We start from the raw sequence: 121,896 nt of genomic DNA on the forward strand, positions 1-121,896 counted from the left end.
GCCGTACAATGTATCCACGCGTTGTAGATACGCAGCTTTCGTGGTCCATGTCGAAGCGTGGACAAAGACGTAAGAAAGCAAAAGGAAATGCGCTTTGTACACAGGTCTGTGATATATGTATGGGCCGATCCCAGAGGTCGCAGCAAGAAAAACAACCCCAAAAAGCACCGGCGCAAAAAGGACAGCATCAGGCGACATAGTCTCAGCGGTGTTGCTGTGTCCACTCACTCTTTGGAGCGACACTGTGCTCCTCAAGTAGTATGTGTAAACATTGTGGGATTACTTGCGCAAATTGTGCTCTGAAGTCCCTAGACCATGCTTCGACCACTCTCGATGCGTTTACGCGACATTATTTAGTATCAAAATCAATGCGAAAGTGCTTTGCTCCTCTTTCCATCCTCCTTGCCCATTTTCTATGACGTTTCGTATGACGCTTACTCGAGCAGCTTGGCTTGATTGCGCCTACTGTGCGGCTCGCTGACCCTCCGACAGAGCCAGCCGTCCGGCCGCCGGCGGGTCGTGGCAGTTCGTTCGCTCGGTTGAAACTAAGCCATGACACTATTTGTGCCCGGAAGAATATGCCTTTAGCGTGTTAATTTGTATAGTGCATCAAGCTTGGTAAGATCTACAAAGTCAAAGCAGCTCCACACAAGCGCACATGCGACGCTTTGCCGACCGTTACGAAACATCCAAGGCCAATTAAAGGCGCGAGAAGAGTCAGCTCAGTTAAGGTACTAAGGAATTAAAATCAACCAAATCTTTTATTGTATAGCGTACAACCAAGTTGCGGGGAGCACTGTTTGCGCTGGGTAAACTAGCAGAGCGGTAAGCAGCCCGACCGCCCATTTGCGATCACTTTTCCTGCCTAAGAAGCGCAGTCACTAGAGATAAGATATTCGTGGGAATTGATTGATTGTACGGCTTAACGCGCCGACGCAACGTAGGCGATGAGGCACGCTGTAGTGGAGGGCTCCGGATTAATTTTGACCACCTGGGGATCTTTAACGTGCGCCGAAATCTCGTACACACGGGCGTTTTTGCGTTTCGCCTCTATAAAAAAAAACGGCCTCCATGGCCGGGAATCGAACCCGCGACCTCGTGCTCAGCAGCGCAACGCCTTGGCCACTGAGCCACCGCAGCGGTTTTTTTTTTTTTTTTTTTTTTTTGCGTTCGTGTGCTCCTCGAGAGAGCAGGCAGGGGAGGTCGTCGCACTGGCTGAGGCATTTTGTCGATTCTCGGGGGCCCAACTCAATCTTTTGAAGTCAGAGGGCGCATGGCTAGGGGAATGGCCCACCAAACCACAACAACTCTACGGAGTTCGATGGAGGGAGGCCATCACCCGCTACCTCGGGGTAAACCTAGAAAACCGCACAGCCACCGCCCCCCCGTGGCAGACGAAACTGGCAGCTGCTGGAAGGAACTTGGAACCCTGGAGAGCGCGACATATTGCCCTCTTCTCTAGGGCACTTGTCTGCAACGCCGTGGTATACCCAGCCATCTTGTACGCGGCCCGAGTCTCGACCATTGACGCAGGCTCAGTGGCCAAGTTACATCGGTTGTTCGCTGTTTTTGTCTGGCGATCCACGTATGAGCCCATGCGCCGCACCAACGTTTTCTGGAGCGCTGAAGCCGGGGGGCTTGGGCTCGTTAATGTAGAGCTTAAACTAACCGTGCAACGATTTTTGTACTTCCGAGATCACCGAGATGACTTCCACCAGGCGGCAGTGCAAAATGTAGGCGCGTTGCACCTCGCCCCTTGGCTCGCAACAACAGCGGAGCTCCTAGGTGGTGCCCGTGCAACAGGTTTTTACAGAGAAGTGGCGGGGGCGGTGGCCCTCTTACAGGAGTGCTTCTCGTGGGAATACCTCTGCCCAGTGAAACCAAGGAAGCTGTATTGGGACCTCGTAGAGCAGACCCTCCCACCGCCTATGTACCGCCTGCCACCCCTTGGTCGGCCGAAAAGTGACGTCCTGCGGCGAGTACGGAAGCTGCCTATCCCGACCGGCTCGAAGGACTTTTTCTTCCGCTTTCACACGTATATACTGCCTACAAAGGCAAGACAGGAGGAACGCGTTTTTTTTTTTTTTTTTTTTTGCCGGGAGGGGCCAACTGTCTGCTGTGCGGAGGGAGGGAAACGGGAGGGGTGGCAATTGCCGCCCTCGACGGGGATGAGGCAGACTCCAAACTACGCGACGCACTGGATCGGGGAACGCGAGCTCTCATGGATTTCAAGTCACAACAGCAGAGGAGATGGTACGCAATTTGAGGGCTAGCCCCGGGTAACGCTGGTGCCCAGTTATACCAAGAAAAGCCACCGCAGCGGGTCTATTCGTGGGAATTAGGAGCCGCTTAATGCATTGCCCGTCATTCGAGAAATAGTCATCCAGCTGCTTGCGAATACGGAAACAAAAAGAAACAGCCTATACGACGCTATTTTGCTTCCGACATTGCGGATTAGTCGTTCAAAGAATCTGTGGCTTCCGTGGATACCGTAAGCCTTTGCCACCATTGTGATATGCTGGTCCGTATCGTATTTCATTTCCACTTTCGGGAAGTATTGGGCGGTGGTGCTCGCAAGCAGCCAGCCCTCCAAGGACTAGGTGCAGGCGAGGCCGCGCGAAGAGGCTGTGGGCGGACAAGCCATCGTCTCCGACGTGCTTGCCCTGCTATCCCGCGAACACATGCACCACTCGTACACCTCGTGAAGTACGCAAATGGTGATTTGCCCTGCTGTAGCATGTCCTCGTCTCCAACCGAAAAATCGCACTGTCATCATGCCACTGCTGCGATGTTCCGGGAACCGTTGTCATGTATATTTATTCTTGATACCTTCAGTTAAAAAAAAAAATCCCGGGCCATCTCCACTAACGTGAAACCTTAGGAGGGGCGAAGCATGCAGTATCCTTCGCGACTTGGCGTTTCTGCCCACAGAGATGAAACTAACTTGACACCTGGGGACGGGAGAAACATGCAGCGTAAAAGTATATACTTGGCGCCTTGTCGTTTTTGTCCACGGAGATGAAAATGTTGGGGGGTAGAGGTATACAGCTTTGCTGTAGGTCTCGTGTCTTTGAAGCGCGAAGTGCTCTAGCGCGAGGCGTTGGAAAACGTGTCCCGGTGTGTTCTTTTATAGTGGTCTTCCCACGGAGATGAAACGTTCTAGAGCGAGGGGTTGGAAAACGGGTGTCCGGTGTTTTATTCCCGTGTCTACATGATACTACGACGACTTGAGACGACGACAACATGAGACGCCGAAAGCCGGAGCCCGTAAGGGGCTTCGCCCCTAAAAAAGGGGGGATTTCTCGTTGCATTGCCTAAAACGTAAAATGCACCAGAAATAATTTTCATACCCCCCCCCCCCCTCATAAACCAAAATTCTAGAACAAAGTACTATTTTCCGAACATCATCATTAATGCCCCAACGTCTTTCAAAAAATATCCAGCGAGAATTTAGGGGCGAAGAGATGCACTAAATTTTCAAATATTTTGATGCTGATGTTATACCTGGGGGCAGCGCTCCCATATAGTGGAGGGCTCTTGTGTTGTTTCGACCACCTGGGGAACTTTAACATACGCCGAAATTTCGGCACAAGGGTGTTTTCGTGTTTCTCCTCCACCAGAAAAACGGCCGCCGTAGTCGCGATCGAACACGCGTCCTTAGGCACAGCACCACGACGCTATAGCCACTGAGCCACCGTGGAGGGTCACTCTTAATAAAAAAGGTCGTAAAAAGGTAGTAACGGCCGTATTTACTAACTCCTTACGAACCTTACTACCTTTCGGTTTTGTAGGTAGGCTCTGCCACTACCAACTGCATGGTTATAAAATTAACTGGGTGTAGGAAGTAGTATACACTAGATTCAGGTCGTGCTTGTGACTAGGTTATGCATGGCCAGTTAGTAAACGCATGTAGCTAAGAAGGGTGTTATCGCTAGGACTTTACTTGTGGAGGTAGTGGTACTTACTTCCTGCTTCAGTTAGTAACCCTGACTAGTGCTAAATTTACTACCTGCAGTTACTGAGTACCTAGTGTATACAGGGACAAGTATTTAGTAAATGCCCCGACCTTTTTTTAAGAGTGTCTAACATATTCACTACACCTGCCGCAAAAAAAAAAATAATAGGACACCTAGTCTATCCTCAAGATCTATTAATTACGTCAGCGTTTTATGGTGAATGCTAAACGACTTTAGCATAGTGGGTATCGTACTCTACGCTAGCAGCGGCAGGTAACGGGACCCGACTGCGCATGCGCGCATTCGTTCCGGGGACGTTCCTCCCGTTTCGGAACAAGGGCGCATGCGTGTATTCGTTCCAGGGACTGGCGGCCCCCCTCGCCGTGCTCGCGCGCGCATGCGCCGTGGAATCCCTGTACTCGTCGCCGCTAGCGTGGTGTATGCTACAACTCTCTATTATCAGCGTCACCATTTCAATGCGAAATCACTATGGTCCCCACAGGACGAGCACCCGGCGTTGTCAGCAGCGGCATAGCCGGCCGTCCCTGCATGGCCAAGTCCGCCTGTTCACAACAACTCTCTCTCTCTCTGTGACCAGAAAATTCCACGTGCTCTCCATTTTGTAAAAATAAAAGAAACAGTGGCAGGGGCTTGACTCGAACCCAGGAAGCACTGACCCTGCACCAATGCCAGAAAGCACGGCTTTCGAGGGACACGGGTCTGCTTTGAACGCTGAAGAGCTCAGGCCACCCTCGGCAACATTCCCCTGCCGCACCGCGTATCTGGCAGGCTGGTTTCATGAAGCAGTGTCTCGGTTTCCGGATGATTTCGGACTGGCCCCATTCCCTCTCAGGGGGTTGGCCACGACAAAGACAGGTGGAGCTGAAATAGCTGTGGAACCCGTGAACGGCAAATGACAGGCAGGCCTCCGCCTACGCAGCACGGAGTACAGCTTTCAGGCTGGTCATGGTGACAATGGGCAGTCCTTCAATGCTTTACTGGTCACGAAACTGCTCCGTAACTCAATGGGAGAGCTTCATATGCTGCGTTTGGCCGCCGCGCGGTGGCGCGACCCTCTCACTGAGGTCACTCCTCGGGCGGCGTTGCGCTGGCTGGAACGGCATAGCCGCGGCGAGTTGTGTTTGTTTTGTGCGAAAAAAAAAATGTAACGTGCATCTCGCGCTCTTGTGATGCGACTTAAGTAGTGCAACGACGATGCCTAACATGTGCTGCGTCCCGGGATGTCGTTCCTTGAACAACGATACCACAGAAAATGTTTCCTTGTTTTGTTGACCGAGCGACGGGGAGCTGCGAGAGAAATGGAGGCGCGCCATTCCAAGGCAAGAAACTGGAGATTTCAGCTTCGATTATAAGTGTGTGACAGTGCGTGGAAATGCACTGTGTGTGAGAATGAAAAAAGCAATGTACCCTTTTGAGAGCATCGTGGACCTAGAATTGGACAAGGCTAACTTAAAGCCGGATTTTTGTCATATCAATCAGGTTGTAGCGGTGCTTCATTACCCGTTTGCAAACTTGTATTACCTTGCGCTCAGGCTCACGTGTAAAAAAGCTTTGGGACGTCCTTGTGCTTTTACTTTTCATATTTCCGCGAATTATCCCTTAGGGTTCGTCTTGTTTGTTTTGTAACCGCGCGTGGCCGAGTCCGGTTTCTTATCTGGCGTTTCAACCGGAGCGCCCGCTTGCTCTTTTTGTCGTACGTCCCGTCGGGCAATATTGTTTATATGAAAAGGGTGCCACCTTGTCGCCAACTTGATTTTTTGTTTCTTCGACAATGTTCTCGATCCCATTTCCATGGATCTGAAATTAATAACGTTCCGAGAGTAATGCATGCATAGCAAACGCCGCGCAACTCACTTTATTGACGTTTATCTGCGCACGTCACACTGCGGACTGCTTCTTCGACGTTTGTGTTTCATTCCAGTCTTCTGTAGAACAGGAGCTCGCTAGCTCGCTGCGTTCAGAAAAGCTTTGCATCGTTCTTGGCTACGTGGCAATATTCTGTTTCCTCCGTGTGCTCCACATCGCAGCGCGAAAAAATAAATTTTTGTACGCTGGACCACGCTCTTTGGTCTCCCTTCGTAACAATGAATTTTTGCTGCGTGTGATAAAATCAGTTTTATCGTTCTTTTTTCGCTTCCTGTTTTTGCAAGGATTGCAAAGCGTGGAAGCGGAAAGACACATGGAGCAACATATATCTCTTCGTGTTTTGATCCTTCGCGTTTCTGCAGCGTTTTTAGATGTTCTCAAGTATGTACCCACTCATTGAAACGACAATACTATTGGCCTGTCTCTTTTAGTGTTCTGTGCATTCCAGAGCAATCAACGGATTCATTAAGCATAGTCTGAACCACGCGTACTTGGTTTCTTTCAGTTTTAAGTGCGAATGCACTTCTTAAGCGAGCCTGAATCGTCCGCCGCCGTAGTCCGCATAGCAACAGCTGCGGGTGCGCGCGCTCCTCGTCTTCCCTAGCAACGGGGGGAGATGGGCGCGCGCTGCCTGGCCGCTGACATGGCACATACCCACGTGGGGGATTGGCCAGGAATCGGGCGTGAGAAGGGCTAATGCACCCGCTTAAAGGAGTACTGACACGAAATTTCAAAGCTGAGATCCGCTCTAGCAATCAAGTACAACGACAACACAAATAGGTGTCTGTGAATAAATGCATCTTTCTTTCTTTGTAGTGGTGTGTGTGTGTGTGATATCTCTTTCGCGAACATTACCGAACCGCGCAAATTCAACTCGTGCATTCGCACTTTCACATTCTTCCCCTCGGGGAAATGCGGGGAATTTTTTTTTTATTGTATTATCGATAGGCCCGCAGCAGTCCGTGACTACGCAGCTACCGTATGTATGGTATTTACAACTTTTGCTTTAAGAAAAGAAGAAATAGAGATTTAAAAACCCTAAAACACGACGGCGCAGTGCTTGTGCCAGAGCACGCAGAAGCCATTGCCGTTCGCGGCCGAAGTCTACGGTAATTTACTTACGAAAAATAAAACCCCATTGAAGGCAGGTGATGAGTGGACTATTCATCGCTAACTACTACGAAAAAAAAACACACTTAATCAGCGCGCAGGCACCAAAAGCAGCGAGCGTTTGCACGCCAAGAGCAGGCCAATACGCTGCGAAAGCGGTGGCTGGATGACCTTCGTGCGGCGGTGGCGCCTGTAGTGGCGCGCGCGGTCCCTATATGAAACGAGCGCCGAAGTTTCGTGACCAAGGACTCTGCTATGGGGTTCAACGCGCCCAAGTTACGTCTGGCTATGCGGCAGTGCGCCGTAGTGGAATGCTCCTTTGGATTAATTACGACCACGTGCAGGAATCTCTGACGTGAGCCGAAACCTTGACACGGGCATTTGTGCTTTTCGCATCCATCGGAGAAGCAGCTACAGAGGACGGGATCGAACCCGCGTGCTTGGGCTTAGCAGTGCACAACGCCTTAGCCACTGTGCCACCGTGCCCTGATAAGTTTACGTTGGTGCTTTAATGGGAAAGCAATGGCTTCCCCTGGCGATACTTCTACGGCCACACCGCGCGGTGTGTCGTGGTGGTTGCGTGAAGTTGCCGTAATGAAGACTCGTAAGATCTCAGTGCGGAGTTCCGAAGGGGATAGAAGATCTCGGTGTATTCCGTCAGAAGATCTCGGTGTATTCACCAAGTGCCCTTTGGCTGGCTGACGTAAGCCTACAAGTAAAAACGTGCCGACAACTTTGGATGACATGACACACGCACGCACGCACACACATGGACACACACCTTCATAATCATTAGCACGCTTCCAGAGCAAAACGGCCCAGTGCAATGCACAAATCGAAAGATCCACGAAGTGAACAGTTTCAATGGTGCGGGAAACATCCGTAATAAGACTCTATCAAGCCTGGCAGGGCACTTTTTTATTTCGGTTGAATTGTTTTCCAAGTCATTTCTGCAGGACTTGTACTTATGGCTGTGTCGTGACGACCGGTACAGCTAGGGCATAAGTCGGAGGCTGCTGTTTCGCAAGCATATCTGCACTGAAGAGTGGGAGGGCTCCATGGCGGACGCTTTCCAACCTCTTTGTAAGCTGTCGCGGGGCTCCGCCGTCGAGAGATGGGACGTGTTGTTGAGAAGACGGTCGCCTAGGACTGTTTTTTCCGTGCCTGGATTCGCCCCTCTTGGCTGTAGCGGGAGTGAATTGATCTCACGCCCCGTAGGATAAGATTGGGCGCGGAACTTGGGTGTCACGTTCTGTGTCGCCCCCGTCAGTACGACGACCCGTGGCTGACTCAGAGCGACCGCCTTTCATCAGCCGTGCTTCCGAAGTCCCCACATCTCCCCCGGAGAATAGCCCAGACGCTTCTGAGACCTCCTCCGCGTTGCCCGCTGCGCTGGGCGCACCCTGACGCGCGGCAATAGCTGCGCCGTCACTTACGGCAGCAGCTTTTCCACCTTCCGGGGCTCTGCTTTGGATTTGTTCCTTCTCCTCAGATTCCCGCATAGCTCTCAAGAAAAAAATTCGATCCAAGGGGCCCTTTCCTACAAGTGAACCCCAGTCCGGAGGGAAGTTTGCCACTGTGAAACGACCAAAAATGTCCTCTCTGCATGCATCGAGTTTCATGGACTTCTCTCTGCGTTCAGCGAGTTTCTTGAACTTCGACATCATTTTTAGATGCGACTGCATCTCATTCACTCGCCTTGTCCCTGCATCCGGCGTCGTCGGCGTTGTTGTCGGCGTCCGCCCCTCCCCCATTCTCCTCGCCGCGCGAGCTGCGCTCTCCGCCGCTCACCCCCTCTCCTCTCCGATACTCCGATAGCGAACGCTCTCTCGCGAGGGACATTGGATTGGATTGGCTTGGATTGGCTTGGCTTGGATTGTGTTACATTGTGTTGCGTCATAGCCGCGGCAGACGCACTGGCGCCGGCGCGTCCCCTCACCGTTATGCGCGCTATAAAACGCGGTGCCTGCGCCGCTCCGCTCCATCGTTCCAGCGCCGTTCATCCGCTGTCCAACGCTGCAACGTGAACCCCCTATGCGTCGCATCTACACATGGGTTCCCGCGAGGGGAGGTGGGAGTTTTCTTGCTAGGTCGTCGGTTCTCCTTCATACTGTCACCCGTTTCCGAACTGGTATCAGAATGGCTTCCCCCGAGAGTCGGCTCAGCACGTTGATGCGAATGAAGCACGTCGGAGAGGTGTGCGCCCCTTCTTTAAGTCCTCTCTGCCTATTGGAGACACGTTTCATAAGTTGGAGTAATTGTTCTCCTTGCTATATAGAATCCTGTTTACAGTGGTGTGCCCCCTCTTGGCGCATCACCGCTCGGCTGGTGCTGCCCCGGTGCTGCACGAAAGGGACGTTCCGAGTCGCCGAAGGTGTTCGGCACCGCCCTGGACGCTCGCGAGGAGGTTATGGCGTCTTCGCTGGATCGCTCTTTGTCGCTGGTTACAGGGAACGAGTGTGGGGAATCTAAGCTTCTGGCGCTGTGTCCCTGTATGCGCGAAGCAGCGTTGGCGGCGTAGTTTGGATCGGTGCCAGGATCCGGGTGTACAGAAGTGGCTGCCGCGCCTCCAATCAAGGCCGGCTCGTCGCAGTCACATGCGTCCATGTCTTCATCTTGGCTGGGCGGGTTTGTCTTGCCCGAATCGTCGCCGGAACGTCGAGCGCCCTGCAGGGGCCGCCACGCATCTGAATCCCGGGCGTGCTGGTCCTCGTTACCTGCGCAAATAAAGCGGAGCGATAAGATTTGCTAGAAAAACTTGGCCGAAAATTCTCCATCTTGCAACAAGGGCTAGCAACACTCAGCTACTGCTCTAGAACAGTCTTTCCGACGTGTTTTAGAAGCGGGTAAGTATTTGCAGGGAAACCCGAGACAACGCGATAAATTGTACATTTAAAGCAATAGTGTAAAAACTTTGTATTGCCGCCACTTCGTTCTCTTCGAATAGCGCGGGTCTGTATAACGAACTTTGCAATGCTCATCTAAAAAACAGATGCGTTGTTTAGTTCTAACTGATATACATTGCTCTTGACTTACATCAACGTTTTCAGTTGGCGGTGAAAAACAAAAACGGCCATGTTTTGAAATTGTGGCGCGCGCTAACCAGGCGGTAAAATTTAAACCGGAGCCTTTCGCCACGGGCGCCTTGCAGCCTAGGTTAAACCCCATGATTTGAGTGTCCCTTGTACGCATTAAAATTTTGTAAGGTGTCATCCGGAGCAGGACGTCCGCATATGGAGCGTGTTGGATGTTGTGATTCACTTTTTCTGGAGCAATGTACACGCCTCAGAACAAGGTTCGAAGCGTTTGAGTGGTGATTTTAAGCAAGGAAACTCCGTCTAGGTTGTGAGGAGCACCGTACGCGAGAGTTGTGCATTTATTTATATCCCCTTGCGCTCTTTGACTTGTGCCCAGATGTTTCGCCCACTAGTGTGCATGTGCTCGAGGGGGCGATCAGACAGAACCGGAAGAAATGCTTTCCTGAAGTGAGGGTAATCGGAAGTAATTGCGGAAATGTGTTGCGTCTGTCTAGTGTGTCGCCCACTATACGCGTCCCCACCATTTTTCTTTTCACTCATCTTCTTGTCAGGATTTTCTGTACCTGTTTTACAATTCCCGAGTGGCGGTATCCATTGGCCACGACCAGCTTTTAAAGGGCCCTGCAACACTTTCGATAAGCGCTTTCACTCTCTGCTTCGAGTATGGAAGCCCTGCGAAAGCTATTGGCGGTGAGCGCGAACACGGGCGGCGCTGCGAAGCGCGCCTCCGTAAGGTCCCTAAAATTACGCCTCCGTGACGTCGGCTTAGGGATTCTCCATGGAGGAAAGGGATTCTCGAATGTGTCGTCTGCTTCACTCAGGCTCGCTCTCTCTTCTGTTTCTTAGCTCTCGGTCGACGTCTGATGCTTTTCCGCACCAGACTTTTCGTGTGCGTAACTTTTTGTCATAATAATAGGCTTAAAATCGCATACACTAGCTCAAGGTGTGAGAAGTATCGTTTTCGATACTGCTACCGAAGAAACATCGCCGGCGTCGCCCATTCCTGGCGAAGACGGTCCTGTGCGGAGCGCGAAAAGCCGGAGCTAGACGTCAGCTTCTGTATTCAGCAATGTTTCTAACAAAGGAAACAGTCTAATAACCGACAACAGCGAAAAAGTGCAAGACCAAAACAAATTCTATGCGTTATGGGCTGTCGGCTTTGGCTGAAGTCATTACGATTTCCGGTAACCGTATGTAAGGTAAAACAGTTTTTGCAACCTTGCCGAACGCTCGAAAGTATTGTATCACATCCCTTTACGTTGTCATGGCATGATAGTACGCCGACATGCCCGATGGGGCGCAAAAGGTAGGTTGAGTTCCGAATAACCTTTCTGCGTGTATAGGCATTGGGCACAACGAGTAATATGTACAGTAAAAATACATAGCACTATGTTTGTTCAGACTTGGAGGGATACTTTTGTACATGTCTTACAGCGATATCGTCCCAATATTCAGAAATGCGTTATAGTAAAACTGCACTCAAGAGGAGGAGGAGGAGCAAAAAACTTTATTTCACAGTAAAATCGAGCTGGTTATTGGGTGGGCTCCTCCGTCCTGGGCAAGAGATTAAGAATAATTTTCTTCAATTCATCAAACGTCATCCCGAGTAGGCTAGGTTTTGTTCTTTACGCCTGAAGGGGTTGGAAAACAATAAAGAACTCCTTGGGCTATGTATCTGTTTCCACTCTTGTTATACTGAAAACCGGCACGTATACCATTTATTGCGTTCGTTAGCGAGTATATCAACCCTTTAACACCGTACGATGGTTACGATAGAAATTCGGGTCACAAAAGCCGCCTTCGAGTACTGTTAGCAACGTTGTCTGCGCCGTTTCACGTGGTGTGGCACAAATTCCCCATTGCATCTACATCTGAATAAACACACACTGGGGATATGCACGTTCTAGCACGCAGCCATAAGGAAAGTCAATTTGTGAAGTACTGTATGAATTACAGCGTGAAGAAAATATCCACATGAACTTTGTGAGCCTCCAAAACATCCCCAAACCTCCTAATAAGGCGTTCGTGACGCTGCAGAAAAATTAATGCGTTGGGCAGAGAAAAAACATTCATCCGATATAAGTTAACTACAATGAAAGAAATAGAAGACAGCCGTTTTATTTCCTGCTGTGCGATGCCCGTGTAGGGGCCCGCTGCTTGGTGCGTAGCATTAGACTGTTCAGTCTTCATAAGAGCACCCCAAAAATACTGCAGGGAAGCCTACGCATTTCGAATACTTATCGAGGAGCTCTGAGCAGTGAACCTTGCAAACAGGCTAGAACTTGGACGAGTTACACACGAACAACTGACCGATGCTCTGAAGAAATTTGGTCTCGCTACTCGTGTGTTGCAAACTTGAGCGGAATACAGCTTGAAATTATTTAAAGGTGTCAGAAGCTGGCAAAATACCTGAATTAATGCAAATACGCTTTTTAATGCACTAGAGCATGAAAGTGAGCGGTTCTAGCACAGGACTGCTGCCACTTACAAGCGGACGACAGCGGCGCGTTCGTACAGCAGCGGCGCGGGTGTAGCAGACGACAGCGGCGCGAGTCCCTAAGCCGACGTCAGAAGCTGGCAAAATACCTGAATTAATGCAAATACGCTTTTTAATGCACTAGAGCATGAAAGTGAGCGGTTCTAGCACAGGACTGCTGCCACTCACAAGCGGACGACAGCGGCGCGTTCGTACAGCAGCGGCGCAGGTGTAGCAGACGACAGCGGCGCGAGTCCCTAAGCCGACGTCAGAGCCAGGGGGCGCCACTCAAACATCTCACCGCCAAAAGTTATCGCGAGCACGGAGCGGCACTGCATGATTTGCTCGTCGCACCAGATGGCCTTCTGTTTCTGCTTTGTTTTTGTGGCTGTTTTTTTTTTTTTAAGTTGCTATCGAAAAGCGTTCATTGCTGCAACTGAATGAACACCGGCCACAGCCGCTACATGGCCTTAGTGACGTAATTCGGGCCGTCGAAGAACGTCAAGAGCGAGGAAGAGAGAAAAATCTTTTGTGCGAGTTTACAAGTTGTCTGATGGGCATAGAGCAGTAATTTTTTGCTGATGAACTTTGTGACCTTCTAATCTAAGTACTGGATGTGTTTTTAAACATTTAAGATTTCAAAAAAGTTGAAGAAAGTTTTGTAGGGTCCTTTTAAGGCTTTCAGTTGCCGGCTTTTGTACCGTGCATGCGATGAACACAAATGAGGCGTTCCAGGGACGTCCACCTATTCGTCAATGCTGTGCTTCAGTGATAAAAAGTTCGAATCAGTTTAGCTTCGGAACCGTTTGTTGCCTTTGTTCGCATGTGTATTATTTTAACTCGAGTATTATTTCACTTCATATAATATGACAACCTCGTCTTGCACCCATATGGCTGGGGGCAACCGCTTTACAAATGTTATTTTCCCCCTAATTTTGCTCTCAAGCGCACCAAACAGAGCGTATGGAGCGTTTTATAAATCAGTGGACCCATATATTGTGTTCCCCATTTGACGAGAGCTCTTACATAAAAGGAGCTTTAGGACTCGCCATAGGGCTCACGCATCAAAAACTTCTTCTAATTTTCCTCCCGGGTTTTGGGGGGAGTAGGCACCATCTGTGGGCAGGAGTTAGATGTACGAAACATTCCAATTCTTGGTATTTCACGTTAGCGGATTTTTTTTTTTTCAGACAATTAAAACAGCCGTGTTTTTATTCCACTAGTGAGCATTTACGATGTTTGAAAAGTATGCGACAATGTTATTCAACTGTTGCGCATTCATTTTGCAGAAGCTCCTACAGTCTGAAGAGTGCAGCCACCGTAAGTGCTATCGGCTACTACGGCACATGTGGGAGACCTATAAGGAGTGAGGTCTTGAGCTCTTCCAACCGTGTTGTTTATCTCGGTCCGTTCACGATATCGGCTTGTTCCTGGCTCAGCTGACCGATCCCACTGCTGAACTCGTTGGCTGTTCCACGCCGTCCACAAGTTCGCAAAAGTCGCGCAGTCTAGATCTCAGCTGAAGGAATTCGCAGGGGAAGCGGGTCTGCAGGCAGGGCTCTGCCGTCAGCCCAAAATTCGCGACTACCAACTTTGGTGCAGGGGCGTGCTCATGCCCCTATCAAAGTCATTGGGGATCGGGCAGAGGGCGCCTGTTCTTGACTATACACACCGTTTCCATACCCTTCCAGCGCCTTCCAAAAAAACGCGGGGGTTCAATATGTCGTCACCTTTTTCTGTATAGAGAAGAGCCTGGTAACGTGTAAAAGGGTGTTGGGACAACAAAGACGGTCTAATCACCCCGCAACACGTTTACGGCTTTTGTAAAGGAACAGGGTTAAATTAGCTTGTAGTGTGGGCATTCTGGGTACAGATTTTTCTATATTTTTTCAGAAATTCATTGGTATTGAGGCCACCTAATCTATGTAAAAATATGCAAATATAGTGTTATCACTCTACTTGGTTCAGGTTTTCAGTCTCACCGGTAGTAACAAGAATAAAATGTTTAGGGCACTAACACCGGTTGGTGTGCTGCATAATTATCGCGTGGAAACTGTTTAGCATACCATAATTTTATCCGAATACAAATGCGCCCACTGCATCGACATGGGAAGCTACGGGGGTGGATGTAAGCGTTTTCCACATGGGGGGGGGGGGGGGGGGGTGGATGTCTTGCACCTTACATTGCTTAAAATTATATGCATGGCCTTAATGAACGTAAAAATGAACAGCCATTGCACACCCTCCCAACACCAATATTTCCTCTTGTTGACACCGCCGCAAAGGTTAGCGCCATTCTACTGCCACCGGTCGTTCTGAAAGGAGCCATGAAGACAAAATACAAGTTGGTTTATTAGAAAGACTGCTTAGTCCCGACAACAATGATACCAATATCATCGCAATCTTCGAACAAATAACGGAGATATTAAATAAAACGTGTGAAGCCGTGGCGACCCCCTATATCCAATTTTCCGCAACTTTTCTGTGACGTCACGGAACCTTGTTTGTGCGATTGGCGGCCGCCTAACTGACCTGTCGCGACGACACATGACTGGACGTCTGTAATGGGGCCTCTAGTTCCATTTGACCGCATCACTTGAATGCTAACGTACAGTTAACGTACTGAAAATTATGTTTTATTGTTGGCCCGTATGACGTCATTCTTGCTCATAATACGTCACTGTGGCGCAAAATTTGAAAGTTTTAAAATACTTCTTGCTTTTTTTTTTCGTTAAAAAAACATCTTTTGTGGCTCTAATGGAGCTGAGTGAGATACTGAATCCTAGTTTGTTCAAATTAAACGAAGTTGTATTTTCTCTTCATGGCTCCTTGAAGCGTTGAAGGGTGAAAAGAAATCGAAAAGGACGGTGCAGAGGTACACTCTATGGGGGATTAGAACGAAAAAGCTGACGACAAAATGACGATTTGAAGGGGAAAACCGGCTACCAAGGGTAGTTAAAAAGCAATTGAAGGAAGCGGAGGTGACTAGGCGGGTGGAAAGGGTGGGACCGAAAAATTCAATGGGAGAGGGTTAAAACCGAACTTTTCACGGTAACGCAGGAGCGAGTTTCTTTCTGAAGCCCGGGATGGTTGCTTGAAAACATGTACCTATGCGAGATAATACTCCCCACGATATGAGAATTGTGTGTTGTGGAAAGGTAGAGACACAGTGGTGCACTTACTTACTGAAGAAATGACAAAGTATTCGGCCAATATCACTTACGGCGGCCGTTTGCAATCTTGCAGAGAAAATGCTGACCACTCGCCCGTGGTGGTAGCTTGAACAGCATGGGTGTTACCACTCTGAGCAAATCAGCTTTCACGCATTACTAGGCACGGAGGACGGGCTTAGCGTTTTGGCAGCATCAACCTTGTCATCAATCCGCAGTCATGGTCTACAGGCCATCCTAGCAAAAGGGTACAGCAATATCAGTCACGCTGCCATCCTGTATTCAGTTGATATTGCCCCGAACTATTGTCCTCTGGTGTGTTTATCTGTGTGTTTTGTTGCTAACGTCTGGCCGTGCGCTGCTGTCTCATCTGAGTCAGTAGTGAAGCACGCGTTTTCCTCTTTCTTTTATATGCCGCGAAGGCTATCTAATTTGACAGAAAGAGTGTGTCACCTGTCGTCACTAGAATGGAATTTTCTTTTTTGGTCGCCAACGTTCTAGATCTGATTCGATAATTCTCGAGTGGTTAACGCCGAAGGATAAATGCTCGCAAGGCAAACATCGCGGTATTCGATTCGCCGACATCACGAGTACGTCACGTTGTTGACTGCTCCCTAGCCGCTTGTGTATTCTTTGAGTTCCTAGAGGAGCACAAGTTCTCTCCAATAAACTTCGGTTCCCTGAAGAAACCTCCGTCGTCCTTGGCTACGTGACAATATGCTTCCCCTGCCCATGCGGGTGCGGCAGTTCGTCCAGGCATTCCTTTCCCAGATAACGCAAAACAAACCTGGGTAAATCCTCAGGATGTCCGGCTCTGGACATTTCAGCATCCTCAGGTTGTCCATATCTTATCCTCAGCCAGTCCAATCGGGGTCCGTTTGTCCGTCCAGCGTACATCCTCAGAACGTCGTCAAAATGATGCCGCTGGACAATTTTCGTACACTTCCAGGATACAAACTAATGTTCTTTTTTCTCTGTCTTTTTTTCACAAGCTAATGCAACAGGCCTCACTACAGAAATCGGGCACGTCCTAAATGATTACAGTAGAACCTGGGGAAGCCATGCCTGGCGGGAAGGCAAAAACACTGCATCCGTAAAGACGGCACGGGTAACCCAAGAAAACTAAAGTGGAGTATATAGGCTAGCTGAACCCCAACAGACAAACCCTGGAAGTTCGAGCAGAACCACATTACCAGTTCTTGGTGTCAAATTTTGTTTCAGTTTCAGGCAAAGGGAAGAATCTTTCAGGTGCCCCAGAGAGGCGTGGCTTGTACGAGCACAACGTAAGCCCCCCTGAAGGTGAAAGGTATCACGGGACTTCTCTAGCTTAGGAGAATCATGGCAGCTGCATGAAGAGTTGAAGTACTTTTCCGACTTTTTAAGGATATTCCACGATAAAGAAAAGGCAGCTGTTGAACAGGAAGAGTGCGGATGTTGCCAAGAAGACACTTCTGTCCGCATCAATCGTGCTCTCGACACCCAGTGACCTCAGTTCCAGAGCAGCAAGGCATTGCCGCTGAAAAATGAGTCATATTACTACTTTTGTGCAGGTTACTTTAAAAAGCCCTTAAGTGATATGTTTCCAGCCGTTATTCCCTCGCAAAGACCTGTGCAATTAACAACTTTTCATCCAAAATGGGTCAAATCCTGCATGTCACATCAATGTGTGCCAGATCCGAACTTTACAAGTACTTACCATTTAGGGAAGTAATGCAGCCACATTTTTATTTCAGTGCTCAAATAAGATCCTTTCCTTTAGGAGGGTTTGTAACTGGGCTAGTTGGTTCATTGCATGAAGTTGAACAGCGCAGGGACGGGACTAAGAGCAGAGGCGCCCGTGTTTGTCGCCTCTGCCCTTAGTCCCGTCCCTGCACTGTTCAACTTCATCCTTTCCTTGCTTCTACACCATAGCAAAAAATTATTTCAGCAGTTGCCACCGTTATTTTGGGAGCAAAAAACGACGTTTTGCTCGATTCCACCCAAAGTGGACTTAGCTAATTTTGAAAAAAAAAAAGAACTTCTGATAAACTTAACTGTTTTTCTTTTATTGGCGAAATTCTGATACCAATTCTAATACACGTACATACTTATTGCCGCTAATAGACCTATCAGTCTGTATTAGTCTATTAGGTCCATCAGTCTGTATTCGTCTATTAGATCTATCAGTCTGGTAGGTCTACCAGAGTGTACTAGTTCTATCAGAACCAGTGGCAAGTTCAAACAAAGCAATGAAACGTGGCAACACGTTTTATTATCAGGGTACAGGGGCGATTAAAAGAAATGCGAACAGCGGAGCATACATCTTCCGACGCATGCTGCACCGTCTGGCTGCAGGCGAAAAGCAAAAACGCCCGTGTGTACGAGATTTCGGCGCACGTTAAAGATCCCCAGGTGGTCAAAATTAATCCGGAGCCCTCCACTACGGCGCGCCTCATCGCCTGCGTTGCGTCGGCGCGTTAAACCCTACAATCAATCAATCAACCGTCTGGCTGCAAAGGCAGTAAACTGCGCGCATGCGCATTTCTTTGAGAGCGTTTGAGAGTGTGGCCTATATTTATGGGAAATGCTTGATCAAGACGCGACCCCGATCGTTTATTGAGAGGCGTCTTTTCACGCTGCGTCGCCACTGAGTAGGGTGATCGTTCAAGGGCATCATGCTAGCTGCAATCAGCCTGCTGCGAGCTTGGCTCCCGGATGTAGTACATAACAATATGTTCAGTGGCGACAGAGCATAAGAAGACGCCCCGAAATAAATGGCCGGCGTCCCTTCTTTATCAAGCATTTCCACTAACAGTAGGCCACACTCTCAAACACTCTGAAAGAATTACGCATGCGCGCCGTTTACTGACAGCGCAGCCAGACGGTGCGGCATGCGTCGGAGGCTGTGTGCTCCGTTCGTATTTCTTTTAATCCCCCCTGTACACAGGCAAATTCATCTGGCTGACAGAAATCTGGCTGAATAATTTAACGATGCATACTTTCGTAACCTGATTAAGAACAAACGAATAAATTGCAATGCGAATCCACAAAATAGCTGCAGCATGCAATCAAAAAAGCTGAAGTCAAACCTGCACGGTCCAGTCATAGGCACACATCGAGCGCATTAATGGCCCATTGAACACCATTCCCATTGTGATGCAACTTCAAAACGGCATTCACTCTTCCGCAACACGCGATTAGAATGGAATCTTTTCGGCGTGAGGCATTCCCTTGAGAATCAACAAAAATGTCCGCAGCGGCGAGGTGATGGGTGAAAGATGGGTCGGGCGGCGGCCCGGATTGTATTTGTAAATGTTAGGCGGGCGCTACACATCTCCAACACCTCTCGATGACGTGATGCGCACGCTTTCTTCGATGTCAGGCGTTCGTTACACAGCATAGCAGAAGGAGCAAAGATGTTCGAAGCGGCGAGGTGACGGGTCCAAGATGGGTTGCGCGGCGGCCTGGTTCATACTTGCCAAAGTTATGCGAGCGTTAGACACATCTCCAACACTTCTCGATGACGCGATGCACACGCGTCCGATGTGAAATAATGCTACAAGCTGTTTGCTTCTAGCCGTCTTCTTCCTGAACGTTCACACACGCCAACCGCATTTTGATGTTTGTCGCCATATTGGCTACCCAACGAAGACCATGGCATGGCTTGGCTTGACTTCGTTACAGTCTTTTCGGGTTAGATTCTTGCTCTTCTTGCGGCCTCACAGGCGCAGCACTTTTAGCTGCTTTTAGCGCTCTTAGCTCCCATCAGCATGGCCCATCAGCTCTGTTCATGCCTGATAGCAGCGCATTTTTTAGGAGCGAAAGTGAAAAAAAAATGTTGACCTATTTTGCATAATAATTTGGTTAGAGATTTACGGAGATTTAAACTGTTAAAAGTTTGTATAAGACTAATAAGCGTCTTATATATACACCCAATACAAAAATGTATAAGACTAATACAAGTTTCTATCAGAATTTTTGCTAGGGATACGAGTGTAATAGCCTTTCATCCATGGTAACGGCAGCGTCAGACGTCCATACGGATTGTGATCCGAAAGAAGTAATACAACGGATCATTTAGGGATCATTCGCAATCCATTGTGGTCCAAAATAAGCTCTAGGATGGACCATTGAGGGATCATTTACAATATCTAACCCTGTGGATGTCCCCTGGACGCCAAGTAAAGGATCCAGGACGTTTAGACCATTTGAGGACGTCCTCAGGACGTTTTGCGTTTACTGGGTTAAGACAGGACATTTACCATAAGCCTTCACGGAGAAGCTTTTGGGTCCTTTGATCCTGTACATGGTGTTCCCAGGACCTTGTTTAATGTGATTCCTTCACGATTTCAAACTTCTGAGTTACGCCGATGACGTCACCGGGTGGAGCCCTCACCATGACCTGGCAACTCAATCAGCCCAGGATGTCACCGCGGCCTATACGCTAGGCCTTCAGCTTTCAACAAGTCAAACTGCAAACACATCTGTTGCACACAGCATGAGCCCATACGAATTTAACTGGCTATACAACCACTGCAAGAGAGCCAGACAATCAAGCTTCTGGGATTCATGGTCAGGACCAGCGACGCTAAACACCAATGTGCTCAAACACTAGCCCGAGTGCACCGTATGGCTCCCGAAGCTGGTGGAGCAGCTTTACAACCGCGCCTCGTCTACTGGGCTCAGTTCGAGCATTCGACGGCAACTCGGTGGTATCGAGTGGAAGCAATTAACAGAGAGACTATGAGAGACACCACGCATCACTCCTATAGTTGCTCTCCAGGAACATAACAAACTGACACGTTGGATGAACTTGTTCAACAACGTCTCCAAACTAGCCCATTGAAGGCTGCACTGTGTGATTCTGCGCGAGCACTAATAGCTTACGCAGTCTCACGTGCTACCACCCTTACCTCAGCGAGTTCTTCCCCCTTGTTTGATTTACTTCCTGGCACCCTGCGTGAAAGCCTTTGTTTTGGTCGAGACGGAATGATTCTCCCCGACCTACCAGGAAATTACAGATCCCTACAGACTCCGTCGCAGGACACTTCCGTTGCCCCACCCACAACTAACAAAGACCCAAGAAACCACCCTCAGCAGACTTATACAAACAAACACGTATCCCCACCAAACACTGATACACCTGATGTTCCCAAATCAACACGAAGCCCAATGCTAATTCTGTACGCAATCAGGAGCACTTAGGCACGTTATCCTTGAATGCACCCAGAACCCTCATTTGCCACCTCTACCCCCTCCCGATTCCACCTAGCAGTGGGAGACGCTGCTGTCCAGCTCAGTCCTTTGCGATCAGCTTCTGCTGCTTGAGAGACCGGTAGTATCCAGGACGGCACATGGTTACCTGTAAGAAGGTTCCACTCGCACAAGGATCTGCCAAATAAAAAGTCTCTCTCTCTCTCTCTCTCTCTCTCTCTCTCTCTCTCTCTCTCTCTCTCTCTCTCTCTCTCTCTCTCTCTCTCTCTCTCTCTCTCTCTCTCTCTCTCTCTCTCTCTCTCTCTTGGTAGTTCGTACATCGTACAGTTGAGTAACAATATGCCAACTGAACTTCAACGCCCTGAGTCGAACCATTTGGCGTCTGCCCTTCAACAACGCATCGCCAAATGTATAGCCACCTGCTGCCCGGCTCCACCATATTATATACTGACGTCAGTATTCAAGATACTGTGATTCCACTGCCATACATTGTACTAGCCACCCAGCCTTCAACAAGACGCCCCGGTTTAAAGTCCCGGAACCACCATCGTCGTTCTTTGCGGAACTTGAAGCGATTAGAGAGGCTCTTCTGACTGTAACCGGAATCGCTTTGCATCCCGGGGCACGCATTGTGATTCGAACCGATGCCCTTTATGCAGTCCGCTTACTTCGGTTGGTCAGCTCTAGCCCTATGCTGGCCCCGGATGTTCACCAACTTGCGGCACAAACTGCCCACGACATTCATGTTGAATGGGTTCCGCGTGACTTGCTGACAGCTCACTGCGAGGCAGACGTAGCAGCACGGATAGCAGCTTCCATACCATCCTGACTTCCCCGTTAGACTGGACGAGCCACTGCTAACGGCAAAAGAAGAATACCGCCGGCGCCGCACAGGCGCTCTCATTTCAGCGTGTGCTGCCAACCATTCCCGGGGTCTTACCCGTTGCGCTTAGGAAGATTCGAGTGGGGGCGGCCTTAACTCCCGCCGTGATCCGCCAATGGCCTCACTTCCGACGTTCTTTTACGCAGTTTTATCAGAGGTTTCAAATTTTGTTTGTTTTCACCACATCAGATTGTACATGTCGGCTATAAATTTGTGTCCCTTTCCAATAAAATACTAGTTGCGAGTCAGCGTCCGTCTTGTGAATATTCTTCTCTGTCCCTCGTAGTTCATTGCGCTATTGTCATGTGAAGAAGAATAAGGTGGCAATTTGGGGGCATAAATTTTGTATGTTATTCACATTGTGACAAATGAGGTATCTAGAACTACCACCGATCATTCGAAATCGGCTTCGATGCCTACTTTCAAGGTTTGTCCGAAGCAGTAACTTGTGCGGTGAGTCTGGATTTGGAGCAAGAGAGAGAGAGAGAGAGAGAGAGAGAGAGAGAGAGAGAGAGAGAGAGAGAGAGAGTGCACTCTTATTTAGAGCAAGCGCTGATCTTGGAGCACCCGCCCTGTGAGGGTCCTCCTAGTCGAGGTAGCCCTGTCAAATTACGCTCATTAGCGGTGAACACTCGATGGGTATCACCGGGCACTGCCGCCAGGGGGGGAGGGGGGGGGGTATACAAGAGGCGTTGAAATTGCATCAACGATTTCGTTCCCTTAAGCAAAGTCTCCTGATTAATCACCACTTCTTCAAACCTGAAAACGCGGAGGCACTAAAACGGGCTGCCCAAAGGTGGTCCTCCGCAAAGGCTCCGTTCTCATCCCGACTCAAAACGCGAAGGTGCAGGGGTGCAGCCTAAAGTCCCTTGATCGGTAGCAGATGAAGGGACTTTAGTGCAGCCGAACTTTAACACGGGAAACCTGTATTTCAGGTTAGCTGCATCCTCCATTCAGTACGTATACACCGGGCCACACCGCAAGCACTTGTGATAGTGCTTATCGCCGATGGGACATTGTGCACCCCTTCATGCTTTGCTGAAGTTATTCGTCATTCGTGATCTCATTCAAAACCCGCGCCTTGAATTGGTGGCGGCTCCAAGCGTGGTTCTAGAGAATCTGCTGCCGCAGGCCACGGCCGGGCTGGAGGAGCGGCGGGCGCGCAGTTTCATACGGCCTGCGCTTCGGGTATAGTTCCCACCTTTCACCGCCGCTAGTTCGTGGCGCTTCGGACCAACCCTCGCCAGTTGACCCACAGCACGGGCGGGGTAGAGGAGCGGTGCGCGCGGATTTGCCGCTGCCCTAGCCCTGCCGTGGCTACAGGTGATACCTGCCAGTGTTAATTTACATGGGCGTTCTTAAAATAGTTGATTCCTTACCCCCTTCTGAATTTTCGGTCTATTAGGGTCAAACAGCCTAACATTATCATTCGGAAGCGCCGAATCAAACATTTGAAAGAAACATTTCAACGCGGGGCGCATGACGAAAAATATGCGAGGTCTTCATATCTTATCAGCGACTGTATTATATGAAAATGGTGAGACAGGCAAATAAACACGGCACTTTCCGTGACTATAATATCATTTCTTATTTTTTTATTTTTCCTTTCGAATGATGTCTTGGTTTGCACACGCACAGGGCACGACCAGTGACGCGAATGATTTCCCGTCGAGGGAGATAGGGTTATCGCTTAGCTAAACGTGATTCTGCTATTCACGCTCCGGTCGGGCTGAGCGGCCCGCCGGCAGCGAAGCGCACTGTCAAAAACACACAGCTGCGCTCGGCCAGAAGCGATGCGTCGACTAACAGAAAGGCGGGTTGGAAGGGCAGAGGGTTGGTTCGAAGCGCCCCCACTGTAAAGAATCTGCTGTATTGGTTCCTTCTTGGGTGCGCAGGCCGTATGAAAGTGCGCGCTCGCCGCTGCTCCAGTCCGGCCGTGCGCAGGCCACGGCTGGCATAGAGTTTCTTAGTAAAAATTTATTGTAAGAAACTCTATGTTTAATACTAATATATACTAGTACGAAGCTCTACAGGATTCGGCCAGAAGCATAGAGTTTGGCCAGAGTAGAGTGAACTAGAATAGGGGAGTGGCCCGAGCGGGCGGAGACGGCGTTACTTTCGGCGTGCCGCGCGCCGTCGAACACCGCTAGGGTGGCTAGGGGCGCTGGTGCACGATCTCGCAGCCGGTCTGCCGCGCCCGCGCTGTCGCTGTCGCCGCAGCCCTCGATCAGATCGGAGGAAACGTAAAACTTCGAAGGCGGTAGATGCACGTGCGTTCGGTGGAATCGGTGCGGAGGTTCTGACGTGTTTTTCAAAACAGTGAGAGAGTGCACTTCGTCAAGGACCAGCACGTGAGGAAGATGGCGAAAAGAAGGACTGATGCGCACTGTTTTGCCCAGGCTGTCACACCGGCTATCAGGGCGCTCCAAAGGCCTTTTTTCGTCGCCCCAAGAGACGAAGAGGTTCGAAAAAAGTGGAAGCGCAATTTGCGCCGGCAGGAGAGAGAGATAAAACTTTCTTTATCGAGCTTTTAGGTGTGGTGGTTCCTCATTTCAGGTAACCATGTGCCGTCCCGGCTCGACTGGCCCTCTCGACCAGCAGAAGTTGATCTTGAGGGAGGGAGCTGGACAGCAGTATCTCCCACTTCTCAGGAGTAGGGGAAGAAAAAGGAGGTGGGAGGTCTGGGTTCTTGACGCACTCCCATATTATGTGCCATTGAGTGCCTGGTTGAGTACAGAAGTTACATTGTGCGTCGAATTGTGTGGGAAATAAGAGATGCATCCTGACTGGATGGGGAAACATATTTGTCACTATTAGGACAAGTATGCTAAACTAGGTATGCTAAACTAGGTAAATGACCGTAGTACTGGACCAAATTGCGAAATAAACTGTGACAGCACACTGAAAGGTAATCTGTTCTATCTCGTTCACTGTATGTATACTATAAAAATTGCAATCGGGTTTGAAAAAGGTGAAGCTGGGCCATTAGCTGTACACAACTTTGCTTAACATGTAGCATTGCATGTAAGTGTTAACATTAGTTGGTTACTGTTCTTTTTTTATAGTAATTATAACAAGAAATAACTACAAAATAATTTGCCTTTCGCCATGATAGCACCTCTGATCTCTGAAAAATCGTAAAACTCCATACCATATTCGCAAGCAAGCAGCAGTTAGTTTCGTTTTTGTGCTATGCGGCGGGTCTAAACTTCCTTTTAGGAGATTGGGGGGGGGGGGCAACGTGCTTATTTGCGCACATGCGCCGAATAATACATCAGAGTTTACTGCAACACCTCGGCTAAAAAAATTGTCACTCATAAATGCTGCTATACGAGCAATGACGTGTTTTTAGAACCGCGATGCTCTGCCCTGTGCAGGGACTACAGTCCATGAATGCTGAACACCTCCCAGTTCGTGAAAAGTAAGTAGTTATCGTTCGTCAGGCAGTATTCGGCGTGTTGCGGAGAACACAGGTGATAGTTCATTGACATTCTGAAGCGCCCGCGCCAGATACAAAGCTCGAGGTGAATCAAAATCGCGGATAGCGGAACTAAGGTGGCTGCAACCAGAACGAGGCCGCACTTCTTGGGTTCGACCTGGAGCAGGAGTAAGTAAAGCAAAAATCACGTTTGGTCGTTTAGAATCTTGCTTAGCTTCTGAATGCCTTTGAAAACCAATAGAGAACGCGAGAACATGACAGTGCAAGGCCAGACGCGTAGTCCCACTGCGCCAGTCCAGCTGCGAAAGGGCGCAGTCGCGCCACCTCGCGGTGTCGACGCCAACCGGAGTGGCTCGGCGCCGCCGCTCGGGACACTCCCTTATTCTAGTTCACTCTAGCCAGAGGGATTCGGCTTGTAGACATAGCAATGAATAGTGCAGACAGCAAACCTAAGAAGACGCTTAAGAATCCAATAGACACGCCAAGCCAGCAGCTCTGCTGTATCGGCAGTGCCGGCAGCATTCGGCAGTGTCGGCTGTACCGCTGTACCACTGTTCTGTGGCTGTACCTCGTCTCTCGTCTTCTCCACGCGGTCACACCGGTCACACGGTTACAGTTTCAAGGTTACAACTGGTTAGTTGACTGTAACGCGGTGCTGTTGTAGCCGTAGCCGGCGCCGTATGTAGAGCGGAGGTTTGTGGTTGTGCAATGAACTAGAATATAGTGGTACATCGAGGTGAATGCGAGCCCATCCTGCCTGACCTCGGCTTGCGGCCAGTTATTCTGCTGCCATGAAGTTGGACCGGGGGTGCGTGCATGCCTTTAATCGCACCGTCGCCTTGTTAGCACGGGTGAGTGATCGCAAGTGCACACTTATCGGCATATGCATAGTTGTGGGGATCAAATACCGACAGGGAGACTGAGCTGGCTGCTGTGGTGCCCTGCAGTAAGATTCGAGTGCTGTTAGTGTCTCTTGCGCGGTACATGCGTACGGCAAAGGCGCTGCTGCGCTTCGGTGTGCTGCTGCGCTTCGGTGTGGCACGAGACCGCCTGGGGGATGTGGCAGCATACTGTGAAGGTTGACATTCCTACACTGCAGCCAGTGCCAGTTGTCGCTGTTTGCAGGGATACTACCGTGTCATTGCGTGCAGAAGTGGCTATCGTTGTTTGGCTTTTGCACCGTGGGGCTAGAAAGAGGCGCAAATCACGTCGTCTAGCTGTCGGGGTCCGAAAGCTCCCCACATACGCTGCTCTGTCTTTCGAAGCGCCTATATGATGCGACGCTGTTCAGCACGACATGATTTCCGAATACCGGCGCGAAAATGTAACCATAGCAAGTGCCATGAACAGCGACCACTATGCTTGCACACAGTGTTCTTTTGTGCCTAGGGAACAGCGGTAAAACCTTATTCTGCTCGCACAGAGCGGAATTTTAGCACAAGAATTCAAACTTTTAATTACAGCGGATGCATTTGTGATCAATGTGTTATGCTGCCCTTGCTTTGTGCTGGCGATTGAGTTGCTCATACGTACAGTGGCAGACGTTGCCATGACGCGGTGCGTGCAGTGAAAGCATAATCTTGCCCAACGTGCACTGCACGTGTGCGATGCCCCCTCAGTAGGCTTGCCACACACTACTGGGTCCACCCTGGGCGTGCTCACTGCTGTACGTTTCCACTCGTTACAGATGAAGGGCCTGGAAGGGCATTGTGGATGTTTGGATTGCAGAAATGGTTGCAGTGAGTGTGCTGGACAACTCCTTTCTGTGAGCAGTGATATGCTTGCTGATAAGTAATGAAAGGGATGTCTAGTGCACCACACGTGTACACCTCGAGGCCATCGTCAGTTCTTTTCATCCCTGTTGTCGTGAATGTGCGGTACAGGTGAATGTACACAAGGACAGGCGCTTGTCTTTATGTGCTTTCCTTTTTGTGGTCGTGTCAATTTGCGCACTTTTTTTACTTTACATTTCTTTCAGTGTTGCATATACATTTTGGGCAGGCGGTGCCAATAAAAGATCCCTTATTTCACTCGCTGTGGTGGGCGGGAGACTGCTTACTACGTCGTGGTACTTTGTAAGGTCTGCTGTGGTGTGTCGTGCTGTGAACTGCGATTGAGCATGGGTGAACCAGAGTGCGGGGTCCACAGTCCTAAAGGGGCAGCTTACCGTCGACTGATGAGACTGTCGGAGGGGCGTCTGTTGTGGACGTTGAAGTTATCATGCCGTTGGTCCAACACCCCAGTAGCTGCAGCACTATTCCGCGTCACCAATGTTGAAACACGCTTCTCAGCAGTGCAAGGCGAGCGAACAACGCGCGTCCCAAACAACAACTGAACGTTTATTAACGGCACTGCTCTTGAAGATAACTTTATTGCTCCGTGCACATGCGCTCTTGGCAGTGCACCCAAAAGCACTGCTTTGTGTCGCCACAAAATCATCTTTTTGTGTAGGGCTAACTGCAGTCTCGCAAGTTTTAATTGGATTGGGATGTTTGGAATGAGGCTCTAGATTTCAACACTTGCTGCAGAGCGAGGGGTCACAATGCCTACAGTCAGCCACTGTGCTCATGAACGAGAGTGAGCAATGGCCAGTGGGTTACCAGTGGCTTCAAAGTAGTGCGCACGGGGCAGTGTCTTATTGCCATAAGCTGGACCGTATGTTCTGTCCTGCTAATGTGGACAAATCATTGCCATCTCTCCATTACATAGGGTGCATGCGTGGCTAACATAGTTGACCCAGTCAAATTTGTTGTGTGTGTCAAGCGCCCGCTCTGCTCCCTTGCAACATAGTGTAAAAGTTAAAAAGCACCACCTGGGCATGTATTTGACAAACCTGCTTGCCTAGACGCACCCAGCGTGTGCCTCTTTTTTGTGTCATACTAGAAGAATCGCCAAATGAATTAACAGGTTGGTGGGCTGAACCAACCTAAAAGATATGAAACTATACTTATTTTCTAAAGGAGTGCGTAGAATTGACGTAAGCGAAGACGTTGTGGGAAAAAAATTGCTAGTCTTTGCATAAAAAATCATAGGGCTCGAACTCAGGCCATTGAGATGAAAAGCCACAGCTCTAGCCCTGTGCCACTTAGGCCTAACAGCGTCGCCGTATTAGCAGTTGCTGCAGAGAATAAAAACAGTGTTCTTAGCTAACTCGTAGGTGGTCCATGCGGCCAGGTTTGTCAAACGTGCCACCTGGACGCAGTGACTTCTGAACGGCGAAGTGCTCCATAGGAGGGAACTGCAGATTAGTTAGCATGAACACCTGCGACTCTGCTCGATAGACCAGTGTAGTCGCATTAAAACCACCGTCTTTCTTGATTGACTGATATGGCTGTTAGCCGGCCTAGTTTATTGCTAGTTTATTTGCCAAGATGATTGACTTGGGTGTCTCAGCGTAACCTATCAGCTGGGCGCACAGTTATTTTTTGTATTTATCAATACCGTAAGCTTAGGTCAGGCTCTTGCAGGAAGTGAGTACACACTGCATGCAACACAAATCTCCCTGCATGCAGACGGGAAGCCTTCGGGCCATCTTGCCAGGCTGTCGGGGCACGTCAACTTCCGCAGCGGAACAATTCCCGGAGCTGCAGCCACGGCCCGAGAGCGCCTACCACACGGCCTACCGTCAGCCGGGCACGGGCCGCATCTATGATAAGAAGCCATTCCGGTTCGAGGTTCGGAAGGGACGCGTCTACCACTGGTGCTCCTGCGGATTCAGCCACACCCAGGTGCGCAGGGAGATCAGGGCCATGGCTGCCCGACATGGGGATGATTGATTTATTTGCATTGCTAATGTGGATTGGTGCATACCCAGCAGCGTCCACCCTAATTGGGTACAAGTGCTGCCCCACACCCCAAACTTGTTGGCCAGCTTTCCCAGCTGGCGCTGTGTCTTGAATGTGTTCCGGCGTGGTCCTTCAAGCGTGTTCCTTTTGTGACCATGCTGGCCCGATCAGTTGGTCCGACAGCATAGGCAGCTGGTGGACTCCTCGTAGCAGCTGTACACTGCAGCGTAGCTTGAACATGTTGTTTCCAAGCATGGAGAGCTTTTGTTTTTTGGTGCCTCACGGCACCTGTGCCGCTGAGTCTTGCAATCGGAGCCAGGCGGTGGCTAAACAAAACCTTGTGCCTTTTCCTTGGGGTTGTGAGACCTGTCACCATGGTGTCCACATTTGTCGTTATGTTTGTACAGCCCCAGCGACGTGTATGCTGCCTGTCCACTGCTGCCTGTTTGCTGTCGAGAAGAATCTCGTGTTTTTTCGCTTCTCGGCTCACAGAACATTCCACTGCAGATCCCAATGGTCGGTGTACGACGGGTAGCAGGATATTTCTATGTGCGGTAGTTTGTTTTCTGGAATCATTGGAGGTTTTCCTTTTTCTTTGTTTTCTTAGTGTGCAGGCACATGTAGCTGCTCCGATGGTGATGCTGAGTTGTACTAACGGTTGCTATATCCCATCAGGTAGAACCGGTTTCGCATCTTTTGCTCCAGCCCGCGAGAAAATCGTTGTGGGGATGGGCATTTCGTCCACAATCCTTCATGTTTGGTTTTCTGTCCCCAACGTAAATCCTTGCCAAGCGGTTGCAAATGCTCTTTCGTTTCCAGTGGTGCTTCCACCATCGTTCAGATTTCAGGACAGTCAAGCGTCGCCAAGGGGATGACAGCCAAACTTCGCACCCGATCTCCTGAAGCGTTTCCATTCCTTTCACCATGCAGTGATTGTTGTGAAGGTGATGTGGAACAACTCTCAATGACTTGGTGTTTCAGTAGCTGTTCAAGTGCAACGTTTTGAGCAGCGGCCTTGTTCATGCTTCGGGTTTGCTTTTCTGTACTTTCCGATTGTAAAGAGTATAATTTTAAGATGGGTCTCAGTTTAATACATGGTTCTGCTGCTTTTACAACTGGCAATAACGAGAAGTGACGAGCAACGGTGGTTCCTTTCTGATTTCAGGAACATAAAACAACCCAGGCTCACGCATGGGTGCAGCATCCCGTGCTACTTCGATGGTTTGTGATAGCTGGATTTCAGGAAGTTGTGGTGAGGGTTCACCTTTCATGAAGTCTGGAACGAAGATGTACTCAAATGCACATGGTGGACATTCTGTGATTTCCTTCTTGTCCTTGATTTAACGTTTTTCGTCGTCGGCTTGAAGTGACACTGAATCGTCATTGTCTGCGACTGGTGTATCCTGTTGTTCGTTTGGACTCTTGCTGCTAGCTCGTTGCTCGCATAGTTTGTGTCGCACATTGTGGTGGATGGAACGTGATCTCGCACCGCAATCCTGGAGCAGTTGTACTCTGAAGGACCTCCTGGCTTCGTGCTATCCTTGAGTCGAGGTGTGGGCAAAGTGGTGGAATGTGTACAAAGGAAAGTTTGACATCCACATCAATGCAGCCATATGGCTACAAAGAAAAGCTATACAGCTTTCTCAGAAACTTTGCAGTCGAAGAAAAATTGTCCTGGTCCAGGATTCGAACCCGGGACCACTGCTTAACCGGAGCAGTCGCTCTAGCAACTGAGCTAACCAAGGAGGCTAGTCGTTTGTAGCGCGAGAGCGAATTGATCAACAACTCGAAGTGAAGGACAGGTGTTAATCGAGCAGTCCTGGAGCAGCAAGTGACAAGCAGCAAGCGACAAGCGAGAAACGCAGCATAATGCAGTGTGAAGCACACGAGCAAGTTTGTCGCTTGCTGCTCCGGGATTGTTTACAGGATACTTATGCCTTGCGGGAGTGCTTACATAGGCCAATCTTGATGCTGTGTTATCGAAAGACTTAGAGAACATAACAATCTATGCAAGCAAGTTTCAGCACCAGGGTACTTGGCCCACTGCACCAGACATAATTGCTCCGCGAAATTTCAACGCACCATGATCCTCTTTAGACCTACTGACACGCTCACCTACGAGATATGGGAAGCCTTTGCAATTCGAAAAGAAAAAGCCTGTATCACTTTGCCATCCATTGCAATAACAACAACGGAAATGGCATTACTCAACAGTTCGTAGACCAGTGCATGCGCAATGACGAATATTGTAATCCCTCGTTATAACGAAGTCAGTGGGACGGCGAAAAAAGCTAAAGCAGTTGAGCTTTAACTGCACCACACTGCAAGGAATCAAAACACGATATATTCAGTGAAGCAAAGCTTTATGCAGGTGCAATAAAGGCAGTGAGGTTTGGCTGTTTCAAGTTCTTGCTGGGCAACCCCTGCTACAAATTGACCAAACATTGCATGAGTGCATGGTCGCCGCCCATAAAAGTGGCAGTGGCTGTGGCCAATTTACAGGGGGGTGTGCGGGCGTCACGGAACGCTACGCAAGTTTGCGCCGCAAATGCCTTGGCTCGAGTCTGAGGTGGTGTTTGTCACGCTCAAAAAACGATTAACCGCTCATTCTGGGTACGCAGCGCAATCATGAAAACTGACCTGTTTTGCAGTAGGGACTTTGCATGATCTCTGAGAAATTTTTTCCCGATGTGTGCACCAGTGAAGTTTGCAAAACAAGTTTTTCGGCGCCCCGTTGTCGGCGACACTGCTAATTCTGCAGTTCAAGTGTCGGTGTTCATGCAGCGTCACGCCCACGCCATTGACCAATGTCTAGGAACAAAATTCAGTGATCCTACCACGCATTCGGGCCGTTTGTCTAAAGTCGGATGGCGCGAATCGGGCATGGCCGGCTCAAGAAAATCGCCGGGGAAAGACCAGCTTGTGTGACCCGCCATGTTGGCAGCCTGACTCTCCCCTGGGTCGCCGCCAGGTGGCCGCCGCTCAGCCAAGCCTCCGCTCGCCACTTCGCTCTAAGCGGGTTAAGCTCTTCGTGCACTTCGAGTAATGCGGCCTAAAATGCATGCATTTGGGTTGGCACCAGAATAAATTTCGAATATCGAGTAAAGCGATTTCATTATAACGAGGGATTACTGTATTTTCATCGAGAATGTTTAAACCCTCCTGTCACGTCATCTGAATTTCTCCTTATAAATTGTGCTTGTTGAAAAAGCAGTTGGTAGTGTGCACTTCACTGGTTTGTGTAATTCTGAATTCTTGTCTCACTTAGCGCCAGCAATGTTTCAAGTCAAATTCGACATTTATTCTTTTGCTTTACCAATATGAACTTAACTTCAGCATGCTTTGTAGCTTAGAATACTGCAACGATCAGCTCTGCAGCGACCCGCCATGCCATGCAAGCAATGAAAAGCAGCAGGAAACGAAAATAGAGGAGCTCCGTAACCATCAGCTGCAAGCCGCGAGCACATGGTCTCAATCACGGGGTTCATGGCTGCATCGCCAAAGTCTATGTACCATCAGGTGATTGTTTCAAATAGCTCTGAGCCACGAATAAGAAGTTAACGCTCGCCTTGGGACAAGCCGAACTGTCATAAAATCTGCTCAGATGTGTTCATCCCACAATATCAATATATTGTCATGCAGTCAAGAACGAAACAAGGTTTTTGTAAAAATTAACGTTTATTGGAGAGAACTTGTGCTCCACAAAGAAGTTAAAGAATAAACAACTACAGTCGAGTCCACTTATAAGAATATTCAAGTGCCAAGAATTGATTGATAGTGAAGTTTAACGCACCGTAGTGGAGGGCTCCGGATTAATTTTGACCACCTGGGGATCTTTAACGTGCGCCGAAATCTCGTACTCGCGGGTGTTTTTGCTTTTAGCCTCCATCAGTAAAGCGGATACCGCGGCCGGGAATCGAACCCGCATCCTCATGCTCAGCAGCACAACGCCTTAGCCACTGACCCACTGTGGCGGGTCAAGTGCCAAGGAAATCTCATCGTTATAACCGGTACTTGTTATAAGCGGGTAGCAAAAACAAGAAACACAAATCCCATCCCAAATACAGCCGTCAGGAAAGTGAACCAAAGAGACTGCAATATGATGAACGTTTCCATTTGATCACGTGACTTCACTTCCTGTCAACTTAAGTTCATGCTTTGTTTGGGTGAAGAAAAAGACATGTATTGCACTTGGCTGTCATGGCCGATAGGCCGATAACAAGTCCCAGCTGTTACCCTCTCCCTTCCCTTCCCTTGCTGCGCATGCTGCTATATAAAGAAGCCGAATAACGCAACTGGGGCAGCTTGCTCTGGCTCAGCCATTTCATGCACACACACAATACAGTGTGCACTCTGTCTGTGGAAGTTGTTGTTCCAGGTCAATTTATTGTAGTTACGCGGCCGCAGGCCCCAATACGTAGAAATTAGCTTTGTTATACATACATACGGTTGAGTTGGCGTGGAGTTATGCACGTCTTGTGTAAATCTTGGTATATTGGAAAGGACTACAGCAAGGTATAGTAAAACCTTGTTACAAGAGACACCTGGTTATAAGAAACATTTGGATGAAAACAGTTTGGTTGGTTCTCCCATGTTCGCTATGCTAGCAACATTGCATAAGAGACCTTGGTTACAAGAGACCTCTTTCCCGGCTCTCGAGTGTCTCTTGTAACAAGGTTTTAGTGTATCATAAAAGGCCTAGCAAGTATGCACACTGCCTGTCTTCGGGTGGAATGCAAGAATCCTAAAGACTCTGTTGTACATTCAGTAAGCAAGGTGCCAACTAGCTCCGGGTAATACTGTACAGAAGCGGGGGTGCTCAGCTGCCATGGAACATCAAAGTTGAGCCACAAATGAATGGCATCCGGGAGGGCGCGCAGAAAGGGGTGCAAGCGTTCACTCTTGTTGTGCAGCCCTTCTGCGATGGCAGCCACCGCAACCCGCACCTGAAGATCACGCTCAAGCCCATCCGCTTTGTGGCCGAGGAGACCCGCGTGCTGTGGTTCTGCAACTGCAAGCAGACGGCCAACCGGCCCTACTGTGACGGCTCCCACAAGAAGCCCCAGGTGCAGGAGCAGACGTCCGTCATCAAATGAGCAATAAAGCGCTTGTCACCACCCGGGGCTCTGGGTACACAGGCTTCAAATCAAATCAAAGTTTATTAATTTCACGATAGTGCACAAATACATTGGAGTAGTACAGAAAGAGCTCCCAAAGTGAAGCACTGCCAAGGGGACCTGGCTTTACTCAACAACGTTTAAGGGGGGACACTGGTCTCGAGGACATTTTTGTTATTTTTTAACCTATGTGCTTGAGATTTGCACATTGAGTGTATTTCAACATCCTGAGCACAAATATGCAGTCAGTTTTCGTCTATGGGGGTACGTTTAGAGTTGTGCAACATGTTATGTCACTCCGTTTCGGGCAATTGTTTCATTATGTACCTATGAAATACTCAAATAGCTTTTATCCCTTTGTGCTCTAGAAGGACCAGGGAGTGCAACTATACCACTTCAGTAATTTTAGCATGGTTTCAGCAAACGCTGTAAAATTCGTAAATGTTGGGTCATCAATTGACAATGTTTTTGTAAAACGAACTGCATAAAATCTTGTGCCAGCAAAAATACATTCTGTACTTTTGTGGCTTTACTGCACTGTTCAGTTATAAGCTTTCAAATGCAGCAAAAATGATGTAAATCGAACCTGTACATCCCAAGATATTGTACCCGACAGCTGACCATGTGGGAAAAAAAATTGGTTCTGAGAACACAGGGCAGAAAGTTTGCAAACATAGGCAAAAATGGTCATTTAGGTGACTTCAAAGGGCGACAGCTTTGTGAATACTAATGATACAGCCATGAGATTTTGCAGGTACATTCTTTGGGACCTGTAGACTGGAAATAAAATTAATACAGAAAATTGATTTTTTGGCAAATTTTCGGCCCTCAAGACCAGTGTCCCCCCTTAAAACAATATCATAAGACGTTTCACCTCAAAGGCACATGTATGCCATCTCGGCCAAGTTGGCCCCTCTCCACGGCCCGGAATGTTTCACGAGCTGCTTCCCGTGGCCAGACGTGCTGCAGGCAGCATGGCTGGGCTCAATAAGAGCGAGTGTTGTGCCACCTCCTGGCAAGGTTTGCCGCCCTTCCAAGACCGGGTCAACTGCACTCCAATTTTTATTTGCCCACATTTGATCCAGATAAGTTATTCAAGCTCGGAAAGTCACCATGGCCGATGTCCGCATAGCATAATTACTGCCAGCATTCAAGGTATCTTAGTAGAAGACAATGTTCGCCCCTAGCGGAGAAAGTCCTCACAAAGAGACGGAGAAGAGGAACTGCTCCCATTTGCTTCTCTGGTGGCTGCCCAGCTCATTGCCGGGTGCAGGGAGTTTCTCCACTCTATTGCCATGGTGTACCACTGTTGGTGTGTACTAAAGCCCCTCCATTGCAGCCACGGCCGCCGTGACCCTGGGCAACCTACGACAACAAGCATGGCCCCTAAAGTGCTCTTCACTGGAAACTGTGCGTAAAAGACAGGGCTAAGACTAAGGAGACAGGACGAGCTTCTTAGTCCTGTCTTTTATGTGCAGTTTTTCCACTTAAGACGTAGCACCCACTTGCCCGGCAATGTGCTGTACTGAATTTGAGCCCTTTGCCAAATGAATTAAAAATGCCAAGAACTTGGTTCACGAGCTCTTCCCAATTTTCAGGCTGCACATCCTTGAATTAAAGTAATTGATTGATTGAAGGGTTTAACGCACCGACGCAACGCAGGCGATGAGGCGCGCCGTAGTGGAGAGCTCCGGATTAATTTTCACCACCTGGGGATCTTTAACGTGCGCTGAAATCTCGAACACATGGGCGTTTTTGCTTTTCGCTTCCACCATAAAAGCGGCCGCCGCGGCCGGGAATGGAACCCGCATCCTAGTGCTCAGCAGCGCAACGCCTTAGCCTTTAATTAAAGTAACCAAGTAATCAGCCACATATCTAAAGGTGTTCAAAATCTTAGCACCGCATGCTGTGTCAAGGCACATGAAAATACGTCACAAAAAGATAAAAACATATCACTTAAAATTGGGGGGGATACATGAACTGATACAGACCCTAGCTTTTTTTGAAGGACGGCTGTGTCGTTAAAAGCAGATGCAGAAGAAAGGAAAAATCTTAATTCCATAAAATTGTCAATGTTTAAACTAGTACAATTTTCAAAGGAAACAGGACCAATGTCATCGATGCTTCCACGGACAGCACAAGAAAGTTCACTTTATGGAATTGAATTGAACAGGCCTACGACATCACTGGAAGAAGCGTAAAGTGTTTCCTGAGAATGCTCGTATTCAGTGATAAAGCTCAATCCAATCCGAGTTGGCACCAGGTAAGGGTCGTTCACCTTAAGCAACTGCAGATGCTTTTGCAAGAATCTGCAGAGGGCCCCTTCCAATGAATTCCTCTTCGTTACAATCGCCCTGATGGCATCCCATCTTTGCGCATTTTTACTGAGACAAACATATCGAAGAGGTCCTTTTTCTCACCACCGATGGTTTTCTTGAGGTTGTGCAAATTCATATCAGAAAGAGCCAATGCTTTCTTCCTTAATTCTTTCCTTGAGCACTGAACGGGCATGGAATTCTTAGATGCAGCTTGCTGAACGATATCGAACTTATAGTGGTCCGAGTTGCGAAACCAGAATCGTCACTACCAAGTGTGTCTTCGTGTTATCTCGGCATCCCTGGTCAACAGCAACCAACATGAAGCCATGTTCCACTGTTCTCTTGCGAAGCAGCAAAGGTGACGGAGCTCTTGTGGGCAAGAACTCTCCCATCCCTGCTTGCCTGGACCAGAAAGCGTCAGAAGGACGAATGCCATTCTGCGTGTAAGAAAGGTGTTGGACAAAGGACCTAAGTTCTGCACCGAGGTACGTGAAAATACTGTAGAACTGCTCTCTGTAGTAATGAATGTCACAAATAGAGTTCAGCCTGATGAACAAAACTGGGTTCTTGCAGAACACGTTTACTGCATTATGTCTAGACGACCGTTCAGGAATGCAAGCCTCCAGGTTCAGGACACCATAAAATTTTTGAAGAAAAATAACTTAGCGCTGCTGGTAGATAAAAAGGGTGGAAGAATTTCATGTCTGTTAAGTGCTCAAGGAAAGAAACGAGGCATATTGCTTCTTTGTGGCGAGATGAATTGGCAGAGCCTTATCAAAAACCATCCGTGGTGCAAAAAAGGACCTTTTGGAAACAATTTTTTCAGTAAAAATGCACAAAGAGTGGATGCCAATCAGGGTGATTGTAATGGAGAGGGATTCATGGCAAGGAGCCCTCTCCAGATTTTTGCAAATGCATCTTAAAGGCCAACCGCACTCAAATTTCACCTCGGCCAGATTTATTTTGAGCGTAGAGTACGTACCACCAAACCAACTGGGACACGAGTCGTAGCCCTGTGAAATGCGTTAATTAGTTATAAGCATTCAAAATAGCTCCGTCGCAGGTGACGGCGCACCTGCCGGCAAATCGTGCGAACTGCCATGAAGCGGAAGTGACATTTAAGCCGGCTCTGTGCGCTCTTTCGTACGGCCAACCAGGAGAACCGGTTGAGCTCCGCTGGGCACGCTTCTCCTATGATGGCGGCGAGGGCGAAGCGTTGCGCACAGCTTTACCTCGGCCGGCCGGCCGGCCGCGTGCCGCTGCTTGTTTGCCGGCTGGAACATCACTTCAGCCTAGCTGTAATGGCCGCACTCTTCTCAGTTTCGCTTTCAAAATGTCAGATTTTTGATGGTCGTTTGCGGCGCGTATATGCGTATTTTAGCTGTCATATTTTGTATCTTGCAGTCTTTTTAGGCAGACAATATGGAAATAATGTATTCAGGAAGATGAAATTTTGAGTGCAGTTGGCCTCCAAGTTGCTTAAGGTGAATGACCCTTACCTAGTGCCTAACTCGGAGTGTATTGAGCTTTATTACCGAGTACGAGCATCCTCAACTGCCGCTTTACGCTTCTTCCATTGATGTTGTAGACTTCTTCTATTAAATTCCACAAAGTGAACTTTTTTGTGCTGTCAGTGAAAGCATCAAGCACCCTGTTGCCTTTCAAAATTTCACTGGTTTTAACATTGACAGTTTTAGGGAATTAAGATTTTACCTGTCCTCTACAACAGCTGCCTTTAAAACACCCGTCCTTCAGCAGGAGGGGGGTTTGCATTGGTTCATGTGTATCAATTGCCCCAATTTTAAGTGACCTGTTTTTATCCTTTGATGACAGGCATATTTCCGTGTGCCTTGACACAGCATGCAATGCTAAAATTTTAAACATCTCTAGATATGTAGCTGATTACTTTATTTAAACCATGTGCAGCCCGAGGATTGGGAAAAACTTGTGAACCAATTAAGTTCCTGTGGTTTGGCAAAGGGCCCAGGCATATGTTTTGGGGCTCGTTGGTGCTGCATCTTTTAAGTAAAAAAAACTGAAAATAAAGAAAGGATAAGACGCCCATCCTGTCTTCTTTTTCTTAGTAGTATGCAGTTTTTCTAAGAAAAGGCTCAAATTCACCTTTGAGTTACCTGAAGAGGGATGCCTTCAGTTCCTCGACATAAAATTAAGTGCCTTTTTCCATGAAGGTCACATGTGCTGAGACGGTGGCGTTGCAATGGGGAAGCTCTGCCCCGTACCCCCGGGTGGGGGGCAGAGCTTCCCCAGGTCCCACCCACCCCCACACAGGGGGGGGGGGAACCTGTGCCCTTTCAATGTGTAAAGTGGACAAATGTAATGAGACTGCATGCTTTGGCCTGCCGCCAGCCTGTTCAAATTTGCTTCCTGTTATAATGAAGGAAAGCGAGGAGAATTAATGATGCAGGCGTGGATGAACAGTTAATTGGCAGTGAGGTGACCAAAGGCGAAGGAACGATTCCTGGAGATAGGGGGAGCCGTCGGTATGACCGCCCAGATGCGCAAGGGTGTAGCGAGCAAGCTTGTTCCTCGCTGGTGCAACGGTGGGGCCAATAAAGCCCCTTCATCATGTCCACGACAACTTTTCGGGCGTTGGACAAAGCTGTATTGTGGGGTAGGGGGCTTGAAGGGCCGCGAAGACTCGGGTCATTATCTGTCCCCGGCCGCTTTCGACGTGGTTTTTTATTGCGCTCATTGATGTGTGAGCTCATGGCGAATGTTTGGCTATTTCTTGCATCTTTGCGGTGATGCGTCGAAGACAGTGTACTCCTGCCTGCTTGCCAGGTTTTCAGATAAAACCAAAATGAAAATGAAAAAAAAAAAAAGTGCTCAGCTTACACAAGTGGTGCAAGGCTGGAGTCAACAGCAGAGCTTGTGTGCTCTTCCTAGTAAGCCGATTTTCTTCAGGCACCTGGACTTTCTTTGGCCTTTCCATGCCGGCGGCATGTGCGCACAGAGTAGAGGAGGCGAGAGGTCTGTTGCCGCGCTGGCTGTTTTGAGCTTTTACTCACCTGTGACATCACAGACAAGCTCCACCTTCACACTTGTAGTCCGTGGCTCAAAGAGAGCGGAGGAGGTTATGTGGCTCAGTGCTCTATGGTAAGGAATTGCTGTGACTGTGCTTACGTGCTTTTGGCGGGAACATGTCACGGTGACTAGCTTCACGTGACGAAGTAGTTTGACACTGAAGTCTGACAGAATATCATGAACCTGATTTCCTGCCTGTTCATTCACAAATGGGAAAACAATTGGCGCAACTTGCACTAGGGGTGCAAGGCTGGAGAAACAGCAGAGCTGGCGGTCCCTCTTCCTCCGTTGGAGGCCCCGCTGTTGCGCCTCGCATGGATTCCCGAACTTGCCACAGAAAGTTCTCCATCAGTGGCAGGCCCAGATCGTTTTGTCCACAGCCTTTCACATCCTACCAAAGAGGATCGAGTTAGCACACGCTAGAACTGGCAGCAGCCAGCTTTGTGAAGTTGGTGTCCGTGCTCCCCCACTTCAGGTGTGAATGCACGTGAACTGGCGAAGAGAATAGCACGTTAGAAATCACTCCACGAACGCTGGGCAGAGTGTTTTCAAAGGTCGAGCTAGCCGACGCCGGGCGCTCCTCACGAGGCACACACTCACGTGCGCTTGGCAGGTCTGAGTGTTCTGGTAACGCTCAATGGGGGGGAACTAAAAGCAGCTCTGCTGTTAGAAGGTGGTGTAAGAATGGCACAGGCCGTCTGAACTCCCCCGAGTGCAGAGGAAACAAGGAATTTTATTACTGTCCCGATCATCGTCGCCACCACAATTGTACACCAGTGTCCCAGGAACGAGGGGCTATTTGGAGGGCGCCACCAGAGGCCGGAAGGGCAGCAGGTTGCCAAAGAGCACGTGCTGGACCACCGGAAACTTGCCCAGCACCTGTGCACGCAGAGCAGAGAGAAAGGGGCGGGGGGCTGGCACGAGGCACGCTCCCAGACGAGCCACCTCACATTCACAGGTATCGTGTCACACGCCAGAGTGCTCCGTGCTGCTTGCTGGGCCCGCCTACACGCCTCGAGCGGTGCCTGCAGGGGTGCCACTGAAATCCCCCTAGTGGCCTGTTTCAAAAGCAGCCACGGAAGGCTCCGGCCCGCTCCCCACTGTAGCCGCAGCTATTGCGGCACGTTCACGGCTGAGATTTACCGTTTGCATGCGTTATAAATACACATTTATGTGGAGCAGTCACTTTGTTTGCAAATGTGGTGTATTTACGAGTGTAAATGTTTCTGACGCTATCTCAGTGTGGTACATTCGGTCTGCATAAGCACCAGGTGTGTGTCACAGGCCGGCATTGCAAAACCGGCATATGCATGGAGCTGAATGTAATTCGACTGCCCTGAAATTTACAACAGTATCTCCGTAAGCAGCGTTTCCTCAGCTGGTCATGCTACGGCTATACACAACGATGTAAATCAGTTCTGTGTGCTTACATAATCTAGGGGAGCACTCATATTTGAAGGCACACAAGCTACGCTTGCCAATATCATACCTCAGATATTTATCGCTACCCTGGACAAGCCAATGTGGCATAAATTTTTCAAACATTTCACGAAAAAAGAACGATGGATAATGCAACATTATACTCTGTATTCAGCACACGACAAAAAATTTAATGCTGGGTCGTCTTGTCGCAAGGTGCGCTCGCTAACATCCATCTGCTACAGATATCCTCCGCAAGCAGCGCAGAGATGGGCTTATACAGTAACCCGCGTCCGCAACTAAACACTTCTTCGAAGCATTGTCATATGACACAGGGAGCCTGCAGAATCTAGCACACGCTGAAATCAGATGGCCTTATCAGATAGCACACTCTTCCAACGACACCTTTTATCGCCTGTGAACTGCCCACCTGTATACTTCAAAAAATGCGTCCGCCGAGTGATCAGCTGTTCGCTGAATTCCAAAAACAAAATCAAAGGGAACTCACAGCTTGTGTGTGTGATTACTAAAATAAAACATTCATTTCTTGATTTCGCACCACATTTGTCCACAACGATAGTTAAGCGTCCCTTCCCCCCATGTCTTGCGAAATAGAAGTACTAAATTGCACATCTAGTCGGTCTTGTGGGTCCTTTCTAGCTTAAGTATAGACCGACGTCTTTAGCACTTCGAAAACTGCACTGGGTTTTTTCATTCCCGTACGAGCTACGTACTGGGTAATCACATCCCTGCAAAGGCACATTCGTTGTCCACGCTGCAAAACGAGAACAACCTCACTGTGCCAGCATCAGGTCTAAACGAGGCGACAATAGAATGCACTTGTGCCTGTCATATTCAGAGCTGACAGTTGTGATATGCTGCTGTTGTCGCCAACGCCCGTAACAGCGGCCAAGAAGCGCGCAGAACCGCATTCCCAGGTAGCTCTTGTTGGCGTTCGAGCCCTCTACCAAGACGCAGCAGTTTTTTAAGTGCCCTCAATGTACTATTTCCTTACAGACGTCACAATAATAAGTTGTTTAGGGTGCGGAAAGGCAAAAGGAAGCGAAGGAGAACCAAAACATTGCAAGAGCCCCACCACGCACCGCTCATCCCGTAAGCGCCGCAGAGAAGCGACGGCAGGCGGCACAGCGATCGCGAAGCTCGAGGTGTACGGTACACACAAAAGGCACTTGGCAGGGGCCCTGTTTGCCATGACGCCTAATCAGTGTGGGATAAGAATGGCAGCGATTGCATTAGTGCACCTGCCCATCGACCTTCAACAAAAAAGAGTTACTGCATTCCATTTTCTTTCCTTTCACATTGTTCCAACGATGCATGTCCATACTCATACACCGTTTTTTTCAGAGTGCCTTGTAGCCTCCGGCTTGTATTTTGACTGCCTTATCTCATGAGGCCGGCTTTGGAACTTTTCGCCGAGCATGCCACTAGATGTGTATGCTGTGCTACTAAAGAAAAAAAAAAAGCATTTCTTCTTTCTGGTGTGTACAATGGGCTACAAGTAAATAAACTGACTGGGGACGAAGTTAAACTAAAATACGGTCTATGCAGTATTCTGATGCAGTATTCGGGTGGTCAAAATCGAAGTATCTTCCGCTGGTCATCTCAGAGCATCAACCCTCGACTGCTCTGACAGCAAAACGGGAACGCCACTGAGATATGGAGGCAAGTGGTCACGTGAAAGTGGCAGCCGTGGCGGTCGTGGGATGGCCACCACACTGACGCCTAGCCAGCTGTTTGTCGTCGGAGTGGTTATTTGGGCGTGGTATTTTTGCTTGTCACGTGAAAAGGAGCCGCGAATAGAACAAATGCACTGACGCAGCTGCCGAAACATGGAGTCGGTAGCTCCAGCTACCACTTGTTGCCGCTCCCCAAAATGAACTTCCAGCCCCAAACAACGTTACACATGCACGAAACGAGCCGATAATTCGACTGAAAATGGCAGTACAAATCACCATTTGGGCCCCTTATGAGAGCTGCCTCAGTGGTAAGCCTAACAACTCTCGGTGGCCCAGCGGATTGTTGATGATGATGATGTCTGAATTTTAATGGCGCAAGGCCGACTGAGGGCAAAGAGCGCCAACGGAAAGTCATTTCATGAGAGTGACATGAAAGTAAAAGTAAAGCATTCCAGTAAAAATAAAGGAAGTAAAGCACAAGGCAATGAAGATGACTGGTGTAAAGGGTCAGGTTCTCAAAGATGCGTGATGAGAAATGAGATGTAAAAATTTTACGCCGGTAAGAAACTCAAAAACGTGTTTCATTGAAAACATGGGCCTGTCCCCTAAGAAGCATGATGGGTGTTGTGGAATATGTTGTCTGTATAGTTGTGGGAAGTGTTTGAGACGCGTTGTGTCAAGTGCCTTGCAGTGATTGAGTATGTGGGTTACAGATAGGGCCTCTCCACACCCGCTGCACATGGGTCTTGGTGATCCAGTGAGCATGTTGGAGGGAGTGTGCTACATGTGTGTGGCCCATCCGTAACCTTGCTAAGGCCACTTCGGTGTGTCTGTTGCGTGTGTCAGTGGTATATGGTCCCAAGTGTGGCTTATTACATGTAGTTTGTTGTCTGTCTGTTCTCTCCAGTGTGTTTGCCAAGTTTTACGCAGGTGCGGTCTTATGTGTGGCTTGAGGTCTGTATAGGGTACCATTGTTATGTCTACAGTGTTCCTGAGTGCTGCAGCAGTGGCCCTCTCATCTGCAAACTCATTGCCAGCCATCCCAGTGTGTCCTGGGACCCAGCATAGGCCCAGTTCATGCTTTTGTGCATAGACAGATTGACACAACAACCAAGTTGTTGTATCCCCTTTTTATCTCTATCTGCCATCATGATTTGGCAACGTGTCATTTCTGTGTGTTGTGCGGGCTGCTGAAAGTGCTCCTTCCATGCGCGCGGTTACTTTAGGATGGCTGACCGCACGGGGCCTTCGACTGCAGACAGGAGCGGTGGTTCTTCCGATTCGAATCCGAATACGAGCCGAGTTAGGATTCGCATCCTGAGAGTTTCTCATCTGAGAAAGGGGTGTGAATTCCACAGTGTCAGATTGTGATGTTGAAACGGTCGGGTTGTCGTTCTGGAAGCGTGCACGGCAAACTGAAACTATCTGGAAAGGCGATTTCTCACCCATGCTCTTTCCTTTTGACGCATCACGTTCCGGATGCTATTGTAGTCAAATAAATCACTCCTTCTCTGATATTCCAGAAACCAAGCCGACACTGGGGGTGCGTCATGGCCAGAAACGCTCGACGGTGAAAGGGTTCAATTTAATTTTATTTGTTGCCTTAAATATTCTCACTGCTCAATTCTATGGAATAAAGTTCTATGAAACACCTTAAATAAATCCAGAGTTTAAAACCCGGTGGTGCTGGCTACAACAGGAGTTCTCTGGGGATTGCCTGCACTCCACACAATTGTGTCATCGTGGCAAAAAGGACCCGCGCTTTCCATTACTTCACCCCCCACACGACACACCTCAATCTTACGGTACACTGTACCACGGCCGCCACCCGTTGCTCCGAAATCGGGTAAAGCGTTCGGTTAGGAAGCAGTGTCTCTCTCCTGCTCGAATTGGGGGTGGCCTCCACATCCGAGTGCTCTGAGCCACACAATCAGGGCAACCACCCGCATACAGCACGATATAATGAACGTTTGGTTGTGCTTTCTGACTGTTCATTCCAAAGCAAGACCATTTTGCAGCATCACCTCTTTCGTGAATGCTGATCAAAAGAGAGAGGGAGGGATAATCTGACCTTCAACATCCGCAGCGGTTCCACAGTGGGATTAACGATTTTCACAAGATGCTCACACATTGGCCAAATCGAAGCCCAGTAAGCGAAGCAATACGGGGAATTCAAATTGCACATGTCTGATGTCCCGTTTGGAGCACACACTGGAGTTTGGAGTTTTGTGAATGCTTGGCGCATAACAGTTGGCTTTAACACAAAACAGGCACTCCTGTGTTTTTCCGAAGCTGTGCCTTTATTAGGCCTCTTGCGCATACATGAACAAGTGGAAATAAGGTGGCACACTGGCGTTCAGCCAGTGTGCCCCCTTAACCGTTTGATGCCCAAAACTTATTTTTTGCTTGAGATTGCAAAAAAAAATTTATAATCTAAATAAACTTCCGGCATCACAAATATGAAGTCAGGAAAAATTTTGGTTCATTAGGACAGACACAATGACCCACTGGGCACTGGGAAACACTGGCTGTCCATTTAACAGTCGAACAAGAAAGCTACCTTGATCAGCATGATTTATGGTTCAAAGTGAAGGCAATAACGCAAAGTTTGTATTGCTATCGTTTGTTTTAACAATGAAATTGCGCAACTTCGCTTTCCTGTCACTAGCCCATTGATCCCCCGGGATCGATGCAAGTCGACACGCATCAACAAGACTTTTTTTAGCACACGGAAGTACGTGCTGCCCTCTCTTTTTTTAATTTTTGAAGGCCCGGGAACCTTCGTCTATCAACAGATGGTGTTAAATGTTGAAAAAAAAAAACACACACACACAAAGTGCAGGAGAAAAAAAATACTGTTTCAGTTGTTGCTTCTGAGCAACATTGGGCATCAAAGGGCTAAAACGGCCCCCGCCAGATTGCACCCCTTGAGATGTCCTCACCTCGGCCTTGTACATCTTGATGAGTCCCGCGTTGACCTTGGCCCACGTGCCCACTCCGCTGATGTTCCACAGCTGGTTCGAGTGCTCGTGGAATGGCCCCGTCTTCACCTGAGAGAGCAGCACCTGTCATCTGCTGGACAGCTCTACACCCACAGTACACGGGTGCCTCACTGGAGAGCATGGCAATCAACAGAGAGAGTTACAGATGTCTCTCCTCTAATGCCACTATCAAGAACTACTGGACGTCTCTTTCTTCTGGTGTCCATTGTGCTGCAGTTTTCATTGCTACGATTATGTACAAGCCCAAGTTTTGCAGGTCAGCACAGAGTCCTCACATGTCGAGTGATCACCTCTCAAGGAGAATCTCCTCCACTAGCATCCGACAACGCGCAAGAGCACACCACAATGTGGGCACTAATTTTGCAGCAGAACTGTGCATTTTCTCTTTGGTAGGGGAGACTAAATCATGGACACACTGGCCAGATCTCGAGCACTGTGGGGCTTGCTCAACAACTGCAGAACTCGAATCTAAACTGTAGCAAGGAACACCTAAAGTGTAGCCTGCGTCTTCCTTCTTTTAAAACAGGCATCCTCGTTCACATAACTGGTTCAGAAGATGGAAAGAAAAGCAACATGCGGGCTTGCCAAATCAATCTTTCTGACTCGGTGGCTTAGAAGCAGGGGCAGCACTTGCTCTTTGTGTCATGCAGTTGCTGTTCATGAGCCAATCATGTGGGGGCGCACTGTGCAAGCTTCCACCACGAAATAGTCCATTTACTCACTAGGGACGCTGAAGTGAAGCAACTTCAGCAACAAATACTACCGTATTTTCCGGTGTATAAGTCGCGGTTTTTTTCTGAAATTTTCGTTGGTGCGTCTTATCCACCGGTGCGACTTATGTATGGAATAAATCCGGTTCGCGGCAGCCGCGCGTGGCCAGCGCACGTTGAGACACAGCTCTATGGTCTAAATGAATCCGAAGCCCACCGCTACGGCGTTTCTCGTAGCCCATAAGTCGCTTCAGGACGTTAAACCAAAGAATTTGCAGCTTTTTCTAGTCAAAAACAATGATACGACCTGCGACAACCGCGCGCCACTTTCGGCCACGCGCAGTAACTACAGTTCAGAATAAATTCAGAGTAACATCAGACTGGGTTGCAAAAACAAAATGCAGCTTATAAATTATTACAGAGAGTTACTCTGAAGGAGGTAAACATGCTGCTAATTTTTAAAATGACAGCTTGCTGATAAGTATCGATTTTCGGGCCGCTTCCGTTCGCGTCACTTCCGTCCGCCATGACACCTTTGTTGCGCTGATTTACGACAGCATGCAAGAGACGCGCGTTGTTAGGAGAGGTGGCCGAATGGGTCTCCGACTCTTGGGACTCCATTTCTACAAAAACAGTTGTAGCCGGGTTGTTAAAGGCCGGAGTAATCCGGTCCGCGAGTGGTGACACGATGTTGGCGAAGAAGACATCAGTGAGTCGGAGGACGACAGCGATGCGCCGGCGGAACACCCACTTGAAGTTGCTGAATTGTTTATTTGTTAGCGATTCGAAGAAAGACTTCGATGGTTTCGCCTAACGCCGTCTGTAAGTACATGACATCTGTGTGTATTAATAAACCGCTTTTGAGAAGCTCTGTCTAGACTTTCATAGGTGGCGGCCGCCGCAACCATGTACTTTTGCCTCTCTTTCTAACGATATGATTCACTATGAGTTTACCTAATTATCAAGTGCCTCTTGTATACCAGTGCGTCTTATACACCGGTGCGACTTATATATGTTTTTTTCGGGAAAACTGTCATTTTGAGGGGGGGTGCGACTTATACAAAGGTGCGACTTATAGACCGGAAAATACGGTACAGGGCCTCCACCCAATGAAAGTAAATCAGCCGTTTGATCAGCAGTGCTGCTCAAATGGCTGCTGCTCAAATGTCAGCCATGGTGTTACTCCAATCCCAGGAATACAAAGAAGAAAAAACAGGAAAATTTCCGGTATCTTGTGCTTTTAAATAGACAACATGGTTGCTACCACTAATAAGGCTCTATGTTGGGCTAGCTGGTCGATCATACTTAAAGGGGCCATGCAGACAAAACACAAGTTTGGTTCATTCAAAAGATTGCCTCGTTAGAATCATACTGACAACACTTTTAACGTACGCTTCGCTCAACTAAGCTATATAATTAGGAAAAAAAGGGAACGGCCATGCCACCCACTAGCTCATTTCCCTCAACAGAACCTATGATGTCATATGCCCAGCTGCGCGATCGGCTGAGGCCGGCAAAAGCAAACACAAACTAGGCAGGGCTTTTAAGCTTGCCGAACGAGTTATCTGCGCTTAAATGTAGGGCACATTCTTCTTATAGCAGTGAGAATTGTGGGGTGAACGATTAAAATTATGAACGAACACATAAATACCAAAGCAGTTAGTGCGGCACTTTGCCGGCTGACCTTGCTAACACAGCCATCGGACGCGCTAGACATGTCTGAAACAACACTGATGAACTGACGCAAGTGGCACGGTTGCTTACGTGACCATGTTTGTCGAGACTTAGCTAAAGTTTTAGTATGAACCGTAATAAAAATACCGCAGGTGTAGAAGTCCAGCAGTGCAAACACTGGCACGTCAGAAGTATTGCAGCGCCATCCATGAAAGTGGGTGATAAACATGATAACCAAACACTGCCTTTTGAGCAGTATTGCAGCGCCATCTATGAAAGTGGCCGAGAAACAAGATAATCAAATGGGCACCAGTGAGATAGTCACAGCCCAGGTCAGCAGGCTATGTTTAGTTTTAAGGCCTGCTTTTAATACGTCATTGCTGACGTCACAAAAACACACGATTTAGCAGGAGAATTGAAATTTTGACTTTGAACATTTAATTTCTCGGTGAATAAAGCATCGTTTACTGCCAAACAAGCACTTAGGGCCCTATAGAAGACTGAACAAATAAAACAAACTCGTATTTTGTCTGCATGGCCCCTTTAAGGTTGATTAGCGCAGCCAGAGTGATAACTTCCAATTACTTGTTTTGCAAAAAAGAGCACGTATTGAAAACATGAAGACACATGAAACAACAAGCCCCTCTTTTAGGGCCGTGGGCTTCCAAATACGCAGTCTCTTTTGTAGGTTAAGCAATTGATGCTTGGCTAATACCATATTCACTTGAATACAAGACGAGGTATTTTTTATTTTTTAATCTCCAGTCTCGAAGTCATACCCCGCCTTATATTCGAAGCTCAGTATAGCAATATGGCAATTTTGGTGTGACAGTTTCAATTCCCGCCTTTCAACCATTTCCAAGCTTCCAAAAGAGCCCGACAACACTGTAGGAAATGTAACAAAGGGACTTCAGAATAAAACATAAAATTTGCACCGGTTGCAAAGAGAGAAGAGGCCGCGGTTTGGCCGTTACAGCCGACATTGTGCGGGTGAAGGTGCGTGAAATCACGAAAGAACGTGGCATCCCTGCTCTCAAGTTCAATGCCAGCCAGGGCTGCGTGCAGGATCACATGAAGAGGGCCAGCCAAACTGTTTTAAAATGTCTGTTATAACCAAATGCCTCCTGTAATAGTGTCTCTTGTAATGTGGCTTTACTGTAGTTGAAAGTTAGCACTCTGTCCGTGTGCATCTGGACAAGGAGAGAGCACAGAAAACAAGTGGCATCGCATGTCTCCTCGTTTTTTGTTTTTTCTGCCAGTAACTTTGTTTGCAACAGTAACATGATCCTTTCAGTACCAAAACAAAGATTATTTTCTCTTTTGTATTTAATTTTATGTACGTGCTTTGTCATTTCCCACAGCATTCGTATTTTGTACTGATTAAGCAGACACATTTTGCAGTTTTCACCGGCGATAAAACATTCAGAGCCAATCAGCTGCCAACAACTGCCATGCTGACAGCAGACGGCGCAGACCCCACGTTGTCCGGCAATAATTTCACACGAGCCCCGCGTGTCGAGGTGCCCCACAGCAGGGCCCAAAACAGCAGCACAACCTGGCCACAAAAAGGTAACCCACCTTGCTGATGAACTCTATGCAGCCCATGAACATGTAGTCCTTGGAGAGCTTTTCCACAACGCCCGGTTGCGTGAACGCCTTGGGCTCAATCGTCGGGTGGTCTGCAAGAACCCGAGGGAAGGGCCAACCTCAGAAGGGACACACTCCCATCAGGCTGTGCTCGAGTAGCGTTTGGTGGGGGGATCGTGCTGTGCAATAATACCCGCCCAGGTTCCTCTGTTAGTGCAGTCCAGACGGGCCCTCGGGGCGTGCAAGTTAAGGGGGCAGACTGGTCTTAGAGCTATTTTTTTTATTTACCAACCAATTTTAGTAAAACTAAACTGCATCATAGAATTTTTTGTGCTGGTTTCAAATCTGCCATTAGATTTGTTGTAAGTTGATTATATTTTGAGTTAATTAATGATTAATTGCCATTATTTTGGGTCACAGTTACTAAATAACCACTCCATACAGAATGGCAATTACCACGTGGCTAGGCAGACAAATGACTAAAGAATACAACATAGGAAGAACTTTCTGATTCAGCGATTTTTGGTCGTTTTACAACACAATGAACCTCGCTTCTCCCGCGCTCTGCCAGAAATGACTCGCAGGTGGTGCCAATTGAACACAATAATAATTTTCCAAAGCCTCAATTTCAAAAATTTGTTTCCAACATTGTATTCTCCACACATTTCGGTATCGCAAGCAAAAGGAATTACAGTTGTACCTGCTCTGGGCGCCGAGATATCTGAGGACGAAATGCTAGCTTTGCACTGCAAGAAAAGTGCCGTTTCATTATCAAATTCTGTGCTAACTGAGCTGTACAGTGCACTTTAAAATGCTATTATAATATAATAATAACAAAATATCGTGCCTTTTGATGAGGAAATTCACAGACTGATAGAAAATGGCCGTGGAGGCCAAAAATGCCATTTTTCAGAAAACGCTTTTTTTTACCGTTTTTCGGCCCCAAAGACCCAACTGCCCCCTTAATAATGATCTAGTCCAGCACCATCCTGCGCACTCCGCTGTTGCGCCCCGTCCTTTTAGCTGGTTTTAATTCTCTAAACCACGAGTCAACAGGCACAGTTTTCAACATGCGATAATATTTCGGACCATGCAGAATTCGGCATGTTGGACAAGTTGTCTATGCGGTTGTCCCCGACGGTGACAGCAAACTACAATGAGCAGCGCAGCCCGAGGTTGTACATATGGTTCGCAGAGAGCACCCATTTACTCCTTTTGTCGCATGCCATGCTGGGCAAACTTGATGGGGGACCGGTGACAAGTTTGTCTTGGACTGTCCTTGTTTGGTCTACAAAGTTCTCGATACAAGTGGATGTTTCTACAAAGGCGAGCAGTCCCAGATAAACACATGCACAGCAAACACCCCGGCATTCCGTTCACTGCCGTTTTTTGACTGCTTCTTTGACACTCGTGTTTTTCTTCTAGTTTATTGTGTAGCACAAGTTCCCTCCAATAAACATTAATTACTAAAAGAGCCTTGCCTCGTTCTTGGTTTTGTGACAATATTACCTAAATCTTGCCAATACGCTTTGATGTGGAATTGCATGGTCGCAAAAGCGATTACTTTCAAGTCTGTATGCTCAAGATAGCTGTACACTTCATAGCATCGCGATATAATAGTCAGGAAAAGCGTACTGAATTCACCAAGCACAATGATGATGGTGGTGATGATGATGATGATGACACAGTTGCACTATTGCAACTCCCTTGTGCAGTTCAAGCTTTTCCATGCCTAAGAGCAAAAATATTTTCGCTAGACTAGTTAAAAGTGTTGGCACATCTTACTCCCACTATAACTATAGTTCATATCACAAGCTAGCTGCAGCACTGTGGAGGCTACATTGTTATCAATAGTGCGCCCACTGAGGGCGCCTAATCCGCCGTGAAGGGGGTCCTGAAAGGACACTCCCTTCTACCCTCTCGGCAAGTGGCACCGCACGGCCCCGGCGCCTTTTGTCGCTTCCTTCGCGGTGAGTTAGGCGCCCTGAGGGGGACAACAATGTAGCCTCCACAGTGCTTCAGCTAGCTTGTGATATGAACTATAGTAACAGAGAGAACTTTGGTTTCTGTCTTGCAAAAACGTGCTGCTATTATAATTGCTTGCCATGCCATCTGGTTGCTTGACTAAACCTTGCATGTGCAACCTCAAAAGGGCAGCACAGAAAATAGAGCCTCAGGGGCTATGATTTTGGTCTGAACAAGGCGTGACACGCTTGTAGGGAACTGAAGTTTGCAATGGACGTCATGGGGGTCAATAACCGGGCTTTTTGATTGATAGTAGGGTTTAATGCGCCGAGACGCAACGGAGGCGATGAGGCGTGCCGTAGTGGAGGGCTCCGGATCAATTTTGACCACTTGGGGATCTTTAGCATGCGCCGAAATCTCGAACACACGGACATTTTTGCTTAATAACCGGGCTTCTAAAAGCAACATGTGACCACAGTTGTTCTTGCAAAGCTGCTCGATTTGAAGAATTTTTAGTTGAGCATGACGACCCATTTGCAGCAGTGCTCGATCTGGCCCCCAGAAAATTTATTAAGTGATTAGAGTTCGCACATGCATATGCCTATTCCATCGGGATATTTCTCGCATGACAATTTTGCGCGTGCGTTTGTTGTTAGTGCAGTCAACAATGGCAAAGTGTCGCTCGAATGGGTAGCTTCCGTACATCGCTAATTTCACACAGAGCACGGCGACACAGAATTTAAAAAATAAAAAAGCAAGTGGCTGTAAAAACCCGGGTACAGCAATGGACCGCAAGAAAGCCAGGCGTGGCAAAATAGAGCCTCACAGGTCGTGATTTTGGTGAGAACACACTACGCGCCGCTTTTGCGATCTGTGTGCAGCATGGGCAATTACAATTAGTTCTCGCTCGCCTTGAATGCGCTCTCTGCTGAATGGCTAAACTGTGGCGTGATGACACAGACACTCGCCAATTTTCCGAGCCTGATTAGGTGCCGCAGAATACACAGCTCAACGCAAGCGGCAGCATGCGACTGGGACGGCAGCTGCTGTTCTTGCCGTCCCCCAGGAAGTGCCTGCATGGCGGCGCACCAATCTTGCAAAAATGGCAGCGCCCTGAGAGCACCGGATAATGCTGGTGTATAACTGGCCCCACACTTGCAGACCCGACAAGCCTGAGTACAGTGAAACCCCGGTGATACCATCACAGCTGGTACGAATTTCGGTGTGATACGAATTCGTAATATTCCCCGGCTGAAATGCATCGTTTACAATACAAAAAGCTTCGGCTGCTCCAAACGCGTTGCTGTGCCACTGCAGATCGTACCAATGTGTAAACCGCCGGCAGTCGCGGACGGATCAAAGCGCGCGAGCTGTGCGAGCCGGCGGAGAGAGCGTGATATGGGCGGGATCCAAGTTCCCCAAGCCCAACCGCCTACGTCATCTCTCACTGGTCCCACCACCGAGAGGACTGGACCATGCTCAGTGAGCCGAGGGGAGGAAAGCAGAAAGCATCCTTGAGCCCACTCGAGCCAGCCTGCAATCGAATGCCCGCTGACTTGTTTGCCGTGGGGCAAGGGCAGCATGCCCCCCACCCTCATGCCACGTTTTGTTGGCCCGACCCTAGATTTTTGTTTTAATATGGGACGATCATTGTCATTCTCTCTCTCTCTCTCTGTCTGTCTGTTGTCGACCTGTGTTTGCTTGCGCTTTTCGCCTCAGGGAGGTTCACGCGATCACACACTTGCACACCGTTTGCTGGTCTAGGGAGCTTGGTTCATCGCCAACATGTCACGAAAGCGAAGCCCCCATCATTTAAGGAAAAGCTGGATATCCTTCATAAGGTGAACCAAGACCCAAAAAAGAAACACACTGACCTCACCAAGGCGTTAGGTTCGTGAAATCACTTGCACACAATTTGACGCTTTCCAGAAGTCGATCATTGAAGGTCTTAGTAAAAAGCAAATGCAGACGGATATCAGCAATTTCTCCCACAAATAAATTTATTTACTTTCATTTTGTGCATTTTTTTATGATACGAATTTTGGGTGACACAAATATTTCACGCGACCCTGTGAAATTCACATCACCGAGATTTTGCTGTAACTGGTTCACTGTTTGTCGTTTCAATGGGCCACACTGAAATGGTCCCCTCATGCTTACCCACAAGCTGCCCGCTGCCCCAGACGAAGGGCAGGAACTGGTAATCGTCGAGGCTCCACACCCCATGGCTCCCTGCAGGCTCCATGCGGTACTCCAGCTGCAAGTGACGCACCAACTCCAGGTACCTGCGGCCAAGGAACAGCACAGCTTCCCCATTTGGCATTACGTTGCTGTGAGGACTCGGCAAAGTAAAGGAGCACTTGCATGTTCACTGATACCATCACCTGTGGCACGTACCACCTGCCCGATCAGAGGCTGTACAACAACAACAAGCAGAAAGCAGACCCCCAGGTGGCCAGGGAGTCAACAGCCCCATTCAACTGTCACATTTTGGCTACTGAAACATCTTGGAAAACCTCGATGTGCTACAGTACTGAATTTACATGATTGTAAATGTAAGCTGACACCCCCCCCCCCCCTCCCCCCCACCAAGTCGAAAGGAAAAAAAAAAAATCAGAAACAACGTACTGGTTGAAGCATTCCAAAACGAAAATTTATTGCCTAGTGGCTACACTACTCATCCCCACTTGTGTTGTCATCCTCGCTAGTGGTGCTGCCGTCGTCGCTGCTGCAGTCCCACAGCACATCGTCATCTAGTGAACTCTCACACTTGGCGAACGACCGCACCACAACGTCGTTAGGAACAGCCGCCCATGCTGAGAGCAGCACCCTACTGCACACAGCCATCAGGGAGGCTCTTTTCACACGCCCTGTTGGCGTATTCGCAGCAAAGCGCGTCCTTGCAGGGCTTGTTCGCACTGATATCCAGAGGTTGCAAGGAATCACAATTGCAAGGAAGCTGCCGGGAATCACGAGCATGTCCGTGTTCTCCTTCCACAGCTCCGCCTCCACCTTGGCTGGAAGGTGGTTTCGAACTGAACCCAAAACAAGGTGGTTTGGAGCGTCTTTTCTGGGGAACCCCCCCGTCCGCCTCAGAAGCCACACTAGCTGGTACCCCTTGACCACCATGTTTTTCGTCATGCAACCCTTTTCACTGACGTGCACAACTACGCCTTTGGGAAACACTTCTGAGGGTGTGTGTGCGGGCAGAGCTTGGTGCCATCTGCCAATGAGAAGCTGCCACAAAGCCATGCCCACGAGTTGACGTCACTCAGAGCTGCCCACATCACAAGTATGCCGCGCCTTATGATGCCCGGGCTAGGGTGGTCGAGCGCATCTGCTCTTGCCCGACCGTGGCTTTATCTTGCCTCGAACGGAAAGTAGGGTGGCGTTTTCAGAGCGACGTCACTGCGTGGGCATGGCTTTGCGCAGCACTTTGCAGCTGCCGAACTCCAGATGCGCGCGTCCAGAGGACTCAAGTACTGAGACCATAGGTCTGCAGGCAATTACATTTTCGAAAATCTAACACTGGATATCAAGTTGACTGATGATCCTCTACAATTTCCACATTGCAATCACACGCCTAGCTGCAATAATTAAAGAGTTAATTAACAAGCACTAGTAACTGTTGCCCTAAATAGCCATTAGAACTCGTTTTATTGCGTCTGCCATGGCCTCTGACCACTTCATGCAAGAAAAACAATTTTACCTCCCAAAGCCTATTTTTAAAAATTATTGCAGTCTTCCTTGCAACACCCTGAAACCTGCGTGCGCAGAAATATTGAGCAAGCCAGCTAGAGTTTTACGCAAAGGAAAAGTGGCATTCGACAGAAAAGAGTGAGTGCCAGTACTCAAAAACACCATGAAAACACCGCTCCATTCTATGATGATGGTAGGTACGAGTTAAATTTTGTTTGAAATGAGGCAGTGTCTTTAGTCCCGAGCACCGTTCGGTGGCAGTTGTTTACTGCACAGCAAAGGCAAAAAATCATAGTCGTCATGAAGGAAGTTGGAAACCGCGAAGCGGGAAGATGGTACAATGTTGATGAATCCTGGGTGCAGCAGCGGAGGAAGAATAAAAAGAGTTGATGAGCTGGGTACCGCGAACGTAGGTCGTTTCATGGCTACGAGATAGGCATGTTCACTGCGACGTGGAGGAGGTCTCTCTGAAGTAGGCTGCATGGCCATCTGCATGAGTTGCTGCATTAGTCGTTCTTGGCCTTGGTGCTGTTCTAGTAGCTGGTCTTGAAAGGATTTCAGCCACGCCGGTTGTTTGGTGGTGCTCTGCCATGTTTGTGGGCTTTGGCGTTAAGGGGATGCTGTGCTGCTGGGGTTTGTTCGGGCCCTTTGCTGTGCTGTTCTGTTGAGTTGCAGGGGTGAAAGCTGCTCAGCGCAGGTTGTTTATCCTCCCCACCGGGAAAAGGCCATTGCTCCTTAAGTCTGCGCAGGTAACTCGCGCCTGCTTTGTTTCCCATCGACGATGTTAGCACGGAGCATCTTCACACGCTCCTCGCGTGCTTTTCGCTTCTGGGCGCATTTTTTCTTGGTGTCCTCAACCGCTTTCTGCAGGTCGTTATTCTTCTGTTGGAGGCACTGCATGTCTTGTTTGTAAGCCTCGTGCTGCTGCTCCATTTCGCTCTGCATGCAGGTTAACTCTTCCTGGGGTGTTATGGCACTCTGTGTCACCGTGTGAAATAAAGTGTAGTTGTTGGTTCGCCTCGGTCCTATAAATTTCTTTTTCCTGAAGTCAGGCGTGGCACTTAAACCTAATTCAGATCATTTTTGATTGCACTAATTTGGGATGACATTTTTCACTATCCCACGATGCTCACCCCTTTGAGACTACTAGTATCAGAGCGATGGCAGCAAAATGCGCACAGGTGGTTCAATGCCTTGAAACCGTGCTTTCACATCAGTTGTCAGGCATGCCATTGTGCCGCCCATTTCTGGGACATTTCTGCAAACATTTTTCTAGCTAGCTTCCCCAGACGGGCACTGCTGCGCAACGTGCAACCTCGTGAATGCGCACATGAGGAGATGGAGCTCGCCCCAGCACTTGGGCGAGCGAACTACTCGTCCTAGGCAGCGCCATGTGCGGCAAAATCTTCCAGGGGTTGCGGGATAGGAAAGGACCAACTACCCCGACACGCGTTCTGCACAGACGTCCCGTGGCCACCGAGTCGCCCCACCATTCTGGGCCAGTCGAACCACCTCAGCCATGCAAGGTCGGGGTGGTTTAGCAGAGGCAATGCTGTCATCTTCTTGCTTGGCCTCAAACACTTAAAGAAAACGTGTTGCTGCGTGTCTAAAAGCACGGTGACGGGCAGAAATAAAACAGAAAAGGGGACAGGTGCTCAAAGTACTGCCCAGGACAGTAAGCCTCATCTGTGAAGCATGTCTGCTGAGCACAGCTGCTGCCTGCTGGGAATCAGTAGTACAGTCTAATCCCGCTACAACGAAGTCCACTTCAACAAAATAGTTCGAAGTCCCCGTCAGCTAGCCATAGAAGTCAATGCAACAAAGTCCTCGCCCCAACGAACCATTTGTCTGGCTTGCTTTCGCTTCAACGAAATTTTTGATGATTTGGGCTGGGTTTGAACAATTATTTTACAATAAAATAAGCATAGCGCCAGCTATTTGTAGCATTTTATACATTCAGGACGCTTAGTTTCATCGAAAACATGCGCGGTGCGCCCACACTGCCACCAAAAACAAAAAAAAAAACAAAAAAACTCACAGGTGGACGCCATTGTGTGATGGTGATAACGATGCGGCGGGCCGTCTTTACACGAGGCGAAAGCCAGGTTCGCCAAGCCAGAGCTATAGCCAATCCGTATCCAGTTGAAATCGCGCGAATGTGCTCTGCTGCTGGCATGGCTGCTGGCGCAGCACCGTCATGTACCGTATTTACTCGCGTAATCCTCGCACTCGCGTAATCCTCGCACCCCTAATGTGAGCCACCAAAACTTGGATTTTTTGGTTCCTCGCATAATCCTCGCACCCCCAACTTTGCAGCGGCGAAAGTTGCCTGCTCGCGAAACCGGCATGGTGCACGCGCTCTCCAACGCGCGCCCTCCCCCGTCGCCTCTCCGTTCGGCGGAGAGCGCTGTGTATCCAAGGCCACCCAGGCGGCGCGCCCTAACACCCTGAATGGCTACTCCCTAACAGGCGCCCTAACATGCTACTCACACTGTCCTTGAGCCGGTTTCGCGTGCGCGTAACTAGACAGTGTTCGCGCAGCCCGCCGTCGTGTCGTCGTGTCGCCGTCGTGGTCCCGTGTCCCATCGTTGAGCGGCAGCAGTCAGTGAGTCACTCGCGTCAGTGGTGGATAGCTCGCTGCCATTTTGAGAGCTCTTTGATGTCTTTGTTTTGTGTTTTGTGCTTGGTGCCGCTTCGCCATGGGGAAGAACGCCAGCTACGCTGCCGCTTTCAAATTGAAAGCGATAGAGTACGCGATCGAACGCGGCAACCGTGCCGCAGGCAGGCACTTCGGCGTCACCGACTTCAACGTGCGTTACTGGAGTAGGGCACGCACATGACGACGTCGAGATAGGGCGCACGCCAGAAAGCAAAGGTGGCAATTTCACGATCGCTGATCGACGGGAGACTGTTTACGTTGTAAATAAAAAAATAAAAAGAAATAGCTGCTGTTGGCAACACTGAGCTTACATATACAAAAAACGACCGCTACATTTAGCGGGATTGGCATAAGGCGAATTGGCAACACTGTGCACGGGATAATTTTTTTTTTCCCGCATAATTCTCGCACCCCTAACTTTGCATTGACTTTTCCGAAAAAAAAGTGCGAGGATTATGCGAGTAAATACGGTATATGTTGTAAGCAGCTGCCCTTGTAGTTTTCCTGCTACCATTCTTCAATGTCAAGAGCAAAAATAATGCTTTCGTGTTTAGTCTTGAACCCGTGTCTGCCTATCTTAGTCGCGAGCGGGCGGTCGCGACAAATGCAAGCGCGCGCGGCTTGCCTGCCAAGGTCAGTTGCTGCCGTGCCTAGTCAGAGGATAATTAAGATAACGGCGCCCTTCCTGCCACAAGCGAGGGGGCGGGGGGCTTCCAACCGCGTAGCAGCTATCTGCAAGTAATCAGCTCGGTGGAAACGCCTTGTTGTACAGCAATACGCTTTGCGCCTGCCTTTCTCCATTTCTTCACCTCTCCCCTTCTCCTCAGTATCGCGCTCTTTGCGTGCTGGTAAAAAAACAGATAACCATTGGTATGTTTGTTATCTGACTAAACACGACGTTACTGCGCGTCACTCTTTTTTCTAAACATTGTATTATGCTGCCAATGATGCGGAAATATACCGTGCTATTTTTCTTGCCCTTCCGTGCTGTGTTGGGGCAGATTCCGCCTCAACGAATTTTCGCTTCAACGAAATTTTTTGCACGTCCCGTCAATTTCGTTGTAGCGGGATTCAACTGTAGTGCAAACCCACACACTGGTTTTCTCCATCATCATGCCTCGTTACACCGCAGTCATGATAACTGGCCCAGAAGGGCACGTGCACAAACATGATAGCCGTGAAATACCTCTGAAAGACGGACAAGACGACGGCTGGCGAGTCCACCTCGGTCCAGGCGCCCACCTTGAACAGGCAGCACAGGAACATGGCGAAGCTCATTTCGTGACCTGCCAAGCCGGACAGGCGCTTTTTAGCATGTGCCGGAGAAGTGGGCCAGAATGTGGCCCTTTGGCACCAGCAGCAACGTAACACTTACGAAAAAGAGCAACAACATTGACAGGCCTCCAACTCGAACTGGAAGGGGCCCAAAAGAAATACCTTGCCAGACAAGAAGAGCTTTCCCTCGAGACTGGACATGTTAAAGGGACGCTAAACATTTTCTTTTAACTGAAAAGCTCTCCCGGCTCTTTGACGACCAATGATCCTTATTTGCTGTGAAATAAATTAATACGGCTGGCATTTTTCTCCCATTTCCCTTCCATTTTTTCGTGACGTAGCCATAGTATCACAAAGTGTGAGCAAGGCACAGGTGCAGTCGCGCGTGCGCGTGCGTGCGTGAGTGAGTGTTAGCATGCATGGTGCCCGGACCTTGTGGTGAAGCCCAACCTCCATTTCAAATTTCACGATTTTGGATGGTTTTCTGGAAGAAATCTGGTGGTTTGACTTTGGACATTATTAAAGGCCCCAATTAGCCCCATGTGATGTAAAAACTCCTTGTCAATGATTATGGCCAGCACAAGGTTCAAGGCAACCAAGCGATGCAAACAAATTTGCTTGGAGTTGAAAAGCAAACTTGGTGGTGGATGCCTTTTGACATATTCTGAAAGTCACTTGTCTGTCAGAACTTTCATTTGTGGTTTATTATCATCTTCTGACTTGCTATAGTAGCCCTGCTTGCAGGAATAAGGTGCGATGCACTAGAATCATGCCCAGCAAGCTCTCACCAAGCAGCTGTCACCTGTAAAATGTCAAGATTACAGTTCTACGACCAACACTGTTTTGTCTATCGTTCCTCCAAAAATTACTAATTATTGCTAATTATCTTGGGAACTAATTGACTTACTCAAAAAATAATGGCATATTTGAAATCAGAGTGAGAAAAGAAGTAAGACCTACACGTTTCAGAGTTTACTTAAAAATTAAAAGAAATAGTTTTAAGAGCCATGTCCCCCGTTAATAAAGTGGCAGCCAGCAATGGCATATTTTTGCACTGGATCATCATCATCAGCCTATCTACACCCACTGCAGGGCAAAGGCCTCTCCCATGAATCTCCAATCATCCTGGTCCTGTGCTAACTGCGACCAATTTATCCCCGCAAACTTCTTAACCTCACCTGCCCACCTAACTTTCTGCCGCCCCCTGCCACGCTTGCCTTCTCGAGGGATCCACTCTGTTACCCTTAATGACCAACGGTTAGCAATTGCATTCGCATTACGTGCCCCGCCCACACCCATTTCTTCTTCTGAATTTCTACTAATATGTCCTTAACACGCGTTTGTTCCCTGACCCACTCTGCTCTCTTTTTGTCCCTTAATGTTACACCTATCATCTTCTGTTCCATTGCTCGCTGAGTCATCCTCAAGTTTAGTTGAACCCTTTTAGTGAGCCCCTCCAAGTTTCTGCCCTGTAGGAGAGTACCGGTAGGCCTGCACTGGATAAGGTGTGCCAAAGAATTGTGCCACCGTACCAGTGCCATAGTCGATGCGGGTCATGTTGCCAAAGCTGTCCTGGAAGTAGGGCACCAGCTCCACCAGGGCCGGGTGGTACTTGTCAGGAAGCGCCGCCGACAGGAGCCGCCTGCTCTCCTGCGAGGGTGGTCGCAGGGGCCCTCCACTTGCAATCTGCTTGCCACGCATTCGCTACACCACTCAGCATGTTAAAGGCCAACTGCAATGAAATTTTAGGCCTCTTAAATGCAGTCTCCAGGCAGCATTACTTTGCAAAACGCTAAATGCAAAATCTGGAGGCCCAAATACGCGCCACTGCATTGCAAATGAAGATCAAAAACAAAATCACTCTTTTCCAAGCCGAAACTGGAAAAAGGGCGGCTATTACGGTCAGCCAGAAGTGACGCGATAGTCGGGAATCGAGTGGGTGCGACCGACAGATTTGCCCACGACCACCTGCGAGGACTGCGTGCATCTGAGGTGTTTCCGGTTGTCCGTGTCTTCAAAACTTCGTAATATGAGCAAAAAGGGGTTGGGAAATCAGTGCAATCATTATTGGTTCACTGTGAGCAGCTGAGAAGCGCCTATTATCCGGTATGGTAAACACCGGCATCATAAAGTGTGGTGAAGCTGAGAGATAGGAAATAGGTACACAAACAACAGTGTTGAGAGGTAGATGGGTGCTAGCACAGGGCATATTAACTGTGCTGACCAAACCACCCTGCGTTTGTTAGAAGAAGAAAAAAAAAACAAGCTACCGTGGTAGAAAAGCACCAAAACGTGCTGGCTAGCGGCTACGAATTTGGTTTCAGCGCATATTATCAAAGTTCAACCTAGGATTTTATTCTTTTTGTTTACATGGGCAGTTTTGTTCCTGTTAGCAGGGTGGCCACGCCAAATATTTAGATAAATAATGGCGCCCGCCTATATAAAAGGCAATGCAGCAACGAAAGCTGTGAAACAGCCACCCTACCCTTGACTCAAGGTTGGCAACTTTCTTTTAGGGGCGAAGCCCCTTAGGGCCTTGGGCTGTCGGCGTCTCCTGTCATATAGTCACAGTACTAAAACACCGGGACACTCGTTTTCCAATGCCTTGCGCTAGAACGCTTCATGCTTCAAAGATACGAGACTTTTACAGCAAAGCTGTACGCGTCTAACCCCAATGATTTCATCTCCATCGCCAAAAACGCCAAGGCACTAGGAATACACTTATACACTGCATGCTTTGCCTCTCTCCAGGTTTCACGTTAGTGGAGATGGCCCGATCTTTTCACCCATTCCGCCAATGTAACCCCATTCTTTTCTTATTTTTTTTTTCTTACCAGTGAACGAAATGTTGCCAACAGCGGCTGGCTTTTGTTTATTTTTTGACGAAGTAGTTTGAACTGAACTAATTTTATGCAATGCGCCACATAGCTGCCATACCCCAACCGACTGCGACAACAGCGTATCATCTCGCGTCAGCTGTACTCATGTCTCACATACTCAATTTCAGGGTCCATTGAGAGCCTGCTGCCACCGTCGCAACCACAATATCAGCCGTTGTGCAACTGCCATACTCGCTCGTCGACGGCACATCACGTCACGTCAACCTGCCCTGGCTCTTTTCGAATTTGCTCTCTCGTGTCTCGGCAACCCAAAGCTCCTTCAGCTTCTCGCACTTCGGAAGCACGTGAAAGCAATTTTTCATGCAAGGGGCACAAATTAAGCTGCTCACTCGCGTGAGGCCGCACGTAAAACGGCTACTGAGGACAGACGATGGTAGCGCGGGACCCCTGACTATAACATCCCATATAGAAGTTCACCACAGTGGTAAACAGTTGTAGCAACACTCCGCTAGATGCTACGTCAGCTAGTGCGGCATGTTTTCAAGTGGTTTTAATAAAATACTGCACACGTATGGACCTTAAAATTAGGTCACAAGAGACTTTAGTGGTGTATACTACACGTTGAAACAGAATTTGCGGCAGGTAAATTTTTGTTGCAGTTGGCCTTTAACAAAACACGTAACAGTAACCCACTGATATCGTACATGCACGGGGAAGTGAAGGATGATGTCATAAACCCTACTGGCGCCGCCTTGTGGTGCTCATGTACGTTTTTGCCATGTTGGGGGATTTCCGGATCTCTGAATACCGGGGTACGCATGACAGCCCCAAGGTAGCGGCGTCAGCATTTATCGTTGCCCAGGACACCCAAACACTAGTGTGTACCTTGCTGTACACAAAAAGAAACCACGGATAACCATGGAAACAAGGTAAGTGTGCTAGTTTTGTACATCGTTTTTTTTTATTTCTCAATGAAAGCACAACGCGAGGCCGCTTCTTGCCCAGCTATAATTGGTCACAGGCGCAGTCACCAAACAAATAACATGTGCAGGACTTAAAAGGTCACAAAGTGAGCTGTTTTCTTGTCCTGTATTTTCCACGGAGCACTCCTGCCTGCAAGCAGTCACTGCATCAGTAAGCTGGTACTTTGCCATGCGGGACTAGTTTCGAGCCTGCCGTTGCGCTTCACGCCCCCCCCCCCCCCCCCCCCCCTTTTTTTTATTCTTTACGTTGGCATGCTTTCATGCAAGTCCTACGCACTCCTTTGTTTGGTAAGTGTCACAGCTGAAGAGATCATTAGGAGCACAAGTAATATACGCAGCAAGCAGCATAAACTGGTCATTTACCACCTGTTGCAGGCCATTCAATCTTTGCACATTTTCCGGGCAAAACTTGCCATGCGATAGTGCGCACCCACAATGCACTTCTGCTGCTGAAATGCACCAAGTTGAACACTTTTCCAGCCAAACTTACGAAAGTCCCCGACCTTCATAAATGCAACTTGGAAAGTGCAACAGCACTGATGAAGTGAAAGGAGTGACAGGAAAGATTGAAAGGAGCGAAGAAGAGTGTGAAAGGAGTGAAAGCAAAAGGAGTGAAGGTAACCGTGGGTCCAACATGCAGCCCTCCCCTCACCTGCTGCACTTTCTTGAGCCAGGTGCGGAAGGCCGAGTTGCCGAAGCGCTGTGGCTGGTCGACAGGCGGAATGTCGCGCACCCAGCCGTCCAGTTCATCCAGCACGGCCAGCACCTTCGACGTCACCTGCGCTCGGCCAGGAGACAGTCTTCCGCACACCTCCGACCGAGCTACCCGTTGCCCAACAGTGAGCATGCAACGACAGGATGCCTGTGCTCATTGTGCTTAAAACCCACGGTGCACACCCGGAAGCATCAACGCCTCCCTGCAGTGAGCTGCGCCCTAGTGTGGGAAGGAAACTGGCAGTCGGCGTTCCACCAAGGGTTTTCACTGTGTTGCCCAAGTGCCCCTAGAAAAAAAGCTATGATGCATGCAAGACGGACATTTCCAACAAAAACTAACTTTAAAAAGGGATGTGCAACTAACGATTTTTGCTTTCACAGTGAATACGAAGCAAGTAATAATTTTGTTGGTTGGAATACGTGAGAATCAAAGTGAATAGTATTTTCAAATCAAAGCAAACATCGAGCTATTTCCCGAGCACCCTTCAGTGACTAGCCTGTAGAAAAATAAAGGGCTCGTTTAAACAGTTTGCAAATTTTTCCTGTGGCATAGAACAAGAAGCCATGCTGTTGCCTCCAGCTTCCCCGATGATGTTGTCAGTTATGATTTGGGCGTTTACAGAAATGGTCAATCTTTGGGCCAAATAATCTGAACTGAAAAGATCGGAGTGAGTGTTCCGCCATTTCTGATCGCACCAGTTCTCCACATACTCTTCGGTATTGTGCAGCCTCTGTGCTTGAAGCACTGTCACCCTTCGTTGTACTTGTAACAATATTGTTTGTTACACGGGGCAACTACAGTTTCATTTGGTGAGCTTAGTGGTTAAGTGTAATTACAGTACAGTTGAACCTCGATATAACGAACCTCGATTTAACGAAATTCGCGATATAACGAATTTTTTCAAGTTTTCTAACAAAATTTTGCTAAATGCATGTATTTTTGTCTCGATTTTACGAAGTAATTTTGTGCGGCGCTTTCGATTTAACGAAGTCACGGCAAGAAAGGAAGAACGAAATTCCGGTCGAGGCACGTTTTATTTTGCCTCTCAGGCCCTACATTGAAAAAATTCAGTGCTCAAATTGACTCTTGAAGGCTCAAATGAAAGAAAAGCGGTGAAATCTACGGTTAACAACAATTAAAAGCGAAGAACGAAGCTGCACAAACCGCTAGCGGTCATAAACGGTTTAATAGTGCGGCCACTATTTTGACGTCTCCATCGTTGCCTACGCCAGCGCCCTCTATGCTTAGGCTACCGAAGCCTATTTCAAGCTTTTTTTTTCAACGCGTCATTGCTCACGGTGCTGCTGCTCTAGGTAGTGCTCGCTGATAACCAAATTAATATTTTGTTCGTGCATCGTTAGGTGAGTTTTGTAAGCAGCATGAGCACTCCAAGAGAAAGAAAAGTGTTCCGAACAAGAGCCTGAGGAAGTTCGGTGAAACCGACAGCCACCGAAGTGTGATGGATGCCATCGATGTTCTGCGGAGGCACGCAGGTGCACACATACGACCGTCACGTAAAGCCCGCCCTGGTCAAGAAACGCCAAGCACTGCTTACGGACTTCTTCACTACGCCTTGAACATCGAGTGCTGGTGGCAATAAATTGCTCTCTTTGAACGTGGTCATCTTCGTTTCACCAGCGTTCATTAGACAGCTGCGGTGAGGAGAAATCAGTTTCGTAAGGGCTCAGTGGGCATAAAAGTAATTGCTTAATCGAATTTGACCGGAAGAATTTTATTTAATGTAAGCTTTCCGCTTTCCGGAGCACGTAAGCGCTGCTCCACACAGTGAAGCGGTCCGCGTGTACTCCGCTGAACTCGCAATCATGGCTTTATCTCGAGTGTTGTGGTTGCATCACGCGCCTATACTGCAGAGCCTTTGTACATGAAAAAAGTCTTTCGAAAGTTTCATAGCAGCCTTCCGCTGTTGGCCCACCGCGCCTAGGCCCCTAAGCCTACCACTGAATAGACGAAAAGAGGCGTAACTTCGAACGAGCACCTCGGCGGGGTGAAGTTCACGGGACATGGACGCGGGCGCGGGTTCAATTGACTATAACAGCGGCATTTAGTAGTGACCGAAATGAAAAAACAAAAAGTGGAAACCTAGTCTGCTATCATATTTAATGAGGCGTTGCGGAAAAAGCACCGGTTTTACGATGACACATGAACTACCGTCGGCTATCCGAATTCCATTGCCCAAGTGTTGAAACTCTTAATTCACACAATTTTGGCGGCCAGTTTTAGTACAAATTTCGCTTTAATTGGAGAGGTAACTACATAGCAGTTGTTGCCTGGCGAGGGCCAAAGTGTTAAAACCCCAATAACTGGTTAAATGAACTGTAAAATCGAAACCTCGATTTTACGAAATTCTCGATTTAACGAAATTTGCGGCCCCAAGTACGACTTCGTTATATCGAGGTTTAACTGTATAACTATGTATCCCTGTAGCATAACTATGTAACATAATTGCCTTGTGCAACAAATGTAAATGGCAGCTCCATGAACTTTCCTGTCAGCCCCGGGATAACAATGCAATGACACTATATACTCAAAAAATTTGAAATTCTCAAACGCTGTGATTCGATTCAAAGCGAAATGGGATGCGTTATTCACTTTGCTATTTGCACACTTGCACTAATTTAATAACGGCAATAATAATATATACATAAAAAAAGAATTTAACTCAACCCAGATTCCAGGCACGGTACTTTACCCACCGCACCAGGGAAGGGTAAAACTTGCAGTGCCCCTCGATGGTTTGCCAACTTTGACTGGCCCGTTCTAATGCACCCAATAAAGAGTTTATGTCGGAAACACTGTATCCACCCGGCAGAAGCAGATGTGAAACGAGCCCATCGACGGGCCGTGTGGAGGAAAGCTCACCTGAGAAACGACCGAGTCACCGGTGAGCGTCTTGCCCTGGACGCTCTTGTTGAGGGCCAGGATGAAGCCCATGTACTCGCTGTATGCCTGAGGGGGAAAAGGAACACTCGCTCAGTAAAGGTGCTCATCCGGTCGCGTGGAAGAAGACACACGGCAGTGGGAAGTCTGGGGCCAAGTAGCGATACAATTACGGCTAGTGCAAACCTCAGGATGATAGGTAACTGTCCCAGCCAACATGCATGGCATACAATGGGCTAAACTTCAGTTCTTACAACTAGCCCAAAGTGCGGCCAAAGGGATCTATGTTCAGCCCCTTTAACAGAAGCTCGTCACCTTCATGTCATTGCGAACGACCAGGTATTGGTTGTTCGGCTGCGCCCTTGCCTTCCGCCAGTAAACATGAGCACAAACTCTTCCCAGTTTACCGAGTGCCAAAACAGCCACCTGCACACCATACCGGAAGCTCCCTTTTGTCAACCTATGGGTGGTTGCAAGGAACCGTGGAAACTTTCAAGCGCAGCTTGTATTGGCTGACTTACGCTGTCGGTGGTGTTTGCCTAAAAACCCCTCTCCCTTCCTCCTTACCCACAGCTGTCGCTCCTCGTTTGCAGCTGGTGCGCACACATGCACAAGTGGCGTGCCAGATCACCTCACAACGGATTGTGCTGTCAGTGTCGTCGCGCAAAACCTTGCCCCTCGGGATTCCCCCGCTCTATCTCCCTCCTCGTCCGCAGCTGACATGCACACTATGCACGGTGCACTACGCCCCATCGCAGGTGCGCTCTATGAAAGGCACGTCAGCCAGTTCACCATCGTCTGTGGTAGGATAGGCTCACTCTGCCATGCATTCGGGTAAGCTCAGTGCTTCCGCCGAGTTCGAAGGGCTTTGTTGGGGTCGGTCAATGGTTTTGTGGTTTGATTTTCGCAGGAGGGATTCGTTTTTGTTTTCTCCAAGGTCAAGTTTCGCGTGCACCCCTGTTTCTGGGGGGAAGGGGTTCATTAATTTTTCTGTTTAAAATTCTTCACTCAGTACACCCTAAACACTTGGTGCAATACTCAGACAAATAATTGTGTGACCCTTGTACAGTAACTGCGTGCATAGCCACTCTTAGTATGACCCTCTGCGTGCTTTTGCTGTGCTGAAAAAAGCACGAGACGCTTATTAAGTCAGTATTTTCAAGATTTTCAAGCGTACGCGATGTCTGGTCTCCCATGGCTACCGCTGGATGGCGCTACTCATCCACACTTGTGGTGACGCCACTATGCGAGGAGGCGTGCTCCGCATCAGAGGTAGGTTCGACGACATCAACAACGATGACAGTGGGCCTGTTCGATTTACGGGTGTTCTGGCAGCCCGCAGGGGGTGCCAGAAGCTTGCTCCCGGGCAGGAAGTTTCGTCATGATTACGTTGTTCAAGCACCTCAGGATACACCGGAAGCCGGGACCGAGAAATCCCAGCTGCGACGAGCGCTGCGGACCAACTTTTTTTTCGGTCGTCTGCTACAGTTTCAGCGGCAAAATGTCGGACAACGCAAGAAGTGCGCTCGCTGCTCTCCCCGGCGCGTTGTTTGCGGACCGCCGTCATCTTGAAGATGAAGAGTACGATTGCGAAGAGGACATTTTCAATGTGTGCGTCATCCTCGCGATGGTCCAGTGGGAAGAACGGCACCGCGTACCCCTCTACGTGAAGAACGCTGTGCCGACCTACCTGGAGTTTGAGTTCAGGAGACTGTTTCGCCTGTTGCGGCGTACAGTGGCAGCCCTGGTCGCCGAATTTCAACTCCGAATTCTACCTCGAAGGCCTGCGAGGACGCCCCGAAATGCCTGCCCAGAAGACAGTTCTGATTGCCCTGTCGTGCATCGGTAGACAGTGGCCTAGTACATGATCGCGAATTCGACGTGAGCAAATCATCTGTTCCCACCGCAGCCTACCAAGTCATCTGATTTATTTATTTCTATAAGCGGACGGAAAATATTCTGGCACAACTGAGCAGTATTGGAGCTAAACAAGCGGGCATTCCACACTCTCATTTGTCGAGGAAGCGGAGGACTGCCGGACATGATCGGCGCGATTTATGGCTGCCGCATTTCTAGACCCTCGGAGTCCGAAGAAAGTTACCACAATCGGAAGAAGTTTCACTCCATCGTACTCCAGGGGATCTACAATGCGGACATGGTGTTCATCGACGTGTTCGCCGGCTTTCCCGGCAGCGCCCACGACGCCAGAGTGCTTTTGATGATTTGATTGATTGTAGGGTTTAACGCGCTGATGCAATGCAGGCGATGAGACGCGCCGTAGTGGAGGGCTCCGGATTAATTTTGACCCCCTGGGGATCTTTAACGTGCGCCGAAATCTCACACACAGGGGCGTTTTTGCTTTTCGCCTTCATCGAAAAGTGGCCGTGGCGGCCGGGAATCGAACCCGCGTCCTCGTGCTCAGCAGCGCAACACCTTAGCCCAGAGGTCTCAAACACGCGGCCCGCGGACCCTTCTATTGTGGCCCGATGCCCTCTCATGAGTGTCTTGGTTCATTTATTTTTGTTTTTTAAGCAAATGCGTGAGTGCGCGCCCTGCTTGTGTAGCGAAAGACGCAGATGGCCAGTGACTTGAAACAGTCACTGGCCATCAGCTTAAATACCAGGGAGGCTAAATTCAGTGCCAATAACATTCCTAAAGGACACGTCATTAGCCACTTGCAAACTTTCGAGAATTATTAAAGAAATTCTGAAATTGCCATTCACCTTTCTAACTGGAAGCCCAAGCCCACTGTGCTTCTGACATCAGATACCAGACGCATTTACCAGACAAAATTAGATACCAGACCAGACATCCTGGTATTCAACAATCATTCCAAGGCCTTTTCCGCTTTCACAAAGACAATGCCGCGCGTTTTTAAAAGCACATACCGACACTGATGAAGCTTGAAGAAACTAATTGGCTGGCTGTGCTGACTCCCCCCTTTTGCAAGCAATCAAACATTGCCCCAGCTTTTCTGGCTCCAGGCTTTTCACGCATACAGAATGACAAGCACTCCCGTGTTCACCCCAACTCTGATCAAGATAGTACACTGACTGCATTTTAAATTCAAACGCATACCATGGCTCGAGCGCGTGAAAAACTTGAAAACAATAAGCTACAGGTAAAGGATAACTACAGTTCCCAGAAAGAAGAAGTCGGCCGTGGTTCGACACATCCACCCAGCTACCCATAGACTTCCAGGTATGATGAGCAGGTGGGTATTTTGGCATGCAATAAACTTGCTTAATTTTTTAGTGCAGTGACCATGCGTTCTGCCTTACTAGCATAAACTTGTGTTGCAACTAGTCGAGAGTAGCGCTCGTGTTGTCACTGGCGCAGCTGGTGAAGGCCAGTACCGGTGTCGGGTTGAATAAACACCACAGCCAGCACTGGGAATGACGCAAACAAGCAGCACAACTTAGTAGAATGTCCTGCTGGGCTACTTTATGAGTAGTTCCCATGGTCTGAAACATAACGAAAAAACACGGACGGCCGGCAAACACAAAGCAGACAGGACAGGCGCTAATTTCAAATAATTTGATTGCACTTGACATGAGCTTAACTCCCAATTGTCCTGTAGAAGAAGGGAAAAAAGTGAAACTGACAAATACACACATGATAACAAAATTAAAGAAGTTCACAGGACGTGTTCGAGAAAGCCCATTCCGCTAGCGTACAGTGCAGTGGACCTTTTTCCCTCTACGAACAGCGCTAGTAGCAGTGAATATAAAAGTTACAACTGGTGGCTTTTCGACTATGATTGCCGGTGATGCTGTTGTCCAATACTGCTAGTCCCAGGGTGCGACCGGGTGATAGCTAGGAGGCTTGCTTTGCATTCACATCGTGCTCTGCCTTTTTAACATCATGTGCAAAAGTTGTTCTTTGAGTGTGCTGTTGACGAAGTTTAGTACGTTACCCAATGCCAATGAATGGGCGTCCAATGACTTAGCGCTTTGGCAGTAACCGCCGAATGCCAACCATAACAGGTTTGGAGTGGGGCCCGGCATGCCCACTGCATCCGTCAGAAGCGGCGATTCCGATAAGAGCAAGCCAGCAAATGGTGGTTCCGCAAGTACATGAGCAGATAAAGGTCATGGAAAAGGTCTGTTGCGTTCTCACTCACACACTCGCTTGCTCTCTTTTTGGTACAGTACGCTTCAACTAATGCCCTCCCAGCCATGTCCTTGGTTCTGTTCAGTATCTCGAGTCCTCTAAACCATGGTTCCCAACTGCAGGCATGATTGTGATTAAGCAAATGTGTGCCCTAAAAGATAAATCATGTTCTCTGGCTCTATCATTAACACAACGGCCCGTCTGGCCAAAGTAAGACCTTCCACAAGATAGCAGGATTTCACCGACAGCACCGATGGCACAATCCACATTGCAATTTGAGGGCTTCTTCCCACAGCCTTCCTGACGTCCACCCGGTATGCACAAGCACAAGCACTTACGCAGGGCAGAAAGCTCATGTCAAGTGCAGCAAAACTAGTTTGAAGTTAGCATCTGCCCCATCTGCTTTGTGTTCGCCGTACGCATTGTTTCGTTGCCCTTCAAACCATAAGCAACACAACATCTAAATACAATAGCTACACAGTCCACATGGTGAGTAGCATGCTGTGCAACAACGACTTTCCTTGGGAGACGCGCACATTGACTCTCGAACGGTTCTCCCTGCTCCTACGTCACACCACAAAGCCTCATCTTACACCGTGGACAAAGCACGAAGGCAGCGCGGTGATTTATGATCGAGGCAGCGCAGTGTAGAGCAGTTGCAGGTCGTGTGTTGATGTGTTAAGAGCAGGTCCCATTAACTGCCCCTGGCGGAAAACAGGGACAGCGCGAAGGATAGTAGCATTGTGTTTAGCGCTTAAAGCAGGCACTGCAAGCAACCCGGCCACTTCGCTCAACCAAGCGAGTCCGAACACTACACACGCACCCGCACGTGAAGCTGGAATGTCCGGCTTGCAGAGAGAACAAAATGTATCAGCATCCCCAGGAGTGTGGACAATCGAGGAGTTCAGATGGCACACAAGCAACGCAACCTCATCCTCGCTCGACGAGCGAATGGGGTCAGCCGCCAAGGCAATGCTTTCGTACTGACGGTGCTCTGCGGCAGGCAGTACGGGTGACAACCCCGACCAACGCCTCGCTCACTTCAAGCTGCGGCCGCCACCTTTGCGCCATGTTCGTGACGTGCGATGAAACTGCGCTGATGCTGTTGCGTACGACGAGGAAGAACCGTTGACGAGAGAACGAGCTCGTCTCGCCAGTTGCGGCGGCTACGTTTGTTGGCGCTCCCCGGCTCAGGCCGACCACCTACGACTGCGCCACAGGGCCTACCTCGCTCTTGGTCCACTTCACCATATCTGCCGGCACCTGGACCATCCGCCGAGGTTCCGCGTACTCGGCCTCTTCACTGGTCTCTGCGCAACAGTGAAGGCAATCGCTCAGGCGCCACAAGTTGCAGCAGCCCCATCCGGCCGGCTCTTTACCTGACATGGCGGAACGGCTCGAGCAGCCTCGCGCGCAACGCTCCGTCACCGACCCAGCATCATCGGTCATGTCTCCAGACAAGGCTGCACCACGTAGGGCAGCGTTCCGGTGCAATCGCACGCACCACACGCTGAAAACGAAGCGCTTCGTTACGAGAGGAAGCAACAGAAAAAAGGCGCCTGCCGTGGTCTACTCTTGGCTTGGACAGCGACCGCAGGTGGCCGCCGCAGCACTGCTCGGCGACTTCGGCCAGTTTCGGTGTCGGATATGGCGATCCTAAAGTCTAGCACCCTGCTAAAGTCCTTTCACCTAAACCACGGTGTAAGATACATTTTTAGGTGTGGACACAGCCGCCTAAAAATGTGTCAAACGGCGACCACGACGACACCGATCCATCTCCTGAAGAATTGAGGACGAAGTTTGCCATCGTTCGTTCTGCACTTCCTACGCGCTCCGCTCCCTTCATTCACCTCCCGCAACGCCGCGATCGAACTGAAAACACTCGGGGTTCCCCTACGGGAAGATGGTGCAATTTTTTCGCTAAATCCTGGTTTTCGTTATATGCAAGTTTTGAGTTAAGGCTCGCATGAATGAAGCAGAAACGAAACCAAGATGCTACACATAAGTGATGGTGAACTCGCCCTTAAATGATTTATTTCACAGTGAAAAACTGCGCGAGTTGCGTCTGCGGCTTTCCCATGAACTTAGTCACTACTCCGCCCGGGCCATAGACACAGCGTAGCGTATCACTTTCGCCTTTTGACACTTTTCAGCCTTTTCGGTGAATATTAAATTTAACCCGTTTCACGGGCCAAACTTATGCTGAAAGGGCACCTTTTTGCGAATTTGATGCGCTCTTCGCACTCAAAATTGTTGAGAGGGTGCTGTTTGGGGTACTGTACCGGGCGCCAACGTTCTTCGTTCTCGGCGGCTTTTAAATTGTGAGCTTGTCTTGAAAAAACAAAACTTTTCATTTTCTGGCTGCAGAACTCAGCGACGAACCGATATACCACAGGTGGCAGCAGAGACGCGTGACCACATGGCGACAGGCAGAGCTCTCAAAACTTGTCTAGAACCGACACCGCACCCACACGTGTATTGAAACGCACGGTAGCTTATGATGCGCGTGAAAATAAAAGTGAAGTGTTACTCTTCCCACCTTGTGTGGTGTTCACGTTACACCAGCAAAACCAGATGTGGCTGCTACATATCAGCCACTGATTGCGCCAGGCGCTGTTTAGGTTTGTTATTTTAGGTGAATCTAGACGTTTTCGTAGCTGCTGGCTTCTAACAGTATGGCTAGTATACGTTAAATTAGTGCATTTCTCCGGCCTATTTTTTTAGTAAAAGTGCGAAAACAATGAGTGATAAGTAAGCTTGTCGACTTCGTTACAGTATAAGGTAAACCGCCGCAATGCCTTCGTTAATAGAGGTCCAAAACACGAGTTTCAATGGGGATCGCAATGGGGAATTGAAAACCTTCGTTAAATCCAAGAATTCGTTACATGGAGGTTCTTTACATCCAGGTTTGTGTGGTACATTCGTTGTGTGTCACCACAACCAAAACTGGCTTTTGGAGGTCCGAATTCTGGGCTTTCGCTTCCCCTTCAGATCCCTCTTCCAGTATTGGCACGCAGTTCTCACTAGGTTCCAAAAGGCCCGGTGCTATGAAGCTGTCAACAGCCCAGTTACTGCTGGCGCCACGCCGCTGATCCGCAAAGTCTCCTCTATTATGGACGTGCCTGCGCGAACAAACTGAAGGCCTTCTTGGGCGGCGAGCCAGACAAGGTCAAGAGGCAGGGATCATAACCACCAAGCCCGCGCATATAACCGGTTGCCGGCAAAGGCGTACAAGTGTTGAGGGGGGGGGGGGGGGGGGAGCGGGCACTGATGACAGTAAGGGGAAGAACAGCCCTATTCTAGTGCATAGCATAGAGTTTACAGTGCCTCAACGCGACTTAAACTGTACCACTGGTCGCAAAAAAAAAAGGCCACCGACAATGGCTTGACATGGCAGTACTAATGACATGGCAGGCATGGCAGGTAGTACTAATGACAGGCTTGACATGGCAGTACTAATGACCCATTAGCCGGCAATGTTGAGAGTTTCCAAAATAAAGAAAAAGCGTACCGGGTACCGGCACTGCGCAAGTCCGCTATGTATTAACATTGTCAAAACAATTTTCACCTGAAATTTAGATTGTTGTGCCAATAGACAGCCAGGTACGTTATCCACTTTCCAAGAGGAGCTGAAGCAGCCTACGCGCACACCAACAAGCACAGCAAAGAGAAATTCTACATTCACCTGAACTGCAGCCAGCCAGCCAGCCCACAGTTTAGTTGCACAGGTTTCCTTCGCAACCATACTGCTCCCACCTTGCGAGTTTTCCCTAAAACTGGCCAGCCAAGCAGCACGGCAGACCTAGGCAGCAGTGGCAGAGGCCCCCAAAGCAGCACAAAACCACTACAGGGCCGCAAAATGACCCCCACCTGGCTCCCATGCTTGCAGCATAGACACTCGTCACGTGCTGCGGTGCAATGTGTTCTCCCACAAGTAGAAAGTGAAACCGCTCTTGCAGAATTGATACAATCATAGCTACGGTTGGGGAAGGTTTTTATCCAAGTCTTGAACCTCACCTGCCAAAAGCTGTGCTCAAGTCTGGCTCAGCTACCCGTTTCACTAACGTGCACTTACAAGCGAATTTTCAGAGCATGGTCTTTGCAACTCAGATTTGTACTGTTGCATTTCAATGAAAATAAGGAGTCGTGGCCCAACACACGAAAGCCAAGAGGCGCATTGACCTTGGTTAGTTCAACGAGTGGTCCCTTGTGTGCACAACACAACACACACAGGCTTAATGGAGCCTTTTATTATGCCGTCAACAGTAACCACGTTCTCGCAGTGTGTACAAAGGGGCTCGGCAATGGGCGCTTGGCGGCAAGTTCCACAAACAGGGCAAAAGCGCATTGAACAACAACACCTCTCGCCGGTGCCAGGACACTCTGGAAAATCCGCCTGGCTTCCAGGGGCGTTACATGCGACACCCTTTCCACAGTGACCTTGGGGAACACGCAGGCCTCCCAGGTGCATGCAACACACTCACAAAGCACCCTTCTCGGTCGTACTACAGTAGCGCACACTTCACCGCAACATGCCCGCACTAAAGAGAGAAGATAAAACAGGCTCCACCTCGAGCACTTGTTGGCAATGGCAAAGATTGATGCGCACTACGAGCACAACTGGACTGACGCCATGGGTGAGCAAATGTAGAGCTAAACAAAAAGTGAACCGCCGTTGACAGTGGTGCGCTCTCAGAGAACAACAAATGGACCTGTTAGGCCTACTTTCATGCACAGTTGTGAACACTCAGGCCAGCAACTGCCATCACCAGTGGCGCCTCTTGACAAAGGCAACGTCGGGCACAGGACGGCCCAGTGACCGCAGCCAGTCAGGATGTGCCCGACACGCATTGGCGGTGAGGGAGGAATTCCCAAGGGGGCACCCCCCCCCCCCCCCCCCCGTAATCACTCGTGCCAGATAAGGCAGCACAATGGAATCGTATATTATAACTGCTGTGGGTAGTACGGTGCAAGCGCTAGGGCAGGCAATCTCGGCACACCCACCCGGAGGAGGCAAGCTTAGAATCTAAAGACCAGATGCTTGACACAGCCCGGAGCAGAACTTGCAGTGCTTAGCGTTATCACAAGACAGAGGAAGCCAACATTACCAAATGCACAAAAACAAACACCGTTTGCACATCACCTTTCACCAAAAACAGCACGCTTCACTAAAAGCTACCATTCCCACACACAACAACAACAAGAGCTAAAGACAGCCTGCTATTTCTAAACAATCACCACCACAACTGGGGGCGTTTTGATCAAAATAAGAAGCTGGCACTGCAGCAGCAGCACCTGTGGCCCGTCCGAGGGCCTACGATGGCACTGTGTGCAGGTCTTCTCTGCACCGAGAAGCACAGCAGCCACCAGGCTGAAGAAGCCACGATTTCACAGAAATCAAACAATGCCTGGCACGCTTTCCCAACTGTCGGTGTGCTCCTGCTTGGCGGGTGACGAAGGCTTGGTCCCACTTGCATAGTTCTGATCATATCGTTTTCCTTGGTTCCTGTTCCACTGCACAAGGGGCTGCCAGTGCCAGTTAAGTGGGGTTTCATCAGGGAGGCCACGCCAGAACAGCCGAAGCGGAGTGGCCCTGCTCCGCAAGCTCCACCAAATGCAACCCTCAAATTCCTGCTCCATAAAAACATTTCCAAAGGGGCTGGGGTGGAGGGACTCCGCCACAAAAGCTCTCCTGGCAGTGCTCTACCTTGCCCTCTCTGCCTGCAGCAGCATGGCCACAAGAGGGAAAGGTGGAGGCAAATTTTTTCAACACGCGGGTGGCACCGTTTTCACACCGTTCGGGCATACATCCACAGCACTTGTCGCACGTGCTCAAGCCACGTGCAGCCCCATGGACGCAGAATGGGGCTTTGGGAGGACAGTTTTCTTTCCAAGAGACAAGCCACAGCTCCCCCCACGGCTGTGTATTTCTCGATGCAACCCTCTCCCCGCCACAGTGGTTGGGCCTCAGTGCCCTCCCGGCGGTGGCTGGTGGGTCCAGCAGGCGTCGGCACAGGCGGGCTCTTCCAGCTGGTTCAGCAGCCAGGGGCCCACTGAGGTGGGAACCTGCGGCTGGCCGGCCCACGATTCGCTGCCCTGCAACACACACCAGTGAAGCTGAGCAATGCACGCTCCCTTGCACTCGAGGCCGCAGCATTCATCCATTCCAGCGCCCCAACTGGTGATGCCCATCAGGCACCTAGCCGGCCTGCACACATGGGCACAAAAAGCCCTCGTGTAGTTCCCCACGCATGCTGCCGTGGGCGCACACTAGATAGGCTGGATGACCTCTTAAAGGGGGGGGGGGGGGGCCTGGGTGCCAGGATTACGTGGGCACCTCTTGATGGATGCCTGTCGCACCAAAACTCTACAATATCTCTTCTACGACGTACTATGAAATGAGGAACTAGGGGTGTGCAAATGGTGATTTTTGGTTTCGAAGCAAATATCAATTTTGTTCAAATATTTTTCAATCAAAGTAAACATTTAGCAACTTCCAATGAGAGAGCCGAAATTTGCGATTTCACAACAGTGCTTCAGTAAAGTAGAGCCCCCACAATAACGAAACCACTGGGGGAATTTCGCGGGAATTTTGTTGTCCCAAGAAGAAAACACAAACGACAAAAAAAAAAAAGCCCACAAACCAAAAATTTAATTCCAAAAGTCAGTTATATTAGTACTTTGCGAGTTTTAACTTGCAGCAACTTCCCAGCTCAGCTCCCACGCTACAAGAAGTGGTTCATTGCTGGTCATCGTGCGCGCCCAAGAATGACCAAGCCGTGTCAAACGCATCTAAAACATCCCACGGGTTCGCCTTCTCTGCACATTTTTCTCCTTGATCTAGAATGCCGGCGAAGTCCAGCTTCCTCTGTTGACAAACTTTGCCAGATCGTTGTTCCAATGTTGTCCACAAAACTAAGTGAGCACCGCTTTGCTGACGTCCAGAAAGGCCACAGCCGTCACTGTTTTGTTTTGCGCACGTGCGCCGTTGCCATTGGAAAGAATTTCGTCCTTCGGTCATAGTTTGCGACTCGCCCCTTGAAATTACGTGGGTTACAGCACGCTTTGGGCATGTACCGTGCGTCATAGGCGTGTGCTACAGACCGCCCGATAGTGGCCCAGAGTTCATTGAACACTTCAACGATTCTCTTGATCACGTCTTAAACAAGCACCCAAACTCTGTAGCCATTCTTGGCGGGGACTTCAATTACCCCGACATAGACTGGTCCTCTTCCACTGTTAGCTGTGCCAGCTGTCGTCAAGCAAGCCTTAACTTTATAAACCTAACACACGTGCACAACATGTCACAGCTCGTGGCGGAACCAACGCGTAGAAACAACATATTGGACCTCATACTCACTAATCAACCCGATAATGCAGTTACTCATGTCCTGGAGGAAATCAGCGATCACCGCGCCGTACACTGCTCTTTATCTATCCCACTGCCCGATAAAACCATAACTGCCAAGCACATACTCAATTACGCACGCACAAATGTCGAGAAAATGAATCGTATGCTGGAAGAGTTTACACCCCATTTCGAAGCCAGTTTTGAAAATTGCACTGCAAATGAAAACTGGATTAAATTTCGTGACATGTTAAAACAAATCGAAGGTATTTGTGTACCAAAAATGACTATTAGATCAACGAAAAACGATCCGTGGTTCACACAGGATGTGAAAAGAAGACTTAATAAAAAGAAGCGAGCATTTAGGAAGGCGTCACGGACAAAATCGACAGTAGACTGGGATAACTATAAGAATGTATCGTGAAAAACCGAAGCCATCATTAAAGAAGCCAAACAAATTTTTCAATTGCACACAGCCTAACCTCCTGAAAACTGACCCTAAAAAATTCTGGCTAGTGGTAAACCCTAAAAACACTGATTCCCCGACCTTGCTAGACGGTGAGCATGGCGATTCTCGGTCGGCTGAGGAAACCGCGGAAATATTCAGTGATCAGTTTGCATCTGTATTTTCAAATGAGCTTCCATTAGATTCGCAAGACTTACCAGAGACCGTCATTCATGATACCTTTCTCCCAATAGAAATCACCGAAAATGGTGTAGCACGTGCCATTGAGCGACTTCGAGTACAAGACGAGTCCAGGGCTTGATGGCATTAGCTTCAAACTTCTGAAATTAACCGCTCAAAAATTGTCGTACCTATTGAAACTAATATTTCAGCAGTCACTGGACACAGGTTGCGTCCCTGATGATTGGAAGTCAGCGTTAGTGGTACCTATATTCAAATCTGGCTTAAAACCATGTGCTAATAATTACCGGCCAATCTCTCTTACTTCTATTCCGTGCAAAATACTCTAGCATACTCTGTTTACGCACATCGTATCACACCTCAATAAAAATAACTTGCTAATACATAACCAACATGGCTTCCGCAATAACCGATCTTGCAGAACTCAGCTGTTCGAATTGGTAACTGACCTTAATGATTCTCTGAATAACTCCCGCTACACTGATGCAATTTTTATAGATTTCTCTAAAGCATTTGACCGCGTGCAACACAAAAGGTTGATGACTAAAATCTGTAATCTACAGCTATACGATAAAACAACCCAGTGGATAAGCGGTTTTCTTACTAACAGGGTTCAGTCAGTTAAACTTAACGTTATCTCTAGTCCCAGACCCGTCAAGTCTGGAGTACCCCAGGGTACCGTACTAGGCCCTCTATTGTTTCTAGTCTATATTAATGATATCGGATCCAACATTAACTCGTCACTGCATCTCTTTGCTGACGATTGCGTAATTTACAAGGAAATCACCGAACCAAACGACGTAAACATCTTGCAGTCCGACTTGACAAAATTATCAGAATGGTGCCGTTTATGGCAAATGGAAATAAATGTAAAAAAAACCAAACACGTACGCTTTTCATCTGTTGCACATCCTACGCCCAATGAGTATGTCATAAACAACTTAGTAATTCAAACAGTTCCATCTATTAAATATCTAGGTATTTTATTCCACTTTGATCTAACCTGGACTAGCCACGTGGAATACATTACCGCGAAAGCATTACGATGAAACAACCCAGTGGATAAGCGGTTTTCTTACTAACAGGGTTCAGTCTTAACAACGTTATCTCTACAATACTTACAATAATGGCTGGATAATAATAATAATAATAATAATAATAATAATAATAATGATGATGGCCGGATTACAATACTGTAATCCAGCCAACCCTAGAATATGCTTTCATAGTATGGCATCCCCACACAGCAATCCTTACTGATACGCTCGAATCTGTTCAAAACAAAGCCACGCGATTTATTTTGTCATGTTATTCCCGCTATGAAAGTGTGTCATTCATTAAGAAAAATTTAAATCTCCCACCTCTTGCCATGCACAGAAAATATTTCCGCTTATCTTTCTTCCACAAATTATATCACAGTGATTCGCCGTTCCGCCATACGTTCATTCACCCTGCTTTGTACATTTCCACACGCGTTGACCATGATCATATAATAGAACCTATATTTTCTCGCACAAAAAAACACCAATACTCACCCCTTGTATTATCGATAACCGAGTGGAATGCTCTGCCTGCCAGCATTGTAACGCATACACAGCAATCATCTTTCCAGTCTGCATTATTTGCGTTCCTTGAATGTGTTGGACAATCTTGGCCATTGCCACTTTTTTGCTGCTGTATAACGTGTCGTGCAGCTTTTTCAATGTGCTCGCCTATAAAAACCTTGCCGTGTCTTTTTTTTGCTTATTTTGGTTGACCGACTGTGTATCCTGCGCATGTTTTCTTGTCTTCTTCTTTTCTTGTTAAAAAATTGCTGTTGTCACTGATTACTGTATAAACCTCCCTTATGTAATGCCCTAGAGGCCCTTAAGGTATATAAATAAATAAATAAAAGAGTGGCGTCCTTGCTTTTCAAAATGGTCAAGCGAGCTGCAGGCAGCTCAAAACTCGTTGGCGCTGCCCTCCCTTTTTCCGCTCGGGCCACCGACTTGGGCAATGATGGCTGCCCTATCTTGTAGCAATAAAAGCTTCCGCTTTTGAGAGCAAACATGCTAATTGCCACACGTGCAACTAACACACGTGTGCTGTTCAGTGGTAGCCGGCTAGCGTAGCCCAAGCCAAAGACCGTGCCGTGGCCTCATTAAAGACCATGCCGTGCCAAGGCCGTGGCCCGCGAGTCACCGTGTCACTCCCTGGTGGTGTCACTGCAAGGCTGCCTCCGTGGCTGCTTGTTGCACGGTCCTTTATATAAACTAATAATGGCGGCAGCCATGCACACACGCTGTGGCGGAAGTTTAAGCAGTTTGAGCTCGTAAAAAATGCATTTCAGCACTTTTCTGACACCGTTAGCCTCAAATTGGTAGATAAAATGCCGAGTGGACTTGCAGAGAATTTCATTAAGGAGGGATCCCAAAATATTTCGTTGCCGCGAGATATGAAATACATGGTCTTCTATGGACAATCACCAGGGATAAAAAATATTTCGTTGCCGCGGGAATCTCGTACTTGCAGGATTTCGTTATTGTGGTGTTTGAATGTATTTGGGTATTTGCATGCCCCTAAAAATGTTTGTTGTCTTCACAATGCCCTCAAAGCAATTTTATTTCACCTTGAGTGATGCTACTGGATGCATTTTACATCTACCCAAAGATATATTTCCCATATGCTTTCAGCCAGCCCTTTTCTGTTTTTAAAATAAGGTATACAGTCGGGCCCCGCTACAACGAACTCCACTTCAATGAAATTTACGCTTCAACAAATTATTTCCAATTCCCTGTCAGCGAGCCATAGAAGTCAATGCAACAAACTCTTAGCCATAACAAACCCTCTGTCTGGCTTGCTCTCGCTTCAACGAAATTTTCACTCAGTGGGGCTGGGGTTAAGCATTTACTTTACAATAAAATGAGCATGACGCCAACCATCTATAGCTTTTTATACATTCAAGGCACTTCCGCATCGCACGTTACCCCAGTAACGCGCTCTTTACGTGAAGGTAAAAAACAACCATTGGTACGTTTTATCAATAAACACAGCATAACCGCACAGCATAACCTTTTTCTAACCATTGCACAATGGGGTCAATGATTCAGATAATATACAGGGCTATTTTTGTAGCCCTTCCGTGGTATGTTGGGGCAGATTTTGCGTCAACAAATTTCCGCTTCAACGCAATTTTTCGCACTTCCCGTAAAATTCATTGTAGTCGGATTCGACTGGTTCCATGTGTCCGAGTCCACTGAAACAAGTATCTGTGTATCAAAACAGTTTTGTTCGATCCAAACCCAAACCCCATTACTCGCTATGATATTCAAAAGTTTCAAACGTTCATGCCACTCTAATACAATGAGCTACAATCCCTGCCTGTAATCTAAGGGAATTTTCGCATCATAAACAAATGTGCCTCGAAGTTGTGGATACTTTCGTTCCCGCTAAAAGTTGCCCACAATATAGACTGCACATACATTAAGAAGGACTGAAATTTGTTTACAAAAAATGCATGTAGTTAAATTCTGCTTACTGCCCTTGCGATATGCTGCCAAGATGCAATTGGTCCGAACTTGTGCAATTTGACAAGAGTTTCGAAAAGCCCTACTGACATGTCTGCAGTGCTCAGGGCTTAAGGGGGGACGCGGCTTCCAACTTCGGGAAAATGACCAAAACATTGTTTTTTAAAAACCCACATATTCCGCTTGTATGTTTCCTATTCTGTGCGTCTGCAAAGTTTTTCCGCTGAAAAACATCACAAAGTGGCATAAAAAAATACTTTTGCCAGGTGCGGTGACAAACTGTCAGCGCAAAAGGGCGAAAAAAACGGCAATTTTCGGAGCGCTGTATCTCCGCAAAGATGCCACCGGGCGCAGCCATTTTGATATCGTTAGATCGGCTGAGCGATCGTCTTTCCAGTTCCGCTCGTCTCTTTTATCTTCGTTCATTCACAAATGCACAAACGGCAGAAAAGAAACGACACACAAACGAAGCTGGAAATAGACGCTGAAGCGCTATTGGTCCTGCGGTCGAGGCGCACTAAAATGACCCTCCTCATTGGGTGTCGCGGTGCAATGCAAGATGGCGGCCGCCTGAACTGCGTAGCGTGCGGTTCGAGTTCATTTTCACTGCTTCGCTCGGCCAAGTTTCTGTTCAGTCTGTGGTATTCAACACAGACGTTATCGCGATGGGAATGCCTGAGATCACGAGCTAGATTACGGGAAGTTGTGTGGCCCGAAAGGCGGAGGTCATCAAACGCTTCATGGTGCGCGTGACTATACCGTCGCCAGACCACGGAGGGTGACGTGGTGTGCGCGTTTACGATAGCGGTTCGTGAAGTGAACTTTTAGTCGAATTTGCGATGTTTACACGCTTAGTTATTGCTGTGTTTTGACTCTGGGCTTGCTAGCCTTGAGAAAGAAACGGTCGACGCGTGAAACGTTGCGGCGCGCACGGCATAGCCGACGCGCATTGGCACATCACATGACTGGGCAACTGGTTACAATTGAACACCAGTAGTTGTAATTAATGCCTGCGACGTTAGATTTAATCTTCAAAGTTACCTGACCAGCCATATCAGGAATAATCAAAGTACGATATGTCGCGGTAAGCGTGCGCTGCGATGCGCGCGAGCCATATCGCCTTTCTTGCGCAACGTTTCCCCTGCACTTCTAATAATCATGCAAACAGGTTTGAGTTAGTAATATAGGAATAACAATATGTTCTCTGCGTTAAAAATGTACGTTACTGTCGCAGCATTTAACAGTGAATTTTTCAGGGAAATTATTGATACCAATGCATACATCTATGGTTTAGTGCATACTGGCTGTGCTGCGAGAAATATTAGATGCCTTGAATGTCAAAAAGTAGTAAAAAAATGCCCTTGCATTGAAGTTGGGAGTTATGCAGAATATTATACCAAGCTTCAAAGTAGCTCATTTGCATCCTTGTGGTATGCAAACTTTTGGCAATGAATACCTTCACGTATGAGTACTAAGTTGCTGCGCCAGGCAAGATGATAAAACAAAAAAGAAGCCAAAAATTTTCAAATTTAAGTAAACAAAATGCTTCACTTGTTGCCATGGTGACAACACTGCAAAGGGAGGTTGTCCAGTGCGATACAGCCAACCAGCTAACCTACTTTGCATTGAAAACCCATTGAAACCCATCTCCCCCTCCGTTTGGTCTGCAAACTGGGCTATGTACTCTTCACAGAGGAGCTGAAAATGATGTTTTGTGGAAAGAGAAAGGCTCTGAAAGGCACTCCAATTTCAAGGCATGGCCTTCCAGAAGCCCCATGTTCAGAAGGACACGAAAGGCTACAACCCTGACAACTTTTGATAAGTGAAACCTATGTTGCAACTTCGGAAGCCGTTTTCTAAAAACAGTTTTTTTTGCCACCCGTGTTGCTTGTTCCAGGGATTTCTTCGTGACCGCTGGGTCTATTTTGATTACGTTTCTTTCATTACATTCCTTGATGAACAGTTCAGGTCATGACACTCCTGGTTTTTCGGATTTGTTTTTTGTGATTTTTTTATTCAAATAGTCGGTCACGGTCAACATGCTTGTTGCACATTAACCTCTAAAAAAATGAAAACTAAAAAACATTGTGTTGTAAAAAAAAAATTCTAAAACTGTCACGACCTCTTCTATTCATTTGGAAGTTTTCTATCGTGTTTTATAAGCCGCTCAAGCTCGGTACAAGCGGAACAGAAAGAAAATTTAATAAATAACACAGTTTTCAAAATACTACTTTTAAAATTTTTAGGGTGTTATCACAGAAGCATTCTCAGTTGCTGTGCCAATTTGCATCAAAATCCACAAAGAAAAGAAAAAGTTGATTTTGAAAGCCACATTCCCCCTTAAGCACTGTCGATGCCACTGCAACTGCAACACGGGGCATTTGGACTGCACAACAGAGACAGTGTGTGCACTGCAATCTGCAGTGGCCGCAACGTGCCACGCATGCAGTGACACCCAAGGTGTTCCCAAATGGTACATTGAAAGACCGCACTACAACCTGTTCCCAAATGGTACATTGAAAGACCGCACTACAATTAACAGGAAATACAGTCCCATTAACGAGCCACAAATACATGATCCCCAACTGTCTGCACATTTCCTCCACAGAAAATGTTTCCTTTTTCTCACATTTCCCCACAGAAAACGGTCAAAAAATCGTTTTCTGAAAAATGGCATTTTTGGCATCCAGTCTGCAAATATCTTATCAGTCTGCAAATATCCTCACCAAAACACACCATATTTTATTGTGAATAACATTTTAAAGGGCACTGTACAGCTCAGTTCACGCAGAACTTGATGGTTAAACGGAACTTATCTTGCAATGTGAAGCTAGCATTTTTCCCTCGGATATCTCGGCACCCAGAGCAGGTACAACTATTTTTTTTTGCTTCTGATACCTAAATGTGTGGAGAATACAATGTTGGAAAGAAATTTTTCGAATGGAGGCTTAGGAAAATTATTGTGTTCAATTGACACCACGTGTGAGTGTGTTGTAAAATGACCAAAAATAGCCAAATTAAAACAGCTCTTCCAAAGTTGTATTCTTTAGTCATATGTCCGCCTAGCCACGGGGTAATCGCCATTCTGTATGGCATGGTTATTTTGTAATTGTGACCCAAAATAATAGAAATTAATCATTAATTACCTCAAAAATAATCACCTTGTAAAAAATCTAATTGCAGATTTGAAACCACCACAAAAAACTCCATACTACTGTGCAGTTTCATTAAAATTGCTTAGCAAATAAACAAAAATAAAATGGCACCAAGACCAGTCCGCCCCCCTTTTCTGCTCCTCCCCTAAGCGCATTCATGCGAGACAAGTGAAAGCATTTCTCTGGGCTAGGACACGGGACCCGCTACAGTTACTGGCCGCAGAGCCCTAACCCTACGCAGCTGTGACGCTGCCCCCAAACAAGCTGCGTTCCTGATGGCATTCCCCAGAGGCGCTTCCCCTGCACTGGGCCGTACCCTGGTCGGAGGTGCCGCAGCCGCCAGGGCCGCCGGGAGCAGCGGAGGAAGCAGAAAGGGCGACTTGACGGGGACCACGAGGGGCGGCGGCGGCTCCTCCGCCTCCCCCCCTCCGGGAACCAGGGTCCACCGGGGGGCCGCCAGCATGTCTGCACGGCACAGGCGCCCCTGCAGCACACCGCCGAGCAGCCCTGCCCCCCCTGCACAGGGCGTGCTCCTCCCAGCAGCGCAATTGGTCACCTCTGTTTGTTGCCCATTTTCTTCAGGTGCATTGGCAGCTTGGTTTGCAAGAACCCTGAACTAGAGGCTGAGGGGAACGTTTTCAAATCAGATTAACAAACACAGACTGTGAACAGATACGAGTATTTTCAATTACACTTGCTTTAACACGTCTTTGCCTTCGGCGGTAAAAAAGATCGTTTGGGCAGTCCAGACTTGACACACCTATGTGCTCCTGCACTAATGCCAAGTAGAAATACATGTAAGGGTTAAGCGGACACTCGGCAGGTACTGTTATGGGCTCCCACATGCGACGAATGCTAACAGCATGAAAACGGCCAGAGAGAAGGACCACAAACCAGTGCATTATCCCTCTGTCTGTAATCCGTTTTCGTGCTGTGACCCTCATGGCAGCCAGTACCCCCAACTCAGTCTGTGTCCAGCAGCAAAGCAAGCTGCCAGTCCTAACTATTCGTAACTTGTCAACATTTGAAAACAAATCAAATAGCACTTGAAGTGGCAAGAGTGCACTGCAAACCGAATTGACAAGCAAGCCACCGTTACGACGTATTCCGTGGTACCTAATCAGCGCCTATTGAGGAATCGTAAAATAGAAGAACCATCAAAATCGGTTTTTGTAAAATGGAGTTTCGACAGTACAAGTGCTACCAGCAATTTCGGCATTAGATGGGATGCGACATTTGTGCCAAATTTGACCGATGCACTCCCAAAATGTGCCAGTAATGAGTCCAATTTTCTATGTAGCTTTTTTGAGAAATGTGCTTAAAACAGTTGCTCCGCTTCCACAAAAAATGCACAGTGTGGAAAGGTCAAAGTACAACGCAAAGGCAAAACAAGCAAAAACTTTCGACTGTGTCGTACGAGTGTATAGGTACTTTGTTGAAGGTCAGTGCCTGTCCTTTGCGCAATATGTATTCTTTGTGAGAAGTATGTACCCATCCAGCCACACCTTTCTTTTCTGACATTGCTCTGCGTTGGAGGGAATGTTTCCCCGAATGTTCGTCAGCTACGTTCAATATTATCCCAAGTACCAATGTGGCCCCCTTTGAATTGACACTGAAGCCAAGGGTCGCTGGAGAAGCCCTGCAATGGAGAAGCCCTACAATGACTTCCATGGAGGGAAATAGATCCTGTGAACAACCAGAGCTCTAAACATGCCACCATCTCCAACCTTGTCACTGGCAAGGCCAAGAGCAGATTTCAAGGCCCCACACGCACACAACCATCCTGTCAGCAACTTGTGCCAACCAAAGGGGTAAGGGGTGGAGCAAAAATGGAGCCCGCAGCAGATATATATCCACAGGTTCTACCCAGGTGCTGCTGGAATCAAAAATGAAAAAGAAATTAGGAGTTTACTCCACTGTGAAGGTGAATAACCAGAAGCCGTATCACACACACAAATTGTTAGAGAAGTATCTTTCCCATCATTTGGTAATGGTAGTGACTATGGCTTGAACAAACCCAGAAAGCCAGAGTATCATCCCAGCAGACAAGCACGGGGCCAAAATCTGTTTTGCCCCCGTAGAGCTATTGACAGCAGACGGGAATTCTACTACCTTTACAACCTCACTGTCAACCATGCATATGAAGAGTAACTACAAGTTGCCCCAATGATAGTCATCTTAGCTGATTGCCACGTAATCTTGCTTCGGTATAGTTTTGATAAAACGGGAATCACAGCCGTTTTCCGTAACCATACTCTGGCCATGCTACGTGTTGACAGCCCCGGCAGCAAATCTGCAACATTTACAACTTTAAATCCTGCCCATGGTGGCCATTTTTCTGATAGAGGCAACGAAACGCTCGCGTGTCAATATTTTCAGCGCCAGTTATTAAAACACCCCCCAGCGATCAAAACTAATCTGGAGCCCTCCTCTGTGGTGTGCCTCCTAGCCCACGTGCAGCTTTGTCCTGTGGTTTTCACAAAACGAGAGCTACAGCCGTTTACTGCTAAGCATTTGTGATAAAGGTGGCTTTGTCGGAAGGTGCTTTTGCTCACAGTGCAACTGCTCACCGGGAAGAAAAATACACAGATCCCTAGCCATATACAGCTCCACTGTAAAATGTCGTCACAGCCCCGAAAAAGAGCACGCACCTATAAATGCACAGTTTCTAGCAAGGTTTTAATTTAACAAGAAAAACTTAAGCAACATACTTGACCGAAGAAAACCTGAGGCAACTTTGGCCCTTACAAGAGCACTTGTTTTCCACAGCGCCATGGAAAATATGCACAGTATAAATTTTACAATCAGTGAGAAGGCTCTTGAAGCAGGGCAGTTGCAGGGTTCTGCCACAACAAAGTCTGTCTTTCGCTTTCGAAGGTCTCGCAGAAGCCACAACCTTATGGAGCAAAGCTTTGCACTACTCTCCCAGCGCGGCTGTCGCTGCAGTTACGAGCTGAGAAGAATCCCCTGCTGAGGAGCGCTCCCCTTGGGACGTACCGGCGGCCGACGTGAGGAGCGCCGCCGCCGCCTGCTGGGGGTCGGTGGCCGTGGGCCGGGCAACGGGCTGCAGCAACTGGCCCACCCCGGCCAGCGGTGCTGCGAAGAGCGAGGGTGCCGCCGCAGCCGAAGCCAGGGGGAGGCGCAAGGCAGCTGTGGGGCTCGTCAACTCCTGCGGCTGCCGGGAGGTCACCTGCGGCCAACAGGCACAGTTCGCGGGCGTCCACTGGGCTTAGTTGCGGCTGTGGCGATGGGCAATACAAATCGGCGAGTGCCTCTTCTCCAACAATGGAGAGGACTTGAAGCAAAGTACACTCACTCCGAGATATATCCAATTACTGCACATTTCCAACAGCCGAAAATATGAACGGCTCACCCAAACTTTCGCCGATTCATCAGTAACAGCAGAGCGCCATTCAACAATGCGAGAGGCCTCCTGGTTCATCTGCTCCCAAAGTGGCTCTGGGCATGAAATGCCGACCAAAAGAAGCCTGGCCCATCACGCTGCCGGCTCGGAGACCCAACACTGCGGTGAGGCCTCTCGACAAGCACTATCAAAACCAAGGCTGGATATGGACAAATTTTGCAGAGGAAGGTTCATCTTCTTGGAGCTACTCAGATGCTGACTGGTGCCTGGAACGATGTCAAGCAAACCACAGTGCTTCCACAAAATGGGCTTTTTGTTGGCTCCAGATGAGGGCTGTTCAGACACTAAAGACAATGGCGGCACTGAGTGCCTCGACAAAGAAGTGAGGGCTATCAGCATTCCCAGATGCCATCCCGGATGGCGCAACAGCATGTGATCTCATGAATTACTTAAACTTCACTAAAGCTAAGTGCTTTAACATGTATTTTCTTTCCTTGCTTTCAGCTCAATATTCCATTTTTGTGTCTCATTCGCTTCCACAACTGCCAGATATGAATGACATTATTACTGAGCAAGGTGTGATGTTGTGACTCTGCATAGCCCTGATGGCATCTCCAATCACATTTTAAAGCACTGCATAGCCTCAGTGGCTCCCCTGTTAGTTCTAACCTTCACTGTATCGCTCGAAACCAAAATGCCACCCCGCAATCGGGAAAAGTGCAAATATTAAAGCTGGGAATTGGAATCAGGTCGTAAGACACTTGAGACAGTCTGTCGTAAGACAGTCTGTCGTAAGATAGTCTGTCTGTTGTAAGACACTTGAGCATATTTAGCACTCAATCACAAAACATTTTGAAGGTAATCGCCTCTTTTTGCCAGCGCAGCATGGCTTTTGCATTGGCTTATCGTGTGTGACAACTCAGCTGCCTTCCGTTTCGACCAGGGCCAGCAGGAAGACACAGATTTTCTCATTTTTAAGAGGGCATTTGACGTACCACACAACCTCCTGTTGAATAAGTTATCACGTTTGTGTATCCCTAGTTGGGCATCCTGGTTGCTTAAAAACAGATTCTCATTGCACATAAGCTTAACGTGTAGTGACACTGTAGTCATAAGAGGCAGATCCTCATCACCCACTGAAGTTCTGTCTGCCATGCCACAGGGATCAGTCCTTGGACCGTGGCTTTTTCTGGCGTGTTTTACTATCCTGTTAAGAATGTGGATTCACATGTGCTACAAGCAGATTTGTTTGAAGTCTCAGTTTGGTGTGCGCAATGGCAGATGAATTTGAACATACCTAGATGCTACCATGCAACACTTAAGGAAAAACCACTGCAGTATACTTATTTCTTAAACCATGGAGTATGTACTATGAAGTGCACAAGAAGTGAAATACCTTGGTGAGGCATTCAACTCTAGGCTAGACTGGACAGACCATATTCATGCAGCAGCTGCAAAAGCTTCTCGGCTTTTGTACTTCTTCCAGAGAAATTTTAAAGATTTCTCTAAATCATTAAAAGAAACATTTTATTCCATCAACATTAGGTTAGAATACCCATGTGCAGTGTGGGACCCATATACAGAAGTGTTGAAACAACAATTACAAAGGGATTGCTACAGGTATCTTTACCTTTACAATAAGAAGCTGTCAAAGATAATTTAGGGTTGCAAACATCGTGCGTGCAAAAAGCTCGCGAAGAAAAATTCTTCGTGACTTAAGCCTTTTTATCACATTTGGAATGAATTCACTCAAATTGATAAAAATTCTAATCTAAAACCACCAAATTATGTGCCAGCACGAAAAGACAATGAGAAAATTAGACCATACCAGTGACGTATCAATGAATTCAAGCATTCTTTTTTTGCAATACCGTTAACGGCTAGAACCTGCTCTAAATTAAATTGTGAGATCACCAAATGTTTTAACTACAATCGAAAGTATTTCCTGAATGCTATCATTCGAATTGGCTGCTGTTGACCATATTTTGTTACAATGTTCCGCAACCGGCTTTACAGATAGCGACCTGCCCATGCTCGCTGATTCCGCGTACCGGATTTTTGCTGCTTGTTTGGCTTTATTTAGTTCTTTATGATGCCACTGCACTGCTGGTGCTGAATTTGATCCCCATTTCTCGTTTTCTCTGCGTTTTCACGGCCAGTCATTGTTCTTTCGTCTTTTTCTTGGTCTGTTCTGCACAGCCTTTGCCGAATCACACTAGGGGAATTGCACACCTTCTGCGGGCGCGACAAAGTGCTCAAAAAACAGTTTTTAACATGAAATTGTTATTTGGCTAGGCTGGCGAAAGCATGCGCACCCGGCCAGCATCCCCCCAACACGCACCCACCCAGATATCGTCCGCAAAAAACTGCCCGCAGCTGCTAACCTTTTTCTAACGCGTTCCATGGCGTTCCACGTGTTTGATAGTGCGTACACACCCGAAAGAATAAAACCCCCAAAAATATTCAGCGCATTTTGTTCTATCATATGGCACGGACCAGAAAAAATGAACAGGCAGGAGCACTTTGCGCGCACTGCTTCATATAGTGCATCAAAAGGAAAAGAAAAGAACACAAAGAAACACTAGGCGCACTGTCAATTCCCACTGGGTTGTGATGCAAAGCACAAGTATAACAAAAAAACCAGTGACTATTGTAAAAGTAGCTGCAGCGAGTCTGATGCCGAGGTTGTACGTTTTTGCTTGTATTCACTGGCGAGGCGCGCATGCAGGCAACCGTGTGAGTGAGCCGTCACTGGTTACGTCGGGCTCCGCGGGATGGCGGTACTTGTCCGTGCTAAGCACATGACTGTGTTGCACATTACAAACTCTACCTCACGGAACGCAAAGTTTTGCCTCGAGTCCACTGTGAGTGCATTTAATAACATCTCTGTTGACACCACCGTTGAGAATCGGGTTGAAACGGAGGGGACGACGCACGCCGGTGTTTTTTTTTTTTTTTTTCGGCGTGCGGGTGCAGTGGCCCAAGCCGTGCCATGTCCGTGGCGCATCGGCCATGTCTGTCAGAGTTACTTGATGTAGGAGTTGCGAAACTCCCCATAGGCCCTATGCATCGAAAAGTGGCCCTACGGTTGGTCCACTGTTTTAAATTTTCCCGCACAGTGGCGCCATCCATTGGTGACAAAATGAACTATACAACGCGGTTTGCCGCTCGACGACCTGGGCGAAAAATGGTATTTGGGTGCTCACGTAAGTTTGTTGTGCCGAAGAAGCCCAACGTGTACAACCACGCAAGCGTTTTATATGCATTTGAACCAAGAGTAGTAAAAAATGCGACCGTGTGTTCAGCAAGATGCACAGTCACCTACACATTGTCATCTGCTGCGCGTCATCTGCGGTGTTCCGGCGGCAAAAAGGGTTAAAAATTCGCCTCAACGGCTTTATGCAAGCTCTTTTATTGAGGCTTTATGCAAGGATTATTGAGAGCCACTTGATCAGCTGCTGGATTAGTTTTGGAATTCAGTGTGATGTAGGCCGAGCAAGAACTGCAAATTTAGTACTTCAGGTCGGACCTATGTGCCGATGTTGTGCCGAAGTGCCCGCGCAAGCGACAACCTGTCGAGGCAGTTGCGCAGACACAGAAACTATAGCAACGAAAAAACGCACTTAAACAATGAATAACTTCGGAAAGTACAAAAATAAAAAAATTATGCACCTTTAAAATAAATTTTAACGTTAAACTGTCAGTTTGAATAATTACTGTGTTTTTTTTTGGATAGTGCGTGCGGTGGCGCCACCATACGTACAATCCAAAGCAAGGGGGGTCCAGGTGTGGGCCGTTTTTTGAGGTGAAGTTTCGGAACTGCCTACATTGAAGAGCTGTGATGTCTGTGGCCATTTACAGTGCTGCCATGCGAAGAAATTGACAGCTAAACTTTTTAACGAATACCACCTACAGAGAACTTAGGCAGGAGGCTCCGCGACAAACCTAGCCAAAAGAAATGCTTCCGCGAAAGAATAAGCTTAAAGACCCTGCAACATTCTTGCATTGTACTTTCATTGGACATATCATACGCAATGGTATTTATTGTGTACAGCTGAGCAAGATTGGAAGCCCCATGGTAAAGCCAATTTGTTTTCACCAAGTTTCAATCGCTTTGGTAGGGGGCACTGGCTCTAAAAGATATCCCAAAGACCACTGTGGTCCTCACCACAGCCACTGAACGGGGACACCTACGATACCCAACTTTGCCGGCTGTTGGGCTTGTAAGCCACCCCGACAGAGCTCTTATAAGTGTGGCACTCCACTTAAAATGCCACAGCTGCTGAAAAGTTTGCCCTCAATTAGTGCTCCGTTCACTGGGAAAACACTGTGTTTTCCCACAAGAATGACAACACCTCCACGCACAGGATGGCCCTGTTGGAGTGTTGCCTTCCCTGTGAACTTGTGCATGTGAATAGGCAAGTTTCATAATAAAAGAAGGCTCTTCAACTTGAAAGCAAAAGTCAACAGTTTCCGCATGTTTAAATGGACGAAAATGCTTGAAAATAAAGAATGCTAGTCGATCAGGCAGATACGTTAGCAGTGTGGTCTACCTGTGTGCGTTGGCATTTGCATAACCAGGAAAAATTCTCACTGCTGGCCGGTATTATAGGTAGTGATCGGTACAATCGGCATTGACGGTACGACTGCCACTCTTTATGCGAGCAGCCGAAGATCCCACTGAGCGATGCGAAACTGGAATGTTTTGGGTTTAAACCTAGCGCCGCCTGACAGAGCGCGCGGTCCCTACATGGCAATATTTTGGCACCCTGGTTCGCATTATTACCGGCAGTGATGGGCAGGATCTATAAGGCCGGTCATGCTATGTTCTAACCTGTTAAAGGGGTCCTGAAATACCTTCCGTGATGCATGGATGTACATGTAACCAAATAAAGCAATGTACTAGCAATAAAGCAATCTCCTCCCACAAGAATTTTGTTAAAGCGATGAGTATTAGCTGAGAAATCGTAAATCAAAAACCGCGCATTATCGTCGCACCGCGTTTCCTCCTCCTTTCAACTTACTCTCCGCTGTTGATGGCGCGCCAGCCTTCCCTCCCGTGATGCTGCGCTCCGCGGCGGTGACGTACTTCCGCTATTGCGCTGCTCACACTGCCGTCTGCTACGGGCAAGCTTTGTTGACACCTTGAATCACGCACTCCGCTCAAGGCTGGAAAAGCGAACGAAAAACCTGGCCGCATGTGTGCGTCGGCCTGGCATTTCCCTTTCGCGGTGTACGTTGCTGTCTTATTTTGCGGTGGTGGTAATTCCTGTTGGTGACATGTGAAAAAAACATTTTAAACCGATACAGAACCTGTGCACAAAACGCTCCAATCATGTGAACAGTTCAGCTTGGGGCGACGCGTGTTGGAGAGCGGCAACGTTGGCAAAACATGCTCCGCCGCGGCTCTGAGCTTTCTCGCGCTGGAGCGTGCGCCATTTCTTTGACAATCTCAAACGTCGGTTGCCTTGGCAACAAGGCACAAACCACTCTAGAGCTCAGTTACGGTTCCGTGATCCCGGTTTAGCTCGGGGCCCCATCTCGCGACATGTGGGCACTGCAGGCGTACCACTCACTCCCATTGGGAAGTGCGAGATGCGTTTGGCATTACAGGAGGTGATGGTGTGTGTGTTGTGGACGCCTTTGTTTCGCGATGAAATGCGACGTTGTGCTTCTGCGGGTGGATAGTGCTTCCCATGGTCTGTATTATCTTTCTCGGGCGACGTACGACTCAACCTCGCATGGGGTATGTGCAGTGTGCGTAGCTAAAAGCCATCTCGGCTTGTGCGCCAGAGTTAAGTGACTTGCTGTTCGTCCCCGCAAACCGCACGCGAGGTGAGTGCCGAATTTACCACGGGCAGGAGGAGGCAACCCATCGTCTGTCGATCGCGGTTGAGACTTGCAACCCATTTTGTGACGTTGTGTTCGTTCGAAACGCATCTCTGGATTGTTTTGAAGTTTAATAAAATGTGTGCATCAAACCCGGGCATTCGGCTCGGGGCGTTCTCTGCGATTGCACGAAAGAAGTTCCACGGGGCTTCAACGCTTTCTTTATGAAACGTACTCAGGTAAGAGGATATCCATGTCGTGTTATGGCCGTGTTGCATTCAATACAAACGGTTAAGCGTTTGTTTACACTTGTTTTGTTTGTCGTAAAATGTCCAGGCACTCTGGCACTACGCTGGCAGATCAGCTGGCGAGCCGACGCTGAGCAGACGACTCATCTCTTTGCCGGAAGTGCGTGAGAAAGTCGCCCAATAGCAGGATGTCTAGCTCATGACGAACATCTGGGAATCGATGACGTAGACATGTGAAGATGGCAGCGTCCAAAAACACGAAGGGAAGGGTGAGAAAAAAGCAACAAACTTTGCAACAAAAGTGTGAGCTTTCCGCTGCGCGTAAAAGAGTAATACTTGGCACAGATGACGTTGACGACCCAATTTAACGATTGCGCTAGTTCATTTAGTGTGCTCAAAACGCCTTTCAGGGCCCCTTTAAAGGGACACTGAAGGGAATTTGTAAACATTGCAGGATTAGTAGCGAAAATTGTAGTCTGGAGTCTCTATGCCATGATTCGACCACTCTCGCTGCATTCACACGACTATTCAGTAGAAAAATCAATTCGAAGATACTGTCCTCCTCTCTGCATCCTCCTTGCCGATTTCCTATGACGTTTCGTGTGACGTCAAAACAAGATGGATTGGCTTGACTGCGCTACTGCACAGCTCGCCAACCCTCCGACAGAACAGAATCAGTCGGCCCAGCATTTGGTCAGCTGGCGGCCAGCGGGTCATCGCAATTCGTTCGCTCATTTGAAACTAAGCCACGGCATGTTTGTGCCAGGAAGAATGTCCCTTTAAGTTGGTAGACTGTATCAAGCTCCAAGTCCAAGTCGTCCCACACAAGTGCACATGCGAAGCTTCGCCAACTGGTACGCTAGTAGAAAAATCTAAGGCCGATTGAAGGTGGGAAAAGAGTCAGCGAGGTCAATATAGGTACTAGGGAATTAAAATCAACCAAAACTTTTATCGTACAGCATAAAACCAAGGTGCAGGAAGCACTTTTTGCGCTGGGCGAACTAGTACAGTGGTCAGCAGCACGACCTCACATCTGCAAACGCTATTCCGTCTAAGGAATGCAGTCGCTAGACGAGATATTGTGGAAATTTGGGGGACGCTTAATGCGTGAGCATTATATGAGAAATAGTCATCTAAGGTGCTTAAATTGCTAAAACTAAATAAAAGTGTAAACTGGCTATACATTTTATACCTTATATGTCCCCCCCTGGCATCGCTGGCTTATGGCCGAGTGGTCTGAAGAGCTAGGTATATATATATTGCTTTGTAAGTCGCAAGTTCGAATCCCTGATGGTGCGTTTTTTTTTTTTCTTGGAATTGGTTTACAGTAAAATCTCAATGATACGAATCTCGCGGGACCGCGGAAAATATTCGTATCATCTGAAATTCGTATGAACCAACACAGACCAAAATATTGAGCACTAAAAAACGTTTATTTCTTTTCTTACTTTTGCGTGAAGAAATCCGTGACGTTTTTCTGCCTTTTTTTTAACCTCCATGTCGCCGAGCGGTCCGTTCTGGAAATTAGTCTCCTCACTCGCGGTGCCCAAGCTCCCTACATAAGTGTTTTTGCACGCGATTGTGCGCATTGGCAATTCCGCGGCCGCAGATGCCTGTGCCTTGGTCAGAAAATGACAAGAGACGCGCGTGGCAGTGGGAGGAGCCTGATGACTTGCGCCAATGGTAAGGCATGCGCCTCAGGGCAGCAGTTTCGAAGCGCTCGGGACAGCCGGTTGGCTCCACCAGAGAAGTTTAGGCTTAGCACTCCGGCAGATATTTCATGGGCACTTTCACTAGCGGCGCGAATGATGTTTTTATAGCACCGTTTTCGTCCACATTATTAGCTCATTTACCGCACAAAAAACTTTGTGTGTGCTTTGAGCGGCATTTAAAGAGCAGTTAGAAGCAGTCGCTCGAGCGCCCCGTACCACTTCTTCACCGAAGCCGCTGCCGTGTTGCCGCTGCCGGCCGCGCCCGCGCAGCATGCGGTTGGTTTCGTTTAGTTTCATGGCAACGTCAGCGCGCCTGTGGAGTGCGCGGCGAGTTTTCGCGAGCACAAAACAACAGCCCGCCCGCTCCAGGAGAAAGAGCGACAAAGAAGGGAGACAGAGAGCCCATATATCACCGTCGCTTGCTCGCTCGGCAGTCGGGCGCCTCGCCGGCTCGTTCGTATCATCCGCCGGACCGTGCAGGTCAGTTTGTAAGAGCCAAAATTTTTCCCATTGCAAACAATGCAATTTTGCCGAGACTTATCAGAAATTCGTATGATCTCGAAATTCGTATCACCCAGAACCGTATCATCAGGATACCACGGCATTTGTTTTTGGGAAATGTCTTTATACTGAATTCACCATTTTATACTGAATTCACCTGACACTGCAGACTGACACTGACGTGCTGGTGAGTTCTCGTCGGCGTGGTGTTGCCATAAGCACCGACTACTTGCAGGCACAGTCCCTAATCAGCCGACCCTTAGCCTGGTGCGAACACGCCTCTTACGATACAGGCACCAGCCGGGCAAGCTCCAAAGGTGGACGAAAAGCACATCGCATTTGAGCGTCTCCAGTGACGCGCAGGGCATTTATCGGCTAGCGGTTGTTGCGATCCCAAGCCGTGCTGGTAGGCTAATCTGACGCATTTTACAGTCAACAACATCGCAGAAGCACGGTATGCTGATTACAGAGATATCGAGAATGCCCAGCCAACGACAACATCGGATGCCAAGCTTGTTTCACAAAACCAAATCCGAAACTGGTTTGAATTCTAATCTTGGACATCGTTCAATCACCTAGCACCTTGTATTGACCTCACTGCTGTTAGTTGGTGTGACTGCCACAAACCGCGCATGGTAGCTTTTCTCCTTTCAGGCTTTATAAAATAAATACCGCCTTATCGCCCGGATAAACAATCAAAAGTATGTTTATTTGAGCCAGTCTAAACAGTGAAAGCAAAAACAAGACCTTGAAAAATTCCCTTCAGTGTCCCTTTAAAAGACAAGACCTGTATTCCCATTCTATAGCTTGTTTTTGTATGTCTACTTATTAACCCCCTACAATAATGCCCAGCAGGCACTGTAGGTATTTGTGATAAATGAAAACAAAATAAGTGACAGCACTAAGCAATAACGAAACCGGAACTGCAAACTTCCAATTGATAACTTTGGGATATGCATATAGTATGAGGCAGAAATTTTACACGGTAAGATTAAGAGACAAAACCTCGTCTTATGTGAGAGTTTTGAGATTAAAAACACAGCTTTATCAATGGCTTCACGGGTCCTCATACGTTAGGTGCACCCTTACATGGCCCATGCAGCAGCGTTGGTGATGAATTCTTCGCTACTCTTTCATCATCTCGGTTTCGTTTGTGGCCAATGCATAGCCACCTTGTGGTCTCGCGTGCGTCCACTTCCTGCTAGGTGTTGCAGGAAGTGGACGCATGCAGAACCCATGCAGAACGATAACAGATGAAACAGGGCCCGACAAGTCCCCCATTTTCGCCCCCCACTGAATCGACTGCTGGCAGGCGCACACAATGCATGCACAGTGCAGCGAGAAGACCGGGTGCAGCCTGCCAGCTTAGCAAATACCGTCCACACAATGGGCTCAACTCAATCCTGAAAGTTATGCAGGAGCGACTTAAAAAAAGGAAGCACTTGTTCACTACAGCTCGTAACAGGCAAAGTTTACTTTGTTCAAGGGATGCTGCTTTTCCACGGGTTCTTTCGCTAGAGGCCGCTTCCTTACAACCACGTTCAATTAACAACCGCAGCACGATGAACCCTCGCAGTTTGGGTTGTCCCTGTGGCAGTGTGGGTGAGACAGGGAAACGCCCCCACCTGGATGGGAGCAGGTCCCCGGACGAGAGCGCGGGCGCAGCGGGAGATGGGGCCGTACTTGGAGACCAGCGGGGGGTCAAAGGGCACCAGGGGGTCCTCCTCCGAGGGGCACGGCCGGGTCGGGTGGTGGCTGGACGAGGAGCTGTCGCACGACGACCCGTGACTCGAGGAGCCCCAGTCGTCCTCGTCCTCCTGAAACGGCACGCAGGGCGCCGGCGGGGCGGCCTCCAGCCGGTCCCTCGGGGAGCCCTGGGCGGGGGGCGGGGGGCTCTCGGGCACGGCGGCTGCAGGCGGCTGGCAGGGGGGGCTGCTGCTGCTCACCTCCCGGCACCTGCTGGCCAGGGAGAACAAGCAGCTGCCCCCTCTCTATAAACCCTCAAGCAGAGATGCTCGCAAATACAGTGTAGACCGCTTGTAACATGTCACGGGAGCCGCAAAAATCCACACTATAAGCAGTACCGCGCTACAAATAAAACATGCGTGATCATTATTTCTTTATCATCACTCAAATGAAGGCCTACTAAAAACAGAGGCGCGGTCTTCATTCCGTCTTTTTCCCCCTAAACCGCGAGTGCAGCTTTAACTTCCTTTGTTTGTGTTGAGTTTTGAGGGAGCACGGCTGGGTTTCTTAGCATTTATGATGGGATGCCATGGGACAATGTGATAAGAACGCAAGTGAAATTTTTTGTTTCACCCCACCTTGCGTTCACGATGCCCAAGGCGGTTGCGTAGCAGCAACCTCCGGTGCACGGCTCGGTACCTTCGAATGTTCGGGAAGTGAAAGGGCCGCTGCTTATTTGCACATTTTAATAGCAACAACTTACCACGCGTGCGGAGGGGGGGTAGGATGGAGGAGAGGCGGCTCGCTTTCTTCTGAATTGTGTCAAACAAGGGCAGTTGTGGTCATCATGTGTGTGCAAATGGAACACGCGAACGAAAGGGCGTCTTTTTTTTTCTATGTCGAAGTTAGAGGAGAGCAGGGAGTGCACGCTGCATCGGATGGCTGATTCCGTCTTTTTTTATTCTTTCTCGCGACCCTAAAATGATGCCCCAGCTGCGCCGGCCAATTAGTGCCCCCACTGAAAAACTGCACTGTAAACAGTATTGTGCTTCCGGCAACCGCGTTTTAAGAGGTATGCATATGCATTGAGATCTATGGGAGGCAAACTGGTGGTCACAAAAACCCGAGTTCTATCCAGTCCCGCACTATAAGCATTTACGTTATAAATGGTCTACACTGTATGTACAGTGCTCACGGATTGAAACACGACACTGCGAGCGCGTGGCCGCCGGTACATGCAGCGCCGCCCATGGACGCCCGTGGAAGCTAGGTGTTCCATTGTGGTATACCGCGAGGATGAGAGCGTGTTGACCGTAGGCTTACTGCTTCCGGTTGCCAATGAGCGGGATTGTGGTTCCCCGCAGCGACAGCGGGGAGCTGCAAGCCTGGAGCGCTGGAACATGTTTGTGCGCCAACGGTAGATAGCCCGGCTGTGCGCGCAGCCGATTTCGTGACATCGTGTGCGCGCGCTCTTATTACGTGTGCCCTTCCAATGTGGCACAGTAATGTTCATGTAATGCACAGTCACGCTGATCTGAATAAAAGAAACTTCTGTACGAAGGAACAGCAAACTTTATTCCAGGATGTAAACTAAAAAAAGGAAAGACGCCCTTGCAGGCACGTTCGCGTGTAGTGCAGTGTCAGCTCTCCCCTTTTTTTAGTTTATATCATGGAATAAAGTTGGCTGTTCTTTCGTGCAGACGCTCGTTTTATTCAGATAAGCGTGACCGTGCCTTACATGCACATAATCTGTGTCGCATCGGAAGGGCATGCTTAAGAAGAGCGCCCGAGCAGACGATGTCACGAAATTGGCTGCGCAGACCGCCAGCCGGCTACGACCAGCGCACAAACGAGCTCCAGGCTCACAGCGCACCGCTGTCACTGCGGGGAACCACAGCTTATTGGCCACCAGAAGCAGCAAGCCTACGGTTAAAACGCTCTCACCCTTGTAGTATACCACAATGCAACACCTAGCTTCCACGAGCGTCCACGGGCGGCGCTGCATGTACCGCAGGCCACGCACTCGCAGTGTCGCGTTTCAATCCGTGAGCACTGCACATACTCCATTGACAGTCAGTTTTCAGTATTACACACTTTTACATTTTTTTTCTGCTGTAGCACTATTTTTGCATGTTGGAAAATTTTTTGGCCATTCAGAGCAGAAAAAAGTTACTTGATACTGCTCTCTCCTTTACATTGTATCTCAGCCTCGCGCATGTTTCTTGTAGTCAGTACAGATGCCAGCATTCACATGTGTCAGAAAGAAGTCACTAGCCTCAAGCGCCACATAATCTTTTATTTCACTGCCACATTCTCTCGATGGAGGCCAGATGCCACGCTTCTTATCCCCCACATTTTGCCTCGTTAAATGGGAGCCATTTTCTGCTGTGACAAGGGGCACATTTTTAGCATTATAAGGTTCTGTAGCATAGAGGCTGCACTGCCCTGCATTGCTTCCCAATAAGCCTGCACGCGGGAGGGGGGCAAAGAACAGGGCAGTACTACACAACTCTGAACTAGTCCTCCCCAACCGGGTTTGCACAGACCTGCTGCTGCTGTTGCAAGCAAAGGCGAGTGAGATTGTGGACCAAAAATGAATTTTACATACATCGTGCTCATGCGCTGTGTTAGGTTTTCAACTTCCCATTAGCACGCATCCATTTCACTCCAAAAAGTACACTCTTGCAGTTTCAGCACCACATGATAAAGGTTTTTGCACACATTCATTTCCCCCCATTTCGCACTACATGTGAATTGCCAGGGCACATGGGGTTTGACACGGCACGCAGTCATGCGACACTTCTTGCCCGGCTTCATAGAGTTTCTTACAATATGTCTATGCGGCTCATCAGGGCCACCTGTGTCGTCATGGGCCTCCATCATACCATACGCCCGCCTTAGTTTCGTCATTGGCTTGGATAGAAACGTTTTAGTGGCTGTACAGTCAAGTCCACTTATAACGATACCGTTTATAACAATATATCGGATATAACGATGAACAACGATGGCACCAACCACTTTTGCATGGTTTCTATGGTATAATAAACCTCTTATTACAATGCTCCAGTGCCACGATATCGGATATAGCAATTGAATCGTGTCACAGTGCGCACCCAAAATGCGAGATGCCGCCGGCTTTCCACGCCGACCGTGCCGACGGCACGCGCCGCGATGCGCCTCGCGTCCCGTCCACCCCTCAGAAAATGAGTCGACTGCGAAGCGCCCGACAAAGGTGTGCCGGAGTTGTGGTCGGCGCTTCACGAAGATGCGTCGGGTCTGGACGACTTTCTCCACGCAGGCAATGTTGCGGAAACGTCCGAGTGCCTCAGTGATGAGGCGATCGTTCCGCGTGTACGTGCTGCGGACAGCGCTGAGAGCGACCACACCGACGACGCGGCTGAGCAGCATCGCAGGAGGCCCAACAGATGGTAAGTCTCTCCGGGACTTGGTTTTCGCGAAGGGCCTCCCGCTAAACTATGTGGAGCACCTAGATGCTCTCGAGAAATATGTGCGCCAGCTTCACCCGAAGCAATCAAAGCTGACAGACTATGGCTTTTCTGCAAACAGGTAGTTGCACTACCTAACTTGCATGCTGATAAAACGCTTTCATCTCTCTTTTGGCTTTTTTTCTCAACCCGCTTATAACAATTATCAGTTATAACGATGGGATTTCCTTGGCACTTGGATATTGTTATAAGTGGACTAAACTGTATATTCAAACACAGTGACACACAAATGCAAAGAATGGTGTGTTATAAAAGTGGAAAATAAAACAGGCTGTTCTAAAGACAAAAAAAGATGTGAAGCATATTTTTGCAGAACGGTTGTGCCTACTATTCTGCAGACCAAGCTGGTGGTTAACACAATGTTAATATTTTGGGATGAAACTTTAATATTAGAGACACACATTTTATTATTTTATCATTATTTCAAATAATAAGTTGTTTAATGAGCTTGGAAATGTTTTTGAGCGTGCCTACGAATACTTCCCCTTCATAGCGAGCCGGTGTCCCGACTGCCAGCTACAGTTTAAAACTTGCTGCTGAGTGAGTTACTTCATACGTGAATAAAAAAAAACGTGGCGTTAAACAGTCGTGGACAAAGACAAGATAGGACGGGTACAGGCACCCATATCTGTCATATCTTGTCTTCGTCAAAGTACGTTTCAGTTCTTTTTTTTTCGTCAGCTACAACTTTCGGGGCGGCATATTACTCGCTCACTCATGCATTCCTTCAACTCCAGCATGACCAACATTAGGTACGATCACGCACTGCCTGCACTTTCACCCAACACACACTTGCCACAGCTCACGGCTACCACAGAACAGGAAGGATTTCGGCTACTTCGTAACTCGTAGACATGCTAATACATAGTGAAGAAAGAAAATCCAAAAAACCAACCGCTTAGAGGACTGACACGAAATTTTCGGGTAACGTTTTTTTCACTGCTATGGGTGCCTATTAACCCCCTAATCATAGAATGGCACATTAGACAGTCAATCGCAGCGTAAAGAATCATTTACGGCTTTGTTTATTCGTGTCACTTTCAGTTTGGACAAAACGAACGCCGAGCAGCCGCCATGACAGGAGGTAGCACCTGACGTCACCATTCTTGTCGCAGCACCGCTGCCGGTCTGGACACGCGCACGAGCACACGCGCTCGCCCAGACCGGCTGAGGTCTTCACTATCCCAGCGCGCCTGGGCATCACGATGTCAGTCCCAAAACCATGACATGTAAACACAGTCACGGGAGCCCCGACGTCGGCAGTTTGGGGCAAGTAGAAGATGATATGATGGCCCGCTCTGGGCTTTCTCGTGCGGGCAGAGGTTAAAACGATTTAAAATATGTTATACCGAACAGCTACTGTTGAAACTTGCTGGGAGATATCTCCTGATAAAAAGGAAGCATTTTACATAGTTATCTCACCTTTGAAATTTCGTGTCACTACTCTTTTAAGAATCCAACTGCCATGCCAAGCCCTAGCCAGAAGCAGGGGTCTTCCCATAACCCCCCCCCGACGACATGGATTCCCAGGTGCAGATTCCTCTTTAGTATACTTACAAAGAAACTCTGTGACCCGGCCCCACTTGGCCCCTGGCCAGGCGGCAAAAAATCCCACCTGTTGGTCACAATCCTGGTCTCACTGAAGAGCGCAGGCTTGGAGTCGGTCCGGGGGGCCCGCCTGGCACGATGCCTGCGTGCGACAGCAAAGCGGCAAAAGCTGCTGCCAATCGGGGAGTCCACCAACCAAGCCTCTCTGTCCCAACAGGACACAGCACCCCTTCTGCATTCCCCAGTCGCAGCCGAGCTAGTAGCTGAAAAAGGTTGCCTATTTGCTCCCCAAGGGGAGCAAATAGGCAAACGGGCAGCCAAAGTGTACACAGAGAGAAGAATAGAAAGGAGAAAAATTGAAACCAGGGGCAAAATTTTACTTAACCGAACAGATCAACAGCAAAATGTGGCTGAAAAAATTTGCAAGTGGTACCACGTCAATGCCGGTACCCGAGTAGCTACACTGCTTAGTCTCGAATTAGTGCACTAAGCCATGACATTGGGCAGCACATTCCAAATGCTGCTGCATATCCTAGCAGTTTCATGATTCTACAATCATGTTCAGGCCAGTTGGTTCAGGCTTCAGTTGGTTCAGGCCAAAAGAGAAGGCTTAGCGCAGGGAAGATGGTCGGTGACGAGACCAGACAGGCTGAATATCAGTGCAATTTATTACGAAGGCAGCAGGCATACACCCAAAGGAAAGAAAGAAAAAGGCACACTTCACAAAATGGGGCCACCGTTCTCTGCTGGGAATGCTCACCTGGAACCCTTACAAAGCTGCAAAACATGCCCTCGCCACTTCGTGCCTTGGAAGGAAGCACTGACCACCCGATGGCCAGGCTTCAAAGCACACACTCTCCATACTCCTTCCTCACTGCCCTGGTGGCTTTCAATGCCTCAGAGCAATGGAATTTGGTAGGCACATTGGAAATGCAGGGTTTTACCAAGATACAGCGAGGGGTTTCTTTCCTGCAAAAATTTACACGTTGCCCACTCATGACAAGCCTCGCGGGGATAGTGGGGATATTAAAGAAGACATGTGAAGCAGGGGCAACTCCGCAGTCATTTTTCTGTGATGTCACAGAATCTTGTGTTAGTTCATTTGGTGGCCTCCAACCTAAGGTACTGCCAAGAAACGCGACAGGGTAATTGTAGTGGAGCCTTTGATCGTATTGCTTGAATGCCACTGTGCGGCATGTTTTCAGCACTAGTGTCTACTCTGTCACCCTTCCCCAAATCGCTATACCACTGTGCTGTGGAATCTCCATATTTCTTCCCTTTTTTTCAGTTATGAAGCGCCTCTCATGGCTTTGAAGGAGCTGAGTGAGTTCCCAAACAACAAAGTTGTATATTGCCTCTATGGCCCCCTTAAAAAACGTGCCCTTCTGATACATAACAGAACGGCCACACTCGCCATTTCATTGTAAAGACTGCAGTTGTGCTCCCGACTTGAAAAAAAGAATAGCTGAAAGAAGCAGGGATGTAACAACAGCTGAAGCTGCCGCAGCGTCTACGAACCCTCGCTATCAATCCTGGGTGCGTGCCTGTGATGGAAGCCCCCCGAGCAGAGGCCGTACCTGTCCATCTCCTCCTGGGAGTGGGCAAAGGTGCAGTGGGCGCCCCGGGGACAGGACCCCCGCTGGGCGACGTCCCGGCACAGGCTGGTCTTGTAGCGGGGCCCACCCGCCACGGGGCCGGCCCCCCCTTCGGCCCCCCGCCGGCCCAGGAAGGACACCACGCCCTGCAGGCAGGCACGGGCCGCCCCCACGCACCGGCCAAGCTCCGCCCAGCTGGGGGGGGACTCTGCGGGGCAAGCGCTGCTGCTGCCGCCGCCAGTGGAGCCGGGAGGGTGCCCGCTTCGAGCACAGAGGGGACACGGTGTGCAGGAGGGGGACGCCAAGCCCTTTGCAGTTTACTTTCTCATTACCTTGCATAAAAAATGCTTTCGGCATGGTTGCTGAAGCCGTCAACGATCGCACTAGCTTGACATCACACCACAGTATGGGCAGAAATGCTAAAAAAGTATTCTAACAAAAAAAATAGACGCGAGCACGAATTCCATGGTTCACAATTTAAAAATTGCGCGCTTGAGGAGCACCACCTGCTGAATACACAACAAACCTTCTTACGTAAGGTGCCATGAAAGCGCTGCGGCATGCGAACAAAGCACCAAACGTACTCCACACTCCTTCCCTGCTCAGTGCTGTTCCGCAGCTTCGCCATTACGCTCCATGGTTTTGTTGTTCAGCTGTGTTCCGACCATTTTGTGCGCCTGGTGCACGGTGTACGACGGGCCAGTACACAAGCTGCATAGCAGGTTTTAAACTGAAGGTTTTGGAGCATATGGAAACTGCGCGGCTGGGCGGCACTTCAGTGTTGACCCAGTGCATGTACGCTACTGGCGAAAACAGGTTTGGGTGATGAACAGGGATCGCCATGTTTCGTGGCCCCAAAGAAGGGAAGTTCCCCGGTGTGGGAAAAGAAGTTTTGGAGTGCCTTGACAGCACAGAAGATGCTGCACTGTGGGCTGATGACAAACATGAAACCGCAAGCGACTTTTATGAGGAGGAAAACTCCCGATGGCGAGTAGGGGGCCACTGGCATGTAGGGATTAAAAAAGAAACTCATTACATAACTACCTACGTCTTCTTACTGGAAAGGCAAGGTTATGACAGCGCTTCACTGAAAATTTCAACTTTTAAAACTCTGTTGCAAATTTTTCCCGCATAATGAACCCTCCCCCCAAATTCATGCCGAATATTCTGAAAAAAAAAAAAAAAAAAAGTAGGTTACGTGAGTAAACACACATATTCTGAATTGACCTTACAAGAGTAAGCCTGCATATTCTGAATTGATTTTACCATCACCAGTTTTTTCCATAAAACCCTCTTCCAGGAATGCGGACAGCATGGCTGTTCAAGAAAAGCTCCATATGGAACAACCTGATGAAAGGGGAGCGGTGGGAGTCCCCGACTGCCATGAACAGCGGCGGTTGTTCCCCTCCCCTGTGGGAGCAGCAAAGAGGCCCAGCACACGGGTTCGTCACCCATCCCGGCAGCTGGCTCCCCTCACGTGCACGCTTCCTATTGCAGGAGAAAAAGGGGCCAGCACCAATACCCTTGCAACCCCAACGCTTCTCTAGGCGAGACCACTTTAAACCTGACACAGCTCCTTTGCCTGCAAGGCCGCTTGACACACCAGGAAGCAAGCATTACACGCACCCGATGGGAGAATGGAAAAACAGAGTTGGGAAGAACACTCAAACCTCGGCGTCACCAACTTCGGCGTAATGAACTACATTCTCCCCACATCAAGCGTGTATGTAACAAAATCCGTCGTACTTCTCGACTGCTCAAATGGGCTCCCGACCGGCTGGTGTGCCGAGCGTCCTCTTCCAACATGGAACCCCTCATTGCTCAGACCTCCAGCTTTGTTCATGCCGCACTGCGCTTCATCCTGGTCATCCCATGCTTTCTGCTCCTGGAGGCCTGGCAACACTTCTCTGGCCGTACAGCAGTGCTGTATGAGCTGCTGTATGAGCTTCGGGAAACGAAAGGTATCGTCGTTTGAGGATAATGCCAATGGAAACAGGCATGTTGCCGAGTGCTCTCAGTGATTCATGTGCGTAAGGGCGTTCTTTTCACACATGCACATACGATACCGGTAGCAACTGCTGCCTCGGCATTGCTTCAGGAGGCGTAGAAAAACAAGAAAACGTCAGGCGGTGCATTTTATCATGGTGCAGAGCTTTCAAAGCATTAGAGATTCGCTTAAAGTAATTTGATGGTCGCTTTTGCTAGCAGCGCGGATGCAGTCATAGCACAGTTTTTGTCCCCATGTACAACGTTCCTGGCGGCGAGAGTTCCATTCTGGCAGGTGTTTGGAGTGTCCCTTCATGCTTGCCACAGCTGGCCGCCGTGTCGTGCGGGTGATATCAGTGTGCCTGCTGTACAGGCGCCACGTTTCGTGGTTCACGCTTATTGTTAGCCGCAAGTTTCAAGGTGGCAAAATTTCAATGTAATGAAGAAAATAAGGAAATTTAAAGAGTAGGTCACACTTTTACTGCAGTGCAAGCCCATTTGACCAAGTTGATTAGGCTCGCGGGCCAGTGGTAAGTGTTTAGTGACACACCAAACTTCATGTTTTCAATTATTTATTCACACACCCCTCGTTCGAAAGACCGGGGCCCATTTTCCTCAAGCCAAATTAGATACAACAACAGGTTTTCACGCTCAATTTAATCCAATCGCCGTCCAATTTAATCCAGGCACCAGCCAATTTAATCCAAGCGTCATCTAATTTAATTTAAACGCCATCTAATTTGATCCAGGTGCCAACCAATTTAATCCGGTCGTCAACCCAAATTAATCCAGCTGTTAGAAGGTTGTTCAGGAATGTTGTGTGAAATTAGGCGCAGCTTTGCAGACTTTGTTCCATTGTTCCATGTGGTGTGGGGAAAACATGGTGCTTTTTGATCCATTATGTGCAAAATATCTTACGCACACAGCTTAATGGACATGCACTAACACGCGCAAACTGGGAGAGCGGCCTTGTTTGAGCCATTGGTGCCGTATGCTGATCATCTGCGAGATCGTCAGAAGGATCGTCTGCTCGCGTGTTGTGACGCCAGCAGGCTTGCCAGCGTATTTGCAACGCGAGCAAGCGATATTTCTGACGTGAGCAGACAATATTATAATTTGGAAATACTTAGTACTGCAGCAAAGCATTCACTGATTGAAAATCAGAATGCAAAGGGCATTTAAGTAATGTGTTTTTATCAAAGAAACTTTCGAAGGCACTGTTACACGAGGAGCAGACGATACTTCTGACGTGAGTTATCGACGGCGCTCAGACGATACTTCTGACGTGAGTTATCGACGGCGCTTTCGCAGACGATCAGCTCACAGCACGCAGCACCAACGGACCAAAAAGGCCCGCTCTCTTGGTCTGCACGAGTTAGTAAATGTCCATTAAGCCGTGCGCATACGATATTTTGTGACATAATGGATCAAGAAACACCATGTTTTCCCCACACCACATGGAATAAAGTCTGCAAAGCTGCAACAACTGCTAAACACTCCTGAACAACCTTCTGACAGCTGGGTTAATTTGAATGGCGTATATATTAAATTGGTTGTCACTTGGATAATATTCGCTGGCACCTGGATTAACTCCTTCGCTACCGCGCCTATTCAAAATCGTTCAATTTGATCGATACTTTGGGAGCGCCTTTTCATAGCGCTCCAGGTGTTGCTCGAACAAGTAAAGCTGTTTGGAGTTAGATCAGAAAATGGCCTTTCAAAATCAGTTTTGTTTTCATTTTTGCAACAAAAACGTGATTTTTGACACGCGTTTGAATTACGTGGGTGTGGAAAAGGGCGTGGTCATCGCAAGTCCCTGCTACCAACGAAGAATGCGTGCCACTCGTAATTACTCTGCACCAGCGTTTGTTTTTTGCTATGAGGGCGTGAATGGTGAACCAGCAAACGATTTTCAATCGTCAGGTTCGCACTCTGACAGTAATAATCCCAGAGATCGGCTGAAAATGTCAAGCAGTGCCTGTTTGCAAAGCTACTTTATGATTTTAGGAAGTTTTATTGCCTTTGCACACGTTGTTTTAAGTGCTGTGGTAGTTCTACTTACCCCAGGACCATTCGCGAACAGTTTACAACAGTTTCGGTTTCGTTTCTGCATCGCGAAATTCATATTACACTACTACGCAGTTACCCAACTTCAAGGCTACCCAACATGGTGCCTTGAGCGTTTGCGACTGATCCTAGAACAAAGCATGCCGCCCCTGATTTCCCCCCACCCTAACCCGATTTCCGCGATAAGAACTTCAGATGCAAGTCAAAAGACCACACCCAGTCGCCAGATATCTGTTTCGCCGAGGACAGTGCTTCAAACCGGCCTTACACTGCCAGCTGTTCGCCTTCCAGTTTCGTTTCCATACGAGGGTATCTCCGGGGGTCTAGTGTTGCTGCTTAGTTGAACTGTCTATTCGGACGGAGTCTCTGGCAAGTTTTTGTACTATTTCATTTCAGAAATGTCAGGTGGCGCTGCAATGGAGGAGGCTCGTTGTGCTGATCTTTTGTTATCTCGCAACAGCTACTCGTCCAAAGAAGGGCACGATTCAAGTGCATCGCACCTCATTCCTGCAAGCAAGGCTACAATTGCGAGTCAGAAGACGATAATAAAGCTCAGCTTTATATTTTGAGAGATAACTGACCGTGAACATCAACAAGCAACAACCACGGCGTTCCGTTTTCAACTTCATGCATGTTTTTTTCCACATCGCGTGCTTGTCCCAAATATTGTGCTCGCTGTAAATGCAAAGCCAGTCATTGACAAGATGTTTTTACGTTATGTGGGGGCAAATTGGTGCCTCTGATAATGTCAAACCACCGGATTTATTCCAGGGAACCACCCGAAATTGCACATTTTGAATTGGAGGTTGGGCTTCACCGCATGACACGAGCACCGTGCGTGCTAACATTTTTTTTTATATCTGACAAAGTGTTCCGCGCAAGTCGACATTTTTTCTAGGGCGTGCTTTTGAAATGTTTCCCTACAAAATGTATATTCTAATTTTTTTTCTACTACCGGTGGTTTGAAATAGACAACTCCTTTTTTATCATTTTTTTCAACAACTTGACAAAAGTTTGATTTTGATATTTTTTTTTTCACAACTATGCTATATAAAAACATTGAAAAACTGGTGTTATTGGAAAGGCCGTTAAATAATCTGCATTTTGTGTTCCTGTAATTAGTGCCTAACCAATTTTTTTAACAGAAAAAAAAACTGTTTTCATGGACCCCTAATAATCGGTCAATTTTCCTGTGGTCACGAAAGAGTTAAATTAGATGGTGCTTGAATTAAATTGTATGGCAATTGGATTAAATTGAGCAGGAAGAAGTGTAGTTTGCTGACTATTTCGCTACAAGACGCTCTTTGGTAACTTTGATAACAGTGCATGAGACTCTCAATGAGACTGCACCAAGCAGACTTGCAATTACTTGACCAGCCATTCACACAACGGGGCCTCTTTCACCACTGCCTGCGAAGGCACACTTGCTGCATGGCTGTCGGCACAGTGGCTACAAAACACCAACACAAAAGCATCACCCTCAACAACTCAGAGACAACAATTAGGCATCCACACTGCAATTTCAGCATGATAACAAAATTGCACATTACAGCAAAACGTCAACAGCAGGCAATGGCTCTGCCCGTGCGCGTTAAATGACATCGTGTTTTCAATTAGAAACTGGCACCATTTCTTCCCTCTTTTCGAAGGTGGCTGTTTGGGTTTGTGCACTTTGTGTGTGGGTGTTTTGCTCGCACAAGCATGCCTAATATCGGCTGAACTCCACCCAGCGGTTGTGCCACCTGAGCAGCAGGATTGTTGATTGCTTTCAGCGTGTCTTGGGTACCCTTTTTTCTAACATTTACCCGGTTACTAGAAAATGGCGGTTGTTCACAGACCACGTCGCCGATCCCCACCGTTAGTGATGAGCTGTCTGGCGTGAGTAGTAGCATGCCCATTGCATCCGTGTCAGCAAGAGCTTTTCGATACTTTATGGAAGAGCTTTCTACGATGAGGAAATCAGAGCACACTCAACTGTCTAATTAGAGCAAACGACGTTGCGGCACCATGAGATCTCAACCATACAATATAAAGTTACTCGAGCCTCCTCAGGAAAAATTCAACGCACACTTTGGGTCCCCTTTGCATCAATCCAGCGGCTTTCTCGGGTGCACATCACGTAGCAGACGCTCTTTGTTTATGATTAACAACAGTGCTCATACTGGAGACTGCTAAGGCCCCACCACATGAAGATGCCAACCAGGGCTGGTGGGCTATTGTAACGGATTCATTACAGGGTCCAAAATAATTTCATTCATGCATCGAAACAAACGCTTGCCCAACGCCGTTGACACCAGCAAGCAGTTTTTCAGCACATTCCCCCCTCTTCCCTAGAGGCACCTAGGCACGCGCTGTACCTGTACCCTAGCGTGTGCATGTTCGGGAAAGCCACTCAGTGGTACTCACCGCCGCAAGGGTAGGCCAGCAGGCGGTCGAAGTGCGGCCGGAGGGCGGCCAGGCCCGCAGGGTCACCCGTGCGCTGCAGCGCCAGGGTCAGCTCGTGCAGGCTCTGGGCGAAGGACTGCGGGCTCTGCAGCTTGTCCACCAGGGACTGCATGTGTGAGCGGTGGGCGGCGTCCCCGTACAGCAGCGAGGACCACTGCTCGGGCGCTATGCGCAGGCCGGCCTCGCTCGCAATCTGCACGATCTGGGCATCGTGCTCCCGTCGCAGGGCCTCGTACGAGCAGAACTCTTCCCGCAGCTGCATCAGGGACGAGTCCCCCTCGCGCTTCGACACCTGCGCACCCACAGAGAGAGCAGCTCGCAAGGGGGCGGCCACCAGCTTCCCGGGTGTGCGTGCGTGAGGCTGCTTTTGTTCAAGCAAAGCTGGTACTGGCAGACTCGTGTTGCATATGCCAAAACCCTCCTCAACCACAGCCAGAAATCTCCTGCTCCCTCCCTCCAGAAAAGGGAAAGTGAGGCTAGCTCGCCCCATTTCTTGCCAGTGCAATCAAGGCTAGCTGCACCATGGGTAGGCCACACTTGGTCCACTCCGCCAAAGAGCAGGTGCAACACATCCCTTTGCTGGGATGCGGCGCACGGAAAAAATGCGACGCCAGCCTGCCTGTTCTGCAGCCAGATGATGGAGCGGCGACAGCCCATCCGCTGTCACATTTGTGGCACATTCACTGCGCACCAATCCTCATGCAAAGTTCTACTGATGTTATCTTGACATATGCAAGCACCACTTGCAAGTCCTCATTTCTTCTTCCACACTGCAACACCTATCGAACATTTTGTTGTCTCCATTCCTTCAGAAGCTCCACTAACTTAGCTAGGCCCACTTTCCCAAAGCCCAAGACACACTGGTTGGCAGCCTAATCTTGTTGGCAAACTATTTCAGGGTATAGACTTCCCCAAGCTACGAGGCACTTTCCAGAAACTTCCAGCGAATGAGCCACAATTAGATGGAGCTAAATCTGCAAACTAGCCTGTGCCAAGCAATCTACTTCCCAGGCTTATGACTTGGTCAGCCATTTCAGCCTCCCACGACGCGTGTGAGTGGGCCCTACCATTCCCTTTGGAAGAGGTGCGCACCGCTGGCATAAGTGGCTGCTACACCAGCTGTCGGCACGGAAACAACAGGGCAGGTTTTTCATGAAATCATGCTCTTTAACTTGGAAACAATTAGGCGTTCATAGAGGCTGCTGAATGACAAAATCATGCATTACAGCTAAACATTAACAGCCTGTAACGGCTCTGCTCGTGAGCGTTAAAATAAAATCTTATCACTGATAAACTGCACCAACCTGAAAGCATCACATCTCCCTCCGACAGCATGATGTTATCCTAGCCTTTCATTCATTCGTCTAGCCATGGGCCGTTTTCGTGTCAGTCCAGTGGTTTTTTCTGTAGCACGCCGCGTAGCAGGTTGTGTTTGAGACTCGCAAAGCGTTTGGGGTGAATTAGGCCTGGCCGTGTGAGGTGGCCTACCAAGGATGGAGGGTCATTCAACGGATTCTAGAGAGGGTCAAGATACGCCACCTGATAAGAAACGTTCCTTGATTTGTTCCAATCATGGGTTGAAACAAATGCTTGCCTGATGCTGGCGACACCAACAAGCAGTTTTTTGGCGCATTCCCCGCTTCTTCCTATAGGCACCCGCCGTGCGCGGCTCTAGTCAGACTTCTGGGCAATTTGGCAGTCCCTTGTAAACACGTAAAGCACGAAATGGACAAAAACAAAGCCTGTCGACCTCCTCTGTCCATCTAAATTTTGCACTTTACACGTCCCTATACTCTTCCATTTTGGGGAAAGTGCCAACTAGTCCATCTTATTGGGCTTTGAGAAAGTGGGCTAACTCGCACACATGTTGTAGTTTATGAACTAGACTATATACTGCCAATACGGCTGCCAAGAAGCAGTTGACTAAAAAGTGGGCCCTGGTCTTCGCACTCCTTTCTCAGATGTACTCCATGTGACTCCTTGAAGATGAGGATGAGAGACTTGTGGGGGGCCCAGAAAGGAAGCCCCAGACACCCATGCTTCCCTCGACAGCCTTGGGGATACCCCAAGGGAGAATTGGCAAGTGCAAACAAAGGTTGTGCGCCAAGGCAGAGACCCTAGCGGTTCCCTCCTCTCCCCCCTGGTTCAGTTTGTGTGGCCTGCAATCAGCACCTGCATAGTGGCAGTGCATGTATTTCAATGACGCCACCAAGAACACTCATTTGTGGTCTTTCCCTTACGCAATTCGAATGACCACGGTGAGTGGGTGTGGAAGGCCGCTTATCAAAAGCATAAAGACCGGCATAATGGTAGAGGACAATGAGACAATGAAGTGCCAGGAGTCTGAAAACATGCCCCTTGCCCCCCCCGCCAGGGCAGTGAGAGTCCAAGCACATACAAGGAATCCCTTGGTACTTCATTTCAAGATATGGTACAGCGTGGAAAAAAAATGGGGACTGGAACCAAACAGGACCTTGCCCCCAAAGGTGCCTGAAGGTGCACGGAGGCCAAGTTTTTTAAAAGCCCGGCTTCACCTAGGTAACGTCCTGTCCTTGGTTGAAAACCGGGGTGTGTCTGCCATGGCTGCGATGAAATGTTTGCAAGCACAGAGTTTAGGGGAGTGCCATTGCGACCGGCCACCACCCAGGACCACTGCCCTTGTTTAGCAAGTGTGTGCGTGGCTTCCCTACGCGTAGCCCATTTCTGCCAGCAGCGCGAGGAGGAGAGCGGGCACCTTGAAGCAGGAGGCCCGGTAGAGGAGCTGCACGACGTGGCCGATGCTGGTCTTGGAGGCCTGCGGGAAGTGCGGGGCGAGCCGCTGGACGACGAAGAGCACAAGCACCTTGCGGGACAGGGGCGAGCCGTCCTCCAGGGCGAGCAGCACCAGGCGCAGCACCTCTTCCTGCATGTGGGGGCCCAGGAACTGGCAGCCACGGGCCCGCACCGCCGCCCACAGGGCCGCACTCAGCTGCTGGCCGCCCCCGCCCTGCTGCTGCTGGTGGTGATGCTGCAGCAGCAGCTCCAGGGCACAGCGCTCGCCCAGGGAGCGTGCCGCCCGGGCCGCCCGCGCCCGGCCCTCGGCCGCCGCCAGCGGGCAGTGCACCAGGGCCAGCAGCTTGCGCTGCAGCGGCCGGCTCAGCCAGCAGCCCCCGCCGGCCGGCCGCAGCAGGAGCGCCATCTCCCGCAGGCAGCGCCCCACCGCCGCCTCCTCCCCCGTCTCGGCCTGCACAGGCATGGCGGGGCCCGCAGCGCCCTGCCACGCTGCCGCTGCTGTACCCTCCGCACACCACAGCACGAGGCACGCACACACACACTCCCCGCAGGGCCACAACAGCAGCACCGTGATGGGGCCACAAACAACTCTATGCTAAACAAAGCATTCAGGCTACTGCAGTGCTCGCAGGGCAGCGTCTCGGGCTTACTTCAGGAGAGCTTACCGCTACAATTAGGCAAACACAACTGAGCTCCCGATGAGTCTGTGAGCAAGCCCAACTGGATGGCGCCATTTACAGGTGCCCCGGGCCCACATCCTCTGCACTTTCCCTGTCTGGCATGCATCTATAAAGTAGCATTGCTAACTGAATTACTTTCCAGATGTGCCAATTACACAGGCGGGTTGATCATATAGTCTAGTTGGTTGCTGTTAGCGTTGGCAATCTCTCAAATGAAGCTGTCTTATGATGCAGCGGAAAGGTGAACACCCCATGCCTTCCACCCCACAAAATTCCAGCTGTTGCTGCTCAAAGCCAGGAGGCAGCACTCCTCAAGTTGGGGCCCAAGAGTTGGATCGAGTGGTAGTACTAGTACTAGTATGTACGTTTCTCTGGCCAAAGAGTGTTTAGATGATCTTTGTGGATACCCCCCCCCCCCCCCCCCCACCCCCGTATATGGATAAAAAATATAAATGGGAAGCATGTGACCTACTTAAAATGGTGAACACATGCCCTTAGTGCAAAACGCAAAGATGGTTACAACATGCCAGGAATCACAGAACATGCCCGCTGCCCTAGACAGGGCAGTGAGGGTGCCGGAACACGACAGGTCGCTCAGTACCTGACTCATTTCTGAGGGAGTCTGAGGTTACACGCAATACGATACCCGCCTGCAGTAGCTAAACCTGGGACCTCCTCTTGTATACTCACACTGTACTCATTGAACTTGCTTTCAGAAATTAACTTTGAAATTTACATATCCAATGTACCCGAGGTAGGGCAAAAGGCATTGACTTTGCATCACAAGTGAACCGGCAAAAAACAACAAAGGATGTCGTGTAAGTGTTTGGGGAAATACCGGTTTCTACCACCATAGAGCTTCTCAATATGTGAGAAACTCTATGGTGGAGAAACCACCACAACTTGAGCACTCAATTGTAAAACGAAAGAGCAAAAGCTGCTGTCTGCACCTGCAGCACCGTGGTAACGGCGCTCTGTCTGAAAGGTGTGACCCATTAGGAACCTGCACATGGATCTTTCTATGGTTCAACTTTCGCTTCTAGTAATGCCTGATGGTGGCTTCGAACGGTGCAACCCAACGAGCGTAAAGTTCCCCAAAGGCACTTCCAACGCAGTTGGCACATGGTTTCAGGGGGGACACTGCTCTTTAAAACAGTTTCCTTTAATTGTTAAGTAAACTCTGTGAAACTTGTCAGTCTTGCTGCTTTCCCCCCCCCTTATTTCAAATATGCCATTAGTTTTTGAGTCAGTCAATGAGTTCCCAAGATAATTAGAGATAATTAGTCATTTTTGGGGGAACAACAGACAAAACAGTGTTAGCCATGAAACTAATCTTGATATTTTCCAACACTCTGAACCCTGGTACATGCAATAAGAGAATAAGTTTTTTGATGCACTGCCTGGAACTAATTTTACAGCTCATTAAACCTTGGTGGCACCAGTGGCAAGGAAGCATTTCAAAATGCCCATTTCAAACACCAAAGTTCAATGAGCTGTAAAATTAGTTCCAAGCGGTGCAGCAAAAAAAAAATGATTCTTATTGCACTCACCAGGGTCCATAGTATGGAAAATATAAAGATTATGGCCAACACTGTTTTGTCTATTGTTCCTCCAAAAATGACTAATTCTCTCTAATTATCTTGGTAACTAACTGAATTGTGTCAAAAAATAATGGCATATTTGAAATCTGTGGGAAAAAAGCAGCAAGACTGACAAGTTTCACAGAGTTTAGTTAAAAATTAAAAGAAATTGCTTTAAGTGTCCCCCCTTCAGGAGCACCGATTTCCAGTTTTCCTACCTGCCCCGCAGTTGCTTTTCCAACCTGTCACATGCAGAAACTCCTGGACGCCCACAGCATTGCTCGAGTGAGGGCTGCCTCGTACCGTGGCTCAAGGAGGGCCCAGTGGCCTTCCAGTCTGCTCAGCCTTTTCTAACGGTTCCGGCTTCGGGCCGCTGCTGAACAACTGCCCAAGCAGAGAAGACCTCATTGAGTGCATCTGCAGCAACCAGACAGACTAAAGCTTTAGGGCTGAAACAGCGGCAGCATTCATGTGTGCTTTTATGTTATCATGCAATGCAGTTCCTGACGCAGCTGACACAGAACAAAATTCCACCTTCTACAAGCCTGTAGCTAGCTTTCATTTGTGCTTTCTCGAAATTTGCGCTTTTCAGACGCTAGAAACGGAGTTAGAAAAAAGGCGAAACAAAAGAACAAACTGGAGCAAAGGCACCACCTGGAGCCCGTTAGCTCCGCTGCATGTCACTGATCGTCGTGGAAAGACTTGGGCTCCAAAAGTGCACAGTTTCTGTTTGCAGCTTCTCTAAATGCCAAGTACTTGACACTTGATACCTTCTGGCAGCAACACTAACAAGTCCGGCAAAACAGCACCCGAGGGAATGGGCAACACCACTTGAACGAAACAGAGTTGGATGAGGAGACTCCGATGAAATGAGCGCGGCTTCGCCAAGAGGGTGTTCACCGACATGTCCTGCACCCAGCTGTGGTCGTCATGCGTGCATATGAGAATAGGTGCTTGCCTAACCAGGGTGCCTTGAGGTGAAGCTCTTTTCTTAGTTTACAGCGCTCAGTGTGTCTGGGAAAACTTGGCACTGAACACTGGCTTGTTGAACATGAAGCGTGTCACGGCTTCCCCATCAAACAAGATGTGGAGGTTGGAAGGGGGCATCCAATCCTTAGCGGGAAAAGCTCATTGGTTTCATTTTTCTCTTGTGCATCGCGCATCTGTTTGGGGCTCATAGGCCCAAGAATTTCCTCAGACAGCCTGTTATCTAAACCTGGATATGCTAGTTTTTCCATGACCAACAAGCACAAATGGTCACCACATCCAGGTCATATGTGACATCAGCAGCCTTCACTTCGGAGGCATGAAATTGTAATCAGGTCGAAATATACAGGAAAGTTACACACCGCACACTGGGCCTGTGCAAATATGTAGCAAACATTTGTTTCCCCTTGCAAGCTTGACCATGGTGGCTCATTTCTCCCCTTGCTTTTCTGCCCCAAGCACCAAACGTCCCTCTGTGCCTTCCCCACCCATTTGGTGCACTATTGACCAATTTCACCGCCTGCTTTAGAGCAGGCTCCTCGTGAAACTTTGCACTACACAAATCGGAAAGCACACCTGCATGCCCTTCAGAACTGCGCAAATCTTAAGGGGCGCTCACAACAGTGCGCACAGCAACGAATCGCACATTGCAGTAGCCACCACCCACTGGGAAGACCCCAGAGCAAACCGTTAGCCTGAAGCCCGACAGTTGCTGCTGCTGTTCTAGCAAAGTGATACATGCCCACAGAGGGGCACCTCTGTTATGCAACACAAACATGAACGTGCCTCCAATGCGAAGTCTGCACTTCAAGAGATTCAGAGAGAAGCAGTTTTGGGTAAATTATAAAACAGTGAAACAGGGCATAAACGAAGACAGTAAAAGAAGGCACAGACACAAGCGCTGTGTCTTCTTTACGGTCTTCGTTTAAGCGATGTTTCACTGTTTTACGATGAACCAACTAGCCCAAACCCAAACGTCGGTTTCAGTAAATTATAATTTTCCCTCGAAGCTAACGTCTAGCAGTTCGAGAAAGCTTTGCCCACTTATCACTGCGACATAATATAGTTACTTCTGAAGTCAAGTACGCCTAATCAAATCATTAGACACAAGCAAACCACACTGATTGCAGAACGGAATGTGCTCCTGGAAGCAGTTATTCATGCCAGCAATTTTTTCCGAGCACTTCAGGAGAGCATTGGTGTACTTTGCCTTGACTGACCAGTGTTGTATTTTGTTTTAATTTCTTTTGTTTATTGCCCACAAAAATTTGAACATAGGTATGTACACCCAAGAGCAAAACATTAAGAACCACGAAAGCAGCAATTTTGGCTTATTTCTCTGCCGCACGGCAGCCTGGGGTACTATGTGCCGTATTTTTCATTACTTCAGTAGCTATACGACATCTTACATGCACGCAGCAGTTTTTCGGGCTGCTACCGGAAGAGATAACCTAAAATTGCCATTTTCATGGTCCGTAAGCTTTTGATCGTGGCTGTACATATTTGCAATAATGTGTATATTTGGGACAGCATGCCTGGCCTGCAGTATTCGCACTCAACAAGCAAATACAAGACCTCAAAGCAAAACATTTGGCTTGAATTCCAGCGCACAGCAGCCAACCGTTTCTGCTGTTAGTCTAGCTAAAAGTGTTACATTACATACCCACAAAGTGGCCCACTGCCATAATGGCGTATCAAGGAGGACTGTACGCTGCCTTGCACAGCACATGACACTGGCTGATGCAGCCAAACCGCCAATTTTCTTTTTTTACCATTTTACAAGTTTTTATTACGCAGGCTCTGCTTGGGACTTTTGGGGAAACGGACATGAAAAAAAAACTCGCGCTTTACTGCAGTTGACTTTTGGCAGTTGGGTTATTCTTTCAGCTACAAAACGATGAACTTGAAGTGGTTTGGGTTTAGTTTATGTCCCACAGGTTACTTCTGGCCCTCAATATTGGCACTTCAGTGATCACAGTAGAGGGCCCAAGAAAAAAGTCCAGGTCTCCTTGGAGTGCCAAGCTAGCTTCGGGGGGCTTTTGCGGAAACTGCCGCGAGAATGGGCACACCCAGAGCACAAATCCCTGCAACTGCTCCTAAACATGCATCTCCAGGTGCCCCGGATCCCTCGTAGATGGGGCAGCATTGATGAAATGCTGCTCTGCTCTAGAGCGACTACACTGCGGCAAGAAGCAGCAATGTTGGAGGGTGCTCACAAGACGAAACCGAATGTATGCCTACGACGACCCAGGCCTGCACCTCCCCGAACATGCTGCAAATGACAAGCGAGAGCGAAGATAAGGAAGGCCGTTTACCTGCGGCGCGCACCATAAAAGAAAAAATCGGACAAAGTTTATCTCGAAGCCCCTAAAAAAAGGCCAGAGATATAAACCGAGACAGCTGAAGCTGTATCGCATCTCAACACGCGCTTGCACGGCCGCTTCCAGAACGAGCTATCGTGGAACGTCTTCGTAGCTGCTCCGTCGGAAATGTACGCTTTAACCAGACGGGCCGCCTGAAAACGATAAGATTTCTTCTTGGGAGTGCGGAAACCGATTAGTTTGCGGGGCCAGCTTTTAGGAAGCGGGGTTCCGTAGCAAACGTCACTACACCTTTGTTTCTTTTTACGTGCGTGCGTGCGCGAGTGTTGTTTTCTCGTGCGAAGCCGAAAAGACAGGTTTCCCCGCGCGGGCTGCGGTGCAGTGCGCGTTCGAACGCGACGCAGAACTTGAGGGCCAAGTGTCGGCGCTTACCGTGCTGGGAACAAGAAGCCGGCGCGTTCGGCCCGCTGCTGGCGAGAACTAAGCTGTGGTCGGCGGAGCGGTCTCAGAGCCCACGGCCCAAGGCGGCCCGAGCATAGCAGTCCGCGGACTCCAGTGCAGGCTACGCGGGCAGCCAGAACAGGGACTTGAGCCGCACGATGAGGTGGAAGCGTTTGCCTTTCATCGTCCCAACAGCCGAAACATCACGGGCCGCTGGCGCTGGCACCACCGCGAAACTCGAGCCGCCGCCGCCGCCGCCGCCGCCGAACGGCTGCTTCTCGCCGACCAGGCCGCGCGCGGCTTACGATCACAGGCTCGCGCTGATCGCGCTCTGCACCACACAAGACGACGACGACGACGGCTGAAGGAGCGACCAAAGCGGCGACGACGGTCCAGATACGCAACCACCACAACCGCAACCTCGCAACTGGAATTCCCGCAGGCGACCACCTCATAGCACTCGCGCCCGTTCAAGTCGAGCAATAAAACGCTCCTGAAGAGTTAGCTCTGGCACCGCTAGGCGACGCCACGGCTACTTGCACAGATAACAACGCGTGTAATGTCTCTATCCGCACTCCTAGCGCGAAATTTGGCCTGCTCTTTCTGTGCTTTCTGCATGAGTTCAGAATTAGTTCAGCCAGTTCAGCGCAGGTGCAGCCACTGCAGAACTGGTCCTGCACTTTTGTCATCTGCTTCTGCACCTCCTCTCAGGGAAGTGCACAGAAAGCCGTGAACTCATCCTGCACTCTCTGCACCGTCGATAAATCGAAGAGAGAAGTGCAGGCGCCGCGCGCTGCATTAGAAAATCGAAGAGGCGAGTGCTGCCCTACCTGCATGCCTACCTGAATGAGTTTAGCGAGCGCAGTCAAGTCGAAGACACCTAAGTTTAATGATGTCCACTCCTAGCGCGAAGAATTTTTGAATTGTTCTCATGCACTCAAATAAACTAATATATATATATATATGCTTTATACTCTTCATTTAATTCTATCGCTGCTCTTAGATGATGATTATGATGATGATTTCTATTGGTTTCCCCTTTGTATCGGGCAGGCTCAAAATACTTTTTTTTTTCTGTTACAGGTGGTAGCTGTTCTAGGCAATATTCCTTTCTCTGCTTTTCGTCCACCAGCATTCTAATCTGCTTTTCGCCGCCTCGACAACCTTGAAGCCATGCAGATTTGGATGGACACACATTCCAACAGTATGTGCCGCATAGTTTCTGTTTCTTTTCAGCAGACCACGCATACCCCATCATTTTGTGTATAAGCAACCTGCTCTAGCCTCAAAAAGCAAAGCACTTCCCTGGGAATTATCGTA

At 48.7% G+C, this 121,896-nt stretch overlaps 3 protein-coding genes across 6 annotated transcripts; 1 reads left to right on the plus strand and 2 right to left on the minus strand.

The window, feature by feature from the left end:
• Positions 1-25,714: 25,714 nt before the first annotated feature.
• LOC144180146 (uncharacterized) lies at positions 25,715-34,093 on the plus strand. Its single transcript, XM_077708538.1, has 3 exons — positions 25,715-26,003; positions 28,665-28,880; positions 33,851-34,093. Exons 1-3 carry the CDS (start codon positions 25,944-25,946, stop codon positions 34,031-34,033), a joined length of 459 nt encoding a protein of 152 aa, XP_077564664.1. The 5' UTR covers positions 25,715-25,943; the 3' UTR covers positions 34,034-34,093.
• Positions 34,094-40,114: 6,021 nt separating this feature from the next.
• LOC144180195 (serine/threonine-protein phosphatase 2A activator-like) lies at positions 40,115-72,820 on the minus strand. The gene is made up of 10 exons (XM_077708583.1): positions 72,033-72,820; positions 71,881-71,963; positions 66,523-66,609; positions 63,580-63,705; positions 60,637-60,754; positions 59,016-59,115; positions 53,632-53,756; positions 49,498-49,598; positions 45,476-45,583; positions 40,115-40,296 (listed from the first exon to the last, which is right to left on the minus strand). Exons 1-10 carry the CDS (start codon positions 72,100-72,102, stop codon positions 40,213-40,215), a joined length of 1,002 nt encoding a protein of 333 aa, XP_077564709.1. The 5' UTR covers positions 72,103-72,820; the 3' UTR covers positions 40,115-40,212.
• A 2,063-nt stretch (positions 72,821-74,883) lies between these two features.
• On the minus strand, positions 74,884-121,056 carry LOC144180172 (roquin-2-like). 4 transcript variants are annotated; one of them, XM_077708576.1, is made up of 9 exons: positions 120,568-121,056; positions 114,530-115,048; positions 111,757-112,087; positions 105,280-105,505; positions 103,770-103,844; positions 98,588-98,921; positions 88,306-88,498; positions 85,625-85,773; positions 76,475-76,749 (listed from the first exon to the last, which is right to left on the minus strand). In XM_077708576.1, the coding sequence occupies exons 2-9, from the start codon at positions 115,028-115,030 to the stop codon at positions 76,621-76,623; spliced, it is 1,938 nt and encodes a 645-aa protein (XP_077564702.1). In that variant the 5' UTR covers positions 115,031-115,048; positions 120,568-121,056; the 3' UTR covers positions 76,475-76,620. The 4 variants fall into 4 exon arrangements, with proteins under 4 accessions (XP_077564698.1, XP_077564693.1, XP_077564687.1 ...); XM_077708572.1 differs by lacking the exon at positions 85,625-85,773 and having other exon boundaries at positions 74,884-76,749; positions 114,530-115,018; XM_077708567.1 differs by lacking the exon at positions 85,625-85,773 and having other exon boundaries at positions 74,884-76,749; positions 98,588-98,918.
• Positions 121,057-121,896: the final 840 nt, after the last annotated feature.

The sequence above is a fragment of the Haemaphysalis longicornis genome, unplaced genomic scaffold (assembly GCF_048455015.1).
Source record: "Haemaphysalis longicornis isolate Haplotype H1 unplaced genomic scaffold, Haemaphysalis longicornis Haplotype H1 scaffold_1, whole genome shotgun sequence".
NCBI classification, from domain to species: domain Eukaryota; kingdom Metazoa; phylum Arthropoda; class Arachnida; order Ixodida; family Ixodidae; genus Haemaphysalis; species Haemaphysalis longicornis.

What these genes read in the sequence shown, in the direction of transcription:
- LOC144180146 (XM_077708538.1), top strand. Translation starts at nt 25,944, where the DNA reads ATGAAGTTGGACCGGGGGTGCGTGCATGCCTTTAATCGCACCGTCGCC. An exon ending in CCGTCGCCTTGTTAGCACGG is followed by an intron (nt 26,004 to 28,664) that starts GTGAGTGATCGC and finishes CCCTGCATGCAG; the next exon opens with ACGGGAAGCCTTCGGGCCAT. An exon ending in GCGGATTCAGCCACACCCAG is followed by an intron (nt 28,881 to 33,850) that starts GTGCGCAGGGAG and finishes CTTGTTGTGCAG; the next exon opens with CCCTTCTGCGATGGCAGCCA.
- LOC144180195 (XM_077708583.1), bottom strand. Translation starts at nt 72,102, where the DNA reads ATGACCGATGATGCTGGGTCGGTGACGGAGCGTTGCGCGCGAGGCTGC. An exon ending in GTCTTGTCCGTCTTTCAGAG is followed by an intron (nt 53,757 to 59,015) that starts GTATTTCACGGC and finishes CCTTGGCCGCAG; the next exon opens with GTACCTGGAGTTGGTGCGTC. An exon ending in TCAAGATGTACAAGGCCGAG is followed by an intron (nt 40,297 to 45,475) that starts GTGAGGACATCT and finishes CTGCGTGCACAG; the next exon opens with GTGCTGGGCAAGTTTCCGGT.
- LOC144180172 (XM_077708561.1), bottom strand. Translation starts at nt 115,030, where the DNA reads ATGCCTGTGCAGGCCGAGACGGGGGAGGAGGCGGCGGTGGGGCGCTGC. An exon ending in TCCCAGGAGGAGATGGACAG is followed by an intron (nt 103,845 to 105,279) that starts GTACGGCCTCTG and finishes TGTCGCACGCAG; the next exon opens with GCATCGTGCCAGGCGGGCCC. An exon ending in GGGGACCTGCTCCCATCCAG is followed by an intron (nt 88,499 to 98,587) that starts GTGGGGGCGTTT and finishes TGTTGGCCGCAG; the next exon opens with GTGACCTCCCGGCAGCCGCA.